Source organism: Equus quagga, chromosome 9, assembly GCF_021613505.1.
Source record: "Equus quagga isolate Etosha38 chromosome 9, UCLA_HA_Equagga_1.0, whole genome shotgun sequence".
NCBI lineage: Eukaryota > Metazoa > Chordata > Mammalia > Perissodactyla > Equidae > Equus > Equus quagga.
This window is the reverse complement of record NC_060275.1, coordinates 79,734,311-79,878,489: the sequence shown is the minus strand read 5'-3', so window position 1 is coordinate 79,878,489 and position 144,179 is coordinate 79,734,311. Positions and strand designations below refer to the sequence as shown.

At 41.4% G+C, this 144,179-nt stretch overlaps 1 protein-coding gene across 1 annotated transcript; it reads right to left on the bottom strand.

Annotated features, from left to right (window-relative positions):
- Window positions 1–32,826: 32,826 nt before the first annotated feature.
- On the bottom strand, window positions 32,827–128,507 carry ANKRD55 (ankyrin repeat domain 55). Its single transcript, XM_046672226.1, has 11 exons — window positions 128,425–128,507; window positions 100,701–100,823; window positions 95,156–95,286; window positions 91,042–91,151; window positions 81,086–81,146; window positions 69,538–69,666; window positions 52,001–52,185; window positions 46,634–46,801; window positions 42,826–43,487; window positions 35,280–35,372; window positions 32,827–33,056 (listed from the first exon to the last, which is right to left on the bottom strand). The coding sequence occupies exons 1-11, from the start codon at window positions 128,480–128,482 to the stop codon at window positions 32,935–32,937; spliced, it is 1,842 nt and encodes a 613-aa protein (XP_046528182.1). The 5' UTR covers window positions 128,483–128,507; the 3' UTR covers window positions 32,827–32,934.
- Between the last annotated feature and the right edge of the window lie 15,672 nt (window positions 128,508–144,179).

Genomic DNA, 144,179 nt, shown 5'->3' with positions numbered 1-144,179 from the left:
TGTATTTTCCAGATGTCGTATAGACAGAAGACAGTATGGAGAGTGGATTCCTTCACTTTGTGTGGTGCACTGCAGACTCATCCTTATTGCCGTGTATCAAAAGTTTATTCTGGGGCTGGCCCCATCACACAGTAAGTTAGCGCACTCTGCTTTGGCAGCCCAGGGTTCACCTATTTGAATCCTGGGACCGGACCCACACTGCTCATCAAGCCATGCTGTGGTGGCATCCCACACAGAAGAACTAGAAGGACTTACAACTAGGATACACAGCTATGTACTGGGGCTTTGGGGAGAAAAAGGAAAGAGGAAGATTGGCAACAGATGTTAGCTCAGGGCCAATCTTCCTAAAAAAAAAAAAGTTTATTCCTTTTAATTGCTGAGTATTATTCTATTACATAGGTGTATCACAGTCTGTGTACATGTCCTCAATTGAGAGACATTTCAGTTATTCCTAAATTTGGATAGTTATGAATAAATCTGCTATAACCATTCATATGTAGCTCTTTGTGTGGACATATGTTTTCATTTCTCCTGGGTAAAAATCTAGGAATGAGATACCTGGAAAGTTTTGAAAAATATTCCTGTGTCCATTGAATTATAGTCTCTTGGGTGTGGAGCCTTGGAAAATGTGTTTTTTTTTGTGAGGAAGATTGTCCCTGAGCTAACATCTGTTGCCAATCTTCCTCTTTTTGCTTGAGGAAGATTGTTCCTGAGCTAACATCTGTGCCAATCTCCCTCTATTTTGTATATGGGATGCTGCCACAGCATGGCTTGATGAGTGGTGTGTAGGTCCGTGCCTGGGATCCAAACCCACGAACCCCAGGCTGCCAAAACAGAGGGTGTGAACATAACCACTACACCATGAGACTGGCCCCCAAAAATACACTTTTAAAATGTTCCCCAGGTGTGACCTCTTAATGGATAAGGAGTGTCCTTTTGGGAGATGAAAATGTCTTAGAAACAGATACAGGTGACACATACAACATTGTGAATGTACAAAATGCCATTGAATTGTACACTTTAAAATAGTTAACAGCTGGGGATGGCCTGGTGGCACAGGGTTTGCTGGTTCAGATCCTGGGTGTGGACTCATGCACTGCTTGGCAGGCCATGCTGTGGCAGGCATCCCATATGTAAAGTAGAGGAAGATGGGCATGGATGTTAGTTCAGGGCGTCTTCCTCAGCAAAAAGAGGAGGTTTGGCAGCAGATGTTAGCTCAGGGTTAAGCTTCCTCAAAAAAAAAAGTTAACGGCTAATTTTATGTTATATGAATTTTGCCTCAATTAAAAAAAAACAAAAAAAAGTGCTTCCCAGATGATTCTGATGTTTGGAAGTTCTGATCTTGGGAGGCTGTATCGGGGTGTTTTTCATATTCAAGATGTCTACTCTTGTTAGAGGCTGGTCTCAGGAGAATGGACTGGGTCTTGGGTCTGTTTTTCAACTTGTGAATGTGTAACAAACTGAATTTTCTTTAGAAAGTTTGGAGAATCTTAACTTTTAGCGGTTAGAAGGTAAGCCTGTAGCTTATGTGCACTCTTGGAGGTTGCTTCTGGTTTGGATGGACCCAGAATTCTGAGGTCATCAGAATTCTGCTCTGATGGAAGAACTCCAAGGGATCTGCATGGAGCCTGGGTCCAGCTTCTCCTGGAGTGAAGCAGTGTGGCCAAGATCTTTCTCACCAGAGGATTATCAAGGACATTCCAGACCTAGCATCTGTTGAAACAGTCTACAGAATCATTTTGGATGCGTGGGATGGGCTGGCTATCAATTCCTATCCCTCTGGGGTTTTTACTTTTCACCAGCAGAGATACAGCTGCTTATTATAACACTTGGATAGATCAAATCTCATTGCACTGGCACAAGATATTCCATAGAAGACCTTAAATTCATAACCCAGACTATGGCTAAGCCTGCAGATACAAGAAAGGTTAGCCAGACATTCTTTTGAGACAGAGTTGTGAGGTAAAAAGAGCACAGGACAATGATATGAGAAACCTTACTTCTGGACTTATCTCTAAAGACTGCAGCAGAGGCACTAATTGAAGAGAAGCGAGAGAGACAGAGAGTACTCCCCGGGTCTCTGTGGCTGTCCATTTCCCATTCAAATCTTCCTTCAGACTCTGCTGCCCCAGGCACTCCTGTATTCGCATACTTCCTGTTTTTGTCTTTTCTGTATCACTTGAGCCTCTAGCCACCTTTTACACCAGACGTTCCTCTTACATGAACACCTTCTTCTGGGATTCGTGTGTTCCAGCCACTTTGAGGATGAGGGAATAAGCCAAAGGAAGAAGATGGTTGAGAGTTGGAGCTCAGAGTTGGGCTCTGTCCCTCTGGGTTTTCCTAAGCTGCCACTGCAGTGGGCTGTAGGGAGTCCTTTGGAAAGGCAGGCATCACCCCAAGCCCAGTGTGTCTCAGAGAGGACTGAGTCTTAGAATCCGAAAAGACAGCTTGGACTTCTTATTACTAGCTCTGGAGGACCCTGCCTCAGGCTACCAGGGAGTCTCTTCCCTCCCTTTCCTTGCTCCCTGGAATGGAAGCCTCTTGAGGTAGATTAGTCTCAATACTGTAGAGTTTTTGACAATTGTTTTCTCAACTTGCCTGGCCATCTTTGCCTTTTTCCCATTAGGTTTCATGGGTTGAATCATGAAAGGGCAGAAAGGCAGACAGGATTGCACTTAAAATGAAACAGAGATGGAGGGGTGGCCCCAGAGGAAGGGTATAGTGTATGATGTGGGGGAGGAGAAAAGAGAGGTGAGGTGAACAGAGGTGGCATCACAAGGATGTTACAGGTTAGACCTAAACTGAAGAAGAGATCACTGATTGATTGAACTTGCCACCATCCACCTAGACTGCATGTGAGCAGGAGCAGAAAGAGGAAGTTACAGCCCCACCTTGTATGCCTGCCTTTTCACCTTCCCCTGCTTTCTTGGGCTGACTCAGGGTGGGAGCATTTACTACAGACTTGGCTGTGGGGCTGAGGCAAACTTGTAGGGGAGATAATCTGTGTGGCTTCCTCTTTATCTCCCTTTCTGGACTTCCTCCCCCAGAACTTGGTGCCTTTACAGACTCACAGGGTGGAGAGCTCTGTGGCTGTCTACCCCAGCAGGACTTTACGTACCTCATTTCTGACCACTTCTTGTTCCTCGATCTTCCTTTTCCTGTTTCCTATCCTCCCTTTAGGGCTAGCGTGAAATTGGACTTAAGGTGTTATGAATGGCAGAGTCTTCACATTTTTGCCCTCTCTTTGCTTCCAGGTGACATTTTATTCTTTATTCTCTCCCTATTACCTGAAGAGAAGAATAGGACAAGAGTGTGAGGAAACATGATAGGACTGTTGGCACAGATATTTTTTTGGTCGAGGGAATATTTAGATGCATATTACATAGGAAATTGACTTGAATGTATTGACTTCAAGTTAGATTAAAGGTCAAAATTCCAGAGTATTCTGTGGAAGCACAGGGTTAACATGCTCATCCATCCCTCTGTTCATCCATCCATTTAATAAATAATTCTGGAGCCCACCTGTGTGCGTAATACTGTGCTATATGAGGCACTGCACTATAGGCAGGGAAGGAGAGGTGAAGAGACATGGATAAAGAAGACAGGGATTTATATCATCTGAGGGAGAATTCGAAAATCTTGGCTGGCACACACAATGAAGCCCCTAAAGAAAACAACACAACCACCTTACAGCCTGTAAGGGAGACCAAGAAAGCACATAATGACATCTTGGCAAATCGTACCTCAGGGCACATTTCCCACAAGACTGTGGTTCCCTGGGTCCGCACCCCTCCTTGGTTGTAATAGTGGCTAGCAGGCCATGTTCTGTCATTAGTAACAGCTCTCTTTGTGGGAAGAGTGGTGTAATTGTGGACAGAATTTCATGCTGAGTTCTATTTATAGCTTCTGATGACTCATTAATATGTTACCTTAGCAAAGGCTAGCTCTGGAGCCAGCTTTCTATTACCTTTCAGTCAAATACATTCCCACTGGAGTATTCTGATGAAATAAATAGCAAATTGTCTATAAAACGCTCCCAGCAATTTGCACATCAGCCTTTTAATTGGTATAATATTAGCCACACTTACACTTAGTATTGCAAACTACAATTGTCAAAGGTACTTGCATCTCTCAGAGCTTACCAACACGTGGATTTTGTGTTAAGGACAAAAGAAGAATTCGCTGGTAGTCTTTGGAAGAGTTTAACCAGCAGTTGATCTGGAAAATATGTTAACCAACCTTCAAAAGTATTTCCGTTGCCGGAAGTCTTCACGCTCCCTGTGACTATGCCCTTTGTGACATTTCCACACATGTGACCTTCACACTCACTACTTTGATTCCAGCAGAGAAGGCGTGGTCAGGGGTAAGGCTGAGCTTTATAGAGATGTTAAGGTAAGACTTTGAAGCTGCACTACTTTTATCAGTACAGTCTGAAAAACAATCTCTGTGGTTAAGCATGTTAATCCCCCTGTGCTCTCATAGCGGCTTGCTGGAGGTTATCACTACAAGGGCTGGAGCGTGAGTGTGAGATAACCTAGACCAGAGCTCCGTCCCTGAAATGAGTTCAAAGGAGCTGCTTACCTCTGCATTTTAGCAGAATCTCATAATCAGATATTATTCTGTGCTTTGTGAAAAATACAGCATATAACAAAGACTATCAAAGGCAAGTGCTAGCAAGGCTTTGAAGCAACTGGAACTTTCATATATTGCTGATGGAAATGCAAAATGGTACAGTCGCTTTGGAAAACAACTTGACAGTTTCTTATAAAGTTAAACATACACTTAGTGTATAACATCATAATCTCACCCCCAGGTATTTATTCAAGGAAAATGAAAACACATATTCCCGGCAGGGAGCAGAGCGTGAAGTGGGAACAGAGTATTCAGGCAGAGGAAACAGCAACTCTGAGAGTGTAACAAGTCAGAGGAACCGAGTATATGGAACATGGAGGGCTGGAGGAGGCAACAAAATGAGGTTGGAGACAGCCAGTGCTGGGCTCTGTGGGCCATGGGGAGCATTTTGGTCTTCATTCTGAGATTGATGAGAGACTATCAAAATGTGTTAAGCAAGAGAATGACATAATCAGATATGACCTTTTAAAAAGAGCTGTCTAGCTGCAGTGCAGAGAATGGACTGGAGGGAGACAAGTATGACTGTGGGGAGGCGGTTGAATTGCCTGGGAGAATTCACGATGGGCCTTGAGTTGGGGTTATGGCCTTAGAGATGTTCTCTTTTATCCCCCCCAAAACCCCTGAGTTGGTTTGCACTGATGTCTTTTGTATAGTAGTAGTTCTAATAGAAACAAGAATGACTAACTGCTTCCTTTAAAATTTGTTTGTTATAAAATACTCCATATATAAAAAAGAATTTATGCAACATTAAGGTAAATTATAGAACATAATAAAAAGTATGTGAATTCGTTTCCCTATTTCAGAACTAGAACATTATGATCATGAAAACCTTCTTAAACAAGACTTTGCTCAATTTTAAAAAGGGATTGAAAACTCTCCTTGGAATGCAGTGATATCAGGACTTTCTAACAATTAGAGCTTTTAAGCAATAGAAGAGGCTGCCTCAGGAGGCTGCGGGAGGCCAAGCTGCAGTCTGTGTAAGAATGTGGATGAAGGATTCCCAGGAGGGCAGGAAGGTTGGGTGGATGTCTGCAAAGTTGCCAATCCTAAAATCCTCTGCCACGATGCAACAAAGAGAATAAATATATGTTAAGAGCAAAATTTTCAAGGGGCATTTAAAAACGTGAAGTGTTGGTTTCTTACAGTTAATTGTGCAATTGTAGCTACTTTTTTGACAAGTCCTTTGATTTTTGGAACAAATAAGATGGAACCATGTGCATATATATATTCACATATATAGCAATATATGTGGCTGAAGTGGTTTAAGTTCTTGAGCCCCAGAAGGAGTGGGTTAGGAGCAGGATGGGAAACAGTTACAACAGCTCTATTTTCTATTCTGTTGCAGAGGTTTTGGGCTAAATGCTGCTTGTTTTTATGTGACCCAAGTGCTAAGAATGGTTTTTACATTTTGTCTGATTGATTGAACTTTTAAATTTGAGATAATTGTAGAATAACATGCAGTTATAAGAAGTAATACAGGAAAAAGTATCTAAATTGGATTCATCAAAATTAAAAACTTTTGTGCATCAAAGGACTCTATCAGGAGAATGAAAAGGCAACCCACAGAATTGGAGAAAATATTTGCAAATCATGTATATAAGGGATTAAATCTAGGATACATAAAGGATTCTTACAACTCAACAACAAAAGAACAAATAACCCTATTAAAAAATGGGCAGAGGATTTGAATAGATGTTTCCCCAAAGAAGATATAAAAATGGACAATAAGCACACGAAGAGATGCTCACTGTCAATAATCAGTAGGGGAATGCAAATCAAAACCACAATGAGATACACTTGACATTCATTAGGATGGCTATCAAAAGTCAGGAAAACAAAACAAATTAGAAAATAACAAGTGTTGTCAATGGTGCAGAGAAATTGGAACCCTTGGGCACCACTGGGGATGTAGAATAGTACAACCGCTGTGGAAAACATTATGATGGCTCTTCAAAAAGTTAAGAACAGAATTACCACGTGATCCAGCAATTCCACTTCTAGGTATAAATCCAAAAGAATTGAAAGCACAGACTTGAACATATAGTTGTACACTCACATTCCTAGCAGCGCTATTCACAATAGTCAAAGGTGGGAACAACGCAAATGTCCATGAGTGGATGAAAAGACAAACAAAATGTGGTACATACAAACAATAAAACATTATTCAGCCTTAGAAAGGAATGGAATTCTGATGCATGCTACAATGTGGATGAACCTTGAAAACATTATACTAAGTGAAATAAACCCCAGACACAAAGAGAGATATTGTATGATTCCTCTTATATGAGGTATCTGGAATGATCAAATTCATAGAGACTGAAAAGAGGTTGTGGGAAGGGAGGAATGAGGAGTTATTTTTTAATGATACAGAGTTTCATTTTGGAAAGCTGGAGAAGTTCTGAAGATGGATAGTGGTGATGGTTGCACAACATTGTAATGTACTTAAAGCCACTAAATTGTGAACTTAAAATTGGTTAAAATGATAAATTTTATGTTATGTATATTTTACCACAACTAAAAAAAAAGTAATACAGAGAGATCCTGTGTTCTCCCCAGTTTCCTCCAATGGTGGAAAGAAAGCTTCATATTTTGTGAGACTTTAAATCAGTTTAAATCATGAGTACAGACGTATTTGTACCAGCAGTTAATCAGCAGAGAAACAAGTCTTTATTGAGCACCTACTATGTGCCAGATGATGGAGATATAGCAGTTAATTAAACAGAAAAACCACCAGCCACCATGCAGCTTAGATTTTAGTAGCAGATTCAATGTGTTAATGTCTAATGTGCCCATTTTCTACAGAGTGAATGTTTGTGTACCTTCCAAATTCATATGTTAAATCCTAATCCCCAATGTGAGGGTATTTGGAGGTGGCACTTTTGGGAGGTGATTAGGTCATGAGGGTGGAGCCCTCATGATGAGATTAGTGCCCTTATAAAACACACTCCAGAGAGCCCCTTGCCCCTTCTGCCACATGAGGACACAGAGAAGATGGCTGTCTATGAACCAGGAAATGAGCTCTCACCAGACACTGAATCAGCCAACACCTTGATCTTGGACTTCCCAGCCTCCAGAACTGTGAGAAACAAATTTTTGTTGTTTTTAAGTCACCCAGTCTCTGGCACTTTGTTGCAGTGGCCCTAAGTGACTAAGACACCACTCAGTGTCTCCTTCCATCTGGGTCTTAAAGAAAGTATTTTTGATTGTTGACTTTCCTTTCTTAAGTGACATAACTCAGTAGTAGTCATCTCCATTTGTGGGTGGAAAGAAAGCACTGAGATCAATTTGGTTCATGCAGAATCTCAAATTTACCCACAGCTAACCTACCCCCTCTTTTTAGGAATAGGAGAAAAAGTCTGAGAAAGGTAACTCTGATTCAAATGGGGAAAAGAGATCACTGGTATCAATGAGAGGGCTTCTAGGAGAGTGAAGTTTGGGGGTGGGGATGCTACAAGAGGGCAGTCTGGGGCCTGACTACTTACATAATAGGGGCAGTTGGGGCAAAAGGAAATTAGAGCTAGAAATCTGGGGTAATGGTGAGCGTCTCCTCTTTAGACTCTCTTCTCATTCTGACCTGGATCTGAACTCCTGAGTGATTTGAAGTTTGAGATGGGGGCTATTAAGGTCAGACTAGTCTAGAGGAAGACTGACCTGACCAGAGTTGACCCTAGCAGAGTTAGCCCCTGTCTCTGCTAAGTAGTGGCTTTCCCCACCTTCAGGCCACCCTGGCACGTCAGTCCTTGCTTTCTTCTTCAAGGAGGTCTAGTGTCTCCACAATGGTAGCTCAAGTCTTGACAAAGGTCCAGGGAGGTTGGGCCTCCCCCTTCCATAGTCATATGTCTTTCCTGTCTGAATGATCTGTGATGCCATTCTTAGGGACAGAGTATCTTCACACTCTTTCAGATTCTTGAGAACTTTCTCTGAAACTTCATCTGTATCTGTCTGCCCCGAGTGCATTTGATTGATGTCCTGAGTACACTTTGGATCTTGGTAAGTACCCTCAGAGCATCAGGTAAATTCTGAGTGTGGCAAAGATGGGTTAGAAGTAGATGCCACCATAAGTGTTTCCTGAGATTAAATGACAGAACGCTGGGAGGATGTGCAAGGCACACTTGACACAGTCGGTGAGGAAGCAGCAGTATGAGCGTGAAGAGGGGAAATGGGAAGGAACAAGAAGGATGCTTCATATGTCAATACTTCTCCTTCGAATTTTTTTTTTTGGGTGCAGTAAGTAAAAAATTTTTGCAACAAATCCATACACCTGTGATAAAACTATAACCAGAATGCTTTGGAAAGAATGTTTTATTAATTCAGATTCCTACTCTCTTGAGAAAGGATATATAAAATGCAACAGTATAGAATGAACAATTAGAAATAAAGGAAGAAACACAACATAAAACAGAGCCAGGAATATGACTACAAAAGCATACCATAATTACTAGGCTTGATCTAGCTGCAAATGTAACATTAGGCTTACTAGCAACCAATTCAATGTGGGAAGTGCAGCTGGTTATACAGTTCACACAGTTGATAAGATAAAAAGGCCAGTGGCCCCAAATAACTAAATCATTCTTGGGACTAAGACCAGACATATTCTTTGGAGAGTCTCCCGGAATAGGACAGTCTGAAACGCCAAACAATGGGGCTCAACTGTATCCTTCTAGGAGACCCGATGATAAGCTCCTTCTAACAGCATCCTTCAGTGTAGCAAATTCTCCTCAGGGGCAGGGTGGATGTGGTGGTGGTGGTGGTTTCTTTGAAATATCAATGTGTGCTCATACTTTGAAGAGCCACAAACACATTTCCAGTCTAGGACATTTTGATGTTTCAGTGAGAAAAAAACATAACTGCCCATTTTCTAGAAGAAGGAGAAAGTCCTGCCTTTGGAGCCCTAATATCACTGTTCCCTTCCCCCAGCAAGACATACACATACATACACACACACACTTTCCTCTAAATTCTCATTTCATGGCTTGGCTGAGTGAAGGAAAGTTTATACTATAATAACTGTTTTTAACATTAAAAAGGAGCCACCAATTAAGGAAGCTAGGCAATAAATTATAATGAAAAATGATTCATTCTTCTATAATAGTGGAGCCAGATTTTGTGAGTCCTGAAGCTTATACAATTTTGGGCACTCTCTTTAAGGAAAATAATACAAAATTATGACTATAAAAATTGCATGAAAATAAATATACAGGAAGAGAAAATAAATCATAACAAATTGCTGGAGCCATTGAGATTCGAGTCTTTTTCTTCTGAGAGTAGGCGATTTACCAGAAATGCTTACATAGAAGTGTTTCCTGATTGCAACCTGCTTTCTTTTTCCCACCAACAACAAACCCCCAGCAGTCACAGAGACCTGTGCAAGTGAGGGAGGGGCCCTACAACCTCACCTTCATTAATTCGTGGCTTTATAGAAAAATCTTCTCAGTTCCCGTCACTACATTCATCATCTTTTCCTAGAAAATGAAGCTTCTCCCTTCCTCTGATAATGAAAACTTTGAACTGCTATTGACAAGACCTCAAATAAAATCAACGCCTTTATTTCTTTGGAAATGACTTCATATCCATCTGGAAGAAAGAATAGCTCCCAGTTTTGTTCTTTTTAAAGTGATCGTTGCCCTCACTTCCACGTCGGTCTCTAAATATGGGTATCCTTGGCTGTCACACAAGAGAATTTCCAGAGAAGTGTTTTGGGGCCAAACAGAAGGAATGTGAGATCTATTCTGCTCTGTGAAACAAACAGCAGGAAGCTGGGAAAGTCTGGTATCTCTGAATGTATTCTCTCTACATCTTGTCCTCTATTCAAAGCAATTTGACTTGTATTTCTTGGATGAAGAGCTATAATCAAGTTGCCACCGATATGCTGTGAGAATTTTGACTTCAGCTCTGTAACTAATGAATTAGAAAGTGGAAGAGCCAGATGGAAAAACAATCTCCAATCTGAAAAGTAAAAAGTAAAATTTACTTCTAGAAAAATATGGCATATGACTTGGAGAAAAATTAGAATTATTTAAAAATGAAACCTCCAGCACACAGGTTGTGCTGAGAGTGTTTCCTCTTTGCTTCTTGTAATTTCACTCTGGGATTTAAGCAGTGTTAGCATATTTGCTACACAATAGATTTCCTGTAGTAAGAGGAAAGAGTCATAGCTTGAATTTATCTAAAGGAAGGCAAGGTCCTCTGATGATTAACACAAAATGTAAAGTGGTCAGATTTTTTATCTTTAATTTTTGTTTTTAAAGCTTGGCACCTGAGCTAACAACTGTTGCCAATCTTTTTTTTTTTTTTTCCTGCTTTATCTCCCTAAATCCCCCCTGGTACATAGTTGTATATCTTAGTTGCAGGTCCTTCTAGTTGTAGCACGTGGTACGTCGCCTCAATGTGGCCTGACGAGCGGTGCCATGTCCGCGCCCAGGATCCGAACCAGCAAAACCCTGGGCCGCCGCAGCAGAGCACGTGAACTTAACCGCTGGGCCACGGGGCCAGCCCCCAGATTTTTAAAAAGTCAACAATTAGTTGGACACAGGAAGATTCCCCTACGTGGCATGGTGCTTTGGAGAAACTGAGCTCCTGGCAGCTGCTTCATGGCAGTGATTCCCTCCAGGTCCCTGGAAGCTGTATGTGATGGGAAACTTGGTGAGCGTGAGGGCCCAGGGGAGGCAGGGCTCTGAGCCAAGGCTGGAAAGCAAAGCCTGGGATTCTCAGGGCTGACTATTTAACCTCCTGGTCCACGGGTCTCTGGAGAAATTGGGGAAGCCTTTTAGAATTGACGTCTTTGCTTAGGAGGCTGCAGAGCTGCCAATGAGAACACATCGAGCTGATCCACAAATGTGTCTTATAGAAAACTATGTGTGGGAGACGATGCACAGGAAGGAATCAAAAAAGGAAGAAAGAAAGCAGAAATAAGTTCAAGCCCAAAGTATGGAGAAGAAACACTGACAGACTGTTTTGAAACATACAACTACAACGAACCCTCAGTAACTCAGGATAGTGTCAGAGGTCTGATCTGGATCCGAACTTAAACTATACATTAATTTTTAAAGTAAACATAAATTCATTATTTTAAGGCATATTCCTTAACAGTTAAATAGCTGAGGAAACAAGTAGAAATCCTCCTGGGATTGCTTAATTGCCTAAAGGAAAAAAAGATTGTAATTGGGTCAGTTAAATGTTCTTGTCTAAATAGATGCTGTTAAAATTACTATCAGTACTTGAAAACAGTTTGTTTCCTTCAAAAGGATAAACATGATTTCAGCATTTGTTTTGCACATCTTACTCTTCAAAATGTTTCTTTGACAGACTTTGACTATCTCTTGAGATTATTCTGTACTCTTTCTTTTCAGCAGGTTGAGAAAGAATGTAGTCTTATTCTGTCTGGAATATGTTAGTCTATTGTAGCAATAGCAATGTAACAATGATTCCCGCTTAGGTTGTAAGGCTCCGTACTGATCTATTTCTGGATTTGCTTTTGAAATTACATTTTTTTAAATTAGTAACCTCCACCAACTAAACAATTTAAAAGAAATTGAAGGGCCTAGAATGAGATGATGTGTATAAGATGTACGTGAGATGTACATAAGATGTCTTTCTTCTGTTCTTAATCCCTAATCTTGCCCCAACAGTCCACCACAGCTCACCAGGCTCTTACATCTGCCTTCCAAGCTATTACGCTGAGCATTTAAAATATATGATCTCATTTAATCCTTGCTACAACCTCACGTGGTAACTACTATTACCATCTTTATTAATAGATGAGGAAATTGTAGCACAGGGTGTACTTGACCCAGATCACAAGAAAATAGGAGAACCAGGATCAGAACTCACATTCGTTTCATCACAGCTGAACTTCCTCCCCATTATCTTCACTCCAGATGGCCTCCAAAGCTGGACTCTACTCTCTCTTTCCCCATCTGTGTGTCTAAATCATACCTATCCTCCAGGGCCCTGCTCAGAACAATAATAATAATAGCATTTACAGAGTGCTTACTATGTGCCAGGCACTTATATACGTGATCTTATTTAATCCCTGTAACAGCCCTATATGGTACGTGCTATTATTATCCTCATTTAACAGAAGTGAAACTGAGCCTTAGAAAGTCACACAGCTAGTAAGCAGCCGAGGCAAGACTCAGCCGCGATGGTCTGATCTGAGGCTCTTGACTCCCATCTCGGACCCACTCATCCTGAAAAGCCGTCCCCCACCCCCCCCCCCCCCCCCCCCCCCCCCCCGCAGCCTGTAGTGATTTCACTCCTCCCGGAGAGCCCGAACACTTCTCCTCACAAACCAAGATGCTTGCAAATTGTCCTGTACTATTTCCTGGCAATTCAGCATTCTAGATTCTTCTCTTCCTACTTTGCTGTCTGCTCCTGGAGAGCAAAGATTCTATTTTTAATGCTTGGTAGTAATGCTTAGCAAGTACCTGGTGAATGATAAGTGTGCAATAAACAATTAATTTACTTATTATAAAAAACATTTTAGCTCCACGTGAGCAGTTGTAGAAATCCTAACGAGACCTTACAAAATAGAACAAGAAAATGGACTAATGAAAATTGAACTCTTTAAACTTCTTTCTGGAATTATGTCATCAGCACATTTAACTTTTAAAAAATCAATTATCTGTACACTAGAAAACGTGAAACAGGAAAAAGGGCAACTTAGCACGGTGATTCTGTCTGTCGTTGCTCTCCCAGCGATCCTGCCTCCAGGTGGGCGTATCCCAGAACGCTGGGACTTACCTTCACTGGAGGGGTCTCCATTCTAAGGGCTTCTCAGAGTGATGTACCTGCTCTTTGAATGTGGCTCTGCTGTTTCCTTGTGCTTTTTTTTGGTTTTTGTTTTTTAAATACAACCCAGCCTTTAAATACAAGTTAACTATTTTATCTGGTGTTCAACTGAGGACATTGACCTGGGTTCAATGCTGGAAGATAATTCAACGACATGTCCTACTTTTAGAGAAATTAAGGGATTTTAATTTGAGCATACACAGTTTCTATTTTTGGAACCTAACCCCAATCTGAGATGTGACTACCTTGTACTTACAGTTAAAGGATGGTCCCTAGCCAGAAAAACTTCAGATCCCTCGTTTACACACTAACAATGGGGCAAATAAACTTGAAAACTACTTTCCACAGTGAAAAAAGGTCTGTTTGTGAAATGGAGTTGTTTTTGTTTGTTTTTTCTGTCTCCAGTACATGATCTCAACTTGCAAACTAACCCTAATCCTAGGTGTGGCCTCTCCTTCAGAGGAAGACAGCAGCACACTCCGATGATGGGTCAATTTAGCATTAACTTTGAGGTAGGGGGCTCCTGCTGGGTGGAAGATTGAATTAGAAGTTCCCCAACTTTCCTCCCAAACCTCACACTCTATGAAGTATTCCAGCAGCCCTAAGGCCCTGGTTAAAAAGGTCTTTTGAATAATTTATGGCTCTTCTTTCCTTTACCCAGGCACATGAGCTGCTCTCCAGAGGACTGGCTCTTTCGGTCCTTTTGGAAGTGACAGGGTGCTGCATCATTAGCGACACTGGGCTGTGGGGACCACTGCCTGACCCTAACCTGTGAGGACAGACTTAACTTGCTTATTCAGGAGGGGCCCCAGCACTTACTGCTCTTGTCTGCCTCTTGTTAGGTCAATGTATCCACAGGAGTGGATTAGTTAAAGTGAAGGATAGAGTGTTGTTTGAAAATATTTGAACCCTGGAACCCGAAGCAGAGTAAAGATTTACTTTGGAACCCTCTCTGAAAGCAGAACAGACATCTGGAGCTCAAGAACATGGCCTCTTGGTTAAGAAAGCCAGACACCGGGATGGGTGATGAAGATTTGCTGGGGAAGGCTACCGATCCCTGCCTCGACCCTTGGGGCTGCCTGATAGTCTCTGTGTCCCTTTAAAGCTGTCTTTGCCTTGTCACCCATTTTTGACTTTTCTAAGAAACGGCTTTCTTGGCCTGTGACCCCCTACCTAGAGACCCTCGGTTAAACTTTCTCTCCTCTTCTCAGGGGCGTATTAAGCTAGGTTGCCAGGAATGAGCTTAAAAAGCTGTTTCCTCTAACAACCTCTTCCCTACAGCCCCCCTTTCCACTCACTGTTTCAACCTTACCCCCCAAGTCTTAGAGTGCTTCCCCGCTGGAGGAGGAAGTCCAATCCTGCCACTTCTCCACCCAGTAAGCCTTCACAGTTATCAAGCCTCAGCCCAGGTATCATTTCCTTCGGGAAGCACCCCTCCACCCCCTGCCCCAAGACGGTCCACCTGGGACCATACTCCTCCCTTGCTCCCATAGCCCCTGACACATTGCTCTGTTTGGGACACGGTCTGTCTATTTGTCTGCCTTTCACACTGGGCTGTTACCTCAGCAACTGGATTTTATTCATCTTTGCCCGTTCTCCCACAAACAATGTTTCGGAGAATAATTGATCTGCATGAGGAGTTTTCTCTTCCCACCTTCCTAGACTTTTTTATGCTTTTAAACTTTTTAAATCATCCATTTTCATATACTCAGAAAAATGGAATAATACGTAATGAGCACTCATTTGCCCAGAATTACCTAGATTTACTAATTGCTTACATCTTGCCATAGTTACTTCACCTGTTCTTTTTGCCTAACTATTTCAAAGTAAATTTCAGATATAATAACATTTCACCCTCAAATACTCAGGTATGCATCTCTAAAAATAAGGACATTTTCTGACAGAACCATGATACCATTATCAGACCCATATTCATATTAAAAAACCCAATAAAATAAACCATAGTTCCCAAATATCACCATTGATCCCAGAAGGTTTTTTGCAGCTGGTTTATTCAAACTAGAATCCACTCAGGGATCACACCTTGGTTGGTCCCTGACCAGTCAATTGGAGACATTCGGTTGTCATGACTCTAAATCTCTTTGAACTTAAAACAGTCCCTTCCCTGATTTCCCATCTTATTGACTTGAAGAAATCCTGCCAATTCTGCTGGAAGTCCCACTTTCACGGTGCTGTTTGACTTCCTCAGACTTCTGACATGGAGCTGACCTAAGGAAGACCCACAGCCACCACTGAGGGAGTCTCCTCCTCGTGAGGGGCCCTCCACTTCTCGCCTCTTCTTTGTTTGCGTCATCCAAGCACAAATCCTCAGGGCACTAAGACTCAAGACTTGCCCTGTGCTCTCACATCTTCTGCTTGCATATCCCTTTCCTGGCCTTGCCGTCCACGGGTGTGAACTTTCCAGTAAAGCAGGGACTCGCATAGCTCTCCCTACAGCCGCCAGCAACAACCACATGAAGCCCGAGCACCCATAAAACACGCTGGGGAGAAAGGCTTTGAATTTGGTGCTCTGAGTCTTCATTGTGGGTGGCAGCAACCAGCAGCCCCCGTTTTTGAATGAAGTTAAAACTCTGTCCTCCTAACTTCCATGGACTCAATAAACCTCTTAAATTTATCCCAGAAAAACAACCTGTTTTCTAAATGATGTCAGATCCAGCAGTGACACCTTGCCCCAGACATAGGATCTATTTCCAGGCAGAAAATCATTCACATTGGATGGTCCTGCAGGCAAAAAAGGAAAAAAAAACCCAAGATGTTTCCATTGATTTGACTGAGAAATGTGAGGGCTTTGGGCCATAATCTCTGCGGTAATGTCAATAGGGAATTGTCTTGGCTGAGATGCTCCAGCAATCAGCCAGGAAGAGCAGAATCTACTTTTCATTTCAGGAGGAGGGGTGGGAGTGGGCACTGGACAGGGAGAGAGCGGAGTTGGCGGGGAGGTTCAGAACAGCCATGAGTTTAGATTGGAGGCCCTGGGGCAAAGGCAGGCAGAGAACATGAAAATTATGGGCACAGAGAGGATTCCTAAAAGTGTTGGTCCCCCTTTAGGTCAAGAGAGAACTGGAGGAATGGAGTCAGGGCAGCAGCGGGTGTGGGCTGGAAACTCTGAGCGGACAGTCTCCCAGCCTGATATGAATATCTAACTGTTGACTTTGGCTCATTGGATTTCTATTTGTGTTTATTTATTTATTTTCATGAGGAAAAAACTCTCCAACAGCTACATTTCTAGTGGTGGAGTAGGCCCTGTTTTTTTCTTGCTGGACGTGGGAAGATGCTCAGAAGGTAATGAAGGGGAGAAAAGAGAGAACTGTACGATTTTACATGAAATTCTCAATGTACGGGTCAGTTAAACCTTTTCACTTTCTGGCTCTTCCTCTTAATAAGTCTGTTTCCTGTTTTCCCTTTTTTCTGTGATGCTGCCCTCCTTCCCCCACCCACTCCACTCTCTTTCCCTACTTTGATTTAAGCGGCTGGCAAAATCAGAATGTCATTTGGTTTTGAAATAGTCACTGCGGAAGTTTATGAAATCTTGTTCTCCAGAGATTTTACTAAAGTAGGTCTTACTGAGCCTCTCTTTTTCACAACAGCTTAAGGAGAGTGTGGCTGTGTTGGGAGTTGGGGTGGGGGTGCTGATGACAGATGGATCCGGTGACCTCTCAAGGACTCCCCTCTTTGTGGTACACAAAACTCCTAGACCGAGTCGGGGCAGAAGGGCGGGGTGGAAGCAGCGTCTGTGTTTCCTCCTCAAGATCCAGTGGGAGGCCTGGCCATTTCAGCAAATAACTTGGCCACCAGTGTGTTATGTGCTTGATTTGGAAAGCAGATTGCTGAGAATGACAAGGAAAGCCAGAACCTTGAAAACTGCTCTTAAGTGAGGGCCCTCCTAAGGCACACTCTGGGATGGGGTCTGGATCACCTTGCATGCAGAGGTACCTACAGCCTTCTGGTGTCAACTATGTGGGGTGGGCATTCCCCTTCCTGTGTAAAGCCACAATGGGAAGTAGAGCCTGGGAGTCTGAAACAGCTTCAGCTTTCTGAGAGTATGTCATGAGGCCAACTAAATAACAGGAAATAATCACTTGGGCTTTAAAGCAGATTAGTGCTTTATTGAAGCCAGTGAATACAGAAACTCGTCTAAAGAATCATAAAACAAACATGCAACTCAGAGAGAGAGAGAGAGAGGAGATGAGTTAGCATCTTTAAATTCTGGATACCCTGTGGTGGGGGTTTCAGGAAGTTGATTGGGGTCTAAGAGTGGATTCCACTGGCCCTTTCTGGACTTCTACCTTCAGAAGTATCTCTATCTTGTTTCCTTCTCTTTAGCTTTTGCTTTTCTGAGGTCAGCCCCTACATTTTCAATAATCCTTTCCTAGGACCACCAAATCCTCTTGGGCTTCAGAAAGCCCTCTTCTCTGTCCTTCTCAATGTTCCAGTGATTGAAGTCTCACAGCCATCACACCTATGATCTGGGGTGGCGCCCAAGCTTCATCAAAAGCTGTTGTGATCCCCACACTGCTCACTGGAGTTTGGCAAAGGCATCTCCCGGGCCTACAATTGGTGGCTGGGAGTTAACACCTACCTTAAAGGAAGAAAAGAGAATAACTGAATGACAAACTTTGTTTCGTCTTGTTTTCTACTTGTAAGTGAAACCACAATCAGAGAAAACTTGTGACCATAAAATTGGCATCTCTCTCACTCTATTTTTAATCAATCTTCCACTAGGGAATTTTTCTTCTACTTTGTAAGAGAAAAAGCCATCGGAGAGAAACTCCCGTCAAATTCTTGCACAAGCTTGCCTGCAGACATGCGCATCCTTTCCTCCTCTCCCTCCATTGTAGTGGAAGAGATTGCTCATTGCCAAGGTCAGCTCTAAGGCTCTGTATTTCTCTTGCAGTCTGATAGACTTTGCTCTGTTGTAGGTCCCTTCTCTCTCCTGCTGCCTCCCTTGATACCACTTCCTTTCATCAACATTTAAACAACCCCAAGTTTCTCTCCTAAAAATAATGCCCTCCCTTGCTTCCACATTCCTTTCCCACATATTAACTATATTTTCATAATTCTGTATTTTTGATGCTCTGGCATTTGAGGCCTTACTCACCAGGGAGGGACTGCCCCTCCCAGGGTTAGCTAATTCCTAGAGATAAGAAACCACTCACCTGAAAGTCTGTCTTTCCTCTGTAAAGTAACCAGCAGAGCCCAGACCCCATGCACCACTTAATGGCCTCTCACAGGGCTCTTATATTTGGAGCACTGTCCTCTTGCCCTGATTACCCCAAGGCTGGGTCCCAGATAGCTAGAGACAGCCCCTATGCTCCACAGCCTGCTGAAATTATTCCAACTAGCCAATCCTAAGCCTGCTTACTCTGCCTTGCCTTGCCTTCCTGTGAAAACCGCAATAAGGTCTCCTGTCCATGTTTCCCCTCTCTCCCTCTGCCTCCTGAGGGATCATGGCGCTTCCCCCATGTGACCCTGCATGCCCTGGCGTGCCCACTCCTCTGGGGAACTGTGAGTAACAAACTATTTCTTCAATGGCAGTTGTCTCCTGATCTGTTGGCCTCACATTACTAGTGTAATAGTGAAACCTACATTTTAAAACATCCACCCATTTGCTTATCTGGTTCCTTTTGGCTTCAGTCAAGTATATTGAAACAGGTGTCTATATTCACCATCACCACTGCCTTACCCTCCACTCTGAAATTCTCCTGGAAATCTGGTTTCTGTCCCAACATTCCTATGATACTGCTGCTGCCAAGATCACTAATAATGTTGTTGCTAAATTTTAAGGCTGCTTTTCCAGCATTATCTGATTTGAGCTCTAAGCAGTATCTGATACTGGTGATCACTGTCTTTTTGAAATTATCTTCCCTTGGTTTTAGTGATTCCATCTTTTTCACCCCAACTTCTTAGAGTCCTTGGTGGGTTTCATTTCTGTTTATCTGTTCATTGTAGAATCCATAGAAAATTCAATCGTGCACTTGTCATCTCCACATGGATATCCTCCTGGCATTTTAGAATGGGCACTTCCTAAATTGAGCTCATTATCTCTGTCCCCTGAGCCCACTCCCCCGTTGTATTCCGTTGCTCAGTAAATGGCACCATCATCCCTCTAGGTGTCCTCCTCAGAATCCTGATGTCATCTTTGGCTCCTCCCTCTGCCACATCTAGTCAATCCTCCCTCCGGATTCCCCACATCCAGTCAATCACCAAGACCCATCACTTTTACCTCTTAAATTATTTCAAATTCCTTTGTTTCTCCCTACCCTCATTGCCCCATGTTAGTTCGAGTTACTGTCGCTCTCACCTGGTTAATGCAACAGCCTCCTAACTAGTCTCCGACTCCATTTTTGTCCTTTTCCGTCCATTCTTCACACTGCAGCCAGTGCTCTTTCTACACAATCACATCAAAACCCTTGGCCCCCTTTCCTCACTTTACACCCCTTTGATGGTGTCTCCTTACCTTTAGGACAAAGTTCAGATTTATCCACATGACCTTCAGGGACTTTCCTCTTGTGTTCTTTGCTTGCCTCTCTGTTCTCTTTTCTCATTACCCCATCCCCACCCCATCATACTGAACTGTTTGCAGTGTCCTGAATGCCCTTTCTCATCTCCTAGTCTTTGTCTGTGCAGTTCCTAGGACTCTCCTCCCTTCTCCTCTTCCTGGATAACTTGAGCTCATTTCTTAGATCCCAGGTGAGAGATATGAATCCTTCCTTAAAGGCTTTTCTGATTTTTAGGTGCTCCCAGAGCCAACGGAGTACCTCCATCAAAAGTCTTACCACACTCTCTTCTCAGTGCCTGCCTCCTCGCTTGTTTTCCTAACAGTTATAAGTCTCTGTAGGGCAGGACTGTGTCTGGTTGACTGTACCATTTCCAACACTTTGCATGGTGCTGGCACAAATAGTTGCTGACTAAATGACTGTGATGCCAACTAAGGCTTGTGGGCAATAGTGGCTCAATGACATGGCCTGTCCTGAGAACACTAAAATGATTGTCTTCATGCTCCTTTTGTCATCAAGAATAGTATTCGTTGAACACTTACTGTGTGTCATGCTATTTTTCCAGGGGGAGGGAAAGAAGCCAAACCACTTCCTTATTTCTTCCATTAAACGCTATTTAAGTAAAATCACTTTCTTGTTTCTTTTCTTTTATTTCAGTGATGATTAACACTGAGATCATTCTTGCAGGGGTTGGTGTATAAAAGCCCCAAAGACTTATCACTGTCTTTAAGCAATGCTGACCTCAGGGTGATAGATTTCCTGGTTATCCATGATATACATTGACCATATGCATCTAGCCATTCATTAGATATCTGGAAATGTTGATGTCAGAACACCACCGCTTAAATATGTACTTGTTTAGGGATTGTTGTTAAACTTGTTAAGCTGGACCACATGTTTCCCAGCTCTGGTAATTAAATGAGTAATAAACTAATGAGCCATCTTTTGGTTTGTTTGTAGGAATGCAATTGCTAATGTGTACTTGGAAAAAGGGGGTCATCATGGGGCACAACAAAGTCATTATTTATGAGTTGGTGGAATTTTTGATGGCTTCCTGAAGCAAACAGATGTTTACATGTCTGAAATTTTGAGCATGTCTGGCAGAGGCTGTAAATAACAATGTATTAACAAATATGACATGTGTAGTTACCATCTCAGGACTCTATGCTCACATTTGTTATAGAGTAGTTTACAAAGACTTAGCAGGAATAGCCAGGCACTCCTGGATTAAAGTAATCCATTTCATCTTCATAGAGAAGTTGTACCATTTAATGCTTCCTTAGACCACCATTCAGACTGGGGAGACAAAGCGTTGTCTTAGTCCCTTCAGGCTGCTGAGACAAGTACCATAGACTGGGTGGCTTATAACAACAGAAATTTGTTTCTCACAGTTCTGAAGGCTGAGAAGTTCAAGATCAAGATGCTGGCAGTTTTGGTGTATGGTAAAGCCCTGCTTCCTGGTCATAGACGGCTGTCTTCTTCCTGTGTCCTCATATGATGGGTGGGGCAAGGGAGCTCTCTGGAGTCTCTTTTATAAGGGCACTAATCCCTTTAATGAGGGCTCCCCCCCCGACCTAGTCAAAGGAGACGGTTTTAGTAGGTAGGGCCTTTGGGAGGTGATTAGCGATTAGGTCAGGAGAGTGAAGCCCTCAAGAATGGGTTTAGTGTTCTTATAAAAGAGATCCCACAGAGCTTCCTGGCTCCTTCCATCATGTGAGGACACAATGAGAGGTCTGCAGTCTGCAACTCAGAAGAGGGCCCTCACCCAACCATGCTGGCACCCTGATCTCAGACTTCCATCCTCCATAACTATGAAAAATAAATTTGTTGTTTATAAGCTACCTAGAGTGTGGCATTTTGTTATAGCAGCCCGAACGGACTAAGACAAATGGATCTTGTCCAAGAGAACTGCCTCGAGTAGAGAAAGGACCCCAATAGAAAGATGGGCAGTCAGAATCTCAGGGCTGGTGGGAAGACGTAAGCTGCCGGCCAGAGGAGAGCTGTTCCCTGCAAGGGAGATTGAGGGAGATCAACCCTAAGAAGTCCCACTGGAGAAAGAGGTACCTATGCCACAGCTAGCACTTGGAGGGCAGAGGCCAGAGTGCAACTCTATTAACCTTGGAAGACTGCATCTTTGCTCCTTCATCCCTCTCTCCAGGGGTCTGACTCTGAGGGGTCTAAAACATTTGCCAGGGAGTTGGAAAAGAGGTGGAGAAAGGAGGAGAGTAAAAGCCAACCACACCCAGTTCTCCACTGCAGGCTTCCAAGCCCAAAGCCAACTCAAGCTAGAAGTTTAGATGAGAATCAGGTTGGAGTTTTGAAATTAAACTGTTCTGAACTTTTAAAATGACAGACTGATCTTGGGCCTGGAAACGCTGTGGGACCTGCCTGAGATTTCATCTAGGGCTTGGAAAACCGGTCTATGTTTGCTCTAGAGTGGTGGGCGAGATTAAAATTGCTTTCGTGTTCACACTTTTTTTTTTTTTTGAGGAAGATTAGCCCTGAGCTAACATCTGTTGCCAATCCTCCTCTTTTTGCTAAGGAAGACTGGTCCTGAGCTAACGTCCGTGCCCATCTTCCTTTACTTTATATGTGGGACGCCTACCACAGCATGGCCTGCCAAGTGGTGCCATGTCTACACCCAGGATCCAAACCGGCAAACCCCAGGCCGCCGAAGCAGAATGTGTGCACTTAACCGCTGCGCCACCCGGCCGGCTCCTATGTTCACACTCTTTAGAGACTTACTCTTCGAAAAATGGGTCACATATACATTTTGGAATGTTTGATAAAAAAAAAAATTCAGCTTGACGCTTAATAACCTCTTTTTGTGTGTATCATATATATATAATTATAGAACTTTAACATTGGAAGAATATTTAAAGATATTCTCATCTAACATACTTACTTCATAAATGAGGAAAGTTTCTTTAAGATCTCTTCCAGTTCCAAAGTTCTATGATTTTACGGTATTGACAGTTACTGATAGAAGATAGTGAAATAAGTCACACTTTTCTCTTAGGGTTATGTATTAGACTACCTTAAAACAGGGTGCAGGAACCTCTGATGTTGAGGAGGCACTCAAGATATTAGTTGGCTCATTGCTTCTTCAGAAGACACAAGATGATTACTTTTGTTTTCTTTTTTTAAAATTAGACTGGGGATCTGCCAGCCTAAACACTGCAGTACTTAACCAAGAGCCAAGCCTGGGAGGCCGAAGACAGAGTCTAAAAATTGCCCTTGTTTTAGACAAGGTCATTTCTATTCACCTTCAGAGAACGTTTGGATCCTATCCTGTCCAGGGATTTGGGCTTGCAGGCTTCCAAGATGTCAGTTTTTCCATAGAACCTTGGCTCTGCGTCCCTGAGTTTTTCTCCCCAACCCAACGGCAGAGGCAAATCCAGAAGGATCTTTCAAAGACTTTTAGGCAGGAAAACAGAGGAGTAGGCAATGGCTATACTCCATTAAACTCATTTCCTTCTGCGTTGTCCATTTACCATCACCAAATTGCCTTTCTCTTACGACTCATGAACCACTTATCATGTGTATTATGGTGATCGGCAGAATGTGGGAAGAGAGAGGTATCTCTCTTGCAGCTTGGCGAACATTCCACGGTTGATAGCGTACCAAAGATCCCAATCCCACACCCCTTCTCTTCTTAGGCCCCCAATGCTCTAGAAATGGCAGTAGTGATTGAGTGGTTCAAATAACAAGGTAAAGAGGCAATTGTCTACAGCTGCCAGTGTGTCAGGGCCTTGAATAGTCAGACAAACACTGAAAGCAGTGAGAGAGCGTGTAACTTTCCTGGAGCAATTCCTTGAGTGATATGTAATCCCAGAAGTCCAGTGTCTTAATGACCTGGGAGACTGAAGGAGAAGGAGGCCTGAACACAAAGATCTCTGTTTCAGCCTTGGGGCTCCCCCAGCACAGTTTCAGGTTGACTCTACTAAGAGACTCAACTTGTACCGGCTCCGGGCTAATAAACCTCCTTGGCCTCCAGGAGTGCACAGGTTCCCAGTTGCCCAGGTTGCTGGTCACCAAGAATTCTGCAGAAGTGTGAGCTCTACAAGCAAAGTCAATAACTACTTTTGCTGAGATTTTCCTGTATACTTAGTGGCTATTGTTTCTCCTTTCTCTTGCTGTGACTTCAACCACAAATGTTATTTTCTAATGTTCAAGGTCCTCCACTGACCTGTACCTGCTTCTCCTTTTCTGTCCTGTTCTCTTCTTTGCTGCAAGTTGGATGGCTCTTTCTGTTCCTGATTTTTATTTCCCTCTCCATCATGCACCCTCCAGCTGTAAAAGTCTTCTTTATTTATGCTCCACCCCGTAGCCTCCAGTTCCCACCCCACCATCAAATACCTCCTGAAAACTTCCTCCTAATGAAACATTGTCTTTATTGCCCATTTAAAGAATCTATCTATATTAATTGGAATGGTCCCCTCTGGTTTTTTATTTTTTCCTTCTACTATTGCATCAATTCTCACAGGAAATAAAACCCAGAAGAATCAGGGCTATTAGCAGCAGCAATGCCAGTAATTGAGAATCAGATTTTATGGGGTTTCTGCGATATTGATGGGACAGAGTCAGAAAATAGAACCTGAGATAATGAACAGGTTTTTTTTTTTTTTTTTGAGGAAGACGAGCCCTGAGCTAACATCTGCCGCCAATTCTCCTCTTTTTGCTGAGGAAGACTGGCCCTGAGCTAACATATGTGCCCGTCTTCCTCGACTTTATATGTGGGACGCCTACCACAGCATGGCTTGACAAATGGTACGTAGGTCTGCACCCGGGATCCGAACCAGAGAACCCCAGGCCACTGAAGCGGAACATGCGAACTTAACCGCTGTGCCATGGGCTGGCCCCTATAGACAGGTTTTGTAATTGCTTTACCTGCATAAATGCAATCTGGAGAATTTGGGTTGGCATCCTTGTAGACAATGAGCTTTATGAGAGTAGGCATTTTGCTTTATTCATAACTGTAGCTCCCTCACCAGGAACAGTGCACATAATGGATGTTCACAACTTTTTTTGCTTAAATAATCAATCTTTATCTGGAGAAAGGAGAGTTAGCAGTAAAAGTGAACTGGTAAATGGGAACAAGGGAACATTTATTAAAGACTACTTAGTTTCTTCTGATTTTCTCCACTGCTACTTTTTATGGTTTTTTTTTTTTTTTTTTTTGGAGGAAGACTAGCCCTGAGCTAACATCTGCTGCCAATCCTCCTCTTTTTGCTGAGGAAGACTGGTCCTGAGCTAACATCCATGCCCATCTTCCTCTACTTTATATGTGGGACGCCTACCACAGCATGGCTTGTCAAGCAGTGCCACGTCCGCACCCGGGATCTGAACCAGCGAACCCCGGGCCACAGAAGGGGAATGTGTGCACTTAACTGCTGTGCCACCACCCGCCCCGGTATTTTTAATTAAAGGATTACAGTCATTAATAACAGTATTTTTCTTTGCATTAAAAAGCACACCCGTGGGGCTGGCTGGTGGCGCAGTGGTTACATGAACACATTCCCTCTTTAGCAGCCCTGGGTTTGCTGGTTCAGATCCTGGTGCAGACCTACGCACCACTTGGCAAGCCATACTGTGGTAGGCGTCCCACATATAAAGTAGAGGAGGATGGGCACGCATGTTAGCTCAGGGCCAGTCTTCCTCAAAAAGGGCTAGCATATTTTATAAAAACATGTGTCTTCAGGATCTAAATGATCGTTCTTATTTATCAGATTATTCATTTTCTCTTAAAAATTATCAAGAAGACACATTCTCCGGATTGAGTTTAATTGAAAAAAGACCATTACTCATATGGTCATATTGGTGAAATTTTAAGGTAAAGAAAAATCGGAGCAAAGCATTACTTTTTATTAAATTAATCCTGATTTTAAAATGGTCTGTAAAGTTAACTTTCAAATGCCAAAGATAAGATACACTTAAGATGCTTCTTTATGTTTTGTTTTCAGCTTCTTATAAGAACCAGCATTATGCTGAAAACACAGTAAGAGACTGATTCTTTTTCTCTTGCGCTCGATGTCTGCACGTGCACGTGTTTGGGTCTGCGTTACATGCAGCCAATTCTCCATCGTCGGGGGACAGCTATGAAAGCTGACAGTTCTTCCAGGCCCCTCTCCTTCCCTCTCCGTCTTCTGGAGTTCGTGAGCACCCCCGCACGATGGGTAAGTGGTTAAGAGAAATGGGAACATGGGAATCAGTTTGTTTTGCTTCTTGTGAGCAGTTGTGTTAAAAGGTTTGAGTGAAGAGAGAGAAAGTAGTAGGTAATCCATTAAAACACTGTGCCTCAGGAGTACCATAAACGCCTCTCTACTTTCTGCTGGGGTGATTACCCTGGAGGGAGATTGCTGGATCGTGCTGCTCCTGCCTCTCCACCCTGAGAAACTTAATCTTGGCTCCTGGGCTGGGCTGAGAATGGCTCCCGCTGGGGGTGGGACTGACTGGCTGGTGAAAGGATTAGTTTGCACATCCCTCTTCTTCTCTTCCCCGCTTCCTGCAGAGTCCCTGAGATCAGCTCTCCTCTCCCAAATAGATCTACTGATGAAGAAATGAGGTCAAATTAGCATGAAGTATCACTTTCAGAAAGAAGTAGTCAGTGAGGCCCACACTTTTGAGACCAGGGCAGCTTTGTCAAATAGGTTAAGATTTCCTTTTTGTGTAACCAATAGAGTTACCACTTCATAGAACCAGTCCAGATTTCCCCATACTCTGACCTTGAACCAGCTACAAAAAGACTCTGGCTTAGAGCTTTAGGATCTTTGTTCATGTCTAGAGTCTATTTTTTTTTTAGGCTCTGAGACTGTGACTTTGGGAGTCTGTGGACTTATAATGGAAGGATAAAAGTAGAGAAACAATTTTGAGACTTAATATTTGGTTTTATTAAAAGATAATTTATTGGCTTCAAATCACAAAAAAATAAAGAACCAAACCAGAGTAAATAGCTTAAATAACGACTTTTTTCCTCTAATAAATATAGAAAGTCCTTATCACTTAACCTCATATAAATTTGTTATATCCTTTATACTGTGTATATTCTTTATCCTACAGCACCTACCATAGTGCGAGCAGTCAATAAATGTTTGTTGGAAGAATGAGTGACTGTATAAATGCATTACAATCGTCTGCTGCTGATCCAGAGCAAGCCAAGGCAAGGACAGAAGCAGGTGCCAGAAAAGGAGATAATTTCTAGATCTTGGCATTAGAACTGAATACCTAAGGGGCCGTCCTGCCTATCTGCGTGATGTCTGAGTCCTGGGCCCCGTGCTTTAAACTGACCTTTCTCCTTGGCAACAAATTGTGAAAGGTTATGCATCTAGTTGAATAATTCAGACCCATATACATCCATTTTTGCACAAAATATCTAGACTTTGCCTGGCTTGTAAACGGAAGTAGAACCCTTGTTCGTCTCCTTGATTCTGGGAGAGCTGGCCTAAAGAAAGTTATTGTCATGTCCATTTCCTAACTTTCACCCCTTACCACGAGTTAGTGTTTATTTCTTAGCTCCCAGGGCAGTTAAGGGGGAACATGTGCATTTCCTGAGCGTTATGGGGTGTGAGTGTGGTAACAAGAGCAGACATGAAGTCACAGATAGTGCTGCCTACATTAAAACCGGACTACACATCTTGAAAAGAACTGGCTAATAGGCTCAGAAGGTAACAGGGAAAAACAGTGTTCACCCATGAATACTCATTAAGCTGTGATTTGGCTCATGAGGAGCTCTGAGGGGAGATCCCATTCTGGGTGCAGTCTTGAGGCATGCAGGCATGCATGCAACCCATACTATGTGCATTTCATTAACCCTTGGATTAAATCATTTCCCATGAAATGTTACAACTTAATACAGTAAAACCTAGGCATGTCATGATTACTCTTGAGACAAGAGTCCTGTTCTCCAGCATCAGTGTTAGCAAAAGCACATTTAAAAGAAAATGTTATTTAATTTAAAGTGTTCTTAATTCTGAAAGACTTCCAAAAAAATTTTATATATGGTGTTAGCTTGTAAACCAGATCCCAAATAAAAGAAAGCCCTGATTTGTAATGTTTGCCAAATTCCATGGTGTAAATATTTCCACCGTGGCTGATTTCAAGCTACCAATGGTTGAACAACCGGTTCACAAAATTCCTGAATGCTGGATTTAACAATCCATTTTTTTCAAGTGGCTAAGAGCTGGTTCCAGCACATCCATGGAAACAAACTATTATTCACTTTATAAGCCTTGACTGGAATAATTCAAGGGGCTTTATGGAAGTTTGAATCTTCATTCTGTGCTGATAGGATGTGGCAAAGAGGAAGTGGTGCTCAATAAACTTCCTGCTGTGGAGATTTGATGGGCTAGATCTCAGGGACTAGAGATTCAAGGGAGGGGAGAGTCCTTAGATATTTTCAATTTGTTTTTTCTTCGTATTTCTGTTTTTTTCTCCTTCAAAGTCACTTGTTCAGAAAACGCTGGGATAGATGTCTTAGAGCGAGCTACTTAGACACATGAGAACAGCGCCTTGGTTTTTAGCTTTTCTCAAATTCAAAGTCTTGCTTGGCTGTCATATGGATCTGAGAAAACTTCTCTAGTAGCCTCCTCCTAACTGTAAAACATAATGCTGATTGGCCTCACCTTCTGTTCATTGTTTTTCTCTTACATACTTTCAGAAACTCTGCTCTTCTCACCTAGCTCAGCAGCTTGAATAAGTTATACTTTCAAATTCAGTTAGTGTTTGGCTCGAAGTGATGCACCTGAAGTCCAATTACGGTCTTGAGCTCCTTTTTGAACTTGAAGGAGCATAATGCTTGTAGCTCTGCCTCTCATCAATAGGCAGGATTCAATTCAATCTAACTCTTGAGCCCTGATGCAGTAAAGAAGTTATGGTTGGTATCATGGGTGAGCCACGTCTCAAGTGTTAGTCATGGAAAATGGTTCTTAGCCTCTTGAGGGTGAGGCCAGGCCTTGATTTGCTCATTGCAGAGGAAAATTCTTTGGGCTTTTAGATGTGCCTTTGCTTCCTCATGATCTGTCTTTTTATTATCAGTGTTTATATAGTCTGTAAATATAGTTGTATTTATATAAATATAAAAAAAGCTTTTAAAAAGCTTTTTGGTGTACCTTTATACGTTAGATGAATACAAATGACAGAGATAATTCCTTCCTTCATTCCTTTATGTTAACCTTAGTGCGCCAAATATTGTTCATGGCCACCTGTTTGTATCTGGGCTCAGTTCTGGGATTCCTGCCCATGTGGGGCCACCCACAGTCTCCTCCACCCTCCACCCCACCTTCCTGTCTTACAGCTGGCTCCACATCTCCAAGTCTCCAAAACTTCAGCTTCTTTTTGTTCAAGTCAACAAGTTAGATTCTACCTTGCCCTCCTAAGGGAACTGTCAGTCTTTGTTTTGCTCTCAGTTTTCCTAGTCTGTGGATTACTAGCAATTGCAAGATGATTTACCATTCACCATTAATAAAATTTTTACTGGAGATTTAATAACGAACAAGTTATTTCCTGTTTTTCACATATCGATGTGAAAACTATCTTTGTCCTTCTGTTGACAACTGTGCTAGTATAACATGCTGACTGGAAACTCAATTTTTGAGACAATTTACTCATTGACTTCCCAGATTTGGCCTCTCAGGATGTCTTGGGACTCATTCAACTGCCCAAAAGACCAAGGTTGGACTAAAACAGTGGTCAGAATGGGAAGACATTTGCTTTGGAAAAACAATAGCTTTGATAGAAACATAGTTTGTTGACAATCCTCATCTACCAGTACTAATATTTCTACGTCAATGTCTAGGAAATATGTGGTTCTGATAAAATTTCCTGATTTTAAAATATCATTTCCCCCCGAAAGCAATAAAGTCTAACTGCTACATGTGAGAGCTGCTATCATGTTCCTTTATTAATTTAGTTTTTGGCTTGAGTGTAATATTTCATGCTAAGGTCAAATATGTTCCTTCTTAATTACTCCATTTAAGCCAGCGGTGGATTCCAAAGGGTTGTTGTCAAAAGTCCACCTTCAAAATGCAGGATGCACTTGCTTAGAGGTATGCACCAGTAAATTTCAGAGAGTAGGGGCAAAAGCAAAATCAAGGGTTATGTTTGTCTTTTTGGGAGGCACCGTATGTCAAATCAGTGACTTGGTGGGGTTTTCTAAAATCATATTGTGTGTCAAGCTGTGATCTAGTAGAGCTGGAAGGGACAATAACCTGGAGTTACAGAAATCTATTTATATTGGCTTAATTCTAGGAAGATGAGAGCATTGGAGTTCAGTGTTTACTGAAAGAAATAACACCTGTGTTAAACCAGGTGACTACCAAAGGGAACCAAGAACTCTGGGGTGGGAAGACCCTAACTTTCAACAACTCTAACAGGTTTAGCACAAATTACTGGGTTGGTTGACTCTTCTCACAAATATTAATAGTAGTTCCACTTTGCCTGGTTAGTGTATAGGCTGAGTAAATAAATTCAGAAAGGAGGCTTTGCCAAAGGTATACTACACCTATGAAATTTCTGGAACAGGAAAATGATGATTTGGGAATTATGTGTGTGGACTAGGGAACAAGAGAGAGACATCACTTCCAAGCCCTGCTCTGTCATTTACTAGGTGTGTGACTTTGGGCAAATTATTTAACTTCTCTCTCTACCTTGCATTCCTTGTCTGCACTTGGAGGTTGATGCAACGATCCAAATGAAATAACGTATGCAAGGTTATGATTTTTATATGTGTAAATAAATATATCCTTAGCAATGAAGGGAAACACAAGTGGTAAAATAAGAAATAAAATCCTTTTAGAAGAAAAAGTTGCTTGAAATTTTTGAAAGTTGGTGATTACCTAATATCTGATTTGGTTAGTAAAATATTTGCTGAAGATGAATTTACCCCAATAAGCAACTTTACCTGGTAGCACAAGGACAATTGCTTTATTTAAAGAAGTGGTAGTGGACAGCATATTGCTTCTCCATAGCTAACAAAAGATTCTTAAATCAACTTGGATGGAAAGGCCCAACATTAGAAAATTCTGTATGTGTGTGTGTGTGTGTATAAGTGCAGATGTTGGGGGATGGTGACTTTTTTCCACAGCCGTATACACGTTTTTAAAAAAATTGCTTTGACCTCTTGGCTATCTACTTAGTGGAGGAGCATACCAGTGTACTTAAATGAGCACTTAGGGCCTGAGGTTTGGTTCATGTGATAATCTTTTGGATAATTCATAAATATTCCAATTCTCTCCTTTCCTGACACATGGAAGGATTGCATTTCTCACCTCCTTTGAAGTTAGGCATATCCATGTGAATTGATTTGGCAAATGAAATGTAAGAGGAAGTGATAAGACTCACCTCTCATTTCCTTTGTTTAGGTCACAAAGGAAGTACATGTTGAAATGGAATCTACATTACCAACTCTGCCAGCTGCTGTGGGACATGTATTGTGAACAAGAAAAAAATTGTGTTAGCCAATGAGATTTTGGGGTTGTTTATTATCGAAGCACAGGCTAGCCTATCCTGACTAATCTACTCGCTGTAGGGCCAGGTATTCACTCATGGAGGGACATGGACTCAGAAGTAGCCAGCGACACAACTGAACAGCCCAATTGATGCATACAAAGAATGACTCTTCAAAGACAAAAACAGCCCACAAACAAAACAGAAAAGAAAACCATTCAGAATCTATACTTCTGAGAGTTCTTCCATTTGTACCAGGATTTGACCTCCCTCTAGGCTCTGTCTAGCTCAGGAGGTTGATCCATACTATCATGTGGATACTATGATCCATATGATAATCTCTGATTCAGACAAGTATCATTGTCCAAATGAGATTGTGGACTAATAACCTCTTTCATTACCACTTCCTGCATCTCTCTACCATGGAACTTCCTCTCTGCTTCCCTACTTCTTTCCCTTCCTTCTTTTCCTGAAAAAAATTAAATGATTGAGTGCCCATTATGTACCAGGCACTGTAACAAATTTCTAGAAGTGCAAAGCCACTGCTTCTATTTGGTTGATGGCAGAGTCTGACATCATTTAGAGAGCTAAACAATTAATACTGATATAAAATGGTAAATGTTATACTTGAGATATTTACAAAATAACATGCAGGCTTGGAAATAACATGGAGTGACTATGAGCTTATATGGCTAAGCCTTGAACTTTATATCAATCCAAACAACACGCAAACATCTTAGTAAGAAGATCTTTCATTCTTTGCTAAGTCATAAATTTGGGAATGTCTTGAGTAGGCAGAGGCCGTTATTTTGAAACAGAAAAAAGAATGATTACATCCATAGAGTATTTGAGGAATGTGTGAGAAATGTTTATTCTATTCTGTTAGGCCAGGATGTGGACCTTTCCAATTCACATGATCTTCTTACTTTTGGAACAATCAATCGTATCTGAAAATGACAATAGGTGGAAATAATTAAATAACAAGGAAGACAGATAAACACTGTCAAGTGATTTGGGCTGCAGCCAAGAACTGACAATGTTAGAAAGTATTTTGCAGAAGATGGTGCATTTAAAAGCCTTAAACGGTGGCTGATTAAAGGAATTTGTTATTTTCATTTTAATTGTTTCATCAATCCACAGCAGAATTACAATAAATGCGAAGAACAAGTACAGAATGTGCTTTTTTTGTTTTTTATTCAGCAAAACATTTTTTGAAAACACAAAATCATTCAGCCAAAAAAAAAAAAAAAGGCAAACGTCCCACAAAGCAAACCAAAGAGCTAAGTTTCCCTGCTGATAACACATTTTGACTTTTTATTTTGGCATGTAGAGGTCACAGAAACTCACAAACTTACAATATATGCACAAAGTTTCTAAGTGCTTATTTGGGCAATATCTTTATTTGGAATACAGAATTTTGAGTTATAAAACTGTGAATGGCTTATAGAATGCAATTTACTAAATTAGTCTTTGTTCTTACAAACCAGAGTAATCTCATCCTTTGACAGTGAAAATATAGATTAAATATATTTCCACAGTCTGCGACCCATGGTTAATTTTCATCCTTGGTAGGACCGGCAAAGTTGTCACTCTCCTTGGCTGGTGTGCTGTGCCCCCGTTGGCTTGGAATAGCAGGAAGCACTCGGTTTGTCCGTAGAGGTTCTCCTGATAGAACTGGGGAGAAAGAACAGAATGAGAGACTTTCAGGATGTGCTTCTCTCCCAGTCTCACGAATAATGATGGCAGAACTGTGTTATTTCTTAAGGAATGCAGGCATTTCTGAGAAGCTTGTCTCGGTGAGAGCCAGACTGCAGGAGAGAGCAGTGTCCATAAATCTATTCAGGCTTTCCACATGTAGTCAGGGATGTCAAATATGCACGAATGCAAGATTGGGCCAAGTTTGATCAAAACACGATCAGGCTGTGCGTGCCTGGCAGAGCTCTCTCTTCCTTGGGTGGAGTAGCCATTGATGGCTAAGTCAGCACAAGGCTCTAAACAAGTCCCAAGACATTTATACTGTGCTTTTATGCAAACCTCAGAAGGTTATCAGGTTTCTTCTAGGAAAAGCAATGTGTACCTTTCCATTTCTTTTTCATAGAGCTAAAGTTGATCAATGATCTTTATCTTCCCTTCTCTCCTTAACTTTAACTGTGAAAAGCAAAGCTCCTGGGCTCTGCCAAAGAAAATCCTCTCTCTTTGGCTCCCCCCACCCCAGGATGCAAGGCTGAGTGACTCTTTCCTTAACTAGATGTTCTTGTGACTGTGTTTCTGCTTAAAGACAGATCAGGCTTGAATTTCACTCAATGACTAAATTCACACCATCCAAAACTCTCACTTTACACAAATCAGTAGGGGCAGAGGCACTGATCTGTCAAGGAAGAGATCTTGGTTTCTGCTACTAACTCTTTGTGTGACTGAATATCTCTCTCCTCCTCTCTGTTTCCTTATCTGCAAAAAGATGGGGTTATACTAAGACGTCATGGTTCATCATGTTTACCTAAAGAGTTCTAGAACTCTTGGTTGGTCTCCTCCAAACCGCAGCCTGGGGGAGGAAGACATTGGATATTTACTCTGTGCAAGCAGTTGCCAAGAGTTTTACGTACATTATCTCATTTAATCCTCCCACTAATCTTATCAGGCTGGCGCCACTGTTAGATGCAAACTGAGGAAAAGAAGTATAAAAAGGTTAAGGAAGGGGCCGGCCCGGTGGCGCAGTGGTTAACTTTGCACATTCTGCTTCGGTGGCCCGGGGTTCACTGGTTTGGATCCCAGGTGCGGACATGGCACTGCTTGGCAAGCCATGCTGTGGCAGGTGTCCCACATATAAAGTAGAGAAAGATGGGCATGGATGTTAGCTCAGGGCCAGTCTTCCTCAGCAAAAAGAGGAGGATTGGCAGCAGATGTAAGCTCAGGGCTAATCTTCCTCGAAAAAAAAAAAAGGTTAAGGAACTTGTCTGAAAAAGTTAGGGCTGCTCCTAAATCATCCAACCTGCAGATAAGAGGATGTGGAGGGTATGTGTGTGTGCGTGCACACGCATGTGCACGCTTGTGCACATGTTATAAATGTGTGGGGTGGGATAAGAAGAAAAGGAAGGAAGGAAGTTAGAATCCACTTGGTCCTGCTTGTTTCATGAAGCAGCTGACTCAGTATCCTGTAGTTTTGCTCCTGGCTCTGCTACTCACTGCCTAAGTGAGGTCAGGTAAGTCATATGACCTCTCTGAACTCAGTGTTCTCATCTGTACAACAGGAATAATAATAGAACACGCCTCAGAGTACAGATAGGAGGACATACAAACGCCAAATTTCTGGGTGTGGGGCTCAGGAATCTACTTTATAACAAGCATCCCAGGTAATAATGAGGCACACTCAAACTTGAAGATCACTGGCCAAATAGCATATATTAATATTTTATATTGTGAGAAATTTTTGTATAAAATACAAAGTGAATCAATAATGCCAAAAGTAATACTGATGAACAGCATCGACTTGATTACTCCTTTCTGCTTAGGAATCCACAGCTTGTGAGCACAGAGGTGGCACACATTTCTATCCATCCGACATCATAAGGAAACCAATGTCAAGAGGCCAGTCTTAACAGAAGAATTTTTAAAGCACCTTCTTAAAAACATGAAATAGTACATAGCAAAATAAACTTGTTATTGTTTTTATAGTCCAAGCACAAAAATTCCTCAAAGGGGGGGGTTATTTTTTTTAAAACAAACATTACCAAGTTGGATGAAGCTTTAAAGACTTTCTACTCTATTTTCCTGTAATTTTCAAGTCTTGGTGCCTGATGTTCCCTTCAAAAATGAAAGTAAACTGAAAAAATAACATTTAGTTGTGTCTAGACATGTTAACACTTGCAAAGGAAGCTGAGGAAGATTCCCAATACTTACATTTTTGGTCCGGTAGAGGAGCTAGGTTGTTCCGGGTGAAAGGAAGGTCCCTGATTTTGGGTCTGTTTGGGGAAAGACGCTGAAAACTTTGTCCTGGAGACAAACATATTTGCATCAGTTATTTGAGACTCAAGTGCAAATATAAAATCCAATGGATAAGAGAATCGTAAAAGTCGTTAGAGATTGCTAAATTTAAGATACTTACAAGAAAAACAATAATAATAGCTACACATTACTATTATTTCTATTATATGCCAGTCACTGTTTAAATGAAGGAAAAGATTTCAGAAGTCATTTCTTGGATGAACTAGTTTAAATAACATTTTATAAACAAGCACAGTTGGCCACCCACTCTATAAAACATAAAAGTTTGAAAAATTAAAATAGGGCATTAACGTATCACATAGTTGTCAAATCTGTGATGAATGAGCAGGTGATGAATAGGATGTATTCTTGCAGAGCAGTGTTTCTCAATCCTGGCTGCACATAGGAATTATGCGAGGAGTTTAAAAAAAATGCTGCGCTGGCTAAACCCCAGATCAATTAAATGAGGATCTCCAGGGTTGGGATAGGGCATCAGAGTGTTACGAGCTCTCAGGTGATTCTAATATGCAGCCAGGACTGAGAATCAGTGACCCAGAAGATGGGAGCTGGGTGCAAGCACCTGGCAAATTGCCATTGTCTAATTTAGACTATAAGCCTCGCTGTGCTGGAGCCCCGCGTACCGGCCCTTGGGAGCCGTTGGGTTAAATTTTCAGGGGTTTTGTGAGCTGGTTGACAGCACACTGGTGGCTTGACATTGGCCATGGTGGAAGTATCTACACCACGGGAATCAGCAAGCACTGATTTTCTCCTGGGGAGCCAGCTATTAAATATTTACCAACACACTACTGATTACAAGAGATGAATGTTCCAAATATCTGAAAATAAAAGAGAGTACACAAAAGTGAAGTCCATTTAAAAAAGTGATTGAATGGTATAAGGAACAGCTCAGGCTCCGGGATCTGACAGGATTAGGCTCCCGTGATTCTCAGCTCGGGCAAGCAAACCTCAATTTCCTCATATATAAAATGGTGAAAAGAATTGTATCTGTGTTTTTCAGTGGTCATAAAGATTAAATAGGAGAACAAATGTAAAGCATTTAGCTTCCAGGGTAAACACTCAATAAACATTAGCAGTTATAGTTTAATTCTGTGGAGTACTTAACACAATCTCCTGGACATGGGGCAGGTATTCATTTGACCTTTTGCCTAGTCCCCTAGTGGAACCAGAATCACTATAGTAACACTCATTAAGGATTTTAGTCTTCTGTTTGGGCGAAGGAATTCTTAACATAAGGGAAAATTTTCAAAAAGCATTAGCCAAGATCCACCTTCCACCTGCTTAGGCGAGTCCAACGGTAGACTTGTAGGGGCAGCCACCTGAGCAGCGTCATCTGATGAAGCTGGAGCAAAATTTCCAGTCTCCTTGGTGGACATTTTGCCATTATATTTTTATTCCTTTGAACTCTGAAGGTCAAATAACTTCCTGAGCCATTATTGTAAAAGGAAACATTCCTGAGTAGAATGACAGTAAACCTTTATCAGTTCATCCCTTTTTCATCCCTGAATACTTGAGCAAAAATTTGCAAAACTAAGAAATGAGATAATGATATATAATCTCATTGAATCCTAACAATCACCTTCTCTTGTGAATAGATACTGTTATCAGCCCCATTTTACAAATGAGGACACTATGGTTTGGGGGAGTTCTCAAATGTGCTCCAGGTCACATAATGGGAAGCCCGAGAGCCTAGGCTCCCACTTAGGCCTGTTTGACCTTAACACCCATGTTATCCTGCCTCCCTAAGAGCCAAAGCAATATTGATAGGATGAGAGAAGTGGGCCCAGAGGGGCTGTGGCAGTGATTTGGGAGGTGGGAGGAGAGTTAAACTACATTGCACTTTGCTCAGGTTTGAAGGACAGGGTGGAGCTGTGCACAGCCCAAAGCTCTCTTATCTGCGCTGCAGGCACCTTTACAGAGTGTCCAGCCTGTGGGGACAGAGTTGAGGCCCACTCGCCTGGAATAAAAAGGCAGGAAAGGTTTTCACAGTTATAGGAAGGAACCAGAAGTGAATGAAAGATTAATAATAATAATAACAAATAAATAAATTCAGCATTCATCTACTGCATACTCACTGTATTCCTGAGCCTAGGATACAAAGAGGAGGAGGCAAGGGGCTCAGGAGGGGCTCCCAGTATATGTTGGAAAGCAGACAGGTAAACTCGTACTTTTGAAGCTCAAGAGTAGAGCTGTGAGGGCATCACAGAGGAGAGCGGGGTCCAGAGAGGTCAAGGTGTCTTGATTCCCATACACCTCGCTCCAATGTCTGCTCCACCACTTCCTAGCTATCTCTGTGGCCTTAAGTAGGTGGGCTGACCTCTCTAAGCCTCAATTTCTTCATTTCTAGAATGGGGATAAAAACTCCTCTCCAGCGGTGTTGTTGAAGGGGAAGTACCTAGTTCACTGCCCTAGGAGAGGCTCAACGGGGTGGAGCTATTCTTTTATGATGAACAGTAGGAAAGAGCCACACCTCCTACAGAGGTCAGAGTGACTTTCACATAGAAGGTAAGTTTTGAGCTGGTTCTTAAAAGCTTGTAGGACAAGCACAGTGGATAGAACACAAATAACATGGGCAAAGGCGTCATAGAGTGAAAAGGTGTGGGGTTGTCAGGGAATTGAGAGCTATTCCAAGAACTGTTTAAAGGGGATGGGGGAAGAGGACTGAACATGGGAGGTGCAGAAACTGAGAATGGGAAGTGAGGCCAGGCCACGCTGAAGAATCCTGCCTTTGTCCCGGAAAGATGCAAAGCCTCTGCTGGGTTTAAATAGAGGGGTCATGGAATCAGACACACACAGGGAGGAGAGGGCATTGTTCCTAGGATAGTCTAGAAAATTCTGGAGAAGTAAGTTCTCTCTTGAGGGAGAGAGGAAGCCAGCACTTTCTTACTTTCCTTGTGATGGCTTGTAAATAACCAGGCTGGTAGAAAACACCACAGAGCTTTCTGTTCCATTTTCTCTGAGAGCTGCTGGCCATGAATTAAGCTGATGTGCTCCAAATTCCCTCATTAGGATAAGTGCCTCACCCCCCCCCCCCCATCTCTCTCCATCTAGCCCACTGACAGGTCTCAATAAATGTTAAGCAATAATCATTATAGCTAAATGTTCAGGGTTGCTGATGCAAGCACAGGATATTGACTGCCAGGAATTCAAACAGTAGCACTGCTAGCCCCTATTATTTCTATTAAACCTAGGGCAGGAAAGCAGAAAATACAGAGTTAAGGGGCTATCTAGGTTCCAGTACGATTGACAGTATTCGATTGCTCTACCACGTTAGCTTTCACGTCAAATATGGAAGCTCAGTGTAGAAATCTGCTGAGTTTCAACACACTTAGACTAACAACTTAAACCACTTAAAGGAACCTTCCCAACTGTGTCAGAAGCCTCAGAAACTCGAAAAACAATACTTCAAAAAATGTCAACAGAAATAAATCCATAAAGGAGGGCAAATCTTTTTTATTTTTGGAAGGACAATATAGTTTCCAAGAAAATCGCATTGTAGGTAATTGGTAAGCATAGTGACAACTGGACTTTGAGATTTAAAGAGAGAAAGACATTGCCAGGGTGATGCCTTCCTCTTTAGAAGATCTGGATTCAAGTTCTAAATATGTCACTAATTAGCTGGGAGACTTTAAGCAAACCATTTTAACTTTTCTAGGCCACGTGAGCTAGAACTAGAAAAGGGCCCCATGAGACAAAATGGTCCCAGCCTCTGTATCCAGAGGGTGAGAAAACTGTGGCCCAGAGAGATGACATGTTTTGCTTTATCAATCAGGGATGCTCCAGGAAAACAGAGACCTCTCTCAGTCTTTGAAACAGAGGGAATTTCATACAGAAAGTTGCTTATACTGGTGATAGAAAAGCAGAGAGGCCAGAGGACAAGGTAGAAGGATAATTTAGAGACAAGCCACAGCAGGAAGATGAAACCACATCTAGCCTGAAAGGATAAGGGGAAGAGGTGGTAAAACCAAGGCCCAGAAGCTGGTGGGAGCCAGAACCAGAGAGTAGGGGCTGTCTAGGAGGAGCTGGTGCCACTCTTGGAGACTCCACAGGAAGCAGAGGGACATTGTGTAGAACTACACCGTTTCCCTCTTTCTCCTGCCCTTACTCTTCTGTGTGCCTCCTAGTACTTGGCCCAAAGCACCTGGAAGCAGCTGCAAGGGAGCCTGGGAAGTGTAGTTCCCTGAGATTCAGCGTAGAGTGGAGGGAAAAGACTAGGTCTGAGAGCAAACAGGCAGTTGACTAGCACATTTACTTAAATTTCACCATCTTCAAAACAAAGGTCATCTCTAGCTTATCTCTAGGGCATAGGGCCTGGCACAGTTTTAAAAAGAAAACCAATGCATGTGTGTGTGTTTAGTACGATGTTTAAATCACTGTTCTAAGTAGTTTACCTGTATCAACTCATTTAATCTTAAAAGCAATCCACAGCCCTATGAATTAGGTATTCCCTCCCATTTTTCAGATGAGGAGACAAAGGCTTAGAGAGATTAAGCAACAGCAAGTAAGTGGCGGAGCCAGAATTTAAACCCAGACAGTGGGCTTTAGAACCCATTTCACCCACTGGAGTATGCTGCCTCCTGATAAATTAGGATGACAGACACTCAATAATCATTTAATAAATGAGTGAATGACTAAGGTGCTTTCCATTGAAAAACCCTATGATCTTGTATCTAAACCTGAGAAGAAAATCAATGCAAAGTCAGTTGCACAATCATTTTAGCAAATCCATATCCCTTAAAGCTCCTTTATAGGCTGAAGATTCTTGGGGGAGTTATCTTATCATGACTCAGTTGCCTAGAATGACTCCTAGTTATTATCAGCACTCAAGAACATTGGCCAAAAAAAATAAATGCTTTGATAAAGACACAGCTGATTATTTAAGTTTCCCCATGGAGAATTTTGTTTCTGCTTTTCTGCCCCACCAGGACCTTTCAAGTTACTTTTCACTGGAAAAGTGAAGCAAATCTTCAAACCAATTTTATTGAATTTCCTTTTATTTCAAATAATATAGGAAGTTTTAGGTGGCTCATGTGACAGAATCTACTAGTTCTCTATCCAATATCTCTTCTCTCCTCTCTCTTAGAAACAAAAATCCAATTTTGGAGGGACAGCCATGTGCCCAGATAAAAGAGTACAATGCTCAGGCTCCCTTGCAGATAGTCATGACCATGTGACTAAAGTTTTGGCCCATGAGATGTAAGCAGACATACGGGACTTATGGGAGATGACTTCTTAATGAGAGCTGATTCAGCTGAGAGCCATTCATCTCATTCCCTCTCTCCACTTCCTTTCTCCTGCTCTGTCAGCCATTATGGACTGTGAAATAACCTGAAGGATGGAAGCCATATGTTAAGCTGTGAAGCACACAGATGGGAGGAACCTGGCTCTTGGGTGATCATGGGGCCACCAAGCACCCGGGAACCACCTACTTCCGACTTCTTTCATATGAGAGCAATAAACTTCTACATTGCTTAAACCTCTCTTACTTTGGATTTCTGCTACAGGCAGCTGAACCCAATCCTAACTGATAACAGAAATACAGCCAATGGTTGTCTTGGGAACAGAAAAAAACAAGACTTTCAAAAATTTCGAAAGATTTTCAAAAGAGAAGGTATTAGCCAGGACAGGACTAACTCCAGAAAGCAGGCTGGGTCAAGGCCCTGGAGGCCACTAAAGTGACAAAAGATGGCAGACCAATATCTTTCCTTCCTTATCCTTCCGCGGAACAAAAGTGAAAACATTACCCATGCCACCAACGAAATGGTTCAGCGTTTTGTGGAGGAAGTAAAATCTTGAGTGGAGTTTTTCTCAAGCACTAGGAAATAGCCTTCATGTGCTTATCCACATTTATCCTGTGCTTAAATGCATATGAATATGGAGGGAAGCCATACTCTACCTCACAGGTTTGAGACACCAGGCACACATAAGTGAGTGAGGAGAGCCAGACTCGTGCTGCATATTAAACAGGACAGAATGTTTCCTATTTCCAAAGATATATGGCCCTCCTCCACTTCTTAAAATACACATAGCCCTCTTCGTCTTTCATTCTTCTACTTTTGGCAGAAATATGAGTTCAAGAAATGTATCATTTTTTCCTCTTAACCCTAGCATAAGGAAAACAACAACACATTGATAAAGAACTGACACTCCACGGAGAGATGCTAGAGAGTGGTATGGACTGGGCTGGATGGGGGATAGTGATGTCTACGTGGTGTCCAAGGGGATAGTGGTCACTCAGATCCGGGCAGTTATTGCCAAGTGGCATTTGGGTCCTGTGGTGCCAGACTTTTCAATTTCTCCAGAGAAGCTGGAATTTTATATTTTTGGGTAAAACTTTATGATTTTTAAATATTAGCAATTAATTCACTTAAAAATAAAGCAAGATACGCAGTAATGAACTTATTTTGGAAGGCTGTTTTGTAGCCTCTGCTTTAGAACAATGGTTTCCAGTCTCTGGTGTGCATCAGAATCACTTGTGCACCATTTAAAAAAATAAAAATAAATTTTTCAGGGTGATGCATTTATTTTAAAAGGGGAGAAATAGATATATATTGCTTGTATGTGTATAAACATATAAATTCTTTAGCGTGATACATCTATCTAAAAGGGGACTATATATACATATGTATACATATTTCATGTATAGATATGTGTATAAAGTATTTTTGGAAGGATAAACAAAAAATCAATGCCATTGGTAGCTTTGGATGAGGGGCACTGGATAGCTGGGGGAAGAGGCAGGAAGGAGAGTTGCCATGTAGCCCTTTGGTGTGTGTGGAGACTTGAATCCTAAATGCTTGGTTGTCTTCTCTTCCTACACGTAGATAGAAGGCATTGCCATTTTCCCTCCTCCCTCACCAAGATTTTGCTTTGGTAGGTCTGGAGTGGAGATTGAACACCTGATTTAAAAACAAACAATAAAACAGACAAATCAACCCTTCGTAGGTAATATTGCCACGCACTCCTGGTTAAGAATCCTTGCTAGTGGAAAAAGTAATATTTCTGCTCTAATCTGCCAGTTATCACACATATTTTCTGGGAAGATAAGGCACATACTTTTACTTGATGATTGCTCTCAGGATGAAAAAGCAGAATGCGTCTATAGCCCGGAAATCTTGAATCCAGTGGATTCAAGGAAAAAAGGTGGCCCATTTTGTTCTGGCCCTGTCATCCAGGCTATTGTCACTCCAGGTCCCAACCCAGAACTGTATGAGACTTTTTTTCCTGAGGAAGATTAGCCCTGATCTAATATTTATTGTCAATCTTCCTCTTTTTTAGCTTGAAGAATATTAGTCCCGAGCTAACATCTGATCCGAACCTGCGAATTCGGGCTGCTGAAGCAGATGCACCGAACATTACCACTATGCCAGGCCACAAGGCCAGCCAGAGACATTTCTTGTCTGGAGCCTGCCAGGAAAGAGGAAGAAGGAAGCAAGAACATTACCTGATGATGGATTATGTAGATAAGGAAGGTGTGGTGGCCCTGAGACCTCCTGGTGACTGGACCTGCTGGCGAGCAATCTGTCTAGCAGCTTATCAGAAGAAGACACAGTCCAAGTTTTGTAGAGCACCTGATTAGAATCACCTTTCCAGGGGTTATCTGGCAATGCCTGGCAGCCAGTTCTGTTATTCAATAAATCCTGCTCACTTCGACTTTTCTGAGATTGCTGGGCCATATGATGAGTACCAGAGCTCAGGCCGACATGGGAAGTGGCCCCCTGGGAGGTTGTTAGGAAGTTATTGCCCATGGTGATGGGTGGGAGACTCTGCGTTCTGATTGGTGGAAGCCCTTTCCGAGCCAGAGGCTTCTTTTCTGGCAAGAGATATTTTGAATTCTCTGAGGTCCTCTTCTTAAAGTCGACCATAGCCACCTGATTACCAGGCCGTTCTTGGCAGTTGGTATCCACGATGCTGTCAAAGGTGGTGATGATGTCATCAACTTCCGAGGTGTGCTCCCCACTGAGTCGGTCCCTGCTATGATCCTTCTGATAGGCTCTCTGCTCTTCTTTTTTGTTCTTGCAGAAGATTTGGTTGAGCATGCTGAACCGACCCTCCTTCTTCTGGGGTCTACTGTTCTCGGAAGGAAGGGGTTGAGCAGACTCTGTTCTGTGGGAATATAAAATAACAAGGATGCTATGTGAGCATAGGAAGTGGAGACAGCACCATGAACCCAACAAAATACTTCCCTCTACTCCATCTGCTTGAGCAAGTTGTCTTAGATCATCCAAAGACACCCCAAAGCCATCTCAAGTCAAAGGTGATGTGCAAGAACTCGCCACACCCTTGGCAATCCCCTTCCTTGCCATGGTCCGTCTCAGCCCAATAAGAACATTTCTTAGCCGGATTCCTCTTGCTTCCTCAGGAACCGTTCTTTCAAAATTTACCCCTAGATAATGTTTTCAGCAGGGGATAAACTAAGCTGAAAGTAGCTTAAAGCATTACTATTCTGACTTCTTAAGGACAATCAGTAGGAATGTAAACTTTAAGCAAAAGAGATGAAGGCCAAGGGTTGAGTTCAGTAGAAACGGTGGAGGTTGCAGAGGTGGGGGAGTGTGGCTTGAGGCTTTCTCTGAAAGGGATCCCAGGAGCCCCGGGCAGAGCGCTGCCATTATCCACCTCAGGAAGCCTGCCACTTTAGGCTTCTTGTGTGTTCGTTGTTTCCTTTTCAGTTTTTACTAAATTTTCTATTGAAAAATATTTTAAAAATAGTATACTAAAGGAAGTCAAGGAAAGAAGCTTTTGTCTGGGCTCGAGCTGCAGAAGAGGAAGTGTGTATGCCAGAGGTCGGGTGTGGCTGCCGAAGAGAAGTGAGCGATGCCCAATGGGCAGGCAAATTCTGAAGGAAGAAAGGTCAGCAGTTGTCCGGCTGGCTCTTCTTTTGTGGAGAGTTTCCCTGAGGCACTAATCTGTTTTTGTTCCTTGGAAAATTCTGTTATTCTCTTTTGAGGCCACAATTGACTTAATGCTTTCTGTGGTATGAGTTAATGATGAAACCTGACCCATGTGTATGCCCTAAAAGCCAGACTGCAGCATTACTCTTTGGCGTGAGATATTGTACTCTGTAATTTGAAAAACATCACCACTTATTTTGGTTTCATATAATGAATGTTTTCTCTGCAGGTCACACAGTGCATAATTGAATCTTTATTCCTACGATGTATTTTTATCTTCCTTCTTTCACCTTCCAATAGGCTTTTTGAAATATTCAACAGAGCTTCTGAACTCCTAATACTACCAGACAGAACCCCTGGGGATCTCGAACATTCTGTCACGTTTCTCTACACAGAATACGCCCCTATGCTAATTCATGCTGCTTCAGCATCTTCTACAATCTATCTTCTGCTCTTGTTATAGGTTGTGATTTAGGCCAGTGGGTCTAAAGTGTGGTCCACTAAATCCCAGGGACAGGGTCCCTGACAGTCTTTCAGGGGTTTCATGAGGTTAAAACTATGTTCATAATAATACCAAGATGTTATTCATCTTTTTTGGTGAGCTGCCTTTTGTACCAAGGTGTGCAATACAGATAGTGGGTGAAACTAGCACCAATCAAGGCAGTAGCATCAATGGACTTGCATTAAAAAATTGTCATTTGACTTAATAATGTCCAATGTTAACTTTATTAAATATTGATCCTCGAATACACATTTTTTTTACAAAATAGGAAGTACTCATAAGCAATTCTACTACATACTGAATTATGATGGTTGTCTTGAGGTAAACCACTTGTGCCAGCTGAACTAGATTCTTTTTTTCACAGAACACCATTTTTATGACTTACAGACAGACTATGGTTATTTGGAGTTAGGAATTTGAAGAAATTTTCTCAAAAATGAACTAAGTGAGCCTGTCATTTCAAGGTAAACAATTGACAGTAATTGTTGCCAATGACAAAAGTTTAGCTTTCAAGTAAAAATTAGAATTTTATAGGGGCTGGCCCCGTGGCCGAGTGGTTAAGTTCATGCGCTCCGCTGCAGGCGGCCCAGTGTTTCGTTGGTTCGAATCCTGGGCGCAGACATGGCACTGCTCATCATACCACGCTGAGGCAGCATCCCACATGCCACAACTAGAAGAACCCACAACGAAGAATATACAACTATGTACTGGGGGTCTTTGGGGAGAAAAAGGGAAAAAAAAAAATTAAAAAAAATTTGAATTTTACAAAGCTCATATGCACACTGTCAGCTTGGCAGCTTCCTGATACACAAAGGTTTTTCTGATAAGATCAGTGGTGATATCAACAAATGTGATTTTTTGATATTGTATAATGAAATGTGTCATTTGGAAGATACTCATGACTAACTGAACCAATATTTTCCAAATGAGTAAAGCAAGATGTTACAAAATCATGCATGGATATAAGACCTATTTAAAGTGCAAGATTGACTAATGAATTTTAATGTAACAGAGTCCAAATATTTCATTGATATGGTGACAGAGTCCACATTGTAACTAACCTTTAGGAAACTACTACTTGTTAAGTTTGGTGTAATATCAAAGGAAAAGTATCACAATTTTCTGAAAAGGCTATTGAAATATTCCCTTTTCAACTACATATTTATGTGAGGCCAGATTGTTTTCATATACTTCAATCAGCACAACATATTACAATAGATTGAACGCAGAAGCAGAGGTGGGAATCCAGCTGTATTCTATTAAGCTTCTATTAAGATATCAAAGAGATTTGCAAATAATGTAGAACAATGCTGCTCTTCTCCTTAAATTTCCTTTCGGTTTTGAAGAATAGGTTATTTTTAACTAAAAATATAGTATTTATGTTAACATGTAAACGTAATGGGTTTATTATTAATTTAAATGAATAACTAAAATATTTTATTAAAAATTTCTTAGTTTTAGTTTCTAATGCTGTAAATATTGATGGGTGTAACTCACATGAACAAAAGGAGTTTGGGGTCCTCAATAATTTTCGAGAGTGTGCCAGAGTCCTGAGAAGAAAAAGTTTGAGAACTGCTGGTTTAGGCAAAAAGAAGATTAAGAGAACATGGTATAAAGGAAAGGGGAAAGGGAGAAAAAGGAAAGAAGGATTAAAATCCAGTAACTGTTAGGCTGATGGATTCAGGCTACTGCTATCATTTTGCTCCACAGAGTTGAGAACACATTACTACGTGTTAAATAATGGCAAACACAATTACTAAGTTATTGCTGGTTTTGCACATCAGCAATTAAAAAAATTTCACCCAATTTTATAAATCTCTGAGAGGAAGAAAAAAATGAGTGCCTCCTGGTGCGCTCACCTGCTCTCTTGGGAGAGGAGTTTGACACAGGCCGTGTGGCCGCAGTACAGGGCGTAGGCCAGGGGCGTGCTCTCATTGATGTCGCGCAGGTTGCTGTCGATGCCCAACTCCAGCAGTGACTGCACACAGTCTGCCTTCCCTGCAGCTGCGGCCCAGTGCAGGGGTGTCCTGGGGGACCATGTGGGAACAACACAAGTCTGAGCACATGAATGGTACAGGCTGCTTAGCTGGCAACAGCTCCTGCTCAAAGTCAGGTCATGGCAGGGAAAACTTGTTGCTATTTATAGCATGGAAAGAGTATAGACTAAATGGGGCTTGAGGGTGATGGTGTACATGTGGGGGGGTCTTTCCTCCAGCTCTGAGTATTCTCTGCCCTTTCGCCTTCTCTGGTCTTTCTGAGAATTTTCTAGAAGAGGAAGTGGTGGTAAAAGGTATGAAAAATTTTAGGTTCTTTATACATAGTGCCAAACCACCTTCTAAGACGATTGACTCCATTCATCGTCCTACCAGCTATGTCCCTATTCCTTTCCTAATATTGAGTGTTATTACCATCTTTAAAAGTCTTTGCCAAGTGGCAGTCAAAATGACACTTCGGTGTTGCTATCTTTTGCATTTCTTTAATTAATAGTGAGGTTGAACTTTTGAAATATATATTTGTTTGACATTTGAGTTTCCTTATTGAAATGACTTTAATAAAGTGTACTTTCTCCATTTTTCTATTAGACTGATAATTTTTCTTACTAATCTATAGAGCTCTTTATATATTAAAGGTATCAATCTTTTATAGGTTATGTTTACACAAACATTTTCTCTCATTTGTTACTTGACTTTTAATTTTTAGTGATTTTCCATAAAATTAAAAAAAAAAATCTCATTTAATTCCCACTTCATTTTTTGTTTCTTTCATGATTTTATGCTTACAAAGTTCTTCATCAGCCAGAGGGTAGATAAATATTCATCAGTATTTAAATCTTTATTACACTGTAAAATCAGTATTTTCTTATGAAAATGGAGGAAAAAATATCACCAGAGACTGGGAGAAAATATTTGCAAATTGCATATCAAACAAAGGCCTTATGTTCAGAATATGTAAAATCTTTCAAAATAGAACAATAAGAAAATCAAGCCAACTAAAAAAATTGGCACAAGCTCAGAACATACACTTCATCAAAGAAGATGTATGACTAGTAAATAAGCACATGAAAAGGTGCTCAATAACATTTGTCATCAGGGGAAAGCAAATTGAAACCACACTAAGATAGCACTACATACCTATCAAAGTGGCCAAGACTAAAAAACAAAACAAAGCAAAAATCCTAGCAATATCAAACGCCACTGAGGATAAGGAGCAACCAGAACTTTCATACATGGCTGGTGGGAATGCAAAATGGTATCAGCCACTCCGGAAAACAGTTTATCAGTTCCTTCTATAGTTAAACACATACTTACCATATGACCAAGCAATTTCACTTCTAGATGTTTAACTAGAAAAATGAAAACTTATGTTCACACAAAAAACTGTACATGAATGTTTATAGTAGCATTATTCATAATCACCCCAAAATTGGAAACAATCTAATGCCCTTCAAAAGGTGAATGAATAAACAAACTGTGGTTCATCCATACAGTGGAATACTACTCAGCAATAAAAAAGAACAGGCTACTGATATGTGGAACAACAGAGATGGATCTCAAATGCACTCTGCTAAGTGAAATAATTCAGCCTCAAAAGATTACACGCTGCATATTTCCATTTCCATGGCATTCTGGAAAAGGCAAAACTGTAGAGAAGAGAACTAATCAGTGGTTGCCAGATCTTAGAGATGGGAAAGTACTGGACTACAAAGGGACAACCTGAGTTGACACCGGAGTTGATAGAATTGTTCTGAATCTTGTTTGTGGTGGTTACATAAATCTACGCACGTGTTAAAACTCATATAATTGTACACCCCCAAAAAGTAAGTTTTACTGAATGAAATAAAAAGAAAACCAGTGTTTTCTTCTAGATTTATTTGCATCAGAAAAAAACCCTGCATGCACATGTGTCTGTATGTGTATTTTGAAGTGTGTGGTGAGCTGTGGAGCCAAGGGGACTGTTTTTCCGATTACATAGCCAACTTTTTCGACACCATTTATTAACGTGGCAGGGCCATATTTTGAAATCCTGACCTATATGCATATTTTTCTGTCCTTCCTCTTTCCCCGTTTAATGAGGCAGCTGACATCGTGCTCAACCTCAGGGCAGTGATGTAGCAGAGCAGGTAAGAGAAATAGTGTTTTTCTGTCTCCGAAGAAAGCCAAGCCCAGAACCGAGAGCAGATTTGGAGCAAAGTAGTCCCCCAACAGTAGAAAGGGGCCCCTCTCAGCTGTCAAGGCAGACAAGATAAGTGGTGATAAAGGAGTAGAGAAGACCACTCGACGCAAGAGCCAAGGGGCCCAGAACTTTGCTTCCTTGGCAGAGCTGCTGGGAAGTGGGAGGCGGGGATGTCTGCATGATGTGTTTAGGCAATGGGACCAGAGGAAGTTAAGGAGGGGCGCAGGGCAAGATGACATACCTATAAATGGGGTTTCCCTTGAAGGGAATGGCTAATCTTCCATAGGATCAACACTGGCGTAGGAAAAGAGGACATGGAGGGCCTCTTCTTGGCCTCTTGCTGAGGCCTGAACCCTAGGAAGAAGGGCATTCCTGAGAGAGCCAAGTGGTCTCTCAGACATGGAGGCCACCTGTGGGATGGACAGAGAAGGGCTCAGTTGGGGCTATCTGTGAAGGAGCTTGGGCCTTAGTATTTGGAGTGGAGCCATGTGCACGATATGGCCAGAGTCCCCATGCCTAGATTGTGTCCTCTGTCAATCCAACCTTCTCCTCCTCATGTTATGCCATATGCAGCAATTTGAGAACACTTAATAGGACCATATATTTTTTTCAATCTAGTGATCAATCATATTGCTTCTTTGAATATGTGGCAGATATGATTTATTCCATCCCACATGAGAGAGGCCTTGCCAGACAATATTTATTATGAAACAAGATGAAGCACCAGCCAGATTATGGCCTCCTGTTGAGAAAATAAATTGCCAATAAATTAAGTAGATGGAGGGTTGGACATCAATCTAGTCAGGGTTACTAACACGTGACAATTCACTTTGGAGCATGGTGAAATACTTCTTTACAACGATTGCTAAGACTGTTTTAGTTCTTCTGACCATCAACATGGAAAAACAGGTCCAGAAGAACGGAGAAAACTTAAATTATCTTGCCAAGGAGCAAGGAGAGCATATAGATAACTTCTAATAACACACATGGAGCCTTTGTGGGTAATCTGTAGAATCCAGTTTCCAGTTACTGAAGCTGTAGTTCTTTTCTTATCTTTAAGCTCAGGATTTTCCTGCAAACACAGCAGACTGGTCTCAGCTATCACAGTGAGGGCTGGAGGGTCACGACCCATGAGCCGGAAGAATTCATCAGAGATGAGCAATGGTCTGAGGAGGTGATCTCTTGATGTCAGGAGATGATGGGTACCAGAATGCAGTGTTGGTTGAGGTATCAGTAGCCGAGGAATGATTTATGAACATGTAAATATTCCCTAGAGAATTCTCAGAAATATTTCGGGAGGAGAACTTGATAAAAGACTGTCCTTCCTGAAGACAAATGAGTTGGGTATTAAAAGAAAGTGTGTCCTCCTAACTGATGAAATTTGAGACATTTAAGCTGTGTAAGCTACTTCTGGGTTATATGTTCCATGCCATCAATCTTAGGCTTGTACCACCATGTTTTAAATACCACAGATTTACGAAGTGTTGTAATATCTAGGAGGATGATGAGTGCCCCCATATTTTCCCTCTCTCTCTCTCTCTTTTTTTTTTTTTAGCATTGCCTTATTTTTCTTCCCTTTCTCTCCACTCGGAAAAAGAAGAAGAAAAGGTAAGTCACAATTATTGTAAATGCTTAAAGCACTAAAATCTATGAAAATTTTGAAAAATTCTACTATAAACACAAGCTTATAGTCTCAACATGAAGGTACAGTTGCATAATGCAGAAAATATGAAACAAAATAGAGGGCGGGATTTGCTCCATGCCTGAAACATACGGGTTGAGCTTTGGAGCAGGAACTAGACTTTCTGTGAGACTTTGCTTCCCTGTGAACCCTCATAAGATCCTATCTTTTGCACTTTTTTTCTCCCCTTGGGTCTTTCTCCCCTGAGGCCTGGGGAACTGGATTTTCTTCGCTAAGTGTGTGATAATACAAAATGAGAAATATTCTATTCAGAGCTGGTTCTAGAAGTATTCTGAAGCAGGCAAACTTTTCTCCAGGCCTCCTTTCTTAAATGTGTTCCTTTCTTCTCTTTTTGGATCATTTACCTTTTCTCCTCATGTAACCGGAGTCCTTCTACTGTCTTACCTGGTCGGGTAACAACATCTGTTCTTTGGAAAAGGTCTGCTTTCAATGACACACTTCCATTTTAATGAAAGTTATCATTAACTGTCTCCAGCTTCTGAAACTTGTGTGGAACCCAAGAATTTTTTCCCATGTGTTACAATGACTTCAGGCATCAGGGAGTAGGAGATGCTTCTTGGGGTATCTAAAATCGTGAGAAGTGGATGGCTAATTTTGTACTTCAATAGAAGAGGGTGAAAAGACCATACATGGTGTACAAGGCTTATACCTATCCTCATTAGTCTTTGTTGTTATATTATGCCTACATTTCCATTGAGTCAATGCCTAACCCAAGCAAAGGTTAGATAAGCATTGGAATTAAAAAGCTCTCAAAGTTTATTATGGATGAAGGGCATGATATGTGAAAAGCTTGATGTTTGGAAGAAAAGGGTACAAATCTTCCTTTAGTTGCCAACTCCCTCTGAGGTAAGTCTCTTCACCTTTCTGGACCCAGCTTCCTTTTCTATGCCAATACATCTTTAATGATTGAAAAAAACCAAACAAATCGATAAGGTCACATCTAGTTCTGAATACAAAGCCTCTGTTATGCTTTTGTCTGGATAACAAGAACTTGTTGACTTTGTGACATAATCCAGGAATGAAGAAAAAAATAAGACTTACTGTTAAGAACATAAGTGCATATAGCAGGAAGCTGATACACAGAAAGCCTTCTGAGAACCCTGGGGATGTTTAGCAAAAAGTGGAAAATCTGACAGTACTGCACAGTCACAGCGTTTCTCTCTACAACAATGATTTTTCCTGCCCTGACTAAAATAGAGCAGTTTTTATTGTCACAGCACACGTGTAAATATTACTGGCAGTAAGGATATAGTCATATAGGATAACTCCTTAAACATGTTCTTTATTTTGAGATTAACATTTGGAGGAGATATGTGGGAGTTCCCCCCACTTTCTGAGTTGCCATGGATACCTGTCATCCACATCCAGAGCCTGCAGGTTACACTCAGGGACTCTCGCCAGTTCGTTAATAATGTCACAGAAACCTGCTGCCGCGGCGATGTGCACACATGTCTTCCCACTCTCATCATCATAGTTGATTATGGCTGGACCCTGGTGATGGCTCAGAATGATGGAACACAGAATTCTATTTCCACTCTGGAAAACAGGGTCAAAGAAAGCTCATTATGTATAACCCAGTGCTCTCCCCTGTCTATGCATGCTAAGATAAAAATACAAAGTAGAACGATGCAAAAAAAAAAAGAAAGAAAGAAAAGAAAATACATTCTCTAGAAATGCTCCAACAAATTTCCACTTGTCTCAAGTGCCTGCAGGGATTTCTGTCTCCCATAAGAGCTAAATTGTCTTCTATAATTAGCGAACTAAGGAGGACTTCTATGAAATACAGGTAGAATTGACTGACATCAGAGCCAGCAGGACGCATGAGCCACCTAGACAACAACTTGCTCATTAAGTCTGTTTGTTCTGTTTCCTCTCTTGCTGAGAAATTGGCAGAGTTCATTTTAACGTTAACAAAATGACTATGATGAGTACTGACCGGTGGTGTGGCAACTAAAATGATCCAATAATGCTCATATTGCTATAAATTGCTTTCAATTTAATCACAGAAAATTCTTTGTGAAAGGAAATGGGTCATAATGAAGTAGCTGATCATTAAAGAGATAAAAAAGTATGAGAAGGAAAGAACTTCAGGCAATCATCTAAGTTGGGTCCATCTGTACAGGTCTACAATAAGCCTTTTTTTTTTTTTTTTTTGAGGAAGACTGGCCCTGAGCTAACATCCATGCCCATCTTCCTCTACTTTGTATGTGGGACGCCTACCACAGCATGGCTTGATAAGTGGTGCCATGTCTGCACCCGGCATCCCATCCAGCGAACCCCGGGCCGCAGAAGCGGAGTGCACAAACTTAACTGCTATGTCACCAGGCTGGCCCCTATAATAAGCTTTTTATCTTATCTTTGAAGGGAGGCTATTTTACACTCTTTTTGGTAACCTGTCCCAGCCTTAAAAGCCACCAGCTCCTCCCTGAGAGTGTCCTACATCTCTTCAGCGTGTATGAATAAGTAAATACAAAGCATATTATTGGTGTTGAATACCTTTCATTGGACTGAAAAATCAAGAAACGCTGCATAAATATTTGGACTTAAGATGACAATCAATCTTCAATGGCCCATAAAAAAAATTCTGCCTTTATATTATACAATGGAAAGCCTTATCTTTCAGATTTCTCCTGCTATCTGTGGAAAGATTAGAAAACAATCCAAATAATTCATTAGCATTTTAATTTTCTCAACTTGTCCATAGAGAGACCTTATAACTCCACGAACATGGTCTTATGGGCAGAAAGGAGGTCCCTAGGAGGCTTGACGAGCAGAGTAAGGAAATAAGAGAGACCCTGTCATTCCGGGAACCAGCAGCTGGGCCATGTGCCAGGCTCAGGGACCCTGGGAAAGAGGAGAGAGCTGGATTTTTAAAAAGCTGCAATTCTGATATACTCCAAATGCTGTTCAAAAGTCACTTCATAATAAATTTTCCTATATCAAACTTCCTGTTGGTATGCTTCCCACTGTGTTGTCTCTGGTTGTTTGAGCCCAGGGCTGTCCTAGAACCTCTGAGTCAGTTTTCATAGTTCTGTGGAACAGCACCTGCTAGCTTTCCCTTTCCCTCTTCCTTTCCCTCCCTGCTGTCTGTTTGCACGTACGGCTCTCCGGATATCTCATTACTCAGCCTGCCACTGGATTCACAATGAACCCTTGCACAGTGAGCCCTCGAGTGTGCTCCTACTGTATCAGGGGACAGCAGCTGACGCCAGTCCTGAAACCTCTTGTGGGACCAAGGGCCAGGGGCATTTGAAGTTCTCAACTTTGAGCCCCGGAAGAATGTTGAGTGGGTGTTAAATGCTAAAACCAGGGCCAGCTACCTAATTTGTGGGGTCCAGGGCAAAATGAAAATGTGGCGCCCCCTGTTCATATGACAGGGAAAGAATTTATTCCTTTTTTCTGTGGTATCTCTCTCGACCTGTCGTGGTGATTTTTATTTGTTATTTAGTGTTGTGCTCCCTTAGGCTGGGGATTCTCACCTTGAACACAAACTCTCACAGGTTCCCAGGGCCCCTTCTTGCAATTTAGTACATGCTTGATCCTGACCCTTTCCCAGTCTGGGCCCAGGCCTCTGCCAGGGTGCAGAGAATCTGTCCCAGGGAGGCAGGGAGGTGGGACTGAGTGAGCTGAGGCTCTAGTGTCCTAACAGACGTCATTTACAAAACACAAACTCAAAGATACAATTATTGAGAATTTCTGGATGGCAGCCATGGAGCATTATACCCCAAGAACAGGGCTCTCTTCTGAGCATGGGACCCTCTGTACCACTACTGGTTGCTTGCTCATAAAGCAGGCCTGCTACAACCTTTTTCCTTCTCTTCTTCTTACCTTCCCTCTTAACCTCCCCTTCCTCTCTCTATCCTTCTCTTGTCTAACAATGACTTTTAAATAATCTGGATCAATTGGTTAAGTTCTATGGCATGCCTGTCAGCAGAAGTTGGCCACACTAAACACATCTAAGCTTTCATGCCTGCTTTATCAACTTTTCCAAGATTCTTTCACCTGGTGTTACTTACACATATTTTGAAGGGGGCTAAAACACATTTGAAGCAATTAAGAGACTCCCTCCCTTTTAAAAAGCACTAGCCATTTGAGAAGAAAAACACAAGCAAAAAGAGTGTCAGCTCAATGAATTTATTTACAATTTCCTGGAAGAGTAAAGAAATTCAGGTTGCCAAGGTTATTCAAAGGGCAAAATGCCCTGTCTTGGTTCTCCCTCTGTGGGAAGAAGGAGCATCAAGCACAAATGGAAAAAGTAAAACCCCTCTCCTCACTCTCTCTCTTCCTCCCTCCTCACTTGAGCCTCAGGGGGACCATTTTGGAAGTGGCAAACCGAGATAGGAGCTGCTGCCCAGGACCCCTGAGCCTGCCTCTTCTGGATCCCGACCAGCCAGTCCAAGGGAGCAGTTACCTTGGGAGCTGGAGAATGACACAGCTTCTCTGGATAAATGAAGACACTCCCACCCCTTACACTTTCCCTCCAAAATGCCCTTTGTCCTGAATTTTCCAGACAATTCCTTTGCCTCTATACCTGGTCCTCAATTGTAACATTATCATTGTATCTTATTTTCCTTTCTAAGAAGATTCTCCCAGGAATAATGGTGATAGCTACATCTGCTGAGTGAATGTTCTGTGGCTGGCATCATTCTAAGCATTTCGATGTACTAACTCATTAAATTCTGAGAACAGTCCCAGGAAGTGGGTGTGCTTATCATCCCCATATTGTAGAGGAGAAGAGGGAGGCACAGAGGGATTAAGTAGCTTGCCCAAGATCATAGCCAAGAAGTGGCAGAGTCAGGACTGACCGTCTGCAGAGTCTTTGCATTTCACCTCTACACCAATCTGTCTCTGATAAAAGGAATGGTCTATTTGTTGATCCTGCATGTTCATACTGGGGAATGAAAGTGAAAACTGCCGTTTAGACCTGCAACATCAGTAGCAATGGTGTATGCCTTGCCAACTGAGACCTTTAGAGTTAAAACATTAGGTGCTTTAAAAGCCTCTCCTGGGGGGTTGCCATGGTCTACTGCCACAAGAATTTGAGAGAGCTCTAGAGAGCACTAGTTTGCAAGCTGAGGCCCCAGCTCAGTGGTCTCTTGGTAACAGCATTCCCTTCTTGGCAAGCTGGGCTGAGTGTCAGCCAAAGGCAGGATCCAGGCCTGGGAGGCCAGGGAGGGTCACAAAGACCAAGAAGCACCAGAGAGAAGAAATGAGATGCTGCCCAGAAGGGCCCTTAGGAAGAATGGAGAGTGGTTTCCGTTTGGTGGGAATATCATTAATATGGGAAGTAAGAACATTGCAAATCCTCTTCTTACAGAGTGACGTCAGCAACATGGTGGAGTGAGCAGTTTTCTCTATCTCTCCCCCTTTGAACTACAACTAATTGGACATTCATCAGTCAACTAAGGATATCCACACGGCATCTCAGGATGCCAGAGAGACCCGCACTGCTATACACTGGAAGGTGGACGGACTTCTCCCTGGGAGGAGGTGGAGATAAGTGAAAACTCTCTGACCCCTGGACAGCCTAGTATCTGCAAGTGACTTTCTACTGGTTGACACACTCATAGCATCACCACGGCACCAAGGGCAGGCGTCTGCGCACATCAGTGGTGCGATGGTAGAAACAGGTGACTACAGCCCTACCTAAGTCCCCCGTGATTGCTCCATATCCCAGTGGGAAAATCCATGGTCCACGGCAGCTGCAGGGAAAGCCTCTACTCAGCATTAGCAGAGGGGCCCCAACCAGCATTCAGAATGCTGGGAGGCCCTGGGGCAAAAGGAGCCCAGCGTGAGCAGCAACCCGACAGCCAGCTGCCTATAACACTCAAAGTCCTGCTGTAGCCCTGAGGGGGCAAGGGAGACCCAGAGAGACTGTGTGAGTGGGCGGCAGCAGGTTGGAGTCCCACTGAGTGTGCTCCATGGTCCAGGGGGAATATCCATGGCCCCACAGCAACTGCAGGGAAAGCCCCTACTCGGCATTAGTGGAGAGACCCCACCTGGCAATCACAAAGCTGGAAGGCCCTGGGGCAGAAGCAGCACAGCTGGGTGAGCTAGCCACAGACTGCAGTAGATACCCATAGCTCTGCTGTGGCCCATAATGGACAAGTGAGATCTTGACGGCCCTGACGGTGGCAGAGCTGCAAGTCTAGGTGAACCTGCTCCTGGCCACTGTGAAAGCCCATAACACCACTGCAGACCCTAAGGAGGGAGCATGTCTAGGTGGTTTGTGACAGCAGTCACCAGCAACCTGAAGGCCCCCTTGCGATTGTCCCCACAGCTGACAAGAGACCCCACAGGGCCACCGTGATCACGAGGAGGGGCCTAGGTCTGGTCAGCAACAGCTGACAGGGATCCTGGTCAGTGCAGACTACACAGCTGCTGCTCCCCTCGCCTGCCCCAGTAGAAGCAAGTAGAAGTAGTAACTAAACTCTATCTATATGTGGAGGCACAAGTCCACACCATCAAGCACTGTGAAAAAATATATTAAAACTCCAGAACAGAAGGAAAATGACAAGTACCCATAAAACAATCCCAAAGACACTGAAATCTATAACCTAAATGACAATGAATTCAAAATAGCCATCATTAAAGAACTCAATGAGATGAAAGAGAATACAGATAGACAACTCAACGAGTTCAGGAGCTGTGTCACAAAAGAGCTTGATACTATAAAGAAGAACCAATCAGAAATGTTGGAGATGAAGAACACAATGGAAGAGATTAAGAAAAATCTGGACTCTTGGAACAATAGGGTTGATAATATGGAAGACAGAATTAGCAATTTGGAAGATAGGAATATAGAAATGCTGCAGATAGAGGAGGAAAGAGAACTAAGACTAAAAAGAAATGAAGAAACTCTCTGAGAAATATCTGACTCAATTAGGAGATGCAACATAGGGATTATAGGTATCCAAGAGGGGGAAGAGAAGAAGGGGGCAGAAAGCCTATTCAAATAAAATAATGGCTGAGAAATTCCAAAACCTGGGGAGAGAGATGGAACTCCAGGTGACAGAAGCTAATAGATCTCCAAACTTTATCAATGTAAGAAGACCAACCCCAAGGCATATAGTAGTGAAGCTTGCAAAAGTCAATGACAAAGAGAAAATACTAAGGACAGCAAGGCAGAAGAAAATAACCTATAAAAGAACCCCCATAAAGCTGTCAGCAGATTTCTCAGCAGATACCTTACAGGCTAGAAGTGAGTGGAATGATATATTCAAAACTCTGAAGGACAAAAACTTGCAGCCAAGAATACCCTATCCAGTGAAAATATCCTTCAAATATGATGGAGAAATAGAAACTTTCCCAGATAAACAAAAGTTAAAGGAGTTCATCGCCACAAGACCTCCTCTACAAGAAATGCTCAGGAAGACACTCATCCCTGAAAAAACAAACAAAGGAAAGGAGTTACAAAACCCACAGCAAAGGAAATAAGTAGAAAGACAAAATCAAAAAGTTGCAGCTCTCCATCAGAACAGGTTATCAAAGGCTAAGTATAATATTAAAGATAAAAGGAAAGGAAACACCAAGAATAAATATAATCTTGTCATTTTAACCACAAACTCACAACACAAGAAGGAAAAAAAAAATCTGACAATAACAACCTAGAAGGGGAAGAGGAAAGGGATGGAATGGCTTAATTAAAGGAAATAAGAGGTTATCAGAAAATGGACTATCTCATCTATGAGATGTTTTATGCAAACCACATGGTAGCCACTAAACAAATATCAAGAATAAAGACACAAATTATAAATAAGAAGAAAGCCAATATAGAAAACTACCTACCTGAATTGGTAGTCCAAAAATCATGGGATGAGAAACAAAGGAAATGCAAGTGATAGAACGGCAGCATTAGGCCTCCACATTTCAATAATCACTCTAAATGTAAATGGACTGAACTCTCCAATCAAAAGACACAGAGTAGCAGGATGGATCAAAGAACAAGACCCAACAATATGCTGCCTCCAGGAAACACACCTCAGCCCCAAAGACAAACACAGACTCAGGGTGAAGGGTTGGAAGACAATACTTGAAGCTAATAATGAACATAAGAAAGCAGGTGTCACTATACTTATATCAGACAAAGTAGACTTCAAAGCAAAACAGATAAAGAGAGACAAAGAGGGGCAGTTTATAATGATAAAAGAGACACTCCACTAAGAAGACATAACGCTTATAAATATATATGCACCCAACAGAGGAGCACCAAAGTATTAAAGCAACTATTAACAAAACTAAAAGGAGATATCAACAACAATACAATAATAGTAGGGGACCTCAACACCCCACTAACACCAATGGACAGATCATCCAGACAGAAAGTCAACAAGGAAATTATAGAATTAAATGAAAAACTAGACCAGATGGACTTAATAGATATATTTAGAACACTCCATCCAAAACCAGCAGGTTACACATTCTTCTCAAGTGTGCATGGAACATTCTCAAGGATAGACCATATTTTGGGAAACAAAGCAAGCCTCAACAAATTCAAGAGCGTTGAAATAATATCAAGCATCTTTTCCAACCATTATGCTATGAAACTAGAAATCAACTACAAGAATAAACCTGGGAAAGGGGCAAAAATGTGGAGACTAAATAACATGCTACTGAAGAAACAATGGATCACTGAAGAAATTAAAGAAGAAATCAAATATTATCTGGAGACAAATGAAAATGAAAGCATGCCACACCAACTCATTTGGGACGCAGCAAAAGTGGTCCTAAGAGGGAAATTCATTGCAATACAGGCTCACCTCAATAAACAAGAAAAATCTCAGATAAGTAATCTCAAATGACACCTAACAGAATTAGAAAAAGAAGAACAAACAAAGCCCAAAGTCAGTAGAAGGAGGGAAATAATAAAAATTAGAGCAGAAATAAATGAAACTGAAACAAAATGATAGTAGAAAAGATCAATGAAACAAAGTGTTGGTTCTTTGAAAAAATAAACAAAATTGACAAACCCTTAGCCAGTCTCACTAAGAAAAAAAGAGAGAAGACTCAAATAAATAAAATTAGAAATGAGAGAGGAGAAATCACAATGGATACTGCAAAAATACAAAAGATCATAAGAGAATACTATGAAAAACTACATGCCAACAAATTGGACAACCTAGAAGAAATGGATAAATTCTTAGACTCTTACAACCTCCCAAAACTGAAGCAGGAAGAAATAGAGAATCTGAATAGACCAATAACAAGTAAAGACATCAAAACAGTAATCAAAAACCTCCCCGAAAATAAAAGTCCAGGACCAGACGGTTTCTCTGGAGAATTCTACCAAACATTCAAAGAAGATTAATAGCTATGCTTCTGAAATTATTCCAGAAAATTGAGGAAGATGGAGCACTCCCTAACACATTCTATGAAGCCAACATCACCCTGATCCCAAAACCAGACAAGGACAACACAAAGAAGGAAAACTACAGGCCATTATCACTGATGAACATAGATGCAAAAATCTTCAACAAAATTATAGCAAACTGAATACAGCAATACATTAAAAAGATTATACACCATGATCAAGTGGGATTTATACCAGGGATACAGGGATGGTTCAACATCCACAAGTCAATCAACGTGATACACTACGTTAACAAAATGAGAAACAAAAACCACATGATCATCTCAATAGTTGCAGAGAAAGCATTCAACAAGATCCAACACCTGTTTATGACAAAAACTCTCAATAAAATGGGTATAGAAGGAAAGTACCTCAACATAATAAAGGTCATATACACCAACCCCCAGCCAACATCATACTCAATGGGCAAAAACTGAAAGCCATCCCTCTGAGAACAGGAGCAAGACAAGGGTGCCCACTATCACCATTCTTATTCAACATAGTACTGGAGGTTTTGGCCAGAGCAATTCAGCAGGAAAAAGAAACAAAAGGAATCCAAATAAGCAATGAAGCTCTTGCTGTTTGCAGACAACATGATCTTATATATAGAAAACCCCAAAGAATCCATTGGAAAACTATTAGAAATAATCAACAACTACAGCAAAGTTGCAGGGTATAAAATCAACATACATAAATCAGTAGCATTTCTATACTCTAACAACGAACTAACAGAAAAAGAACTCAAGAACTCAATCCCATTCACCATTGCAACAAAAAGAATGAAATACCTTGGGGTAAATTTAACCAAGGTAAGTGAAAAACCTATACAACGAAAACTACAAGACTGTCCTGAAAGAAATTGATGACGACATAAAGAGACGGAAAGACATTCCATGCACATGGATTGGAAGAATAAACATAGTTAAAATGTCCATACTACCTAAAGTAAGCTACAGATTCAACGCCATCCCAATCAGAATCCCAATGACATTCTTTACAGAAATAGAACAAAGAACCCTAAAATTCACATGGGGCAACAAAAGACCCAGAATTGCTAAAGCAATCCTGAGAAAAAAGAACAAAGCTGCAGGCATCACAATCCCTGACTTCAAAGCATACTACAAAGCTACAGTAATCAAAACAGCATGGTACTGGTACAAAAACAGGTGCACAGATCAATGGAACAGGATTGAAAGCCCAGAAATAAAACCACACATCTATGGACAGGTATTCTTCGACAAAGGAGCTGAGGGCCTACAATGGAGAAAAGAAAGTCTCTTCAACAAATGGTGCTGGGAAAACTGGAAAGCCGCATGTAAAAGAATGAAAATTGACCATTCTTTCTCACTATTCACCAAAATAAACTCAAAATGGATCAAAGACCTAAAGATTAGACCTGAAACCATAAGGCTTCTAGAAGAAAATATAGGCAGTACACACTTTGACGTTAGTATCAAAAGGATCTTTTTGGACACAATGTCTTCTCAGACAAGGGAAACAATAGAAGGAATAAACAAATGGGACTTCATCAGACTAAAGAGCTTCTTCAAGGCAAGGGAAAACAGGATTGAAACAAAAAAAAACAACCCACTAACTGGGAAAAATATTTACAAGTTACATATCTGACAAAGGGTTAATCTCCACAATATATAGAGAACTCACACAACTCAACAACAAAAAAATCAAACAACCTTCTCCAAAGAAGATATACAGATGGCCAATAGACACATGAAAAGATACTCATCATCACTAATCATCAGGGAAATGCAAATAAAAACTACACTGAGATATCACCTTACACCTGTTAGAATGGCAAAAATAAACAAAACAAAATGTGACAAATGTTGGAGAGGTTGTGGAGAAAAAGGAACCCTCATACACTATTGGTGGGAATGCAAACTGGTGCAGCCACTATGGAAAACGGTATGGAGATTTCTCAAAAAATTAAAAATAGGAGTACCATATGACCCAGGTATCCCACTACTGGGTATTTATCCAAAGAGCTTAAAATCAGCAATTCAAAAAGTCCCATGCACCCCTATGTTCATTGCAGCATTATTTACAATAGCCAAGACGTGGAAGCAACCTAAGTGTCCATCAACTGATGATTGGATAAAGAAGATATTGTATATATATAGAATAGAATACTACTCAGCCATAAAAAAGGATAAAATTGTCCCATTCACAACAACGTGGATGGACCTTGAGGGTATTATGTTAAGTGAAATAAGCCAGAGAGAGAAAGACGAACTCTGTATGACTCCACTCATAGGGGGAAGTTAAACATGTAGACAAAGAGAACTGATTGGTGGTTACCAGGGGAAAGGGGGGGTGGGGCGGTGGGCACAAAGGGTAAAGTGGTGCACCTACAACATGACTAACAATAACATACAACTGAAATTTCACAAGGTTGTAAACTATCATAATCTTAATAAAAATTAAAAAAACAAAAAAACAACAAATCCTATTCTCTACTGGAGCTCTCAGATTCTGCATTGAGTGGCCAGATGAGGAGTGTGGATTTATCTGTTTCTGTTGTACTTGTTTTGTTCTTGTCACGGGTAATCCCCAAAGTTGCCTTCATGTACTCTGAAAACTTCTGGGAAATACTGAGTCATAGTCATTTTCTCTTTATACCTTGTGAGGAAGAGGAGTTCCTAAGAAGCCTTGCTGAGAAGAAAGTGGGATTAAGTACAGTAATTTTGGTATGGGCAGACTGATAAAAAAATGAGATTCCAATATCTTGGTTGTGGATCCTCTTTATTCTAGGTGACCTTCCACGGAGTCTCAATGGGAGCTTTTGGACTAGTTGGTTATTTGTTAACATATGTCTGGGGTATTAGTTCTGGGGTGGCTTCTTTTTGGAGGGAACTCCAATCTCCCTCCTTCTCTTGGAAGTAGGGGTCTGTTTGCATCACTTGCCCTTTGAAGGTGACTATATAAAGCAGAGGCTAGGGTTTTAGGTCACATGGCCCTCTTAAAGGGCTGGGTGGTTTTGCAACGTGAGAAGAAGAGTGACCCATCCGTTCAGCTGGAGCCAGATGTATTATGCTGGAATAGAGCTGGAGGGAAGATCTACCAGTCTACACAGCACGAACACTTGAGGATTGAGAGTTTGGGGCAAGCCAGGAGAGAGAGGTGCCCAATATCCTGGTTTAGAGTCTGGACCATCTTCCTGATTAGTCCCTTTGGACCAGGCTTTCTGCTTAGCCTGACTCCAGAGGCTGCTGTACCCCAAAGCCTGGGCTGACTCCCCTGGAGAGCAAGTGGAAGACAGAAATGGTTGTCGGGGGGCGCAGTGAGGCATGGTGACCCTTAGCTGCTGAACCAGTTCATTTCACGGGTCTTCTAATGTTTATATGAAAAAACAAAACCTTCTTTTCTTGCTGTGTTAGTGTGTAGAAAGGGTGTAGCTTCTGCTTCTAGCTGTCTGGCAAGATGAAGGTCTTCAGGATAACTCTGCCTTGTCCTTACCAAACCTATGACTGGAAATCTTTCTGCTGCAATGGAGCCTAGCAAAGAGTAACTCTTAGTAAATATTTGCTGAACAGTGAATAAATAAATAAATGAGTAAAGCAAGCGTTATGAACTATACACAAAGCCAAACAGAATAGAATTTCACCCATCCCCTTTAGCTTTTCTTTCTTTTTCTCATTATCTCCCTCCTTTCCCTGTCTTTTCACTTCTTTCTTTACTTGTATTTACTCCTTGGTGAGGCGCTGTTTTTCTCTTTCTATTCAACCCCCTTCCTCTCTATAACCAAGCACTGGGAGCTGGGACATGAAGGCCACTTTGACTTAGGTGACCCTTCAAGACTCCAGTTTTCTAAACAGGTCAGTCTTTGCTCCCAGGGTAATGGGGGTTGATGTTGCAAACTTGGCTTTATCTTTGTTTACTTTGGGCTTATGTGGCTTTGTAGCCTTCCTCTTATCAAGCACTGGGAGTCATGTGGCCTGGGTGCCTGCGTGGGCACTGGGTATACTTGGGCAAATGACAACCTCCCTGTGCACTAATTTTCCATCTGTGAACTAAGGGGTTGGACTAAACGACTTACATGGTCCCTTCCAGTTCTAAGCTTCTTTTACCTTGTGAACTGGATCCACTGGTATATGACATTTATAATTATCCTTTGGCATTCTGAATATATTTAGGGCTAAAGTATATTTATATAGTATTTTGACAAAATTCAAATAGTTGACCACAGATCTTGGCCACCACAGGAAGGAAGAGGATTCCATGCTGGACCAAACCAGTCTCAAGTCCTAGGGGCTTGAAGGTTATATTCTAGAGCTCCAAGGGTTTATGTGTGTGTGTGTGTGTTTAATTTCCTTAGTCACATAACCACAGACTGAATGAACAAACATGAATTAGTTGTTTTAAATTAGTTATTAGTTGTTTTAAATTAGTTCAGTTCTTTTCTTTCTTCTCTCCTTTGAAAAATGCACTGATAGAAAAATACTGCTGAGGAAGCTTCCAAATAAAGACATTTTCTAGGAAGAGGAGGAAGGGGGTAGTGGTGAGATTTGAGGGGCAGTAGATACTTGTCCCTCTCACTAACCCGCCATCATATCTATCCTAGAATTCCTTTCATTAGAAAAATATCCTTGGTATTAAGGAATTGCATTCCTAGAAGTCTCAGTTAAGCTGAAAATGGTACGCCACAGAAAGAACTCCATAAACCATAATTCCATTGGCTTGACATGGATGAGTTTATTAGACTGAATTCAGTGAACACCTCTTTGAGGACCTAAGATTCACAAAGATCTGTTCTGGGTCTTGAGAGACATGTAGATGGATAAGGCACATTGCCCTTAAGCATGTAGTCTAGAAGGGAAGACATGGGCATCACACTGACTGTAACACCAGTCCTAGAAACAAGAAAGTGCTAGACGGACACCATGGAGGGAACAATTCTGAAAGAAGGCTCAACAAAGAGGGTGACATTTAGTTGGGCCTAGAGGAACAAGAAAGTATAAGTAGAAATTCTGCAGTTAGAAGGGATGAGGAGGAGATTGAAGAAGAAAGAAGTATTTCACCAAAAAGGAAGAGTGTGACCAAGGGGGGGACAGAATGAATCTCTATGGTGTATTGGGGGGATTATTAATATTCCAGTGTGATTGCAGTAGATCCTATATATGCTGAAGAGGAAAGGTCAGGGAGTCGGGGGGAGGAAGGATGGGGAGTGGTTGTTCAAGCAGTAAGCGTTAGCCCAAGGAGTTTCTTCTTTACCACAAATGGAACTCATTGAAGGTTTATGACCCAAGAACTTACAGTGACCATAATTGCTTTGGTGTAATAACAACTACGTTCATACATTTCTTTGTGATTTGTAGAAGGAGGATTGGTGGCAATGTGAGAATAGATTGGAGAAGAAAAAGGCTGAAAGTAGAAAAGCAGATATGGAACTGTTCAGGTGAGTGATGGTGGGAGGTGAATCTAAGGAAGAGATGGTAGGTGTGCTAAATTGTCTCCATTTGTTCTTCCAGGTTTATTCTCCATCTTTTTCCATCCAGCTCTCCACCCTTTAGGATGGATCAATTGCTTCAAATGGGCTCGCTTGCCCTTTGGCTTCATTGGGTTTGGCCAATGAGTGGCACTGACAGGAGACAATGTGGTAAGAAAGAGAGGTCAGAGTATTTATCCTTCAGTTCTCTCCCTGCTGGGCCACAGTTTGTTTTTTCCATTAAAGGCTACAGTTTCTGTACTGGGCCCTTTCCTTGAGATATTGTATTTGCTATGTCTCAATAACCACTCCCTCCCATGACATTTTAGTTCCAGATGCTCAAATGACAACTTGCTGTTGTGTGTAAACAGCCTCTTTATGAATCTCTCCTCACTTACTACCATCTGAGTGAGCTGTTTCCTTCTGGGACCCTGACCTGCCCAGTGAGGACAGAAAGGAGGCAACAGAGAAGTGAGACCTGAGGAGGAAGGAGTGTTCATGGACCACATGGAGGTCTTTGGCTTTGGCTACTGGGAGGATGGGAGTTTGATGGGAAGGAGAGACCAAGGATTCAGTTTCAGTTTGAAGTGTCTGTGCAATATGGGAATAAGCCTAGTAGAGCTGGAAATGTGAGTCTAGTGTTCAAGAGAGAGATCAGAGCTGGAGTTATTGAACTGAGAATCTTCAGAGTAGAATGATAGTTGAAGCCCTAGGCATGGACGGGCTTTCTGAGGAAGAGAGAGAGTGAGGAAAAGATTGCTGACTAAACTCCTGCAGTGTTGACGACTGAAAGGGAGATGAGGCCCAGAGAGACAGAGCAAGAACATGCCTCTAAATGACTGAGATGCCATCGAGGGAGATTGGATGGGGGCAGGGCTCTACTCAGTGTTAGCCCACATAGAGACACACACTGGGGTCTCTTGAGCAGATGGGGGAGGGTAATGAGGGCAATGGCCCACTGGAGGCCACCACCAGCTAACAGGGGACCTGAGAAATGGGAGCAAAATTTGAACTTAGTTTACTTCATGTGCCCAGTATTTCAAATCTTTCCTGCTTTGGTTATGTGGGTCAAATATGGAGGCTTTATGATTTCAAATTCCCATAGCATTTTTTTTTTTTTTAAGATTGGCACCTGAGCTAACAACTGTTGACAATCTTCTTTTTTTTTTTTTTTTGCTTTTTCTCTTCAAATCCCCCCAGTACATAGTTGTATATTTTTTAGTTGTGGGTCCTTCTAGTTGTGGCTTGTGGGACGCTGCCTCAACATGGCCTGATGAGCAGTGCTGTGTCTGCACCCAGGATCCCAACCCGCGAAACTCTGGGCGGTGGAAGTGGAGCACGTGAACTTAACCACTTGGCCACAGATGGGGCTGGCCCCCTCGAAGTGCTATAGCTTTAAATGTGGTCTCATATGGTCCAAGAAAAAAGCAGGAAGTTCAGTGAAAGAAATAAATGGCAACGGGAAATATACTCATTCATGTGGAAAAACTCTAAAAGGAGCACAATGCTGGTCCTGTATTATAAATGAGAGAGAAGTCTAAAGGAAGCAAGTGTAATCATGGTTTCAGCTGACATTTGGAATTACCCGTAGTCTTCTTTGTAATGTAAAGGGCAGAACACACCACTTCTGAATTTTACTGCTAACCACAGGCAGGGAGAGTGTGCACAGTTCCCTAGAGTTGTGGTTCTTGACCTTTTGAGGATAGTCACCGATCTTCATTGAAGAATTGAGGAAAGTTGTGGACTCCTTCCTTAGAAAAATGTATACTAACATACACACTTACACATACAACATTACAATTGTAGGGGTTCTAGAAGGGACCTATGTTGTTAATTTTTTTACCCCCCATGCCAGATACACAGTAGGTGCTCCAGAAATATTTATTAAGCAATTGAGTGAATAAATGAGTGAGACATTATGCTTACTCAAAATCATGGTCAAAATGCAAATATCTTAGGTAGGAGTAGATAAGCTTTTAGCACCCATTAATATGAATTCATTTACCATAGTGGTTTTCAACCCTGGCTGCATACAATCTTCTGGAGGAGGGAAAGCTTTAAAAAATGGTGGTGTCTGGGCCCCACCCAAGAACAATTGGCTGAAAACTTAAGGGTGTGGGGCCTGGGTCTCAGTATTGTTTAAAAGCTCTTCAGATGATTCTAATGTGCAGAGAGGACTAAAGGCAATGTAGCAGGTTAAAAGCTGTATCATTTAGAGAGAGAAAGAATATGAAGATGGAGGGTATAGTAACTAAGCTGTCATGGAGGAATCGGGAACCATAATAAAAATGATAATCTCTTGCAATTACACAGTACATTACATCTCGCGTCATATGCACGATCTCATTCATTCCCCAAAGATACACTGACTGTTAAGCCAAGCAGGCACTGGGGACCTTTCTGAGATCAAAGCCAGGTTTGTCTATGCAAACTCAGATTTTCTGAGTTGAGTACATTGTTTTTTTAAATTTTGCCAAACTGCCTCATCGAGAAAGAGAACAGGGGTTCCCACCCGTGAAGAGCACAACGCAGAAGGTCTGGCGTGGGGTCTGGGAGTCTATTCTTTTACAGGTGCTGCTGCTGATTCCATTGCAAGGCCAGGTCTAGAGCAACAGCTCTGAACTGGGGGTGGGGTGGAGGAAGGGGGAGCAGAGGAGGCACCTCAGTGAGAATTACCTGGGGAGATTTTTCAAAAGGGACATACATGAGTCCCACCCCAGACCCATGGGATCAGAAGGCAGGGGTGATGAGAGTGAATACACAGAAAATGCTTGATTCTGATACCACTTTCACCTCCCCTCAGAACCAACACACGTGAAACACTTCTTGGTTGTCCAGCCAGGTTGTCACCGGGGTCATTGCTATGATCGCGACCCTTGACCAGCCAGAGGACTGAGTCCTGCGCAGGGACTGGTGTGAGGGGGACAGGGCGTGAGATTAGATACTGAAAGTATGTAGGAGGTTGTTAGGGCAGGTGGAGATGACAAAAACAAGCTTCGCTCGCTTCACAGTTTTGCCCAGGGCTGGCACTGGTACAGAGTTACTAAAGCTAAGCTTGGAGGGACAAAAACAGAGCAGTTTCCAAATCACTTCTGTTTTCCCCTTACCTCAGGCACATATGTCAACCCTGAAAGTGCCAGGTGCCCGTCTCTGCCGTGTGTGGCACGTGAAAACACCTGAGTGAAACCACGGTCAGGGCAGACAGAAACCCCTCTCGCAAGGATGCTGCAGCAGTACAGCAAGGGGGCCCCTATTGAGCTGATGGGAATAAACAGCAGGGATGTCTGTGTTGGGCATCCAAAGACAGAATGGGCCAGCAAGCTTGTGGAAAGGATGCCCAACACCACTCGCCTCTTAAGGACGGAACAGATGGCTCTGAGTTAATCAGTCCCCTTGAAAAGAGAAAGCACCTAATAAATGAGAGCTACGGTCAATATTTCTCCTTCTTCTCAGCCGCCCCCTCTTTAGACGATCGATTTCTGGGGCCCATTCTGATTTCTTTGTCTGTGTGTGCTGATACAGATTCCTTTTTGGGATCGTGAGGTAGGGTCATGAGCCACTATTTTCACTGTTCGGCGCAGAATTCAGGGTCACCTGCAATTACTCTGCTTTGGAGGATTTAGAAGGAAAAAGAGAGTCATGGTCCAGAGACTTTGAAGGGATTTTCCTAGTAAGTCTTTGAAAGTTTATCCTGGTGCACTGTGAGCCCGTAGCAAGCACTGAGATGGAGAGAGAAAGAGAGAGAGGGGGAGAGGTGTGTCTTGTGTGTGTGTGTGTGTGTGTGTGTGTGTGTGTGTGTGTGACAGCCAAGGCAGGCTCTCCCTGATATTCTATCACTCCTCCCCCTCTTCATCTTGGCAGGGTTTCCTCTCTACAACTAATGCCCCCAAGTCCTCTGAAGTGACAGTTTTCCTGTTGCCCCTGTGGACGTGAAGGTAAGGGAGGAGGGCAGAGTGAATCTTACCTGCTCTGTCATACATACAAACCCCTTACCAGTGTGGGGCTGTACCTTTTTTAATCTCTCCCTTCAGGTCTGACATACTCAGAGAATTGTTAACATTGCTTTACACCATTAAAACTTGAGACAAGTCCTCACCTGGACTGCCCAGTGGAGAGCTGTTTTAAAGTCTTTATCCACCAGGGTGGGGTCTGCCCCCTTCTTCAGCAGCATTTGGGTGTGTTGAGGCCGGTTGTGGAAAGCTGCCCAGTGGAGCGGTGTCATCCCCTACAAAACCATAAGCAGAGGGGGTGGAGATGAGCACGGGCTATTAAAAAGGAAAATGCAGCACATACTTTCTCCTCAGGCCCAAGGGCCACCACCAGATACATCAGTTGCTGCGTGTCAGTTCATTTATTTCTCAAGCCATTCATTCAACCGACATTTACTGAGCTTCTGCTTTGTGCCAGAAAACAGGTGTTAAGGATAACATAGTGAGTGAGATAAACCAGATCTTTACCCTCATGGGAATTGCACTGCGGTAGAGGAAGACAGACAATAAATGCTCACAAACGAGCCAAAGGATTTTCCAGATTGCTGAATGCTATAATGAACGCACATGGGTGCTATGAGAAAGTCACCGCCGGGGAGGAACTGTTCCACTTGGGCCTCTGCTAGCCAGGCTGGGGGAAGAGAACAGTAAGTACCAAGTCACAGAGGCAGGCACCTGTGCCTGGAGTCATACCAGGATGCCATCTCCCATCATGAGGGCAGGGACACTGTCTGTTTTAGTGCAGTATCCCCAGTGACTACATCAGAGTCTAGGTAAATAGCTGTTGAATGAATGCATGAATGAATGGACAGAGGAGAGCCATGCCTGAAAGGGTTGTAGAGGGAGGCAGGGCTGATCCTTGGGAATGTGGGATGGGGGATACCGACCCTGCATAAGGCATTTAGATCTTATTCTAAAGTCAATGGAAGGACAGTAAAGGTTTTAAGCAGATGCTGACATGATCTGATTTACACTGTTTAGAGGAAATCACTCTGTGGCAGCTTGGAGAGCAGATCTGGATGAGTCAGCCTGTTGAGTCCCAGCTTCTTTCAGAGCTTAACATCACAAAGTTTAGGCACACTTTCATAACAAAATGAGTTTATGCTGGGAAATGGTAGCCAAAAAGAACTGGTATTATTTGGGAGTTACTGTGAAAAGATGGCCTCCTCTGTTGCCCACACCTCTCAGTTACATGAAATGTATCTAAAATGACTCTGGATTAAGACGCCTGGTAAAGGGGCGAAGGGCATAGGCAGCTTTAAAGCTTCTCTTTTTAGAGTCATCTCTGCAGATAACATAAAGATGGGAGTCACTAGCTTGGCCTTCTCTGCTCCATCCACGATGAGCTGAGTGGAGGAGCAGGGCCTCAGCCTAGTTAGGAGAGCACAGCTAATAACAGCCCAGAGCTAATATTTATTAATCAGGAGAACTTTATCAGTTTTTAAGTGTATTATCTCACTTACTCCTCCAGACAACATTCTGGATTAAGTATTATGAAGAAGTCTGCTATGTGTTCACCAAACTTTATTTCCTCTTCCTCCAGGGCACATAGCTGGCTACATTCCCCAGCCTCCCAGCAGATAGATGTGGCCACGAGACTGAGTCCTGACCATTGCAGCATGGACAGAAAGGACAGAAGGGACGGAAGCCCCCTCCAGGCCTCCTAGAAAAGAAAACCTATGTGGTCTACCACCTCTTCTCTCTTTGCTCATCTGAAAATGAACGCAGAAGACAAGGCTTAAGAAGGTGCTGGAACCAGCTGATTCAAAGGCCCAGTACCCTGATTCATGAGGTCCAGCATTGGACTATGTTACAGGCAAGAAATAAGCGTCTATTGTGTCAGTCCACTAAGATTTTGAGTTGTCTGCTACGGTAGTTAGTCAACTCTGACAGGTGCCAGTGTCCTTCTCATTTCACAGAAGAGGAAGCTGAGCTCTAGAGAAGTTCCCAAGTCTGTGAGCGAGCATGGAACCGAATCTAGGGTTTGAGGTTTGTGGGGCCCTGGGATTAGAATGCTAAATCCCCTCGACCAGTTCCATATTCTAAATCACTAAATTACGGTCTGCTTCCAAGTTTCAAGTGTCTTATAACACCGAGCATCCAGAGATATTCTTGAAGATATTTCAAAAAATTGATTCCACATGGAAAAGAATGCTAGTCTAAAAGCAGTGGAACTTCCTATTCTTATTCCAACAGCTGAGTATTTACTTGGGATTCAGAATAGCTCAATGCATTTCAGCCGGTCCTTTTCATTTTGAATTTGACCCACTGGAATTTGACATCTGAACTCAGGGGAATCAGAATCTTTTTATTATGCATGGACTTCCCCATTCTAGTGCTGAGCCCCCTTGGCTTCAGAGTCATTGACTTCATCATGAAGTGCCAACAGTATCCAGGGGTAAAGACATCAAAGACAATTTTGAAGTCACTGGAGTGTAAGCTCCATGAAGGCAGGGCCCTTGTTTGCCTGTCTGAATCCCTGGAGCCTAGAACAGTGCCAGGCATGTTGTAGATGATAAGTAAATACTTGGTGAATAAATGAGTGACTTCTCACTGTTCTTGATTGAATTTTTTTCTTTTGTAAAATTTGGCTTTGCTTTTTAAAATCATACACACAAGAAAGAAAAGCAGAATGTGACTTCTTTATAGAAAATGAACTTGTCTGATACGGTCATTGTTACCAACTTGACAATTGAAACCTGTTAAAATTCTTGATGAGTGCTCCAAATGAGGTAGGTGGCAATCACCATATGCAGAGATGTGATTTAACGATATGATAATTTAGTGTGAAAGTGTAGTTGTGAACTAGACCGTGAGCATGCCATGTTATTCCTTGTCTCCTAAACACAGTTGCTAGGCTTCAGGAGTTATTCTCTTAAAACAAAAACAAGCCTCCCTCCTCCCCCACCAAAAAACACCCTAACACTAGCATGCTTTGGTAAAAGATGGGGTGGGGAGGAGCACTATCATTTTTTGTATACCTACTGGGTGCCAAGAGCTTTATATATGTTACCTTCTCGAATCTTTACAACAATCCTAAGGGGTAGGTATTTTTAGGACCATTTTACAGGTGAGGAAACTGAAACACAGACAGGTTAAGTAATTTGCTTAAGGCCATTGACTGGGGACATGGCAGAGTTGGGAGTCAGATCCAGGTTTCTCCAACTCTGGAGAAAAATGCTCTCCATACATTATGCTGGTAGACTTTCATTTTGGAAATGAGGTCAGGTGCTGGAAAATTCTTTTCTTTGTGATTTTAACTGGATTCAAGGTCTTCTCACTTTCTAGAATGGTGGTTTTCACTAGGGTAAGGGTTGCCACCCTATATTGTTCTTTGTTTCATTTGGCATCACCTCTAGGCTCCTCCTAAAAGCAGAGCTGGCAAGTATTTATTTTTGTAAGGTATTGAAATATATGCATTCTCCCTCCTCGACTCCCACCCTGGAGTTTGGAATCACTGTTAGAAATAACTGTTGATCCTCTGAATGACCCCAGATCAAGACTTGAATTGCTCCATTACTTCTCTAAATAATAATATATATTACTCTATACATTACATATAAGTATATCATATATTTATATTACAATATAAACATGTTGCAAACATTCAGTCAAATCAAGGGAAACTTCCTGTTGCTATTTTTCTCAATTGGGCTAATGAGGAATAAAAATAAATTCTCTTAGAGTTAGTAATATGAAAACCAAAGTTTCAAAATCAGCTCAAGTGCAGCTCTTGGTATTGCACAACACACTTAGTTTAGGAACTTTTTCCTGCAACTGCCTCCTTCTCCTTCCTGCGGATTCCGTTGGGCCGGCAGTCATTGTAGTTGTGTTATGTTAAGGCTCGTGTGGCCTCTTAAGGGGCAGACTTCAGGCTTGGCACTGAGAGTTGACAGAGATCATGATTAAGCTGTGATGCACTGAAACACAGAGGCCACGGCTTATTCACTGAGGTATGCCCACTGCGCAGAGCACACAGTAGGCGTTCAAGAAATGTTTACAGGAAGAATTATCTAGTGAATTGCAGGTTGTCAAAGCTCCGTTGGACTCATGGGGAGTATAAAATACCAGAATCTGTCAAATGCAAGCCAGTCCTCTGTGTCCAAACTGTGGTGACCTTTCCTACCAGTTCCTTCTTGAGTTTCATTGAGGGCTCAGTGGGGCCTTCAAAGCATCTTGGGGCTGAAAATCTAGAAGTCACTTGCAGACATATTGCAACAAATATCTAGATGTCCCTGGTGATAGAAGAATTCCCTTTTTTGTTGAAAAACAAGAAGTATTGACTCAAAGACTGAAGTGTAACTCACATTCATTTAAGAACACATCTCTTCAGGATGTTTTGAAGGGAAATGTTTACTTTTAGTTGACTTAGGATCCATTTCTAGACGGCTGATAGGCCCAGCTGTATGTCATAGCTGTTGGGTGCACAGCAGCCTTGCTTTGGAACAGCGCTCTTGTATAGATGAGTAATTCCTTGCCTTGGGCCCGAGCCACCGAAATTTCAGTTAAGGGCTTACAAGTCCTATCAGCCTCTCAGAACTTTTTTTCCAAAACCACTGTAACTTTTGTGTTTTATGAACCAGAAATCTGATTAAGTGCTTAGCAGTTTCTGTGTTTCAGACCAGCACTTGTGGCCTAGCTCTAGCAGGCCCTGAAAGGCACAGAGAGAGGAATGTGTGATGTGGCTGGGTGGTTGGTGCCTCCTCCGTCTTAGTGCACTGGGGGAGAGAATTATAGCAAGTGGCTGAGAGATCAGCAAAACAATTCTAAATCCTCAGAAGGACCTGGAATTTCACAGAAGTCCAGTTTGGCTCTGGCGGACATTTTAAACATATGACCACCTCTCACAAAAGTTATAGAGGGTCTCCTGCGGACAAAAAATTGGAATAAATGATGGGCTTTAAAAGATTCTTTAAAAAGTAGAACATATTAGAAGTGCAATAATGAAAGCCATTTTCTTTAATTTTTATTTGGAAAAAATCTTACAGTTATAGATCACGAAGATTAGTAAATTAACTCATTGTCTTTGTTTTGGAGTTTTCTAACCTGGATAAACAGTGCACATCATAATCATAGCCAAAGGTTTTAGTTAAAGACTACGAATCATCTGAGGTTGGATTTTAAGATACTGGGAATGGCTACTAACAACGACCTTCTTTAAATACTCTCACAGTCTCCTTATAATAATGACAAAAATAACGTACTGACAAAAAATTTAGAAGTGGAGATTTTCATAATTTAAATGAGACACTAATGCAAGAAAAACAATATAAATTAACTAGGTCATGGAAGTATGAGAGCAAATTCTAACAAGGACAAATTCATAAAACACAGCCTCTAGAATAGAGGCCGAGGTTGTTACACTTATTTTTCAACAAAACAGAGCATCTATATTCTTCTACACCAAATTGTGAACTCTGCTGTGATCAAGCCTGCAATGAGATATCACAGGTACTTAAGTATTTGTTGAATGAATAAAAGACTGTGCTCCCATTCCAAGCAGATCACCTTGGGAGGCTCTGCAATCATTCCACTTATTGCTCAAAATGTGTTTGGAAGGTCTTTTTTGGAATTACCACTACAGCAGGGATTCTCTCTCTAGATAGAAATCAGGCTTTGTGAGCTTAGATTAGAGAAATAAATTATATCTCTATTTCCACTAACTTCTAATTGAAATTTAGCATCTTCTTCAATTATGAATATAGGCAACAATCCACAGTAGTGTCAACCATACCTGTGACTTTGCCAATAATACGAATCGCAGATACTTTTGTATCACATTAGCTATTGCATATATCTCAAAATATCTTTTACATGCATCACAACTTCAAAATTGCAGTAGTCATTGGTCCCACCACTAAATCTTACTTAATGCATTAAAAGAAAAGCTTGCATATTACTATTACCAAGTTGTTCTTTAAAATATTTTGATAACTGTATTGCAATATCATTGGTTTCTTATGCAATCCTATGTATTTTATTTCATGTAATTTCAAACACTTTTCTGAGAAGGGATCCACAGGCGTCCATGTCATAGAAACAGATAGGACTCCTGCCCTAGAGTCTACAGAACATTTTTAAAAAGAATTTTTTTTGAGGAAGATTAGCCCTAAGCTAACTGCTGCCAATCCTCCTCTTTTCACTGAGAAAGACTGGCCCTGAGCTAACATCTGTGTCCCTCTTCCTCTACTTTATACGTGGGACGCCTGCCCACAGCATGGCTTGACAAGTGGTGCCATGTCCACACCCAGTGTCAGAACTGGTGAACCCCGGGCCCCCGAAGCGGAATGTGCACACTTAACCACTGCACCACCAGGCCAGCCCCTACAGGACATTTTTTGAAGACCTCAAATGATATAAAATCTTAATTTTTGGGGGCTGGCCGCGTGGCTGAGTGGTTAAGTTCGCGCACTCCACTGCAGGCGGCCCAGTGTTTCGTTGGTTTGAATCCTGGGCGCGGACATGGCACTGCTCATCAAACCACGCTGAGGCAGTGTCCCACATGCCACAACTAGAAGGACCCACAACAAAGAATATACAACTATGTACCGGGGGGCTTTGGGGAGAAAAAGGAAAAAAAAATAAAATCCTCTAAAAAAAAATCTTAATTTTTTTGAAAGTAGATTTTGGAAATAATTAAAAGTCACCTGGAGTCAAGTCTGGTAGATAAATGGTAATTGACTTGGGTCAACGAAACAAAGAGAAAGGGCCATGAAATAAAATAATATGACTTTTTCTTGAGTTTAATTAATTCTTTATCTATCTATTAATTATATATGGATATATATTTTGGGGGCCTCTACTTTGTGCAAGTTACTGAACTATATTCTAGGGATACAAAGTTGAGAAAGACGTGGTCTGCCTCTAGCAACTGATCGGGAGTGGGGATGGGAGAGAGACTGAAGCGAGGGCACCTAAGTAGTAGAGACTCCATTTTTTCAAGGTGTTTGTTTTTAGGGTAAAAATTCTGGTGCATTTAAAAAAAATTTGCTTTATTATTTTACCTTTTGCTAACTGTAGAGTAAAAAGTCTTCTAGAGTTGGGGACTGTTTCTTTGATTTTGCGTTTATAGTGCAAAATGTCTGCTTGTGGTTATATTTTAGGAATGCTGTGAGTAGATTTAGTGCTGAGAATTATACCCAAAGGATCACAACTATTTCTGCCACTTGGATTTATTTGCTCAGAATGCTGTTATAATGAAAGTTTGGATTGTCAGGCCACTCACAAAAATCCACTTCAATCAGAACATGCCTTAATCTAGGATGAACAATATATCCTAAATACCACGCATAACAGTGCTTCTCTGGATAAATGCATTAGTTCTAACCCAGATGCCAATAGCTCATAGCCCCTCTTGATGGGGCACTCTTCCTGTCAAAGCTAGAATGAGAGCAGGAGAGGTTAGATTCTAGGCGTTTAGCAACTTGTTAACTCCCTGTAGCTGCAAAAGATAAGTCTTTCTCTGTGTCCATGATTCCCCCAAGGTCCAGAAGAACAAAGGCACAAAGGCCAACCTGACCCATCTTGCCTTTCCCACAGTGTTCAACTCTGCAGGGCGGATAGCTTCTAAATAAGTCACTTTATAATTAGGCAGTGGGGTTAATGAAGCAGGAAAACCAACAGATCATTGGAATGGAACAAAGAGTTCAGAAATGAAACCACATATTAAAAAAAAAATCTTGTAACAAATTAAAAGAAAATTGAGCAAAATGTAGTTCTGTCCCTGGGAGTAGGGAAGGCCTTTTTTAAGAAGACACCAAAAGCAAAAGCAATAATGGACAAGAATGATCTTTTGACTATATCATATTTTAAATTTTCTGTAAAAGAAAATACGTCACGAACAGTACTAAAATAAGCAAGAGATTGTGAAAAAATATTTGCAATCCAACAGCAGACAGAGGATTAATGTTCAGAATATATAACAAACTCCTCTGAATCCATACAAAAATGACAAGTAATCCAACAGATGAATGGACAAAGGAAGTAAACAGGTAATTCACAAAAGAAGATATAAAAATGAGCATCTACCTATGAAATGGTGCTCAATCTCATTGGTTATCAAGGAAATACAAAGCAAAACAACAAGAAGAAATCCAACTATGGGAAAACAACAAGCACACTTTTATACTGTAGGTAAAGCTATACATTGATGTAGCCATTTTAGAGAACAATCAGGCATGTGTATTAAAAATAAAAATGTACACTCTCTACTACCCAGCAATTCTTCTATAGAAACGCTTGTTTAAAACACAAGGCTTGTACAAGAGCACTCTTTGGAGTAGTGTTTGCGATAGTGAAAAATTGGAGAAAACCTAAAGATCCATTCATGGGGGAATAGAAAATAAATGGAGGTATTTTCACAGTATAGAACACATTGAAACCATTAAAAGGAATGAGGAGCCAGATCTATAAGCATCAACATGGATAGAGCTGTAAGACACTTCTTGAGGGAAAAAACAAAGTTGCAGAACAGCAACATCGAGTGTGACACCTTTTATGTAATACTCCACAGTGTCTATGAATATATATAAAAGATTGGGAAAGAGATACATGAAACAGCGATTGCTTCGGGGTAAAGGGGTGAGGTGGAAGTAATCAGGGACTTCCTGGTATTACTTGTTATATTTAAATTTTTAACAATAAATGTGTTCGTTATTACTTACACAAGTAAAAACTAATACAAAAAGATTGTTTTAAGTTACTGAGCTCAGATCAGGACAGCCTCTAAAGTGATATTCACCTCGCTAATAGAAAGCAGTATTACGTTTTGTTTTACTTGAGCAGCTACAGAGAGAATTGTCTTCAGAAATGGACTTTTTTCTTCCTCTCTCCACTCTTTAGTTTCAGTTTATAACCTAATATATCTCTTAATGAAGTTAGATTTCCACTGATTGATCCTTTAGACTTGAACAATTATTGTGGTAAGCTTGGTAAGCCTTCAGTTATTCTTGGAAAATAAGTTCATTCAAACTATGTAGGGGTACACTTTGCTCTTTCTTGTTGTCATTAGGAAATTGAAATGTGCTAACTTTCCTTTTCCCTCTTTTGTCTTTGCTGTTTTTTGCTTCCCGTTATTTAGCAGACTTAGGTTGTGCCTGCACCTATGCTTTAACTGTTACCCCCTCATATATAATGGAGACTGCACTTGCTTGGAGCTCACTGGAAAAATGATTGAGGAGGAGCAAGAGTAGGCGATTGCTTGTTCAGAACACTGAGAAGCCAAATGCGGGAACTCCACCAAGGCAATGAATGAAAAAGAAAGCCTGGCTGCTCTTTCCATTTCAGAATTGTCCTTATTTCCCAATGGCAAAGAGCTTCTAGCCCTTGCAAATTTATATGGATTAGCTCACACTAGCAATGACATATATATATATATATATATATATATATATATATATATATATATATAAAACAAAAACCACCGGCAAGCATTAGCAGGGGGCTTCAGACAGGTTGCAGGCATGCTGCAACATGGCCCAAAGAGGAAGCTGTGACATTGGGTGGGAATGTCCTGTTCGAGCCCCCTACTCTCTGCACTTAAAAGCCAATGGGTCACAATGCTGCTCTAACAGCAGGAGGAACCTTCTCTGAGAGGTCACTTTGCGTGAGAAGGAACCGGAGACTTTTCCAATATTGACCACATCTCATCTGAAAAGTGTTACACTGACCACTGTGTCTATTTTCATTGTCTCCACCAGCCAGGACCCTCCCAGGGTGAGGAAGAATAGAGAGCCATCACTTTGCTGGAGAATATTCGTTCAGCTGAGGGGTAGACACAGTTGGAGTCTACGAGGGGAATTTAGCTTTAGGGCATGAATGACTGAATTTGCCCCCTTTCTAATAAGCCTGAGTTTGGGGGTAGGAGGTGGAGGTGGAGGAAGTGGTTGGCCACTTGCCCAAAGTCTAGAAGTTCATGATCAGCTGACACGAACTGCAACCACTCAAGCTCCCTGCTTTCACAACATGGGCAGAGTGACAGGAGTGTGCTTTCCAGTCGCCGGTTCTTGTTTTTAAAGCAGAAGTTTGAAACAGTGCAATCCTCTTTCTTCTGGGGTTTTGCTTTACACCACTGAAGACATGGGGAGTGAAAGCAGCGTGTGACCACCAAATCTGGGATGTGTCCAACCTCAGACACAGGCTGCGAAGCAGGGGCTTTTCGGTGTGCTCATCAATGCCAAGCCAGCTGGAAGGAGGCCTTTAATCAGAAGGCTCGAAAAGGACAAGGGTGGGGAACCAGGAGAAAAATGTGGTCCCAGCCCCTGTCAGGCAGCTCCCTCTCACTCCGTTGTCTATGGCCCCCTGGCTTCCTTGAAAACAATGTAATTTAGCATTTTGGGGCATATGCATTTTCAGTGCTATCAGATTTTCTTACAGACATTCTTAGTAGAGTGTAGCCAAACCAAGCATATATTTAGAAAAAATTCCATTAAAAACCAGGTATTAGGGGCCAGCCTGGTTGGCACAGAGGTTAAGTGTGCACATTCTGCTTTGATGGCCTGGGGTTCGCTGGGTTCGGATCCCGGCTGTGGACATGGCACTGCTTGGCAAGCCATGCTGTGGTAGGTGTCCCATGTATAAAGTAGAGGAAGATGGGCATGGATGTTAGCCCAGGGCCAGTCTTCCTCAGCAAAAAAGAAGAGGATTGGCAGTAGTTAGCTCAGGGCTAATCTTCCTCAAAAAAAAAGGACAAAAAAACCCCAGGTATTGAAATTGATGTTAAGAAGTTTGTTAAAGAAATCAGCCTAGGGCCTGCCCCGTGGCTGAGTGGTTAAGTTCACACGCTGGGCTTTGGCGGTCCAGGGTTTCACTGGTTTGGATCCTGGGCGCAGACATGGCACCACTCATCAAGCCATGCTGGGGTGGCATCCCACATAGCAGGACTAGAAGACCTACAAGTAGAACATATACAACTATGTACTGGGGAGCTGTGGGGAGAAGAAGAAGAAGAAGAAGAAAAAAAGATTGACAACAGATGTTAGCTCAGATGCCAATCTTTAAAAGAAAGATTCAAGATGGCTTGTGAAAATGTGCTCTGCTTTTTAAAAGAGGTAAGTAGATGATACAACGAGACCCTAAGCTACTCGGGGGCAGCTCTGCCTGGGTCTGATCCACCCTCCCTCAGGAATTTTGCTCAAGAGGGCTGCACCGTCTTCTTAGAAGCCTTGGACAGGACAGCATTTGCAACATGAAGGAAATGGCAATTGTCATCATTGGCATTAATAATGTGGCTGCTGGAGGAGGGAGCCTGGCATTATTATCTGTCATCTTTCACTCAAAGAGAGACCGTCGGCAGCCAGAGCTTGCCATTGAAGTTTCTGGGACTCGAGAAGACAGGAAAGAGTAATATTTATTTCTCAATGTCCAGACGGAAATTACAAAATTTCAGCGGTGTGATAAATGCTTAAGTACTTAATGCAACACATCCTTCCCTATTAGAAGCCATCCACAACCACGTGGTGGGTGGCGGGGTGGGGGTTTATAAATTTCTGCCTGAGGATTAATAGTGGAGATTAATACCTCTTAGGGTAGGAACACAAAAACGTGCTCCATCCCCTCCTTGCACCTTTCTGAGAGGAAGCACAGTGGTTCAGAAAAGCCCTTCCTCGCACCCTAACATGCACAATGGCCAACTCTACCTTGAGAGGGCAAGCTCACCTCATTGTCCTGGTGATTAATCTCGCTGAGATTTGACTGTTGCACCAAAACTGTTAGGAGCCTGTAAAGAAAAACAGGAGAAGTGGCTCAAACGAACAAAATCTGTATGAACACATTGGAAATGTGGTCCGTTGGAGGCTTCCAGATGAAGATGGGTGCTCTCCATCTATCTAGGGGAAAGATCCGTGGAAGGAAACCAGCATGATAAGTAAGAAGGTACCGGGGAGGAGGAGTACCTCTGTCTCCTCTTCTCCCACCTCCTCTCCAGCTTAGTGCTTCTGGAGGAGCCAAAGCGAGTGGAGAAAGTGAATCTTGGCTCATCTTATTCACCAGATCTGTGTTCCTATGCATACTCTTTAAGAACCAAAGTGATTATTTTTTATTCATTTTACATAAACTTTCATTTTACTCATTTTTATTCATTTTTATTCATTTTACATAAGCTTTCAGGCTGCCTCACCACTAGGTACACAAGTCATGCCTTTTAAATGTACAGATTATACCAGGAGGAAGTCAGGATTTACAACTTTGCTTATTCTTTGTAAAACATGCAAATATCTAAACATGAAATGACAGCAATCAGTGTGAAACAACTATCAATGATTCTCAAGTTCAAGTTCTTATCCCACTTGGGTCCCATACTTGGTGGACTGAGGTCAACACTCCATCTGTGGAAGAGAAACAGTTGAGTGTAGTGGTTAGGGGCCTAGACTCTGGAGTCAGATGGCCTGGGTTCACATCCCAGTCCCGCCACTGACCAGCTCTGTGATCGCAGGCAAGTAACTGAAGCTCTCTGTACCTAAGCTTCCTCATCTATAAAATAAGGGTAATAAAACGTGCCCACCTTACAGGTCAGTGTGAGGAGTAAACGAGTTACTAGGCATACAGCATTTAAAGCATGCCTGGCACACAGGAAGTGTTATTTCTATAAGACTTAACCTGAGAAGTTTTAACCCTGGCTCTATCTCAGAATGCCCTGGGAGATTTTTTTAAAACCACAGATACCTGGGCACTGTGTTTGGGGTTTCTGACTCAGTAGGTCTGGAGGGAAGCCCAACTTCTATAGTTTAAAAAAGCTGTTCAGCAAATTCTGGTGAACAGTCAGGTTTGGAAACCACTGAGAAACTTAGCGACTGAATTAGTCAATGGGCACTCATTGTTATGGACTGAATTGTGTTCCCCCTCCAAATTCGTATGTTGAAGCTCTAATACGCAGTGTCTCAGAAGGTGACTATATTTGGAGAATGGGCCTCTAAAGAGGTAATTAAGTTACAATGAAGCCTTGAGGGCGGGCCCTAATTCAATTCAACTGGTGCTCTTGTAAGAAAAGGAGATTAGGACATACAGAAACCCCAGGGGTGCGTGCTCACAGAGGAAAGACCACTTGAAGAGGCAGCAAGTGGGTGGCCATCTGCCAGCCAGAGAGGCCTCAGAGGACACCAACCCTGCAGGCACCTTGGTCTTGGACTTTCCAGCCTCTGGAACCATGAAAAAATAATTTCTGTTGTATATGCCGCCCAGTCTGTGGCATTTTGTGATGGCAGCCCCAGCAAACTAACATACTCTTCGAGATGACAAAGGATTGTCTACGGGAAGACAGTGAAGGAAATTTAGAAATTATTTTTGGGAGAGTTATCTGAAAAACGAAACGATTTAGCCTCCTCCCCAATCAGATTTTCATTTCCTCTCAGCTTAGATGGCATCTAAAGTCCTAAGTATTAAATTACTACCTGCAATGGAAGAAAAGAAAGAGGAACTAAGCATATTGGGTTAGCGGTAAATGTAATACAAGGGGAGCATAAATGGGCATGGCCTTCTAGTTATTTGCTGTGGAAGTGAAATAACCAGGAAGCCTAGGTTTAACTCTAGGCTTATCACTGCCTTTGGGGAGCCAGGATAATGCTGTGGTTTAATTCTGGCCTCACCGCTGCATGAGCTCTCTGAGCTTCTGTAATGGGGACCATAACAGTGGCAGTGGGGAGGACTGAATAAATATCAGATGTAAAGCTCTTCAAACATGGACTGTAAAGGACCAGTGCCTATAACCGCAAGGGGCACATCTCTTTTGTCCTTTCCGAATTCTAGAGTCCTTCCATCTGGTGGAATGATGCTACAAAAATAATTGCAATTTGGGTGACACTGTTTTTAATATTTAATATTTTCCCTTATAGCTGCTTTATGGGGGAAGGGTAATTGGTGACTGTCTTTCTTCTTTCTCTCTTTCCTCCCCCATGTCATCTTTCTCTCTCTTTCTCTGTCTCTATCTCAATACTGGCCATTGTTTCATCCCTACAGCTCATTTGGTCTGATGTGCTGGGGAAGAGTGGGAGGGAAAGGCAAGAGGTCAGTTGTGGGCCACTCTGGTTATCCTCAGCTAACCCTGAGCAGACTGAGATCATCTGTAGTTAGACAGGATCTTTTGGGGGAGTTCCAGAGCAGAGTGACCACTCTGAGGGATGCCAGGCTCTGACCAGATACAAATAGGGGTGGGGAGAGCAAGACCTCTTGTCACATTCTGAATGGGCCTCCAAAGGTCATGGGATGAGCCCTGTGCAAGATATGTCTCCATTTGTCTCTCAAATCCATTCTCTGCCCTGCAATGTCCTGCTCTGAGGCTGACCTCCAAGAACATCATCACCCAGGCTTCCTGGCCCTCTGACTTCCCATAGGGTTTGGCCAGTGGGAGAACTGGCAGGAGGAAGGAGGGAAGCTACTTTCCTTTCTGACAATGACTTTTTCCTCCACCAAAGGCCTCGGCTCCTGCCAGGTGGCCGTTCTCTGACAGCTACAGCTACAACTACAGCTATCTCCACAGCTCTCAGCAGGTTCCAATAACAGCACCCTCCTTGACCCTTGTGGCCTAGGGGTGGAACACTTTCCTTCTCGTTGGTGAGGGTGCAGGATTATATTACCATCTCTTGTTGGTTAATTTAAAATGGTCTATCATTCAACTTTCTTTAGTTACTTTTTAAAATATTCCATGTCTTCCCTATTATGACCCTAATTGATATATGCCAATCTATGTATTGCTTGATTCCACTTGATTCTTCAGTCTCTAAGACTCATCGATCTTCAAAGCTGGATACAAATTTATACAGAAATATTCCCTCTCTCTTTCTCTCTTATTTTATGACCACAAATGACCTGAGGTACTGCATTGCTTGCCAAGGCCATCACACATCGCCTTGGTGGTCCAGCCTGGACTAGCAGTCAGGTGTCTGGTTTCCAACCTGGTCCTCCATGCTATTTTGTCGTTTAGAGGTAATCCACAAGACACTTGTCCCACATCTGTCTTAATTACCAGAGGACTTGCAGACCTCTTAGTTTTGTTTTCTCAGAGTTCTTGTTTTGTGCTAAGGTGGCCCAGGAGTATAGTCATGTGTTGCTTAACGACAGTGCTACGTTCTGAAAACTCGTTAGGTGATTTTGCCATTGTGTGAACATCATAGAGTATACTGAAGGGGAACAAAATTTGTCAGCTCAAAATCTCTCTCTTTAACAAAAGGATTATTTTAAGCTGAGTATTTTTAAGAAACAAAAGCCTCAAAAAGCTTTTCTTGTTACCTCCCCTTTAACTCACTAAAAGAATTCAGACAAAAAAACCTGTCTCAGGAAGTGTCATCACCTTAGCATAACATGAACTAGGTGGTAGACAGGGAGGAACTGAGAAAAGCCTGTCTGTGGGGCTCCCTCTGTGTTCTTCTGTTTCTATGTGGCCAAACACTTGTTTTCCAAACGTTTGTTCCTTTTCACCTACCTGTGAATTGCCTTCCTTCCCTTTGAAGTCCCTGATTCTCCCCATCCCCAACGTTTTCTTTTGTCTTTAGCTGAGGAGGGTATTTAAGGTGAGGGCTTTGGCCATTTTGTTGAGTTACTCAGTTTTCCTGAGTTTATCCCATGTATACATGTTATTAAACTTTTTGTTTGTTTTTCTTCTGTTAATCTATCTCATATCAATTTAATTTTTAGACCAGCCAGAAGAACCTAGAAGGGTGAAGGAAAATTTCTTCCTCTCCTACAGTATTTACACAAACTTGGATGGTATAGCCTACTACACACCTAGGCTATATGGTACCAATCTTACAGACCACCACTGTACATGTGGTCTGTTGTTGATGGAAATGTCATCATGTAGTTCATGACTGTATTTCTCTCAAAACCCCAGCCCAATCTCCTATTAGCACCAGTTCAAACCATCCTGCTCTCAGATGCCCAGGCAGCAGCATAAGGCCCACCTCACCCCTGGTCCCAGGACAGTAGGCACAGCAGGAACATTCCTAGACAGGGAGCGTGGTGAATGAGAAGAACACCGATGCTGGGCCGGACTGCCTCCTTTGGAATCTCTGCTCCATCACCAACCAGCCAGTGACCTTGGGCAAGCTATGAAACTCTAAGTACCTACATTTTCTTATCTGCAAAATAGAGATAACAATAACACCTATTTCTTAAAAGATTCATCATGACTTTGAGTCAATGCATCCAAAGCAGTTAGAATGGACTTTATATGCCATAATAAATTCTATATAATGATTTTTTTAAAAGCTCCTACACTTTATATTTTGGGGTCCCCTGATTGCCATTAGGTGATTGGTAGGTCAGAGAGAGAACAGCTAGATGCATCTTGGCGAGCAGCTTATTTCCTTGAGCTTCTCTGCTTAGCTGGCCCCTTGGGCTCACAGCTCTGGAACTGGCCAGCCCAGGGATGAGTAGGAAAAAGGATCCCCAAGCCAGCCTCCTGTCCTCCTATCCCTGAAGCTGCCTGGATGTGAGAGTACGCTGTAGTGAAACATCCACCCACAGGTTAGAACGCATCACCTAATAACTAGAGAACAGGACCGCAGAGAAATGATTTCCTTCCTCCCTCTGGCTGTAGTCTAGGGTGATAAAAAGAGGCAGAGCTTCCGGCACTCTGGCAGGAAAAAAAAAAAATCTGCTGGTAACCATGGAGACCATGAAAAAGACCTTCAGAGAGCCCTGTGGCTGCTTTCAGAGGAAATCGCTGCTTGCCTTCCAACTCTAGCATGTGCAGCGTTGTACAAACACAACTCTGTGCTCTTTGGAGCTTTGTCTTAATGATTATGCCCCCTCTTTCACACGGGCACACTCTGAATGTTCCAGCCAAGGAAGCAAGAAAACCCATGGGGAGCTGAAAGAGAGAAAATTTGGACCTGCTGAGAAGCTGAGGGATCAAAGCAGGAAGGGGAATCGTGAGATGAAACTGCGCTTCTTTACTTTTGTCCATCCAACTTGCCTTCATGTTTATAATTATAAATCCCTCGTCCCTGCAGCAGCTTGCAGCCCCACTGTGCTGCAGCTTAGCCAAGACTGTATATTGGCACTGATTGGTTTGCTATCGAGTTGTTTCCATCAGAGAACAAAATTCCTCTGGAGACAAAGGGCTAACTGAAGTGTCCCTTTGGCTTATTTATAAGCAGCTTCAGTTTGAGGCTTCCCTCTGAATAGGCTCCAGTGAGAACTAATTGGAAGAAGCATGCTGTTTGGAAACCTAAGGGTTAATGGATTTTACAAGGAGTATGAATACCTGAGCAAAAGGCCAAAAAGCGGTCCGGTCCGTACAAGTGCTTACGATTAGGGGGAAATACAGATGTGTGTGCAAAGATAGGGAAGGGAGTTTCAGGGGAACTGAATGGCTGAGTTTGATGTTCACTGGGTTCTAAAGTCTAGCAGTGCTCTATGTCCCAGGGCCAATACAAAAGGAGCACTGCTCATACCCTGACGACCTTTGCAATAAAGGTGTGCGCAGGTCGGTGGGTGCAGGACTACATGTGCAGGCGCCTGTATGTGTGGACACACTTTTTGTGGACCTGTGTGTTCTAAGGTAAAGAAGGCCAGGGTGAGAGCTGGTGGGGTGGCAGTAGCAGGGTTTCATTCTTCAGCGCTGATCTATGGTGTTTCTTTATTTCTATCTTCCATCGTCATCACCATCAACACTATCACCAACACTTACTGAACACTGACAATTGACAGTGTTCAGTGCTCTCTACACATTTTCTCATTTACTTCTATGTAATTGCCAGTGAGGCAAGTGCTGTATTATCCCTACTTTCTAGAAGAGAGAGCTAGCTGAGCCTTGACATGTTAACTTGCCAAAGACAATAAAGTAGGCAAGAGATGGAGCCAAATTCAAACTCAGTCAGTCTGACTCCTGAGCTGGCACTCATGGCCACCCTTTATCACAATCCAAAAGGGATTTTAGGTAGTTTTCAGATACATATAGTAAAACAAGATTACAAGTGAAGAACCTAGGTAAAAAGAAAACAAGGGCAAGGTAAAGAAGGTGTAATCGTGGTCCTACATGTATGCTGGAGGTGGGACACAATTTGTGCTTTGAGTTTTCTAAACATACAAAGAAAGAAACACAATCATATGCCACACTGTCCACATAGTAAAAATGAAAAATAACTTCTTAGGAGAAGCACAGCATGCCTCCTTTAGAAGTTTTTCTTGTGGTTTCTCATAAAGGATTTTTGGATGCTGTAATGAACAAAATATTTCCTGACAATGAGACAATAAGGAGTTTTGTAAGGCTGTTTCTCATAAGGCCTCTCAGTGTAGGCCAAGGGCTTAATGACAAAATGTAGCCATTAAAATAAATTCTATGAGGTCCACAATGGTGAGAGCACAGCAGACCCATTGGGCAAGTTACTTATCTTCACACATGTATTAGGCAATTAATTATCTTCCTGGTGCCTCCATCTCCTCATCTATAAAATGGAGATAGAAATATTACCTACCACATGGAGGCGTGGTCAGGATTAGATGAGACAGTACATGGAAAGCATGCAGAACACGGTAAATAATCAGCACTGTTTGTCATCATGATTATTTTTGTAAGTGTAGACCTACATGCTTTAGTGGTCAGCAAAGCTGGCCGAAAATTGCGTCCACTTAGGAAAATGAAGCAGTCAAATAGGTTTGCATGGCCTAATAGAAAGTCACTCCCTTCTGCATTGTGGTTGTAGGATTAGGAAGTACCCACAAGTGGGACCAAGATTTTTTTCCCCAGAAAACAATTCTGAGTTCATGCTGACACACAAACCAATGGGCGACTGAAGCCCAACGTCTGTGCTACAGAGTACGACTTGGCTAGTTTCTGCTTGAAACAGTGAATGCAGATGTCATCAAAGTCTGCCATGGCCATAAACCTTCTCAATCAGGCAATGATAAAATCCCTAATTTTAAGCACTGCAATTCCATAGGGAATCCTTTAAGGTAAGCCAGTTTTGAAATGTTCTCTAAGTAACCAAACCAGATGATTTGCTATATGGTTATTAAGGTTTAACCAATTCACTTTTGGAGAACATTTATCAGAACCAATGATTTTGGTTTTGGAACAGTTAATCTTAACCTTTGGGTTTTACTAGTTACAGCAGCTTGCATTACCGTAACTAAAGCACGATTTTATCTTCCAGAATCAGCTAGGTCAATAAAATGATAGCATCAGCACACAGAAGGATGTTTATTTTTCTGGCTCCAGCTCTTCCAAAGGTGGTGTCTGGGTCATTACATACAATTTCTAGAGAAGGAGAAGCCACAACTCTGTTATCTCAGTTACAGTGATGTAATGTAGACACTAGTCTAGTGGCACTGCTGGGCATAATAAGAAATAGACTAAGTCCACAAGAGGGGAAGTACACTTGGATTGGTTTTCAATTTACTGCTGCATTGATTTCAGATGATGAGCCTAAGTGACTGACTAAATTGACCTTCAGTGTGATTTTGACTGACAAGGCTTAGTTCACCTTTCAGGTGCAATGGCTTGTTGACAAAGTCAGTTTTCACCAAATTCATGCCCCTCTTTCTTGGATTAGATTCATTGCTAGGAGGCGAATTCTTGGTCATGGACTATATTCCCTAGCGCTCCTTATACCCAAGTGTGGCCAAATGACTAGTGCTTTTTATGGAATGTGAGCAGAAGTGAATTTTGTCATTTGCAGGCTGAGATTTTAAAGAAATAAGTGGGCTTCTCTACACTCTTTCCCCATCTGCAGGCTGAACAAAGAGGATTCTGTGATCCTAGAGGATGGTGGAACCATAATACAGAAGAAGCTTGGGTCCATGAATCACCATATGGAGCAGAGTTCCCATCCAGGACCACCTACATTGGACTAAACTTCTAATGTGTTCAAACATTGAAGTTTTGGGTTTTAATTGTTTTTTTCGGGGGGAAGATTAGCCCTGAGATAACTACTGCCAGTCCTCCTCTTTTTGCTGAGGAAGCCTGGCCCTGAGCTAACATCCGTGCCCATCTTCCTCTACTTTATATGTGGGACGCCTACCACAGCATGGCGTGCCAAGCAGTGCCATGTCTGCACCCAGGATCCGAACTGGCAAACTGTGGGCCACCGAGAAGTGGAACGTGCGCATTTAACCACTGCGCCACCAGGTCGGCTCCAAGGGTTTTAATTGTTACAACAGCTATAATTACCCTAGTAACTACAGCAGGCATTTATATTCCAGAATCAGGTAGACTTTGAAATGACCACTGAGGCAGGTAAATCAAGGGAGAATAGTCTTAAAAGGCACATTTTAAACATATTTTCTAAAGATTACTCTTGGGAAACCAGTATGATTTTGTGACTAAATATTTTTGTGGGCTATCTAGAAAAGTCATTCTTTTTTTCCCCTAATACGTCAAAAGAGAGTCATCGCTTTATGATGTCTATTGATTGTTAGCTCTGGGCTTGCTGTTTCTTCTCTAAACTTCCTTGTTTTGTTGGGCTTTGAGTAAATCCTAGCTTTCTATTATTCCTGGATAGGATCCAATGATAATAAGAGGCCACACTCAGCTGGGAACAGTCCTGGAATTTCCCAAGTCCTTTTCTTTTAGTCTGAAACAGACTGAAATGAAGAAACCCTGTTACCTGTCAACCTGAAAGAGGCCCTGGTCTCCTCCAACCCCACAGATCTTTAGTTTTGTCCTGGATGCAGGGTATAGAGGACGAGGCACCAGAATGCACCTCCTGTGGTGCCGGCCTGCAGCCTGGCCCTGGGGAATGCTAAATTCCTGTCCAAGGCATGTTCTGGCCTGGCCCTGGGGAATACTAAATTCCTGTCTGAGGCATGTTCTGTGCAGCAGAGGTTAAGGAAGGGTCCAGAATGTTGCTGACTCCACAGTGGGAAATGCTGTTATCAGTTGCTCTGAGGGGTTTTCAAAAGATTGGAGACTGAGGCCATTTAGACACAGACGCTTGGTCTGGGCAAAACTTTTTCCTTTGTTGCTCAATGGTCTTACAAAAATGTGACCTTCTTGATCATCCAACTTATTTGAATATACTTCTTCCCATTGCTTCTTGCAGCACACAGTCCCGGTTTTCCTTCAAACCCACTGGTCTCTCTGTCTCAGTCTTCTTGGTTTGGTCTTTTGCCTCTTTCCAACCCATAAATGTTGGCATGACTCTAGTTCAGACATTAACCATTCTGCCTACTCAGTGGTCTTTTACCTTGTTTGATTTTTCTTCACAGCAATCATCACTCTTTGGAATCATCCAGTTTATTTGTTCACTCGTGTGCCACTTAACTCCTTCACTAGAGTGTTAGCTCTGGGAGGTCAGAGATGCTGTCTTGCTTACTGTTGAACTGCCAGGGCCGAAAACAGTGCTTGGTCCATAATAAACACTCAATAAACAGTTATTGAATTAATAATTGACTGACTAATTGAATGAATGAATATATGAATTTAGATGACAAACAGCATTTCTTCTTAAATCAGAGACTAAGAGAAAACGGTTTTATCAAAGTAGGAAGGGAAAGAGATTAGAGTTTAAGATTCTTCCAGGATATTTTGATTTACTGAGATATGGTCCTGTCTGCTGCAACTTCAAAAAAAATGGATGGGTTTTGTTTTTATTTGCCACCGAGGCTTGGATTAGATGACCTTCTAATCCAAGTTGGGTTCCTCCCCATTTGAGCGTCGTGTGAACCTGGCTCCTTACCTCACATCGGGCTCAGCAGTGGCGGCGTGCAGTGGCAGACGGCCATTTTTATCTGGGATATTGTGCTTGGCACCATTTCTGAGCAGACTCACACAGCCTTCCAGCCAACCCTGAAATACAAGAGCAACTGCGTCATTATGTAACACAAGCTCGTATAACACAGTCCAATAAACTTTCTCCAATTTTCTTTCCCTTTCTTCTTTGGTTTGGCTAAAAACATGTTTTATTTGCCTTGAAATGATTAAGGACCACAACTCCAATTTAGACGCCTCAACAGAGGGTGAAGGTCTTGAGGGGTGGATTCCTGAGTTTTTTCGGGGACATTTACCACGTCCAACGCAGGCTAATTCCTAGACTTTCTCTTCTGCTTCTCCCCCTCCCCATGTCTAGGGCCACTTGCTGGTATTCCAGTATCATACTCAGTTCCTAGGGACAAATGTGGCAAATGATAGGGGGTGATTAACAAGCTTTAGCCTCTCATTCTGTGGGTTTTGCTCCAATTCATGCTTGTCAATGGTCTGACCTAGATGCTGTGGTCCAATTTAAAAAATTGGGCTCCTATGTCACTCTTGAGTCTCAGCCTCCATTCTATGCCTCAGTTTATCTATATCTGATAACCAAAGCCTCATCCTCTTTTTCAAGTTCCCTTTCTAGTAACCACAAGGACAACATCCGGCTTATTCTAGTCAGCCCCCCTCCCAACGCCTAGAATCCTAACCTAAGCCCTACTCCAATGGCTGGGACCCTGCCACCTTGTTGACTTATTTTTCTGATGTTGAATATGAGGTATCACTAGCACCCTCTAAGGGTTCTCCATGGCTGTGTTTTACCCACCTATGAATTCCCCAAGAAACTTTGTGTGGCCTCCCTGCTGTCTAGTAACTCTCCAGATCGAGACTGATATTGCCACATCTCACGTGTGTCCACTCCTTGGTTAACACTTTCAGCTGGGTCATTTCTCCCACTCCTTCTCTCATTTCAAAGGGCAGTTACAATTGAAGACTGGTTCTCCCTTTCTGTTCTATATTACTTTAAATAACTGACCCAACCATACTGATAGCCACGACGAGAAGAATACCTCCTACATTCATCCAGAACCACTTAAGTTACTCACTCAGTTATAAGTAGACTTATAAATAGATGAAACTAGTATTATGAAGAATATATAACTCTCTCTCCTACCTTCCTCCATTCCTGTATAGGCAAGCCTCAAGATTACTCAGTAAGATGAGAAAGAAGACTGAAGATTTTCCCTCACAATATTGGAACATGGTAAAAATCAAAATGTTACTCAATGCATGCAGAAGAAGAAAGATAATGACAAGAAAAGAACCTTTTGGTCTGAACAGTCTGGAAAAAAATCTTTCAACAAAAGGACAACAAAATTCATAGGTTATAATATTGAATGTGGTTTTGTAGACTTGACCAATAATATCTAAGTCTTAAGTAAAAGGAATTATTTTTCAATCTTGAGCCATAGTTTCCTAATGTATTAAATCTAGTTTTAGTTGCTAATAGCTTAGTCATCAAGTTCTCTGATTAAAAGGAAAAATATGACCAGGAGACCCAAAAGTAAGCTATGCTGGACAAATTTCAGAAATGCCAAAGTTTTTACAGTTTTGCAAAAACATATCTTCTGATGGGGGAGGGTTTGAAACATTTTTATCATTTTGCAACATTTCCTGGAACTCTGTGTGTATGTGGTTTTCCTTTTTTCTTCAGAAAAGAAATTGGCAAACCATTGAATACACCTGGAACCCGTGGTCACTATTCAGAACCAACGAACACATTTTGTACCTACTAAGTGCTGGGTAATTCCTACTGTGTGCTCTTCTTCTCCTTCAATTGTGATGAACTTAGGGTATTATTTTTATTACATTTTACAAATGAGGAAAGAGGCACAAAGTGGTGAAGAGATTTTCCTAAGTCACACATCTATGGTAAGTTTGTTCATATGAGTTTAGAGCTATGACTGAGACTTAATTTCAAAGTGCTCTCTTTGCCAAGTTTCTCTTTAATACTTGAATTCAGACATTGCCAGAAGGGAGTGGTGGACTTCACAGTGCAATCTCTAGGACACCCTTGCCCCACCCTTCCCAGGGAGACTGGGTGAGCCAGGGAGGGGTGCTGCCTTGGATTGCCACACAGAGGTGGCTCATCACTAAGAGGGTGATGCCACATGCTGTCATGGAGGTGTACTTTCCTCATGTAGCCCCCCCAGAATGTGTCCTAGAAAGAGCTGTCTGCAAAAATGGCACATCTCCAGGCTCACTATTCACTGCGGTCCAGAGGAGTACTTCCTCCCAGCCCCTCCGCAGCTGTCTAGCCCAAGAAATGTGAAATTGTGAATTTTAGATTTTTTTTCTTTTTGCATTTTAGAATGCCTCCTTTGTTCCAGGCACTGTGTTAGGCATCAAGGCTACAAATGTTTTGGGGTTTTTTTTGTAAAGATTGGCACCTGAGCTAATATTGTTGCCAATCTTCCTCTTTTTTCCCCCTCCTTCTCCCCAAAGCCCCCCAGTACCTAGTCATATATTCTAGTTGTAGGTCCTTCTGGTTGTGGCATGTGGGATGCCGCCTCAGCGTGGCTTAACAAGCGGCGCCAGGTCTGCGCCCAGGATCTGAACCGGCGAAAACCTGGGTCACCAAAGCGGAGCATGCGAACTTAACCACTTGGCCATGGTGCCGGCCCCTTGAATTTTAGAGTTTTGAAAGAAATACAGCTTGGTTTTACTTTATTCTGCATGCTAGTAGCAGTCAATTTTAGAAATTATCTCTACTCCCCTCCTCCATCTCCTAATCCATATTTTTCTCTTTTCTGCAGCTCAGACACCAAAAAACTCCATAGCAAGAGCACTTATCAGGGCATGTGCTAGAAAGGAGGGGGCCTGGGAGGGTCCTGTGTCTCTCTGAGATATTGGACTTCATCGAATACTCATGGACCAGTGGTTTTCAAACTGGAGTGGGGCATAAGAATTGCTGGGGAGGTTGGTTTAACACGCAGACACATCCCCCCTCCCACACCACCCCGGCCCTGCTCCAGTATCTGATTCAGGAGGTCTAGGGTGTACTCCCGGAACCCGCATTTAAAACAAGCACTCCAACACTTGGAAAAATTCTTCCCAGATTCAGCTGTGAGTCCCAGAGAAAGAGAGCATGCAAATAGAAATGAAAAAGTAGCTTCTAAAGAAAATCTCTGTGAGAATTGGGCAATGCCCCATTGCAATCTATGCTAGATCTTGGCAGGAAGGTGTGGTGTTTGGGGGAGGGAAGTGTTCTAATTCATGAAGGCAGCTTCAGGTCGCCCGGGGGCCAGCCCAGCGTGAATCCACCACTGTCAATAGGCAGCAACAGCAAATGGGAGCAGCTGCATTGGCAGCAACGGTGGTTATAGTGAGGATTTCCAGGAGCCTCATTGGAGAGGAAAGAGAATGATGACCCTTACATGGCACTAAGGAGGACTTGTTTGACACGGATGCACGGGAGCCATGGGGTCTCCCAGAAGGGTTGCAGGGAGGATTTGAGAGAAGAGAGGCTTGGAGATTTTCAGTAAGGCCTACCAAACTTGCTCTAATGCTGGGAAATGTGATGAGGTCTGGATGTACACAATTTTTAAACTGAGCACTGATTGTGGGTTGAATCTTATGCTTGGTGGTGTCCCTTAAGAGCCTGGTATTTCTCCCCTACTCCCTAGCCTCCACTCTTTCCAGTTCTCATCATTCCCCACCTTCCTCATCCTCCAGCTTCTACTCAACTAATCCTACCCCGTGTTAACCGCAGCTTCAAGTGCTATTACCTGCTCAGGGTGTTAATGGAGGGCATTCCTAGAAGGAGTATCAAGTGTGTCCAGAAATGTCGCAAGGAAAATTCTGATGCAGTTGAGATAGAAAAGAATATTTCTCTAATGGTGATATCACCTCTATCTTAGAGAATTGTCAGGAAGAGCCAAATGACTTACATCCATGAAACCAACTCTAAGTGGTGGCAAAGCTTCCAGTTCTATTTCCACTGGATGGCTGCATAAATCCAAGAACACTCCTCTGCAAGTGAGACCACATAATGATACATTTAGCCCACCCCACTCCCTAATGCCCATGACAGACGCAATTGGTACCAGATAGGTTGCCAGGCATAGACTTGTGCGGCCATATGCATCCTGCATGTTAATATTGGCTCCCATCTTCAACAGCAGCTTCACGGTGTCCACTTGACGCCCAGAAACCGCATGCATCAAGGGTGTACATCCTGGAATGAGATATTTCAACAGTCTTTAAAAATGTTTGACTTGTGAAATTTGTGAGCAGACTTTATTTCCCTGTTCATTTATTACGCTTTTCGCAGGTAAATGAACTGCCCTCAACACAAAGCCAGCTGTTGAGTTCTACGGGACTGAAGAGAGATGAAGATGATCCTTGCTACAGTTATATAAACTATGTATTTTGCTGGCCAGGTTACATCTTCTGTAATTTTGCAGCAATTGGTTGATTAAAACATTTTGTACTGCTGATAAAAATTGCTTATTACTACTTTGGGAATCAGCATAATTTGGGACACAACAGGCAGGTTTATCCTGACTTGGCTTGAACAATGAAGAATCTAGAAGGGTCTTTGGAAAGCAACTCCAGCCAGGCAGTCAGGTCCAGCACACTTTCATTGGAGGTGGTGGGTGATATAGGGCAGTGGTAGTAGCTCAGCCTTGGGTTGCACAAATTCTTGCTAAAAGGAACTAACTTGGCTGAAATACTTCTCTGTTTTTGGAACCAATCTAGGCCAAGGCATTTGGTTTTTCGTGTGTTTTCTTCCTGAATAAAAATGGAGATGAAATTACACAATCTGATTAACTTTGCAGAGCTTTTGGAACAAGCCAGCCTGGTGAGGTGGAATCCAGGGGCTTCACACTCCTTCAGGTGAAGAAACCAAACCTCAGACACGACCCCTTGCCCAGCTGAGACTTGTTAAGACGTCTTTTGATTGGAAATTCACATTGAGATTGTGATTCTTCTCCAAGTGAACTGAAGCTATGACTCTCAGAGATCCCTGAGAACGAATAAATTCCAGGGCTGCTGTTCTCACTGAAAGATTGCAGCCAGTGATCCAGTTTCTTGCCAAATTTCTCCTTTCTATTACTCTTTCAGACATCTGTACTGGATAAAAGAAACAATGAAGTGCTATGTCCAAAATAGTGGCAACATTTCCTTTTATCTTTCTCCCTCTCTCTCTATCTTCTCCTTGCTTCCTTCCTCCTTCCTCCCTTCCTCCCTCCCTCTCCCTCTTCCTACCTTCCTTCCCTTTTTCTTCCCTTCTTCCTTCCCTCCCTCCCACACTCTCACTCTCTCTCTTTCTTTGTTTTTTGCTTTTGGGCGTTGAATTGCTCCAGCACTTTGTTGAAGAGGCTTTCTTTCACTGAGTTACATTCACACCTTTGTCAAAGATAGTTGAGCATATTCATGAGAGTCTATTTCTGAGTTCTCTGTTCTTTTCCATTGATCTGTGTGTCCATAATCCCTCAGCCAACACACATAGTCTTGATTTCTGTAGCTATATAGTAAGTTTTGAAATTGGGTAGACTGATTCCTCCTACTTCATTCTTCTTTTTCAAAATTGTTTTTAACTATCTTAGTTCCTTTGCCTTTCTATATAAATTTTAGATAATAATCATCTATATCTACAAAAAAATCTTGCTGGGATATGATAGAAATTGCATTAAACCTGTATGTGAATTTGGGGAGCATTGCATATTTACTATATTGAGTCTTCTAATCCATGAACATGGTATGTCTCTCTATTTAGATCTTCTTTGATTTCTTTCACCAGCATTTTATAGCTTTCAGTGTACAAGTCTTGTACATATTTTGTCATATTCACACCTATTTTTTTATTGAGTGATTTTAAATAGCATTGTGGTTTCAATTTTGTTGATCATGTGTTTATTTCTAGTATATAGAAACACAATTTGTTTTTCTGGATTGATCTTGTACACTGTGACCTTGCTGAACTCACTTAGTTGTAGGAGTTTTTTGGTGGTTTTCATAGGATTTTCTATGTAGATAATCAAGCTGTGCAAAACGGGACAGTTTTATTTTTTTCTTTTCAGTAGTATGATTTTTCTTTCTTTTTTTTCTTTTTTTGCCTTTTTGCACTGGCTAGAACTTTCAGCACTATGCTGAATATGAGTGAGAGTGGACATCTTTGCTTTGTTCCTGATCCTGGGGGCAAAGCATTCAGTCTTTCACCATTAAGTAAAATGTTAGCTCTAGGCTCCTTTTTTTTTTTCCTCCTAGGGTCTTTTAAAATAGATACTCTTTATCAAACTGAGAAAGTTCCCCTCTATTCCTTTTTTTTTTTTTTGAGAGTTTTTAATAATGAATGTGTGTAAAATTTTGTCAGATGTTTTTTCGGCATCAGTTGATATGATCATGCAATTTTTTCTTTAGCTGTTCAATATAATGGATTACATTGATTGATTTTCAAATATTGAACCACATTTACATTCTTAGAACAAACTCCATTTGGTCATGGTGTATAATTCTTTTTATATATTATTGAATTCTATTTGTTAATATTTTGCTAAGGTTTTCTGTATCTATATTCTATATTCGAGGAGTATTGTCTGTAGGTTTATTTTTTTATATCATCTTTTTCTGGTTTTGATATCAGAGTAACACTAGCTTCCTAAACATAACTGATAAGAGTTTTCTTCTCTTATCTTTTATGGAAGAGATTATATAGAATTGATTTTAATTATTATTTAAAAGTTTGTAGAAGTCTCCAGTAAAACCTTCTAGGCCTGAAGAGTTCTTTTTCTGGGAATTTTAAAATTATGAATTTAGTTTCCTTAATGGTTATAGGACTATTCGGATAATCTATTTCCTTTTGGATGAATTATGATAGTTTCTCTTTTTTGAGGAATTGATTCATTTTATGTAAACAGTCGAATTTGTGTGTGTAGAGTTGTTTGTTGTATTTCCTTATCATGTTTTAGATGTCTGCAGGGTCTACAGTGATATCTTCAGTTTCATTCCTGATAGTGGTAATTTGTGACTTCTTTCATTTTCTGTCACTAGTGCTAGAAGTTTGTCAATTTTATTTATCTTTTCAAAGAATCAGTTCCTTGCTTCATTGATTTTCTCTATTGCTTTTCTGTTCTCGATTTCATTGATTTCTACTCTTCTCTTTATTATTTCTTTCCTTCTGTTTGCCTTGGGTTTATTTTGCTATTCTTTTTCTAGGTTCTTGAGGTAAGAACTTAGATTATTGACTGATACTTTACCTCTTTTCTAATGAATATCTTTAGTGCTATACATTTCCCTCAGTGTTGCTTTAGCTGTGTCCCACAGATTTTGGTATGCTGTATCTTCATTTCCATTCACAGTCAGTCAGTACAAACCAGAATTGAACCCAATCCGTCTGAATCTTTCTTGTGCTTATCACGCAAGTGGTGTTTAACCATTGACTCCCCTCATTTTCCTTTCCAGCCTCAAGGCAGATGTACAAGTAAATCTGCCTTATTTAATTAATTTATTTATTTTTGAGGAAGATCAGCCCTGGGCTAACTGCTGCCAATCCTCCTCTTTTTGCTGAGGAAGACTGGCCCTGAGCTAACATCCGCGCCCATCTTCCTCCACTTTATACGTGGGACGCCTACCACAGAATGGCGTGCCAAGTGGTGCCATGTCTGCACCCGGGATCCAAACTGGCTAACCCTGGGCCGCCGAAGCGCAAGGTGTGCACTTAAGCACTGCGCCACTGGGCCGACCCTAAATCTGCTTTAAAAACAAACAAACAAACATAGTACATGGATAAATTAGGGAGCAACTACTCACTTCACAAAACATTTTGTAAACATTTACAAAATACTTTGTTGTCATGATAAGGGAATCTCAAGCTCTTCTTGGGACAGGTCGAGTAGTTAAAAATCATTAACGACTTCCCAGAAATACTGGGACAGAGAAACCAGTGAGAGATCTTTTGTTATAGTCCCACAGGTCCCTGAGTCTGTTTTAGCTTTTTATTTTAGAGCCTATTTTTTTTCAATTGTTCAGACTGGCTCATTTCTATTGTTCTATTTTCAAGTTCATTGATCCTTTCCTCTGCTTCCTCATTCTGCTGCTGAGCTTATCCACTGAGTTTTTAATTATGATTCTTGTATTTTTCAGTTTTAATATTTTCCATTTTGGGTCTGGCCCAGTGGTGTAGTGGTTAAGTTCACGTGCTCCACTTCAGCAGTCTGGAGTTCACAATTTTGGACCTGCACACCACTCATCAAGTCATGCTGTGGCAGTGTCCCACGTACAAAAAACAGAGGAAGTCTGGCACAGATGTTAGCTCAGTGACAGTCTTCCTCACCAAAAAAAAAAAAAAAAATTCCATTTGGTTCTTCTTTATATCTCTATTGGTTTGCTGGGGTTTTCTACTTTTCATTTGTTTCAAGCATGTTTATAATTACTCATTGAAGCATTTTTTTTTCCTGGCTACTTAAAAATATTTGTCAGATAATTCTAACATCTATCTTCTCGGTGTTTGCATCTATTGGTTGACTTTTTTCATTCAATTTGGTTGACTGTTTCTTGGTATGACAAGTGATTTTTCTATTGAAACTTGGACATTTGGGGGTTGTGTTATGAGTTGCCTAATCTTACTTTGACCTTCCATTTTAGCTGGTTTCCTCTGACACTGCTCCACAGGGGAAGTGGGGGGATGCCACCTCTTTATCGCCAGACGGGATTAGAAGTCCAGGATCCCTACATGGCCTCCATTCACATCTGAGGGAGAAGACTCTTCATCATTGGGTGGTGGTGAAAGTCCTAATTCTCAAGAAGGCCTCCTCTGACGCTACCCCAACAGGTAGGGGGAGGGGGCCTCGTTACCAGATGGGGGTGGAGGTCCAGAGTCTCCACTTGGTCCTTGCTGGAATGGGGGGTGCTGGGGCCCTAGTATTTTTTGTGGTATTTGGCTGGAGTAGATTCTTCATTGTCTAACAGTTTTCTGTCTTATGTGGTCCCTTTCCTGGTTCTTTGGCTAGAAGGCAGGCTTTTGTTGGGGCTTTTTTTGGTCTGTGCCTGTTGAACTCCGATTCTGGGATATGCAAGGCAAGAAGAATACCCAGGGAATGACTGCCATGTCATTCCTTGGGTCCCAAGGCCCTAGCCAGTCTGTCCTTTTCTCTCCACCTTCCAGAGTATTCTTATGTTTATTTTACATACAATGTCAGAAGTTTTAGTTGTATTTAGCAGAAGGAATAGAGAAAAAAGCCCGCCTACTCCATCTTCCCAGAAGCAGAAGTCCTTGCTCTCTGGCTTTAACAGTCACACTTTCTCAATATCCATTGCTACCAAAAACAGCCTCCTCTTTCCATACCCTTTTTCTAACTACTTAATCTCTCTACTTAGTCATTCCTACAAAGAAGTTGAAAACAAACCCAAACCAACTGCTTCATTATAAGAGGTGATGTAAAAGAATTTGAATATTTGTCTTCAAGAACCTCATGTAGAGAAATACTGAGGGACCTGCACACAGTCACAGGCAGGGTATTCCTTGTCTGTCCAGTATCAAAGCGACCTGTCAGATACAATTTTGTTAACATCGCTCCCCTCTGAAGACCATCTCTAAAAGGATAGAGCAAAACATTCTGCAGGATTCAGAGTGCACAAATAGCTCACCTTCACTGTCACAGCATTCTAGGATGGAGGGGTCTTCCCGAATCACTGAAGTCAGAGCATTGACATCTCCATTAGATGCTGCCTGATAAACCATGGTCAGATCAACTTCCTCTGATGAGTCACCTTCATGAATCAAACAGAGACACACTTAGTGTGTGGAGCAAATTCACTGAGCAAATAGCACTCAAAGCGTCACTCACATACAAGTGAGTCATGAAAACCTGTCTTGTGAATCCAGGCAGAAGGCTGAGTCATCCTGATCACGTGCACCCTCAGCACTTCTGAAGAAAGGTGGATCACTGTGGGCCATGTTGTAATGTCGCCATATACAGTAGTCCACCCTTATCTGGGGGGGATACATTCCAAGACCCCCAAGGGATGCCTGAAACCATGAATAGTACAAAACCCTATATATAATATGTTTTTTCCTTTACATACATACCTATGATGGAGTTTAATTTATAAATTAGGCACAGTAAGAGATTAACAACAATAACTAATAATAAAATAGAACAATTAATACACTGTAATAAAAGTTAACGTAGATCTTAGTAACCTCAGCATACGATTTTTTTCTTATTAAGTAGAGAACTTTCACCTTTTCACTTAAAAGAAGCACTTTACAACTTCTCTTTGGCATATCTGAATTTACAGCGTCACCACTCTTGTGCTCTGGGGCCATTGTTAAGTAAAATAAGGGTTACTTGACCACAAGCACTGTGATACTGCACGACAGTCGATCTGATAACCAAGTTGGCTATTAAGTGACTAACAGGCTGGTAGCATATACAGCGTGGATTCGCTGGGCAAACGGATGATTCACACCCCAGGCAGGATGGAGCAGGACGGCAGGAGATTTCATCACGCTCCTCAGAACAGTGTGCAATTTAAAACTTATGAATTATTTCTGGAACTTTCCATTTAATATTTTCAGACCGCAGTTGACCCTGGGTAACTGAAACCATGGAAAGCGAAACTGTGGATAAGGGCTAATTACTGTATAGGGAAGGAGCCTGAGGGATTAGATGTCTTCTAAGATTTTATGATTCTCTCCAGGCATCAGGCTTCTCGAAATCAGTGAGACTAGAGAGGGGAGTGGGGCCCTCATGTTGGCTCTGGGTTTCCCTTTTTGATCTGAAACATGTTACTTTTCCTTTCAATGACCCAGTTTACCCCCCTTCAAAAGAGACATTGTGCTCCTCATTTTCTGTCCTCCAGATGCACTCTTCACCCTTTTCCCCTCTGCTCTGTACCCTGAAGGCCAACCCTTGCTGACTGCATCTCCCAGGCCGCCTTGTTCTCTGGTTGGGCTGTGGGAGGCACTGGCAGGAGACTGGTGGGAAGAAGAGAGAGATGGGCATTTCTTCTTGCCTTCCCCTGGTGCCGTATCTAGCAGTAGATGCTTCTCTCCCACCAGCAGGTTCCTCTTCGCCAACACCAGTTCTCACTGGGCTCCCTTTGGTAATAAACATTGTTCTTTCAACGCTGCCACATCTCTGTAGGTCGTCTCTTCTGAAAGCCCCTTGATTTGAACCATCTGGGGTTTCATAACATGTTGCTTCCAGAAGGAACGGAGCTGTATGCAACTCCTTTGAGTTTGGTAGCACCCTGTATTATACCTCTGTGTGTGATTGAACCCACTAACAGTATTCCTAAAGGTGACAATAACACTTTGGGTCAAGTGAGCCCAGGGGAGCACTGGAAATGCTGGGAGGCAAGTTCTGTTTACAGGGGGGCCCACTGTGAGACACTGTGCCGAGCCCCTCTACCTATACAAATGCTTCAACGCGTGTTTTTTCCCTAAGCATAGCAAGCCATTGTTTAGGGAAAATATATGGATGTAAGAAAAGTTTTTGAAGTTGTGTTTTTCTACTGATGTGGACATTATGCCCGAGATACTTTACAGTTCTAATTAATCTGTGGTTGGCAGTGGTCCTAACACTTTGGCTTGGTTTATGTGTCCCAGTATTTCTGGGAAATCATTAATGATTTTTTAACCAGTTGACCTGTCCCAGAAGAAACTTGTTATTGAAAATGATTCACTTATGACAACAAACTGCTTTGTAAAGTGAGTGGTTGCTCCCTGATTTATTCTCGGTAGGTTTGTTGTTGTTTCCAACACATACTCACCGGTACATTGTCCTGAGGGCTGGAAGTGGGAGGTGAGGGACAACAAGGTCAAATGCCACTTCTGTGGAAGTGCAAGGACTCTGGAGCTGTACCCCTTGGGTTCAAGTCCTGGTTTGTATTAACCAGCTGTATAAATTTGGGCCAGTGAGCCCCTCTGGGCCTTAGTTTCCTTGTCTTTAAAATGGAGATGATGCTGATTATGACAGCCACCTCTCTCATAATTTATTGTGAGTAATAAATGAGTTAATATTTTATCCTATGTGCCCTTAGAACAGGGCAAAGCACATAGTAAAGCCTGTATATACTTTGCTACTACTCCTGTTGCTTCTTTTTTTTTGCATGGTGAGAGAGCATTTGAAATCTGGGGCATGTAGAGAAAAAGGTTTCTCTGATGATGGCCAGATAAAGAATCCACACTTTGAATAGAACACTAACTCTCTATTAGAAACCTTCCCAGGAGTCTAGACATTTTGTTACAATTGCTCACAATATCTTTGGGCACAAGAAATAGGGCCCAGGCTCAAGGACAAAGATGGGCCTGGTACGTGGCTGTATGACCCCATCCAAAGATGCAGGTGGTGTCATCTTAGAAGGAAGATGCTGGTGGATGGCTGAGGAACTCTGTGTTTATAGCCTGTTTATATCTTATATAACCTGTTTATATATGTTATATGTATATAATATATAACATATATATGTTATATAAACATGTTTATAACCTGTCATCACTGGGTGCAATAAAATCTGTAAGGTACATTCATCATACTGTTGAGTACATGCAGCTGAGAGAAACAAGGAATACTGCCTGATAGAATTAGGATCCCCAAATAACTTTGTCAGAAGGATTCTAGTAAGAGTGTGTTTAATAGGGATAAACGTAGGGTAATGTCTCTTAGTCCATAAAATACCCAGTTGAACTAATTAAAGGGTGTTGAACCTGTAGTTTTTGTTGCCTAACATCCCCTCACCCTGCTGGGATCTTAACCTGATTATTCCGTAGGGAACGCCTCCTCTCCACTTTCAGCCTATGGGCTGAATTCAGTGGAGTTGACTACACCCCTGCTCAGGAGCAGAACCCGTGACCTAGAACTAAGCCACCCAGCACTAGCGTTATCCTGGCCACAGAGATTGATTCAGGGATGTGCCCCAATCAGAGCCCATGAAAGGTAATGATACTTTGACTGGGATTGCTGAGAGCAATATTCTTTCTTTGTTCTACACCCACGAACTGGGAGCTACTAGGAGACATCTTATGGAGCCTAGGAATGAAGACAATGCAAGGAGAAGCAGAGCTGGGCTATGAGAAGGAAATAACTGATACCTGCAGACATCATTTGAACTCCTGAATCAAGCCACACCTTAAACCAGCACCATCTCTAGAATATTTACATGAGCCATTTAATTCCTTTTTTGCTTAAGTCAGTTTACATAGATTTTATGTGTTTGTTTTTCTTTTTAATCACTGAAAAAGTTCTAATTGATAAAAATTTTTAGCAGTGGCACGTTAGGAAAGAACTCAGGATTTTAGTTGGGCAGTTAGCTCTACAGGAATTAACAGTGTGACAATAAACTAGTAGGAACTCTGGCTGCATTAATAACAGTCTAGTAACCAGATTGAGGGAAGTAATAGATCTGTTCCAATGTTAACTGATCAGGGTCATGTTGAGGTCTATGGCCCATGAATTAAATGGGCTATAGGTGGCTGGAGAACATTTAGAGGAGAGTGACCAGAATGGGGTATGAATGGACTTCATTCATGTCACATGAGCAACAGTTGAAGGAAATAGATGTTTACTCTCGAAGTTATTACTTGGGGTTATGACAGTAGCCTTCAGATATTTGAAGATTTTTTTTAATTAAAAAATGTGGTAAAATATATATAAAATTTGCATTTCAACCATTTCTAAGCATACAGTTCAGTGGCATTATCTGTATTCACATTGTTATGCAACCATCACCATCAATCATCTCCAGAACTCTTTTCAGCCTTCAAAACTCAAACTCTGACCCATTAAACAATAACTCCCCATTCATCCCTCCCCCCAGACCCTGGAAACCCCCATTCCACTTTCTGTCTCTATGAATCTGACTACTCTCCGAATCTCATATAAGTGGAATCAACAGTATTTATGCTTTTGTGAGTGGTTTATTTCACTTAGCATAACGTCCTAAAAGGCTCATCCATGTTGTAGCATGTGTCAGAATTTTCTTCTTTTTTAAGGGTGAATAACATTCCATTATATGTATTTACCATATTTTGTTCATCTTTTCATCCAGTGATGAAGACTTGGGTTGTTTCCACCTTTTGGCTATTATGAATAATGCCGCCATGAACATGGGTGTACAAATATCTCTTCCAGATCCTGCTCTCAATTGTTTTGTTGAGAAGAAGAAGTAGTTCTTCTATGTGAGCCACCACCACAGCATGGCTACTGACAGACCAGAGGTGTGGCTCCACGCCCAGGAACTGAACTGGGGCTGCTGAAGCGGAGAGCACTGAACTTTAACCACTAGGCCATCAGGGATGCCTCTGTGTGTTTGTCTTTTTAATAGTAGCTAGCCTAATGGGTGTGAAGTGAAATCTCATGGTTATTATTTACATTTCTTATAAGTAGTGATGCTGAGCATCTTTTCATATGCTTATTGGCCATTTGTATATATTCTTTGTAGAAATGTCTATTTAGGTCCTTTGCCCATTTTTTAATTGAGTTGTTTGTTTTTTTGTTGTTAAGTTGTAGGAATTCTTTATATATTCTGAATATTAACCCTTTACCACATAGATAATTTGCACATATATTCTCCCATTCTGTGGGTTGCCTTTCACTCTGTTGATAGTATTCTTTGATGCACAAAGCTTTTAACTTCAATGTAGTTCAATTTGTCTATTTTTTCTTTTGTTGTCTGTGCTTTTGTCATCATATCCAAGAAATCATTGCCAAATTCAATATTGTAAAGGTTTCTCCCTATGGTTTCTTCTAAGAGTTTTATAGTTTTTGGTCTTATGTTCAGATCTTTGATCCATTTTGAGTTAATTTTTGTATATCATGTTAGGGTAAGGGTCTGAGTTCATTCTTTTGTGTGTGGCTGTCCAGTTGTTCCAGCACTATTTGTTGAAAGGACAATTCTTCCTCTCTGAATAGTTTGGCACCTTTGTTGAAAATCAGTTGACCATAAATATATGGGATTATTTCTAGACTCTCAGCTCTATCTCATGGATCCATAAGTCTGTCTTTATGCCAGTACTACACTGTTTTGTTTACTGTAGCTTTATATTTTGAAATCAGGAAGTGTGAGACCTCTGACTTTGTTCTTCTTTTGTAAGATCGTTTTGGCTCACAGGGGTACCTTGAAATTTCATAAGAATTTTAGGATGAATTTTTATATTTCTGCAAAAACATCATTGGAATTTTGATGGGGATTGCATTGAATCTGTAGATTTCTTTAGGTAGTATTAACATCTTAACAATATTTTCTTCTACTCCATGAAACGCAAGATGTCTTTCCATTTATTGGTGTCTTTAATTTTTTTTCAGCAGCATTTTGTAATTTTCAGTGTACAAGTCTTTTGCCTCCTTGGTTAAGTTTATTCCTAAGTATTTTATTCTTTTTGACACAACTGAAAACAGAATTGTTTTTTGAAGAACTTTTAAGCAGACCATTTGATGGTTAAATTGTTCTGTGAAACCCCAGCTGTTAGAAGCAGCAGTGGGTGAGAGCAACAGAGAGACAGGTATTTGAATTGTTAGAACACTGTAAAAATGTCTGGGTCACCTCAAGAGGTAGTGAGCTTCCTGTCACTGAAGATGGCCAATCCTTGTTGGGTGGCCACCAAAGAAGTGTATCATAAAAGGAATTCAGACACAAAGTGAAGCACAAGGTAGCGGGAAGGGAAGATGTGTGAGGCAGAACAGAGTGTATTTCAGAGCTTCTCCCTGCCCTGAGATACCCTACTAAACTACAGAGCCACTAGGAAACAGAAAACATGAAGGGGTTTCTGTAGAAGTTGTGTAGAAACAGCCCATTTAAGTTATGGTCAATGCAAATAACTAGGCCTAAACTTAAGACTACACAAAGAATTTCCATGGAAATGAGGAAGAGGGATGTAGAAACAACAGCTCCAGGAGGGTGACTGATGGTCCCTGCGGAATCTAAAATGAGGTAAGAAAAATTTTGTCTACCAAAGCTCACAGAACCATTTAAGATATGTGGAAGATCTACATAAACAAACAATACACAAATGTTCCCTTCTCTCCTTCCTTCTTTCCTTATGCATCTATCTGTCTGTCTGTCTATCTACATATCTATCTAGTATCATCTATATACTTACCATCTATCTATTTACCACCTATCTATCTTTCTTTCCATTCAGCTTAGGGGAGGATCAAGGTTTGAATGGTTCTTGCCTCTCCAACTTTGTGAAAATTAAACAGACTTATGTATAAGCACATAAAGAAAAATTCCAGAATTTACACAAGGGAAAAAGACTGAAAGTAGAGAAAATGGAAAAGAGACATAAAGAAATAGGAAGAAAGAAGCATGTGAACAGAGGTAGATTATATTTTATAAAAATCATGTATGTATATGTATATATATGAGATATGTATAAGACTAGAAGAACATGCATGAAAAAGTCAATAGAGATGATCTCTGATTTTTTTAGAACTTTCAATATTTTCAAAATCCTCTACAATGAATTAATATTTTTTTATAACCATCAAAGTAAACTGTTTTTTTTTCCTTCAGTGGTGAGAGAGGAGTGTGTCTCACTAGCCTTACATTAATATGCTATTACTAAAAGGATAGAGAGCTTAGTGTGCTCCTAACTGAGAAAACAAGTCCTTAATATTTGACAGAGTTCTGAAAAAGAAAAAATATATTTTTCTAATTCTGACTTTTATAAATAACCTAGATTTTTTTTAAAAAGCTACAATATTTTAAATTTTTAATTACTTTTTACCTAAAAATTAGAAGGATAGACATTCTTGAAATCATCTATTTGCCTTATTTTTCATGGTTAAAACCCCTAGCAGATGTCTGGATGTGTCATAAATTATCTACCTAATCCCAAGGGCCTAGCTCTTTAATAGTAGGATTTCAGACGTATGACACGAAACTAGAAATGCTTTGGAGTAGAAGACCTTCCTCAGAGCTTCTCACATTTTATACAAATGCAGGTTCCTCTTCTAGGGTTTCATATAGTCACTCTATCCTCGGGTTATTTTCTAGGGAAAGCCCTTGACTGCATCAGTTCCTGGGACCACTTTGTTGAAGTTACCCAGAGGTCAGCTTGACGCTTGTTCTGCTTAAGCTGCGACTGCCTTGTGGAAGGGCCAGGTCAATGTAAGGATAGATCATATCGCAGTTGCCAGAGCCCGGACCATCATGGTCTTGAGAGGCTTTCTCTGGTTCATTCTATTCTGACGATCCTTGGCTGGCTGAACCCACCCTAGAGTCAGTCCCCCATGAAGTCTGGATTCAGTTTGGTCAACTACAGAGGGCTCTGCAGATCTTTCTTACATTGTTCCACGGCGTGGGACTGACTGCCTCTGAGGAACTGAAATTTAACTACTCATCCATTTACTCAACATCTCCCACAGGCGACTGAAATTGCAAGTATAAAGGCTATAGAGTTTCTGTCCCTAAGAAAGACATGCCTTAGCAGGAAGTCACATGTGTAATTTATGACTGAGCTATACCAGGGATATTGTGGCAGGACAGAGGAAGAATCACTTCGAGGAATCATTTCCTGGGTGTTCTCCTGATTCAGATTCCTCTCGATTCTGGCAGTATGATCCTGGATGCTTTGCGGATGGTAGAGAAATTGCATTTTGGGGGTTGCCTGGAATGACCTATCCATAAGGCAGCCTTTCCACTTTTACGGAGGGTGCCAGGCCTTCACTGTACCCCAACGGCTCCATGTAACAATATTGCCACCCACTGGTGATAAAGAGTCTCTGTGGGCCTTGACCTCGGCCCTGAACCAGGATGGTGCCAGTTCTGCCGGGTAGAACTAAAAGCCAGTCTGGAACACTCTGGCCGTGCAGGAACAAGTTTAAGTTCATTGATACAGATGGCTGGTCTTGAAACAAAACTAGTTTCATGTGACTCATCATATACATCGTGTGACACATAGCATTCACACAGGGAGGCAATATAGAAAAATGGTAAGCGCATAGGCACAGAGACCCAGCCTCCAGAGTTTGATTGCTGGCACTACCACTTACCTGCTAGCTGTGTGACTTGGGCGAGTTGCTTAACCTCTCTATTCTCATTCTTCACTTGTCAAATGGGATAAGAATAGTATTTACCTCCTAGGGCTGTTGAGAGCTAAATGAATTGATCCATGTAAAGTGCTTAGAGCAATGCCCGGCACAAAGTATTCAGAGCATGTCAGTTATCAATATCACTACTGTGACATAGGTGGGACCCTCTGTCTTCTTTTCCATAATGAGACCCTCTGCCTTGCTCAGCAGGCTGTAGAGGTTTTGTGAGCTCAAACGTTTTGCTATCACTCCTATTTTCCCCTCTAGTCCCTTAGGGTGTATTGGCTGAGGCTTTAAGAGTGTTTTATAACGTGCCAGTCATACGGGAGGAGGAAAAAGTTTTCCTCCTAACATTTTAAAGAGAAAAATAGATTCAAGATTTCTGCATGTACCAGCTGAGAGAATAAATACTTAAAGTCTCCTTCATGCTGTAGGAGTGGAAAAGAAGGGATTTCATTCTGTGGGGAGGAAGTCTTGCAACAATATTATCTCAGGAGTAAATATCTCACCACAATCAGATCTTTCTTCATAACCAGAATTGTGATGCAACACATGTTGCATTTCTTTGAATCTCAGCATCACTGTGTTCCTCAGGGGTGAGTCTTCTGACCCGTGAGTGCCATTTCATGATTAGCATCTCTATTGGCTAGGGGTTCGGGGAGGTGGGGGTGGTGCTGGGAAAGGGAATTTGCTGTTTTAAGCAGCATGTCTGTGTTGAACTGCAGTAATGATGCCTCTCTAGAAGGCATTTTCGCAGAATGTACTTTCATTTTAATACTACTAATTCTTAAAAAGTAAGATCTCAATCTTTAATGCATAGGGCCTTTAGTATGTGTGTCATAAATGGATTGACTGATGTAGCATGCATATTCAATGGGTTTTCTCACCCATTGGAATCTTGTGGAAATTTCCTTGATATTAAAATATTGTGTCAAGAATTTCCTTGGCAATTAGGCAGGTATAAATCTTACGTGGATTTTATGAAGGATTGTGCTGGCCTACCTGGTCTTTGGAAGTTGAAAAGCAAGCCAAGTATTGTTATTTTGACCACATTTCCTCCAATCTCCCTTGCTTTCTTCTGAATCAAATGTTTTACTCCACTCGCCTCTTTCATTTTCCAGAAATGACAAGTTGTTTGCAGTTTATTTGCCATTTTGTTGGGACTCCAGAAGGTAAGGAATATGTAAAGAAGCAGAGTTTGTTTAGTTTGGAGAAGAGCAAACTCAGTGGGACATGACAGCTGTTTTCAAATATTGGGAAAGTTAGAAGTGAGTTTAGACTTCTTTTCTGTAGTTCCAGAGGGCAGCACTCATTCTGATGGGCAGAAATTGGAATAAATAAAACTTTTAAATGACTAGAGCTATTCCAAACTAGAAGGGGTTACCTTGCGAGCCAGTGTGCTCTTCATCACTACCCATGTTTAAACAGGTTCTGACCAAACATATCTCAGCATGCTCTTGAGGAGATAACCTGTACTGAGTAGAAGGTTGACCTCTAAGGTTTCTTTCATGATTGATAGTCTATGTGTCTTTCTCATGTCTCTGGAGAACCAAATAATGAATCAACTATTGTTGATGAACAATGGCTATTGGGCTGGAGGAATTTGGAGAAGGGGGTCTTTCTTGGGTTCTTTAAAAGACATCATCCTTGTGGCCCTCTACTGTGGCCACTCGTAAAACTGCCCATTACTAATGCCTTGATCTTCTGAAAATAGTTTAAGGAAATAAATGTAATTGGGGTGGTTGGTTGAGGCATCAGAGACTGATTGAGTCTATCTTTGTGTGGTCCTTTAGCTTTTCATTGCTCCTGAAGCTCTGTTGCTGTCACAATCTGCCAGCTGCCCTTCCGTGGATGTCCTTGCTGTCTTGACTTTGCTTTCTCTCTATCAATAATTCATTCCCAGATTGGACATAATCTCTTCTTTCTTTAACTTTTCTTTAAAATTGCACTGACCCTGAAATGTGTCCATGTGTGCTTTCTGTTCACAGTCACAGATTGACAGCAGTTCATAAATGACTGTCTCATGGGTTCCTAAATATGCTTGAAGGCAACTGGGGTTGTTGCTGGGTTCCTGCCTTGGCTTCGTTGTTGCTTTATAAACGGTACAGAATAAAACCCAACCTAGTGAATAATCACCCTTCACGTGACCCCACTAGAATTTTGGCAGTATGGCTTTGCTTTTTTACAGAACAAACCCCAAAACCCTGAACATCAGATAGTAGAAGCTAGAGTAGTGTTAGATATGTTGTAGATACTTGACAAATATGTTTATTGATTTAATTAACATATTCTTATCCAATTGGCAAATTGAAGAGGTTTCTTCTCCATAATCCTTGGGAAAAGTGTTAGGAGAAGTAATGGAAGAAGGAGTCATCTGGAATTTTTTTTTTTTAAAAGATTGTCACCTCAGCTAACAACTGTTGCCAATATTCTTTTTTTTTCTGCCTTTTCTCCCCAAATCCCCCAAGTACATAGTTGCATATTTTAGTTGTGGGTCCTTCTAGTTGTGGCATGTGGGACGCCGCTTCAGTGTGTCCTCATGAGTGGTGCCATGTTCGTGCCCAGGATCGGAACTGGCGAAACCCTGGGCCGCTGAAGCGGAGCGCGCGAGCTTAACCACTTGGCTACGGGGCCGGCCCCGTCTTCTGGAATTTTATGAGGCATATCACTAGCATTTTAAGCAGAGTTGAAGCAAGTGAACAGCTTCTCTCAACTCTCATATGTTATGGATATATGATTTAAGTAAGGCTGATTTAAACCACCTGATCAGGGCTCTGGGCATGTAATATTGTGAGGTCTAAAAGAGTGACAATAGAAATGACTAAGAGATTTGACTTCTCAGTTAAATCTGAATCTCATAAAGAACTCACTTTTTGAACAACAAACATATTGGCCCAGAGCGTTACTGTGAACCACTCTGGGTTCAGCTGTCTATTTTGTAAAATGAGAGGTTGACTACATCCCTGCATCTCAACACCGGCTATGCATTAGCATCACCTTGGGAGCTTAAAACAACTGATGCCTGAGTGCTATCCCCAGATGTTGTGATTCAATTCATCTGTCATTTTATATGTTATTTTACTTATAATACTCACGAATTATAAAAATTATGACAATACAGATAAGAAGAAGAAAATATATACTCAAAGGTAATCACCATTAAAATGTTGGTGTGTTGTGTGTACTTGATTTCTGAGGCTGGATGGGCTTGCTTCCCACCCAGCTTCTTTCCTGGAGCCTCCGTTTCCCCTCCGCCGGCTGTGTAACGGAATGCGGGAGTGGGGAGGAGCGCTGGCAGGAGGTGAGGCTTGGAAGCCTGAAGGATCCGGTTGCCTCGGAGTGTGCAGTCATGAGCCTCTGCCCTTTCCGTCTTCCTGCTCAAAATCTGAACTGTCTCCTGCACCCAAAATGGACATGGTGGAATTCGTGATAACTCAACACACTCTCCGTATAATAGAGAAGGTATGTTCCCAAGAGCAAGGAAAGAGGTTAAAAAGTCCAAACAGCCTCAAGGCTAGGAGGCAAAGAACAGGCAGGAGAAAATTCTGGAAGGTGCTACAGCCTGAGGTGGGTAGCACCCTCAGGGATTACGACAGAGGCCTCATGCCTGTGGCTGAAGCTTGGGGGCAGTGGCTGCTGCTGGGGCAGGACTAGCTGACCCAGCTAGTGATACAAATCCCGGATTGCCCACATTGTGGTCTTTCTATGGATTGGAATACAGTGATGGAAGCTGAAGAGGGTGACTAAAATTTTCTGAGATCTAGTATGAGTTTGGCTAACACTAAAGCCATTTTATTGCTCACTTATTAAGCGGATCTTTGTCCCACTCCCCACTCCAAATTCCCCGTCCACACTAAAGGACCAAGTCAAGGGTAACACTAAAACGATCCAACAACTGGCTTGTCAAGGCCCCCATCAGAATGGAGGCAGACCTAACAACAGCTGGAGTGGGGTGGAAAACTTTTGAGCTGCTAGATTGTGGGTAGCATGTGTGTTCCTGGAGAATGGTCTGTGCAGCAAGGATGGGGTAATCCCTACTGATCTGAAGGTATAGAGATGTTTTAAGATTGTAACAGCCAAGGCTAATAGTTCTGAGCATAGCACTGGAGTTATACATATATATTTGTTCTTTACAAAAATAAGATCATGCTATATATATAATTTTGATTTTTGCTCCTTTTCACTTAGTATTAGATCATAAATATTTTCCCATATCATAAGGTAAGATCTAAAAATGTTGTTTATAAAATGTGGCATTAAGTCCTATTGACTAAACTTAACAGAACTAATTTCATCAATTTTTGTATTATTGGACATTTAAATCATTTCTCTTTTTGGGGGAATTAGAAGATCTGTTGTTATTCCAACTATTGCTATAAGATTCTTGCATATATGTCTTTTGTGTATCTTTGATTATTTCCTTTGGGCACATTCCTAGAAGTGAACTTGGGAATCAATGGATTTGACTCTGTCAAATCGCCCTCCAGAAAGGTTGAACCAAGACATCTGCCCCAAGCAGGGCTGGAGAGCAAACATTTCACCCTATTCTTAATGACACTGTGATTATTGTTTTTAAAAAATTAATGCTGGGCCAGCCCCAGTTGTCCAGTGGTTAAATTCGGTGCACACCGCTCCAGCAGACTGGGTTTGGTTCCAGGGTGTGGACCTACACCACTCATCTGTCAGTGGCCATGCTGTGGCAGCAGCTCACATACAAAAAGAGGAAGACTGGCAACAGATGTTAGCTCAGGGCAAATCTTCCTCAGGAAAAAAAAAAAATTAATGCTGATGTGAAAGAAGGTGAATAGCATATTGTTTCCAATGGCCATTTCTTTTATTGTTCCTGAGAGAGAACTTTTTTCATACGTTTATGGCCATTTTATGAATCATTTATGAGTTTCTTTTATATCTTATTAGTGAAGGTCTTTTTCTTATCTAATTGATTTAAAAGAGCTCTATATGCAGTACGCACACTTAACTTTTCATCTGTTATCTATGCTGCAGCGACTTTTCTCTCCTGGCCACTTCAGTTCTCAGTTTGTTTTTGGAAAATACATTTTTAGTGTTCGTATAGTCAAATCTATAGATATTGCATTTAAAAAATTTATTTCATTGTTTTTATGACTAGAAAAGTCATCCCTGTGGAACCTTATACTTATTTATTTGTTAACATTTAACTATAACTAATATGGAATTTTTCTTTTTATTAATGTTATGATAGATTACAACCTTGTGAGATTTCAGTTGTACATTTTGGTTAGTCATGTTGTGGGTACACCACTTCCCCCTTTGTGCCCTCCCCCCACCCCCCCTTTTCCCTGGTAACCACCGATCAGATCTCCTTGTCAATATACTAACTTCCACCTATGAGTGGAGTCATATAGAGTTCGTCTTTCTCTGTCTGGCTTATTTTGCTTAACATAATACCCTCAAGGTCCATCCACGTTGCTGTGAATGGGCCAATTTTGTCTTTTTTTATGGCTGAGTAGTATTCCATTGTGTATATATACCATATCTTCTTTATCCAGTCATCAGTTTCTGGGCATGTAGGTTGGTTCCTCGTCTTGGCTATTGTAAATAATGCTGCGATGAACATAGGGGTGCTAGGGACTCTTGGGATTTCTGATTTCAGGTTCTTAGGATAGATACCCAGTAATGGGATGGCTGAGTCATAGGGTATTTCTATTTTTAACTTTTTGAGAAATCTCCATACTGTTTTCCATAGTGGCTGTACCAGTTTGCATTCCCACCAACAGTGTATGAGGGTTCCTTTTTCTCCACAACCTCTCCAACATTTGTTGCTCTTGGTTTTGGATGTTTTTGCCAATCTAATGGGTGTAAGGTGATATCTTAGTGTAGTTTTGATTTGCAGTTCCCTGATGATTAGCGATGATGAACATCTTTTCATGTGTCTATTGGCCATATTCATATCTTCTTTCGAGAAATGTCTGTTCATGTCCTCTGCCCATTTTTTGATCGGGTTGTTTGTTTTTTTGTTGTTAAGCCATGTGAGTTCTTTGTATATTATGGAGATTAACCCTTTGTCGGATAAGTGGCTTGTAAATATTTTTTCCCAATTAGTGAGCTGTTTTTTTGTTTCAGTCCTGTTTTCCCTTGCCTTAAAGAAGCTCTTTAGTCTGATGAAGTCCCATTTGTTTATTCTTTCTATTGTTTCCCTCAACTGAGGAGTTATAGTGTCCGAAAGGATTCTTTTGAAACTGATGTCAAAGAGTGTACTGCCTATATTCTCTTCCAGAAGACTTATTGTTTCAGGCCTAATCTTTAGGTCTTTGATCCATTTTGAGTTTATTTTGGTGTGTGGTGAAAAAGAATGGTCAATTTTCAATCTTTTGCATGTGGCTGTCCAGTTTTCCCAGCACCATTTGTTGAAGAGACTTTCTTTTCTCCATTGTAGGCCCTCTGCTCCTTTGTTGAAGATTAGCTGTCCATAACATGGAATTTTTAAACTTAGTTTTGTATCCACAATTTTTTTCAAAATAGCCCATTGCTAATTTTCAATGGCAACCTCATCATATACTAAATCATTATGAACACTATAGGGGTGGCTCCTCCTACAACCCGTTCCCTGACACTGTGGCTTGAGGAGCAGGGACCCCAGAACTACCCTCTCTGCAGTGGTGTACTCATGAACTTGCGGATGCAGCCAAAGGGCACCTCAGTCACATTCCAGAGAGTCTTGTGGTCAGTCCACAGTCAAGGTCCTTAGCTTTTTGGTGTCTCCTGCACACTTTCAACTTCTGGAATTTTTAGTAGCACATTTGAAGGAATTAAAAGGCTCAGAACAACCCTAAAGTTAGCAAAAACTGCCACACAATCACTTCCACGGCACCACAGTGTCTCCCAGCAGCTATGAAAGTGTCCACTGTTACTGCATGGTTTATGGGGGTCTCTTCAGCCCCATGTCACTGTCTGAATAACAATCGGTATGATAATCAACACTTAACATCATGCTTACTATGCACTGGGCACTGTGCTAAGCCCTTCCATAAATCAACTCATTTAATTCTATCAGGTAGGTTCTAGAATTATTCCTATCTTAGGGATGGGGAAACTGAGGGCGAGAAAGTGAGCTTACCCAAACTCACATGGGCAGTAAGTGGTGAAACTCAGATAAGGCTGCAGGCCGTAGGCCTCAGAGTCCCCGCTCTGACCAGGTGTACTGTTGTCTATAACTGCCCGTTCGCTCTGGGAGCAAAGCCCTCACCTATTCCAGTGAACCTGTGACCTTTCTTTGGTGCTGGACGGACATTCCACATTCCATTCTCTCTTACTCACAGCAGCCTGTACCCCACTCTCCACTCTGTTGCACAAGCTGTGTGACTCAGCATTCTGCCTGACAGACATCACTGTGTGAGAGTTTATACTCATTTGTAGCAAAAACAAAATTTACACACGAATCCAAAATTGGAAACACATCTGTGAAGAGTTGGTTGTACTCCAGGCAGAATTAAAGTCAGTGGTAATAGCATAAAGATTCTAAAGGGAGGTGGAGTGAATTCTTTAAAAATGTTCTTTAAAAAGCATGGGAAAAGAGTGAAGTTTTTCTAAATTATTTTCAAAGGCTAGCATAAATTGTAAAGACACACACACATACACACACAGAGGGACCTATAGACATGTTCAATTTGTGAACACAGAATTCTAAGTTTTAAATGAAACGCACCAGGTCACAAGGATGTTTTGATTTGGGGATATCCATTAATAAAATATATCACGACAATAGAACAAAGGGGATATATATGATTATACGAGAAAAGAATAGAAAGACATTTGATAAAATTTGATATCCATTCCTAAAAAAATGCTTAACACCTAATAATAAAAAATTATACTTTTAATATGATTAAGTAAATTTATTTCTAATCAATTGCAAACATCACACCTAGTAGGGGAACAATAGAGAAAGAAATAAGACAAACTTTATCTAATGTAATAAGATTTGAAGCAAAAAAGAAATGAGAGAATAATCATAAAGAAAGAGCAAAATTATCATAATTTAATAATAGTTAACTTTTACAGGTGACATGTTCTTGCACTGTCCTAACAGTTTCATTTGAATTAGGCTATTTATTTTATGAAGTAGGTAGTATCTTTATCCTTATTTATAGATGAGGAAACTGAAGCACAGAGAGGTTTAATAATTTCCAAAAAGCTGCACAGCTATTAAGTGGCAGAGCAGGATTTGAAACTAGTTCATCTGACCAGGAGGGTACAAGAGAATTAACCACAGAACCATTAGAATTAATAAGATTTGATTAACTTAGTCTGATTTAAAAATAAATATAAAATTAGTTCTTTTATGTTAAATAGTATAAGGAGGAAAATGACATTATAAGGAAAATATAAAATACTCAAGAATAAATATTCAGAATCTAAATGAGGAAAGCTAAAGCACTTTACTGAGGCATATAACAGAAGAGTTGAAATCAGCAAGATACATACCATGTTTCCAGATAGGAAGACTAAATAGTATAACCAATTTATGTTACTACATAGATTAATTTCTAAGTTGAATGTCATTTCAATCAAAGTTCCAACAATTTTTGAGGGGGTGGGGGTTTCTCAGGAAAATTATATTAACTTTCATTTGTAAAAAGAATGTATAACTTTATACTTTAAAGAAGAAAAAGAGAATATATTTAAGTATTTGCTTATCTATACATAGACTGTCTCTGGAAGAATGCATAAGAAATTGCTTAAGCAGTTTTGTTTCCAGCGATGGGAACTGGGTGGCTGGAAGGGGTGAGGGGAGAGAGTTTTCATTGTACAGTGTTTTATACCGTGAAAGTGTGTGAATATATTATCACTCCAAAAGCAGAAACAAACAAGAAGAGGAAACAAAGAATGGGTAAGAATATCCAGTAAAATTTTTTTAAAAAAAGGAGTATTGAAGGAGGTTTCCTTTCTCCATAGTAAAACATTATGAAACTATAATAATTTTAAAAGTGAGGTTCTGCCTCAAAACTAGGTAGATTCCTAGAACAGTGTGGAGAGGCCAGAAGCCTGCCTGGTACCGGCTAGGAAAGTGGAAGCTAACAGGTAGGCTGGCTTTTGAGCAAAGAAAAGAGTTTTATCTAGAAGGCAAGTCGCAGACTCGGGTTAGCGCACAGAAACGGAGGAAAGGGAAAGTAGACGCACTCCAGGCCTAGGAGCTTCCCTGGACAATTCACTCCCTTCCAATGTGCTTTTCCTGCTCAGGTAAATTCTGCCCTTTCCAGTTTCCAAATAAAACCGTGGTGCCATGACAAGAATTCATAACAGAGGAGGAGCCAGCTCGAGCGGCAGGTGTTCCCTTGACCTGGGAAGACCAGCTGTCCTTGTGAGCTTAGGTAGTCATTTATAGACTCACTAGCACTTGCTAAGTCAGGCATGGTTCCAACTGCTTTGTATGGATCACTTCATTAAATCTTTATAACAATCCTCTGAAGATTGGTGTAACCATCTTTATAACAATCCTGTAACCACCACTAGCACTATGGGTCAGGTGCTTTGTATGTATTCATTAATTCAGTCCTTATAAGCGATCCTTTGTGGTAGCACCATCTTAATTTACAAGGCAGGGAAGTGAGGTATAGAGATGGTAAGCAGCTGGGCCACACAGTAAGTAGCGGCACTGGGACTTGAATCGTAAAGTTCATTATACCACACCACTGCCACGCCCTCTGTTTCAGTTCTCACATAGAAAAAGTGAGGGAGTTGGGTTACATATTCACTGAGCTTCCTTCCAATTCTAAAAGTATTACTATTCTAAGGCAAAACACTTCCAGGATCCATCCTTAAATTGGTTTCTGCTGTGACCAGCTGAAACCAGACACCTACGGGTCCGTCTGGATTCCCCTTTATATTCAGTGGTCATGGAGTCAGCTGAGTTGTGGCCAAAACTCTAGGACACCATTTTTGAATAGCACTAAGTAATCAGAAAGGTAAGTGTCAATTGAGATGAATTTCAGGTGTTCTGTTCCTGGTTCTTAAAAATAAGATTTTTTTTTAAACACTTAGTGATTATTTATGTATTTATTTATTTTCAACTATTTTATTGAGGTCATATTGGTTTCTAACACTGTATAATTTCAGGTGTATATTATTACATATCAGTTTCTATATAGACGGCATCGTGCTCACCACCAATAGTCTAGTTTTTATCCATCATCATGCATGTGTGTCCCTTTACCCCTTTTGCCCACCCCCCACACCTTCCCCTCTAGTAACCACTAATCTACTCTCTTTATCTATGTGTCTGATTATCTTCCACATGAGTGAAATCATATAGTGTTTGTCTTTCTCTGGCTTCTTTTGCTTAACATAATGCCCTGAAGGTCCATCCATGCTGTTGCAAATAGGACGATTTTCTCTTTCTTTATAGCTGAGTAGTATTCCATTGTATATATATATATATATATACACCACATCTTTATCTAACCATCAGTAGATGGGTACTTGGCTTGCTTCCATGTCTTGGCTATCGTGAATAATGCTGCAATGAACATAGGAGTGCATAAATCTCAATCTCTTTGTGTTGTTTGTTTTTTTAAAGATTTTATTTTTCCGTTTTCCCTCCAAAGCCACCGGTATGTAGTTGTATATTTTTAGTTGTGGGTTCTTCCAGTTGTGGCATGTGGGATGCCACCTCAGCTTGGCTTGATGAGTGGTGCCATGTCCATGCCCAGGATTCGAACAGGCGAAACCCTGGGCCGCCGAAGTGGAGCGCATGAACTTAACCATTCAGCCTCGGGGCTAGCCCTCAAAACATTTTTTTTCTTTTTTTGAGGAAGATTAGCCCTGAGCTAACATCTGCTGCCGATCCTCCTCTCTTTTTGTGCCGAGGAAGACTGGCCCTGAACTAACATCTGTGCCCATCCTCCTCTACTTTATATGTGGGATGCCTGCCACAACATGGCTTAACAAGTGGTGCCATGTCCGCACCAGGGATCTGAACTGGTGAATCCTGGGCTGCCGAAGTGGAACATGTGAATTTAACTGCTGCGCCATGGGGCTGGCCCCTGAATTGTTCATTTCATGTTCTTTGGATAAATACCCAGTAGTGGGATAGCTGGATCATATGGTATTTCTATTTAAAAATAAGATTTTTAAAAATAGCAGTCTGTGTGCTGATTTATGGTGGTGAGTTACAGAGCAAAGAAATGATCTCAAAGTTACCCACAATCAAAGCATAGGATGTCAAGGTTAAAATAATTATTTTTTCTTCTTATCCACTGCTGTTTATGTGTGACCTTGTTTACAAGAGCTTTCTGAACTGCCTCTTGGAGAAACATCAACCTGTTGCTGCACAGAACAGATGGGCTGAGTAGGAAAATGATAAGGAACCTGGCTTCAGAAGCTTCTGTGATGGAACCCAAGCTCTGACCTTGCAAATCACCAGTTTCCATCACATCAGTTCCACAGGTCACATTCCAGCGTGACCCCCTTTAGCCTCTTCCTCCTCTTCTTAGGATGCTGGTGACTTCTTTGCTCCAAAGGCAGGCAAGCTGCCATGGAGACTGGATCCATCCCTACACTGGCAGAGGTTGGGCTGTCACACTGAGTTGAGCCCACTGGGCAGAGCTCATTGCAAATGGAAGTACAGCCCAGGGAGCCACTGTGGTTGGTGGCTGTTGGCTCCTGCTGGCCTAACTTGAGCAAATCTAAGCACTATTGCCTTTCTTATCCTTCTCGTGCTGGGGGTCACGAAGGGGTGGATGGGGTGGGCTGTCAGAATTCAGAAAGTATAACTTCGTGTTAAAAGGGAGTGTGAGGAGGACATGGGGCCAGAAGCTAAAGTTAAAATGGCAGCTTTGCCCTTGGACTGTGTGGCTTTGGGCAAGTTGCGTAATCTCAGATGGACTTGAAATGGAACACATCTCTCAAGTTGTGTTGAGGTTCAAGCGAGATAATAGGAATAAAGAGTTTAGCACAGTCCCTGGCACATGGGAACTGCTTAATAAGCCAGAGCTATTGCTCGTCTTCTGATTGGTGCTGGTTAATATTCTTGGCCCTGTCTCCTCTGTTTTACTTCCGAAGCTACTCCCCAGGCTCAGGACGGAGGGTGAGTTGACATGGGTCCGTCCGGGTGGCTGAGAAGCTGAGAACAGGCTGGGGCTAAGAGACTGAGGAACAGAGACCTTGCTAGTTAAGGGAATACAACACTTTCTATACTGAATTCATTTTTGTATTGCTTGACTATTTTGAAGAAGGTGGTATTAATTTTACAATTAGGAAAAAATCTCAGTATTTTAAAAACTCTGTGAGAACCAGTTGCTATCTAATAGTGCAACACTTGTAAACCTCAAATTACCATTTAAAGGATTTAACAACCTCGTGATAACCTGAAATGGATACACCACCCATGTGATATGTTGGCTGGGAATGCACAATCTAAGTCTAGTCGTGAGGGAGCGTCAGACAAACCCAAAAGGAGGAACTCGGTATTACAAAGAGAGAGACTATAATTTCAAAAATGTCAATGTCATAAAAGAAAAAGAAAGTAACAGAAATGTTCCAGATTAAAAGAGACTAAAGAGACAGGAGAGTTAAATGTAATACCTAATCCTAGACTAGCTCAAGTACTAGGGGGAAAACAGGCTGAAAGACATTATTGGGTCAATGAACAAAATTGGAATGCAGACAGATTAGATAAAAGTACACACATGCACATATACGCATATACAGAGAGACAGAGAGACACAGAAAGATAGACAACGAGAGACAGACACGGTGAAAGTGCTAACAATAAGGCAAATGGGGCAAAATGTTAACATTAGGTCAATCTGGGTAAAAAATATACAAGTGTTCTTTATGCTATTCTTACAACATTTCTCTAAGTTTGAAATTATTTTCAAACTAAAAGTTAAAAAAGGATGAGTATGCTATTAAACATTATATACGTATATTTTAAAATTCTGAGGACATGTTTAGAAATGGAAATACTTCCTGTGTAGACCGGAATGCCTTCCCTTTTCGTCTTCACCCAATCGAACAAGAATAGCCTCACCCATGAGCAAGTGACATTTTAAAGTTTTACAAAGAGAAAAACGAAGGGCTCTTATTAAACACAAAAACTTATTTTTAGTTGAAAGTTAATATTAGGTAAAACCATCATGATTTTAAGAGATAAATCAGAAAATATGAGATGTAGATCATTCATGATATAAGTGAATTCTCAGAATCAGCAAAGACTTTGCATTGAATGATTGACAGGCTTCCTGAGCAGTACAAGTGTGCTAAACACAGGACTCCTGGAGGGATGTGGACAGTGTCTAGCCCATACACATCTTCTACACCAGCCTTACACCTCAGTGCATCCAGATCCTCACCTTCCCGCCTTGTCCCGTATTTGAGGACGAGCGAGACGTTTGTTTCCTACTTGTTTGGTAATAAAAACAGCTAGCGGTTTAGTGATTTTTCTTTAGGCTCCATTAAAATATCCTTGCATCGAAATGTTGTATCAAAGGGAAAAGCTATGGATATCAGTTACCCACACAGTTTCTTAATAATTGTTAAGGAAATTGAACATTAATAGAGATGGTAGCATAAATCTCAGTCTAGTGACCCAGCTGATTTTTGGACCAGGGGCTGAGTTGAGGGTTTGCCTCCTGAAATTCATCTGGCTAAGCCATGGGACACAATCTCAGGGTTGATTCAGGAGATCTGGCTGACCAGGTGGACCTTCATTCCCCCTGGATACTACTCCGGGATCCTCCTTCTTGGGATACATACGTGGGCAAGAGGCCCCATTCCCCAGGACAGTAGGGCTGTCCTGTGGCAGAGAATACTGACAATGAGACCACTCCCCTACCCCCCAACCCACTGAATCACTTGCACTTTCATGGCTTTCTAAGACCGTGAATGGTAATTTGGATAAAATCAGTCAAAGGCTTCCCTTCCCTCTAGCTAGGCCCATAGAAGGGGCCAGGAGTGGACTGGTCTGTCGCAACCTTTCCCAGGAGGTGGTTGATGGGAGGGAGGTTCCTGTGTGTGGAAAGGAGAACAAAGAAGGAGGTAGAGAAGGGAGGCGGTTAGGCTTCCAGCAAACATGTTTGCCTCGGCTTGGTCCTGAGTGTGCCAGAACATTGGAAAAAGAACTCTTTTCCTATCTCTTTTTCCCTCTGCTCCTCTTTCCTGACCAAGAGGGAGAAGGCTGAGCATTTTCCCAGAGGCAACAGACAATCTGCTTCTAAACGTGTGGGTTGTTCATTTGCCAGCTAATCTTCCTTTATCTGGACCATCAATCTGAGAATCAGCACAGAATTCTCCTCAATCTTCCTGGGTTTCATTCCAGGCACTCATTCAAGGTCTGTCAGCCTAAAATCATCAACTGACCCCAAATCATTCCCTGTCTTTCCTGTCTCCTTTGCCTGCCTTTTCTCTGCTCTCATCCCAAACCCCTTTCAAAATTTGCTTATTCTTCCTTTGGAGGCATCTGGTTGTCACATCAGAATTTTAACTTCTGCTTTTTCAGCAAAGTGCAAATCTGTGCACTCTAAATTCTTTTGTTTAGCTTTCCTATTTTGGATGAGAAGTTGGAAATAAAAACTAGCACATCTGCATTGGGCGGGGAGGTTTCAAAATCCACCACACAATGAGACAACAGCCTGACTATAAAAATATACGCTTCGTTCATTTGAATTTTCATTAATGTCTTATTTCTTCATTAAAATTTATGGTTGATCCAGGAAGAGTACTGTAGTAGAAAGAATCTGGGTTTTGAAGTCAAGCAGGTTTAGGCTAGAATCTTTGCTTTGCCATTTTGTCTTGAAGTAACTTTGGGTAAGTCACAACCTTTTCGAGATTCCTCATCTGTACAGGGGCGAAAATAATCGTGGGGCTGACGTGAAGATTAAAGGAGCTAATCTAGGTACAGTCCTTGGCACAGAGCCCGGCTTGGCTAAGAGCTCAGTAAACATTTGCCCTTATCCAGATGTAATCTACGCAGGGCGTCTGCACAGAGTCTACACCAAACAGATGCCCTTTCCACCCACCTCCCAAAGGTCAAATTTCCCTTTAGCTTAAAAGAGAATGGATTTTACCAAAAACCCGGGCACGAGGCTGCATACTTCCTGAGAAAGGACTTAGGATTTGATATCTTCTCATGGCCCTGAAGATAGATCCACGTCCTAATCCCCAGAAACTGTGAATATTACCTTATGTGGCAAAAGACTGGATATCACCTTAAATGTCAAAAGATGAGATTAAGTTAAGGATCTTGAGAGTAGACGTTTAGCCTGGATTATCTGGATGGGCCCTAAATGTAATCACATGTATCTTATAAGAGAGAGGCAGAGGGAATTCCGAGACGGACGCACAGCAGAGAGACACACGTAAGGAGGCGGTGACGGGACGACGAGGCAGAGATTGGAAGGATGAGGCCGCAAGCAGCCGGAAACTGGAAGAGGCAAGCAAAGGTTCTTCCCCTGACACACCCCCTGCTGACATCTTAATTTCCTGCTCTGGTCTCCAGAACTGAGAGAATGTGTTTCTGTTGTTTAAAGCCACCGGGCTTGTGGTAATTTGTTTTGGCAGCCCTAGGCCACCAAGGCCCCGTATTGATCTGGGCAGGAGGGCTGAGGCCCTCCTCTCATTCTCTCAGCAGCTCTACCAGAGGAAAACCTGAGAAGGTGGGCCACAGCACCCACAGGTGCCCACAGACACACTGCTCAGCCTCACCCAATACATTTCCTCACAGAACCTGGGCAGGGCCCGGCGTGGGTAAGGCTCCTGGGACCACACTTCTTGCTCCCATTCTCTCTCTGAGGCCTGGGTTCCTCCTTCAGGGATAGCAAAGCTTTCCTTTCCACAATTAGAAATAAAGCTTAAAATGCAAACATCTTCAGTTACATAATCTCTCAACTTCAATAGGAAACTCTGTGTTCTGTAGTAAATGATTCTACTATGGGTCCTTTCTGCTCTGAGAGGGAAGACAGCCAGGAAGAACACATGGGACGGAAGAGAGGTTGCTATGGTGAAATGGAAAAGCACAAAACAGGAGTGGGGAGCTCCGAAGACCCGGGCTTCCTCCCTCACAATTTCACGAAGCAGGCCAGAGACGTGGCCCTAATCTCCTTGGCCACTCACATAACCCCATCTTTAGGCCTCGCAGCAACCCCATGAATATATAGTATCATCCACCTTTTACAGATGAGGAGATCAATCAGTTTGTCCAAGTTCATGCAACTGGGAAGAGGACTGAGACAGGACATGAGCAAATGTCCCTCTGTCCCCAAGTCCCTACCACAGGGATGTCTTGTTACCTCTACTAAAGAGAAATGGAGAAAAATGCAGTTGGAGGTCAGACTCACCAAATCCGCCTCATCTGAGCTCTGAAGGTCATCATGCATCGTATTTTTCAAGTGCACAATGCTAACCATTCTCTGGGTAAGCTTAAGTCAGAGCTGCTTGAGCCCTACCCTCACCCAGAGTAGCTGTTAGGGCCAGAGATTGCCCGTGAAAAGAGGCTGCCTGTTGTTGCTTCGGGATAGAGAACACCTGGGTCTCAGTCGCCTCTATTACTAATTAGCTGTGTGTTATTATTATAAAAAGGACCCATTTTTTAACCTCTCTGTGCTTCCCTTTTCCCACCTGAGATGTTAGGGGGATGGATTGGATGAGTAGTTTTCAATCTTTGTGCTACATTAGAACTTCCTGGCGAGCTTTTGTCAGGCTATACTCCACACCAATTAAACTGAAATCTCCAAGGGTAAAACGGAGGGATCAGCATTTTCAAAAGCTGTCCAGGGGATTCTTATATGTGGCCAAGTTTGAGAACCAGTGCGTTATGTGACTTCTAAGATCCTTCCAGATGTAATGTCTTTTGTCAACATCTACATATAAAAAGCCAGTGGCCACTAGAGTTTCGATTCCCCAGAGATTGGAATTCATGGAAAACCCTCTACTACAGCCTCACATTCAACTTTTCCAGAGGGAGCCATCTTGTGGTTTGCCCAACAATATCGTATTCAAAAATCTACATAATGGTCTAAACCTATTATGGCCCTTCATGCTTTTAAGAAGGTGGAAGGGTTAGTGAGATAATAGAGCCATTCAGATAACATTTAGTTAATAATTATTCTAGGGGTTGGTCTAAATGGTACCTTGGAGTCTTGAAAAATAATGTTATCCAGTCAACCAGCATTAACTAAACGCTCATTTATTCTGAGGACTGCTAAGTGCAAGCTGGAGATAGACAGGTGAATAGTCTTTCACATTTGAGGAACTTACAGTCCAGGGTGGTAATAATTATAAGAGCAATAACAATAGCAAAATCAGGCACAATTTGAAAGTACTCATTGCACATAAGGCAATGTGGCAGGTGCTTTTTATATATTATTTTGGATCCTCACAACAACCTTGCTAGGCAAGCATCATTTCCTCCATTTTATTGCTGAGGAAACTAAGGCCCAGAAAGGCTGGGTAACTTGCTACGGTCACACAGCTAAGAAGTAGTTGATCTGCCATTCCAACCTATGTTGCCCATGCTATTTCCACTAAACCACCTCTAGAGAGAAAGGATTGAGAAATAGAGATAGAGTTGGCAGGGAGAGAGTTAACTTACAGGAGGGAGCATCAGGCCTAGCGTGGAGGAACTGCTGTGAATTGCTCACGTGAAAGGTGCTATCAGAAAATAAATATTTTCCGTCTTTCTTTTTTTTTTTTTTTTTGGTGAGGAAGAGCGGCCCTGAGCTAACATCTGTGCCCATCTTCCTCCATTTTATATGTGGGATGCTGCCAGAGCATGGCTTGATGAGCCGTGTGTAGGTCTGCGCCCAGGATCTGAACCCACGAACCCCTGGCTGCTGAAGTGGAGCCTGCAAACTTAACCACTACACCACCAGGCCGGTCCCAAAAATCAATATTATAAATTAATATTTTAACTATGTTTTGGGCTCAGTCCTGTTAGGACACGACACTGGAACAGATGAATTCATTATGAAGGGCTAGTTCTCTGCAGTCAGTTCCAGCTCCCTCAGATTAGTCTTAAAAAATAAACTCATCATGTTCCTCTTTGGAGTGCACAGCTCAACAATATGAGGTCTTTGGATGTAAGCATATTTTCGCTTTTGCTGATTGCCATCAGTGATACAAAATGTACAAAGGGGAGGGGACGGTGGTGAGCACAGCTGTAGCAATCACTTTCTCTATGGTGTTCATATCCAAACGCAGCATGAACCAGCACATACACACACACTTCAAAACGAGTTAGGACGTGGATATCAAACTATATATATATGCACAAGTACACATAGTTATTCAGAAATCTAAACGTCAATCTATTATTTGAGAAAGCACTGAGCTAAGAGAATTCCCCCATGAAACCAGATGTAGCCTGAAGGGTGGTAAACACACTGTGGCCTAGAGCAGGAAAAGGGAAAAAAAAAGAAGCAATGAATTTTCTTAATGAGGCTTTCACAAACCACCATTTTTACATTGTAGCCAAAACAAGTAAATGACCAAAGGATTTTAGGATTCTGAAGAAAATTCAGAGACTAGAAAGACTATAGAAAGTGGTTTAGATGTCAGATATTTAAAAAAAAATCCTAAAAAAAATATTTATTACATTTACAAAGTGGGAAATTTCCTAAGCATACGTAGAAAAGATGCCTAATTACACTTAGGTATTCCGTGTACGTATATATACACACTTCATAAACAAAATGTACACACATAGACCGTATGGCTGAATAAGTGTTTTTAATGAGGATGGGTTGTTTTCACAGCAATCTTTTCATGTGGAAAATTACCTCCACTCTGGAAATTATGAGTAAGAAAGATATATCCTGTCACTGCAAATAATAACATAGTGAGAAGTCATTACACAACCTCTGGTGAGATAGTCTATCAACGACAGCGTAAATGTGGGCAACATCTATTCCTGAAGGGAATCCAAACATATTTATGAAACTATAGCAATGACACATTGAGTTAATAGATAGTTAATAGATGGAGTTAATAGGTAGAAAAGAGACACATGATTTGTTCTTTTATATTACTTACTCCAATACATTTTTTTAAAGATTTGAAAAAAAACTAATGAGAATAAAGATGATACTACGTGCAATTGCTGGTGTGCTTGAAACAGTTTTTAAAATTTGTATGTAGGAGCACTTTAACAAGACAAGCGGACCATAAGCTTATTTTCCCCTTCCAAATGCTTATCAAATTAGAAGTGAACATTTAGAACAGGTTTGTTTTCTATGTGAAATCCTCTTTCCACATCACACACACACACACACTACTCTCTTTCCCATTAGAACTGCAAATCCCTGCTGTTGGACTGAAGATGCAAAGAACGAAAGGATGCAGTAAAGCAGCGTTTTTACCTTTTTGCTGATCAAAGACAGATGGAGTGCTGAAATCCATGGTTGCCTGTCTCATCATTTACCATCAGAATGGCAAAAAGCATCCAGGGCCCTAGAGAAGAGAAAACACCATCTCACACGTTACAGTCAACACAAAAGTCAGATACAGCGTCATTTGCCAAGACCTCCGTTTGAGAATGAAGCATGCATTAGAGCTGCAGGTTGTTGTCAAGGCAAATAATGGAAGTAGGTAAATGTTATTCCTGTAATACCTGCCAGGAAAAGAGTTACTTCTTATGGCCTCATGCATCAGCTGTACTTGTGTGTAAGTATTATACATCCTCCACCCCCAAACAAATACACAGAAAAGCTCCAACCCTAAGAAACAGTATTTGTGGGGGGCCACCTGCCTTGGATCTGGACCAGGAAAACACTGGAGGTCACGGAGCTTCTGCAGCTGGAATGTTGCTTTAAACCCAAAGAAATCTCAATGGGTGAGTGAGGATTCACAGGGCCAGACGGAGCATGTGCAAAGCTGCCAATGCAGTGTGGATTCGGCTGTGTTCCTGATGGAGTGAGAACTGCATTTGGGTCATGTGAGCAGAGAGTGCCATCTCAATGGAATAGGACGTAAATATTGTAGCAGGAGGCTGCTGGCCATGTGCTATATGGAGTAATTATCGGCTTTCACAGCTCATCTTCAGTCTCCCTTCAGCTCCGTTCTCCAAAAGACAGGGAGGATGAGGGGAAGGCAGTGGCATTTGAAAGGTTATATTTCAAGGCTCAGCTATCCATGATGAGAAAATTAAAACAGTCTGCAGTCACAAGGGTGTTTAGTGCAGTATGATAGGTGGTGGCAAAAACCTGAAAATCGCCAGAATGTACATCATTTGGGGAGCAGTTGAACAAATGGTAGTAAATTCATACTCTAGATTTAAAAATCTGAGGTAAATCTATGTATATTTATCTGGTGGAATGTTTCTAATCTATTGTTAAATGAAAAAAAATGTTATATATTTAATTTGTTCACATTTTTATAAAACCAGCAACCACCCACTGTATATGTGAATATATTTGCATATGTTCATAAGAATGCTGAGGCAGATGTAGAAAGATACACACTAAACTGTTAATATTGGTTCTCAGGGGATTGCAATTAAAGTAAGAGATTTCTAACTTGTTCTTTATCTACCTCTGTATTTTTAGGCTTATTATAACAAGTGTCTATTATTTTATATTTGTCACTAAAAATCTGATATAATAAATTCAAAACAAACTAGCAGAGCTCTTCATTCAAGACACAATCAGATTTTTAGAAAGTCAAACAGCCATATAGCAGATGCTCTCATAAATGCTATTGATAATGGTAATAACTGTTTTCTTTTTAAATTTAATTAGTGTGTGAATGTGGAAACGAAAGCAGAAACCATTTTTCTTCATCTATGACCACATGTGTTTTAATATGGACTGATATAATTTATAATTTGTGTTCTTCAGTAGGCAAGCTTCTCTCTTATCTCTTGCCTCTCATTTTCTCGGTGCATCATCATTTATTTTCCATCAGCACATCGTCTGGCCTCAGTTCCCTGTGACAACACTACTACTCACTTACCTTCCCCTCGTCAGCCCCTCCCCACAAGATGCCCTGTGTTCTTTTTATTTAAAACACAGGCAGAACCTACTTCTTATAAATCATTACCCAAAATGTGCTTCATAGGTAAATCTCAAATTTCCCAAGGCTGGATTTTTGCATTAACCGTGAAAGCCACACTGAGGGGCTGAGAGTGGATTGGTGAAGAAACTTCAATTGACACCAGCAGAGACTCAACTGACGAGAGACGGCTCGAGCTCACCCAACTGACTGAGGTAAAAAAAAGAGTTGTGGCCACTCGGTCCCAAACAAGAAAACAACAAAGGATTTAGGTTAACTTCCTTTTCATTCATTTGTTCATTAATTCATCAACTGCTTGGAAGGATTACTATGCTCCAGTCATTTCTGCGGGCAGTGATGATGCCACTGTGAGAAGATGGAAAAGTCCTCCCCACTCAATGAACTTAGACTCTTGGGTGCAACTTCTGCTCCTGGCCACGAAGGAGTAATGGGAACTGGATCAACCCTCCTGCTTAAATAACTAGAAAACTGGGCAAAATGTCTGAAACAATGGTTTTCAGACAGCAGGCAAGTGCAGGCCAGTGGCCTCTGGGAGAAAAGAAATGGACGAACTCAGCCTGACAAGTGTCCAGCTTACAGCCTGGGGAGAGTTTCCAGGCCGAAGCACAGGGAGGTGGAGGGGCTTGATGGTGGTCCCCAAAAAGATGCATCCACCTTCTAATCTTCAGAAACTGTGAATGTGATCTTATTTGGAAAAGGGGTCTTGGCATGTGTAATTAAGGATCTTGAGTTGAAATCATCCCGGATCATCTGAGTGGGCCCTAAATCCAATGACAAGTGTCCTTATAAGAGACAAACTTAGAGAAGTGGAGGCCACGTGACCCAAGATTGGAATGATGCAGCCATGAGCCACGGAGCACTTGGAGCCACTAGAAGCTGGAAGAGGCAAGCAACAGATTGTCCCCTAGAGCCTTCGCAGGGAGTGTGGCATTGTCGACTCCTTGATTTTGAACTTCTGGTCTCCAGAACTGTGAGAGAATAAATTTTTGTATTTTCAGCCACCAAGTTTGTGCTAATTTGCTACAGTGGCTTCAGGAAACTAAGACAGAGGAGGAATTCTCAAAATAAATGCAAAGTCTCTATAATTGTTACATTTTTGTGCCCATTTGTATCATTACTAAAACCAAATTAAAATGTAGAAAATTTCAGGTTTGTAAAAGGGCTGTTTTGGGCTCATTTTGAAGAAAGGCAGTCAAATAGAGTGGAAAGGACATAAGCTTGAGTTTATTTCTTGTTAGCCATGTAATTTGGGCAAGTTACATAACATTTTGAGCTTCAAAGTCTTAATCTGTGGCATGGGAACCCCACTCCCTAAATTCTTGTGAGAGTTATTATTGTCCACTTCCTGGGCTGCAAACATAGAGATAATTCTTTCTATACAACCAAAGCCAAATGTAAGATAACATTTGGTTGTTTCTTCAAGCACATTTTGAATAAAGCCCTTATTCAGACATATTCACACACTTGTTTATACATATCGGGTGCCTGTGGTTCTTGACTCTTATCTATAATGTGGGAGGGGAAGAGAGGAAGTCTGTAACACAGTGTAAAATCTGGCTCTTTGCTTCCTCTCCAGCTCATCTCTCACCCCTCTCCCTCCATTCTCATATCTGGCCACAGTGGTCTCCTTTCTGTTCCTGGAACATGCCACGCCCTCCCCCAGTCTCCCCAAACTTTGTTATTCTGTCCCTCCACTTGGAGTGCTCGATCCCCCACCCAAACGTCACCATGTCAGAGAGGTTACCCTGACCACATTATCTAAAATAGGCCCCCACTCCTTCACCCCATCACCCCTTCTCCAGAATGCCACTTTGTGGATTTACAAGGAAAAATACCCCAGCCAGGGAGACAGGGCTTTTGTCCATGTTATGACATCTGTCTAGCTCAGTGCTTCTCAGACTGTCTGTGTTGAAGGACCAGGTTTTTAAATTTCTAAAACATCATGGACTGATACATTAATAAAATATGATAAAAATTAATAGAAAAAAAAGAAAAAAGAAGATTTACAGAATGAAAGCCCCAATTTTTATTATTAAATTCAGCAGGCATAAAGTTACATGTCAATAAATGTAAGCAAAACAAACATAGAATAAAAAAATTATAAAAAATGTACACATTGTTTGTTTAGTACATTTAGGCGATAATATGCCGTGCTGTCCAATATGGTAGCCACTATCCACATATGGCTATTTAAATTTCATTAAAATTAAATAAAATTAAAAATTTATTTCCTCAATCACAATAGCTACTGTGATTTTATTTTGTCGTAATTAAAAACTTTTGCTCTTTGAGAGATGCTGGTAAGAAAATGGAAAGACAAACCACAGCAGAAAGAAAATATTTGAAAACACATCTTATAAAGGACTTGTATCCAGAATACCCAAAGAATTCTCAAAGCTTAGTAAGTAAAAAATAACTCAATTTTAAAAAGGGCAAAGATTTGAACAGAAATGCCATCAAAGAAGCGATCTGGATGGCAAATAAGCATATGACAAAATGCTCAGCATTATTAATCATTAGGAAAGCGTAAATTAAAATCACAATGAAATACCACTACACACCTATTGGAATGGTTTTTAAAAAGCTAAGAACAAAGTGCATGCTGGTGAGGATGCTAGAACTCTGACACATTGCTAATGGGAATGCAAAATGACACCGCCATTTTGGAAAAGAGTTTGGCAGTTTCTTATAAAGTTAAACGTGAATATGGCCCAGCAAACCAACTCCCTGGCATTTACTTAAGAGAAATGAAAACATCTGTTTTCACACATACCTGTATGTGAATGTTTATAGCAGCTTTATTATGACCCAAAACTGGAAACAACCCAAATGTTCATCAACTAGTGAATGAATTAACAAACTGGTCCATCTACGCGAGGGAATACTACTCAGCAATAAAAAGGAACGAAGTACTGATACATGCAACAAATGGGTGAATCTTAAATGCGTTATGCTCAGTGAAAGAAGCCAGACACGAAAGACCACATACCGCATGATTCCATGTGTAAGACATTCCGGCAGAAGATACAGAGACAGAAGTTGGAGGAGTGCTTTCCAGGGGAGGAAATGGACTACAGAGGGGCCAGAGAGAATTTTCCATGGAAATACTCTAAGCCATGGTCGTGGTGATGGTTACTGTATTCATTTGTCAACCTCAGAGAACTAAACACCTCAAAAGGGTGAATATTACTGCATGTAAATCACATCTCAATAAACCTGAAAGAAGAAACAATACAAATTTTACCTCCATAATTTAACTAATAATGTTATCCTAAATTTTAAAATGAAAATGATTGAAAATAGCAAGTTTTAAAAATAAGTGCCTACTTTCCTCGGATTTTTAGATTATAGTTGACAAACCAAACTTAAAATGTCATATATTTAACACTATCCTGCTGTGCATGACTTTCCATGCAGGTTTGATAACACCCAAACTGGTCTACACCACATGCAAGGAGACAAGTTGGTCACTAGTCTAGGCTAGGAGGTTGTGGCAATGTCAAATTGCTGTAGCCATTTCTAAATGGTTACATTTAGAAATACTCTCAATTTTTGTGCTTACCTTGTCTCAAATGGGTCACAAGCAGCTCCTGGACTGGCCCCAGCTGTGGCCCGCACTTTGCACATGGCGGGTCTAAGTCTCTTCCCTTGACGCTCACCATGGAGGGCCTTTTACCATCCTCACCCGACCTCCCTACTCCACCTAAGCAGCAGCCGCCTCCCTGCCCAATCCCAATTACAGTTAATCAAATGTCCTCATTTTTTCCTTCTTCTGGTTGTCATTCTCTGTAATTAACTTGTACTTCACTACATCTTCATTATCTGTCTCCCTGTAGCCAATGCTGTCAGTCCCCAGAGTTTTCAATCCGCTGCAGCTGGCTTTCAATGCCCATATCTGTATTTTGGTCTGAGGGCATTTTTCCAGGATGCAGAAGGCCACTTTGCCACCTCTGGGGGTAGGCCAGAAGCGCAGGGGATGAATTGCCTCCTGTCTCAACCCACAGCAGCCCTCAGCCAGTGACTCTTGGGCGATTGTCTATAGACACCAGCTGCCTTGCCTTTGGATGTAATGGTTCTGAAGCATGCTGTTTCTTTTATACCGTTTCCTAGATTTTCCCTTTCAGGATTCAGCTCCAATACTACCTGCAATAACTGGTTTAATAACAAACTTTTTATAAGCTGCGTTCCCTCTGCATGACTTGCACCCTTTCCTACTGGTATCTCCTGCACTTCTCAATAAGCTACCTGCATTGGAATCATTGTCCCAGGGTCTGCTTCTGGGGAAACCCAAATTCACGCACTTCTCCAGTGGAGGGTAAACCTCATAAGGGCAGAGCCCTTGTCTGCTTTGTCCACTCTGTGTCCCTACAGTCTAGCACAGTGCAAGGCACAAAGGAGGTGCTCATAAATATTTAGTGAATGAAGGACTTCATTAATATTTTGTGAATGAAGGACATCATTGAAGGACTTTCCTTGCCAAAGCTGATGACTTCTTCATTGACAATGTTACATTAGAACCAAATTAACCATTGCTCATTGGGGTAATTCCATATTAAGAACTTTCTGGTAAGAACTTTTGAGAACCTTGAAATCTTCCCATGTAAACAAGAAACCCTATATTTGAGCATTTCAGATGTGCTGCCACGTTTTAATGATATTCTGATTGTGTTGTAAAACAAGGGTGAACTCACAGAAAGATTTTAGCTAGTCCTACATTTTATTCAGGTGAAACCAGAGCTTTCCCAGAAATGTGCTCCAATGAAGGAAGCGAGAGCTCTGATGGCGGCAGTGTAGTGGCGAAGGATCGGGCCACGAAACAGCAGGAAGTTCAAGCGTCAGCTCAAGTACAATTCTAGCTTTGTTATATTGAGCAAATTGCTTAACCACAGTTATAAATGAGCATAAAAAATACTTATCTCATAGAATTGTTGTAAGAATTAAAACCCAATAATGTATTGTGGGAAATTGACATTACGCGTTGGTTTTAAAGAAATCTGTTGAAGTCACTTATCTATTTTACTGAAAAATGCTGTTAGGCTTGTTTCTGATTTTAGAAGTATATGCATAGTCTTTTTTCCTGGCTTGTTAATTAAAAACAGACCAAAGAAATCAGTTAGGTTAATTATTCATATGACTCATGAGAAAAATCAATCTCTTAAACAGGGTTACGACTTTAAGTGAACAAATATAGTTCTCTACCACAAAACTTTATAAAACTTGTAAATTCTTGTAACAAACAAAAGGTTGTAAAGCCAAAAGTCCTTGGATCTATTAAAACAAAACTCAATATTATATCTCTTTTCCCCCTTTACTAAGCAGACTCAACTTTATAGTGCCAAGATGACACATAAGTGTAGATTAAACTTATGTTTTATGGTAACTGGCACATAATTTTTTTTGAACCTTCTTATTTTAAAATCTACTTCAAGGGTAATAACTAACAAGCACTTCGCATTCTCAAAGTACTTTGGTCAACACCTTCTTTATATAAAACTTTCCACTGAGATTCATGATGCATATTTTCAACTATAATTTTAATCGATACTGACTTAAATAATTCAGGTTTTCTCATAATTATTTCCACAGTGCTTCCTATAGACTGAATGTTTGTGTCACCCTAAAATTCATATGTTGAAACTTAATCCCCAATGTGATGATATTAGGAGGTGGGGCCTTTGGGAGATGACTAGGTCATGAGGGTGGAGCCCTCATGAATAGGATCAGTGCTCTTATAAAGACATTTTTTTTTGAGACTTTAATTGGATCCTTGTAAGTTGTCATTTAAGAGCTTCTGGAGCTGTACTCGTCAACATGGTAGCTATCAGTTAATATATGTGGCTACTGAGCATTTGAAATGTGGCTAGTCCAAATTGAGATGTGCTGGAAGTATAAAATACATACTCAATTTTGAAGACTTAGTATGAAAAAATAATAAAACATCTTAATAAATTTTATATTAATTATATGTTGTGATAACATTTTAGACATATTGGGTTAAATACAAAATATCATTAAGATTGGTTTCACCTGTTTCTTTTTACTTATTTTTTTTTATTGAGGTCATAATAGTTTATGAGTGTGAAATTTCAGGTGTACATTATTATTTATCAGTCACAATATATATCTGCCCCTTTACCCCTTTTCCCCTCCCCTAACCCCCTTTCCCTCTGGTCAGTACTAACCTGTTCTCTTTGTCCATGTGTTTGTTTATCTTCCACATATGAGTGAAATCTTGTGGTGTTTGTCTGTCTCTGTCTGGCTTATTTCACTTAACACAATACCCTCAAGGTCCATCCATGTTATTGCAAATGTTAAGATTCTGTCTTTTTTATGGCTGAGTAGTATTTCATTGTATATATATACCACATCTTCTTTATCCATTCATCAGTTGATGGGCACTTGGGTTACTTCCATGTCTAGGCTATTGTGAATAATGCTGCAATGAACATAGGGGTGCATAAGTTTCTTTGAATTTTTGATTTCACATTCTTTGGATAAATACCCAGTAGTGGGACAGTTGGGCAATATGGTATTTCTATTTTTAATTTTCAGAGAAATCTCCACACTGCTTTCCAAAGTGGCTGCACCAGTTTGCATTCCCACCAGCAGTGTATGAGGGTACCCTTTTCTCCACATCCTCTCCAACGTTTGTTATTTTTTGTCTTGGAAATTATAGCCATTCTAATAGGTGTGAGGTGATATCTCATTGTAGTTTTGATTTGTATTTCCCTAATGATTAGTGATGTTGAACATCTTTTCATGTGCCTATTGGCCATCTGTATATCTTCTTTGGAAAAATGTCTGTTTATATCCTCTGTCCATTTTCTGATCGGGCTGTTTGTTTTTTTGTTGTTGAGTCGCATGTATTCTTTATATATTTTAGAGATTAACCCCTGGTTGGATATATGATTTGCAAATATTTTCTGGTGGGTTGTCTTTTTGTTTTGTTCATGGTTTCCTTTGCTTTGCAGAAGTAGACACGGTATTTGAAAAGATTCTGCTAAGACTGATATCAAAGAGTGTACTGCCTATATATTCTTCTAGGAGTTTTATGGTTTCACGTCTTACCTTGAGCTCTTTAATCCATTTTGAGTTAACTTTTGTGTATAGTGTAAGATAATGGCTACTTTCACTCTTATGCATGTGGCTGTCCAGTTTTCCCAATACCATTTATTGACAAGACTTTCCTTTCTCCATTGTATGTTCTTGACTCATTTGTCGAAGATTAGCTGTCCATAGATGTGTGGTTTTATTTCTGGGATTTCAATTCTGTTCAATTGATCCGTGTGTCTGTTTTTGTACCAGTACCATGCTGTTTGGATTACTATAGCTTTGTAGTATATTTTGAAGTCAGGGATTGTGATGTCTCCAGGTTTGTTCTCTTTTCTCAGGGTTACTTTACCTACTCGAGGTCTTTTGTTGTTCCATATGAATGTTAGGATTCTTTGTTCTATTTCTGTGAAGAATGTCATTGGGACTCTAACTGGCGTTGCATTGAATCTGTAGATTGCTTTAGGTAGTATGGACATTTTAACGATGTTTATTCTTCCAATCCATGTGCATGGGATATCTTCCCATTTATTTACATCATCATTGATTTCTTTCAACAATGTCTTATGGTTTTCATTGTATGGGTCTTTCACCTCCTTGGTTAAATTTATTCCTAGATATTTTATTCTTTTTGTTGCAATTGTAAATGGGATTGTATTCTTGAGTTCTCTTTCTGTTAGTTCCTTATTAGAGTATAGAAATGGAACTGATTTTTGCAGGTTGGTTTTATAACCTGCAACTTTGCTGTAGTTGTTGATTACTTCTAATAGTTTTATGATGGGTTCTTTAGGGTTTTCTATATTTAGAATCACGTCATCTGCAAACAGAGTTCCACTTCTTCCTTACCAATTTGGATAATTTTTATTTCTTTTCCTTGCCTAATTCCTCTGGCCCAAACTTCCCATACTATGTTGAAGAAGAGTGGTGAAAGTGGGCACCCTTGTCTTTTTTCTGTTCTCAGAGTTATGGCTTTCAGGTTTTCACCACTGAGTATGATGTTGGCTGTGGGTTTGTGGTATATGGCCTTTATTTATTTTATTTTATTTTTGTGAGGAAGATTGGCCCTGAGCTAACATCCATTGCCAATCTTCTTCATTTTGCTTGAGGAAGAATGTCACTGAGCTAACGTCTGTGCCAATCTTCCTCTATTTTATGTGGGATGCCGCCACAGCATGGCTTGATGAGTGGTGCTAGGTCCACACCTGGGATCCGAACCTGTGGACCCTTGGCCTCCGAAGTAGAGTGCGCAAACTTAACCACTATGCCACCGGGCCGGCTCCCTATATGGCCTTTATTATATTGAGGTAGTTTCCTTCTATACCTATTTTATTGAGAGTTTTTACCACAAATGGATGTTGTATCTTGTCAACTGCTTTCCCTTTATCTTTGGAGATGATTACGTGATTTTTATTCCTCATTTTGTTAATATGGTGTACCACATTGATTGATTTGTGGATGTTGAACCATCCCTGCCTGCCTGGTGTAAATCCCACTTGATCATGGTATATAATCCTTTTAATGTATTGCTGTATTGGGTTTGCCAATATTTTGTTATGGATTTTTGCATCTACATTCATCAGCAATATTAGGATGTAATTTTCCTGCTTTGTGTTGTCCTTGTTTGGCTTTGGGATCAGTGTGATGTTGGCCTCATAGAATGAGTTAGGAAGCGTTCTGTCTTAAAGTTTTTGGACTAGTTTGAGAAAGATAGGTATTAAATCTTCTTTGAATGTTTGATAGAATTCTCCAGAGAAGCCATCTGGTCCTGGACTTTTATTTTTTGAGAGGCTTTTGATTACTCTTTCTCAATATCTTTGCTTGTGATTGGTCTATTCAGATTCTCTATTTCTTTTTGATTCAGTTTTGGGAGGTTGTATGAGCCTAAGAATTTATCCATTTCATCTGGATTTTCCAATTTGTTGGCATATAGTTTTTCACAGTATTCTATTATAATCCTTTGTATTTTTGTGGTACCTGTTGTAATTTCTCCTCTTTAATTTCTAATTTTATTTATTTGAGTCTTTTCTCTTTTTTTCTTAGTGAGTCTGGCTTAGGGTTTGTCAATTTTGTTTATCTTCTCAAAGAACCAGCTTTTAGTTTCATTGATCCTTTCTATTGTTTTTTTAGTTTCTATTTCTGCTCTAATTTTTATTATTTCCCTCCTGCTGACTTTGGGCTTCTTTTTGTTTGTTCTTCTTTTTCTAGTTCTGTTAGGTGTAGTTTAAGATTACTTATTTGAGATTTTTCTTGTTTGTTAAGGTGGGTCTGTATTGCTATGAATTTCTCTCTTAGGACCACTTTTGCTGCATCTCATATGAGTTGGTATGATGTATTTTCATTTCATTTGTCTCCAGATATTTTTTATTTCTCCTTTAATTTCTTCATTGATTCATTGGTTGTTCAGTAGCATGTTGTTTAGTCACCACATATTTGTGACTTTTCCAGCTTTTTTCTTGTAGTTGATTTCTCATTTCATAGCATTATGGTTAGAAAAGATGCTTGATATAGTTTGAATCTTCTTAAATTTATTGAGGCTTGCCTTGTTTCCCAGCATATGGTCTATCTTTGAGAATGTTCCACGTGCACTTTAGAAGAACGTGTATTCTTCTGTTTTTGGATGGAGTGTTCTATATATATATTTTAAGTCCATTTAGTCTAGTTTTTTGTTTAAATCCTCTATTTCCTTGTTGACTTTCTGTCTGAATGATCTATCCACTAATGTAAGTAGGATGTTGAGGTCCTCTATTATTATTGTGTTGCTGTTAATTTGTCTCTTTAGGTCTGTTAATAGTTGCTTTCTGTACTTTGGCACTCCTGCGTTAGGTGCATATATGTTCCTAAGTGTTATGTCCTCTTGGTGGAATGTCCCTTTTTTTTAAAAAAAGACTGGCACCTGAGCTAACAACTGTTGCCAATCTTCTTTTTTTTCCTGGTTTTTCACCCCAAATCCCTCCCTCCAGTACATAGTTGTATATTTTAGTTGTGGGTCCTTCTAGTTGTGGCATGTGGGATGCCACCTCAACATGGCCTAATGAGAAGTGCCATGTCTGCGCCCAGGATCCAAACCAGCGAAACCCTGGGCCGCTGAAGTGGAGCACGTGAACTTAATTACTCAGCCACAGGGCCAGCCCCTGGAATGTCCCTTTTATCATTATATTATCATTATATGCTGCCCCTCTTTTTCTCTCATTGCCTTTTTTAATCTTGAAGTCTACTTTGACTGATACAAGTATGGCAACACCTGCTTTCTTTTATTTGCTATTTGCTTGGTGTTTCATCCCTTCACTCTGAGCCTGTTTTTGTCTTTAGAGCTGAGATGTATTTCCTGGGGGCAGCATATTGTTGGGTCTTGTTTTTTAATCTATCCAGCCACTCTGTGTCTTTTGGTTGGGGAATTCAATCCATTTACATTTAGAGTGATTATGCATATATGAGGGCTTAATACTTCCACTTTATCCCTTGTTTTCCAGTTGTTCTGTATTTCCTTTGTTTCTTGTCCCATGTATTTCTGACTGCCATTGCATTTTGGTGATTTCTATGATGGTATTCTCCATTTTCTCTTTAGTTATTATTTGTCTCTGTTCTGATTTGTTGTTTAGTGGTTACCATGAGGTTTGTATAAAAGATCTCATAGAAGAGGTAGTCCATTTTCTGATAGCCTCTTATATCCTTTGCCTAAGCAGTTTCCACTCCCTCCTCTTCCCCTTCTAAGTTATTGTTATCACAACTTATTCCATTTTGTATCGTGAGTTTGTGACTAAAATGAAGTGATTATTGTCATTTTTGGTGCTTTTAGTCCCCTTATCTTTAATGTTATAATTAAGTGTTTGCTAACCTGTTCTGATAGAGAGCTGAAATTCTCTGATTTTGTCTGTCCATTTATCACCTTGCTCAAGACTTTGTAAACCCTTTTTTTTCAGGTATGAGGGCCTTCTTGATAATTTCTTGTAGAATGGGGTCTTGTGGTGACGAACTCCCTCAGCTTTTGTTTATCTGGGAAAGTTTTTATTTCTTCATTGTATCTGAAGGATAGTTTCCCTGGATAGAGTATTCTTGTCTGAAAGTTTTTGTCTTTCAGTATTTTGAATATATCATTCCACTCTCTCCCAGCCTGCAAAGTTTCTGCTGAGAAATCCACTGAAAACTTGATATGAGTTTCTTTGTAGGTTATTTTCTCTACCTTGCTGCCATTAATATTTTTTCTTTGTCATTGACTTTTGCCAGTTTTGCTAATATGTGTCTTGGAGAAGGTCTTTTTACATTGATAAAATTAGGAGTTCTGTTAGCTTCATTTATTTGTAATTCCAGCTCCTTCCCCAGGTTTGAGAAGTTTCAGCTATTATTTCTTTGAACAAGCTCTGTGCTCCTTTCTCTCTCTCTTCTCCCTCTGGAATCCCGATAATCTTTATTTTGCATTTCCTAATTGAGTTGGATATTTCTCCGAGAATTTCTTCATTTCTTTTTAGTCTTAGTTCTCTCTCCTGCTTCACCTGAAGCATTTCTATATTTTTGTCCTCTAAATTACTAATTCTGTCCTCCATAATTTCAGCTCTGTTTTTTAAGGAGTCTAGATTGGTTTTTTAATCTCGTACATTGTGTCCTTCACCTCCACCACTTCTGTTTGTTTTTTGGGTTTTTTTTAGAGTTTCAATCTCTTTTATGAAGAATTCCCTCTGCTCAGTAATTTTATTCCTGAGTTCATTGAACTTTCTGAGTTTTCTTGTAACTCATTGAGTTTCTTTATGATAACTATTTTGAATTCTCTATCATTTAGAGTGTAAATTTCTGTGACTTCAGAATTAGTTTCTGGACATTTGTCATTATCCTTCCGGTCTGGAGTGTTAATGTATTTCTTCATGCTGTTTGATGGGGTGGACCTTTACTGACATATAGTGGTAGTATCTGGTCGCAGATTCCACTGCCACCACTGTGGGGGGCAGGAGTTGTGTTTTCTGAGCCTGCACATCCACTGGCAGTTGTTCTCGTCTCTTGGAAGCTGTGCCAACAGGGCCTGTCTGTGTTTGTCCACTGGACATGGGAGCTTCACACATGCAGGTGCAGGTGCTCTGGTGTGGATCCCCTGCCCTGGCTGACCAGCTGAGCTAGTGCACCAGGCAGAATGGGGGGAAGAGGGAATTTTCTTTCCCACCCACACACCCACTCTGCACTCACTGGTGGCCTGCCTGGTCTGATCAGCTTGGTGGGTGTGCCCACCCAGTGACTGAGTTGCCTCAATGTGGAGCATTCCCGTGGGCTGGAACACAACTCTGAGAATGAAAGCATTCCCACAGAGGGCTGCCTTTCCCCCATCTCCTCTCAAAGTTTCATGCTGGCCACTGTGTGAGGTCCTGCCCCCTAGATCACTGCTGTTGGGAAGGGGGAGGAGATGTGCTTACTTCCCTCCACTGCTTCCTGGGGGATCCAGTACTCCACCTTCAGATGTATGGCTGTGTGGATCGCTCAGATGTCTGTTGTGTTGTGTGGATATCTTCTATTAGTTAATGCATTTCCTTTTCATTGTATCTTAGGAGGGAAAGACTAAGTGAACAGCTCACTTTGCCGTGATGTTGATGTCACTTTCTTTATACTTATTTTTGAATGAGCCTACTAGAAAACCTACCATTACATATGTGGCTTGCATTTTATTTCTATTGGACAGTGCTATTTTGTAGGATCTTGGAGTGATCTTAAGGAAAGGCTGTGCAATTGACTGGCTCAGCCATATTTCCAGGAGAACAAATGGGGCACAATTTGAAAGAGGGCAGAGGAAGAGGGAAGGAATCATGGCTACACTGTAGAACTTGGAACACTGAAGAGCCCAGAGAAGCTGAAAGGTCATCATTATCATTATCATCATTTTCATTATTACCACGCTTATTATAACCTAAGAGTCAATCACCCACTCTTCAAGCACCACTGTCCCTTTGTGTCAATTTACAGGCTGCTTTAGCTTATGTTCCTGTGAACTGGAGTTGCTTCTTGGTGATGTATGTTTCTTCTCACCACTCCAAGTTGTTCCTCTCTTGCCTCATCCCCTCCCATCCAGCACTACCTCTCACCTTGATACTGCTCCCCACCTGATCCTTGATTGGATGCTTCTATGAGACCAACACAGGAGACATGACAAACTAGTCCTTGCTGCTACCCTTGGAGTCAAAGAGTTTCCAAGCTGCTAAGGATGTTCCTTTAAAATTAATGAATATTGTTTATAATTATCCTTAAGACAATTTTCATACTGCTTTGGTCTTACAGGCCTACTTTTTATCATTCATTCACTTATTTACTCATACAAATAAACAAACAAACATTTAGCACCTACTATGTGCCAGAGACTCTTATAGCTCAAAATATCATTCCTTTATAAAGGCTTCTTTGACCATCTCAACATTCATTACCCTATTTGGCACTTAATCATAAATTAGCTTTGGATGCTACTGGTATCCTACTGATATTTTGCACTGTGTTTTTTTTGTTGTTGTGTAATCTTGTTAGCCTTATATCCCCAACTAAATTCTAAGTTCTCAGAAGGCAGGAGCTGAATGATAGGTCTTCTGACTCTCATAGTGCCCAAACAATGCTGCACACACAGTCAGTAGCTGGTAATAGATTAAATTGGCTTGTTAAGTGGTAAATGTTAAATGCCCAAATGGACAAGTCCAACTCTTGGCAAAATGGTAAAGTAGATGCTGGAAGCCTCTGACTCCACAGTGACTGTTCCTCTACTCCTCCCTTCCCAGTCTGTACAGTCTCATTCCTAGTTTGTGTAGACATCCCCATTGCTGACTTTGCCCTACGTTCTCCTTTTATTTTTAGTTTCCAGGCCACTATAAATTTTTATCTTCATGCATATCATGATGGGGGAAGTTGGTGAGTATTTATCAGGCATTTCTAGCATGCTGAGGTTAATTTAGAGCAAGGACTCTATTCATTCATCAATCTGTGTGATAAATATTTAATGAGCACCAGCTATGTGTCAGGCAATGGTCTTGGTGTTGGGGACATGGTGGTGACCAAAATAGGCATGTGGTCACTATGCACAAGAAACTTTCAGTTT

Bases quoted from the DNA above. Each gene is read 5' to 3' on its own strand.
- ANKRD55 (XM_046672226.1), bottom strand. From the start codon at position 128,482: ATGATGAGACAGGCAACCATGGATTTCAGCACTCCATCTGTCTTTGAT. The intron at 100,824-128,424 runs GTAAAAACGCTG...TGATTCATGAAG, and splicing joins TGTCTTTGATCAGCAAAAAG to GTGACTCATCAGAGGAAGTT. The intron at 46,802-52,000 runs GTATCCATGGCA...ATGGTCCCCCAG, and splicing joins GCTCTGGATGTGGATGACAG to GACACCCCTGCACTGGGCCG.